The sequence below is a fragment of the Mya arenaria genome, chromosome 6, assembly GCF_026914265.1.
Source record: "Mya arenaria isolate MELC-2E11 chromosome 6, ASM2691426v1".
NCBI lineage: Eukaryota > Metazoa > Mollusca > Bivalvia > Myida > Myidae > Mya > Mya arenaria.
Genome location: NC_069127.1, coordinates 35,501,913 through 35,646,091, shown reverse-complemented (window position 1 = coordinate 35,646,091; position 144,179 = coordinate 35,501,913). Strand labels below are relative to the sequence as shown.

The window sequence follows — 144,179 nt, the reverse complement described above, 5'->3', positions numbered from 1 at the left end:
AAAGTTATTATTCAAAAACAATACATACATATGTAAAACAAACATAACTTTTGACTGATAAGCCTTAAACTACTTACTAAAAAATGCATTTATGGAAAATATTAACTACTGATAACAAGATTGTAACCGTGAATTTAATAGCAGAAAGCGCAAAAATATTAAATGATTGGTGAATGCTAACAGATTTACTGTGGTCTACTATGGTCTCATAAGGAAGAAATACCGTGTTTATGCTCGTTTCTTTCAAATAAAACTCGATATCCTTTAAAGAACCATTGTTTTTCATTTATTCATCCTTTTTTGGAATATTAAAACATTATTATTAATTGTGGTGAATCTTATTTGTGAGTAAGAGTGCATCTTTCAACATTCACAATTGTTTCCTTGCATTCGCTTCTCATCAATGCGACCCGGGTTCGATTTCCGGCCTTGGCGCATGTGAGTTTGGTTAGTGGTCAACAAGCCGGACAAGTGGGTTTCCTCCGGGTACTCCGGTTTTCCCCACAACACAAGACAAGACCACATTCTTGCATAATATCGTGCCAGCGAGAGTGATTAATATAATGTTGTAATAACTTGTTTCACAATTGTTGTAAAAATAAATATGTTTAAACTAATTATTTCCTCGTGCAGCCTTTGGAGAGATCCACGAGTTTCACGAGCGGTGCCATTAAGAAGGCGTCCGTGCAGTGGTACAAGATGAAGTGGTTCTACACGGGCAAAGCTACCAATACATGGGGCGACGAACTACAGGGATACGCCGTGGTAAGGGATACTTCGCCACTGGACTTTGCGGGGTTGGATATTCTACGCCCCGGAAAGGTGAACCAAGTACGTCTGCGATTTTTCAACCTCTGCAGAGGAGATGACGCGTCAGACGACTTCCGGTGTGCATTTTTGAAAGTAAGAGTATTATTTGATAAGACAACGTAATTTTGTATTAGGTAAATCCAAACATGTCGACTTACCCGAGTTTATGGTTTTAAAAAGTACTATATACAAATTTAAAAAAATCCGTTTTGAATTATATGAAATGAATATATAGACTTAATAGTACAATTTAAAAGAGTTATTAGTACTGATTTTTTTCTCCGGGAAGTTGTAATCGACTCGAATACGCAAATTCCATGAGAGTCGAATAAGACATCCATGATCAAAAGGCAGTACTGATAACCCTTTTATCATATACATTTCTGGCAAGAATTACATAACTTAAGAGACACTTCAATGCATAAAACATATTTTAATTTTATACCGTTTTGTTTTATTATTTACCCATCATAAGTTCACACGCAATACATATCGCAAAATAGACTCGTCCGTATTCAACTCTGCATACGTCACATCATGCAAACTATCAGGGGCGGCTCCAGGATTCGACGTTAGAGGGAGCGTAACTTAGGGGCGTACCCTTTTGACTTGCGCCCCTCCCTCAGTACCGAAATTTATTTGGTTTAAAGTGTTGGAATGGGGGTTTGGGGTCCTTCTCCAAGATAATTTTTACAATTTCTAATCCGAAATGGTGCATTTTTGGGCAATTTCTAATCCAAAATGGTGCATTTTTGGGCAATTTCTAATCCAAAATGGTGCATTTTTGGGCAATTTCTAATCCAAAATGGTGCATTTTTTGGCAATTTCTAATCCGAAATGGTGCATTTTTTGGCAATTTCTAATCCGAAATGGTACATTTTTGGGCGTATTTTATTACTTTCCTTCTCCTATATTGAAATAAAAAAAACTTGGATGATTTAAGGGGGGGCGCACCGGTTGCCCCCCCCCCCACACACACACACACTGACACCGCTTGTGTCTATCGTTGTGCGATGTTAAAATGAAGTCATGATACTAAATAGTGCTTCATTAGAATGACATTTATTATGAAATTATGTGACTCTTAAGTAATATAATTCGACTCTCGTGGATGTTTTGCAGATTTTAATATCACTCAGCTTGAGCTTCGTGAAATCTGACTCTGCAAAAATCCACTCGAGACGAATTCAACCTCCCAACCAAACATATTTCGATTCAAAATATTATCAAATACATGAAAATTCATAAATGCGTTTCAGATAAATATAAAAAATTACACGATGCATTTTATATTTGAAATTCCCCCAGTTTTCTATTTATATCTCGTAAAAACACTCCGATTTAAATTGTAAAGAAAAAAGTTATAATTTTAAAGTTGCACTCTCACATATTTACCTTTTTTACAACTTTTTTTTTTTTTGTCTTGGAATGAGCAAAATTTAGCGTAAATATCTGCAAACCAGTGGTAAAAAAATGCTGACAAAAGATCAGATCGCAGATTTTCATATTTCCGTTCCAAAATTAATGTTTTATGAGTCAAACTGTTACTAACGGTTTCAGAAAAATGCATAAAACATCAATTTTTGAACTTAGATATGAAAATCTGCAATCTAATGTTTGTCAGCAGTTTTACATGACTGGTTTACATGCATTTTCGCATAAATAGGCTTATTCCTAAACAAACAATAAAAAAGTTGTCAAAACTTTCGATCTGTGAGAGTGCAGCTTTAAGACAAAAAAATAACATCCACAGTACGGATGCTTACGAACAGTCACAACACAAGCTTGGCATCAATTTACAGTATTTATGATTAGGTATATTCAAACAATTGACCATATGGGTTTGCAAGAAATTTGATAAAGTTATGATACCGTACGGATGCTTAAGGACAGACACAACACAAGATTGGAATCAATGTACAGTTTTTATGATTAGATATATTCAAACATTTGACCAAAATGGGTTTGCAAGAAATTTGATTAAGTTTTAATACCGTAAGAAATTCCAAGCAATGCTGGTAAAATGTTCCTTTTGTCAAGGGGTCTGAGCACCATTTGTGCAATAATACATCCTTCCGATAGCATCAAGAAAAAGGCAGCCAAAAATATGTAATGGAGCAGAACAGCAATGGACGTGCACACGGCCTGTAAGATACATACACATACAAAATAAACAGAAGTCTTTTAAAACGAATACAGTTTGGTCTTTATGTTTAAGTCAGGACGAAAGGCTTTTAAAATATGTTCTCAAAGTTAGCAACAAGTGCATAGCTTCCGATAATTGATATGAATGTTAACATTACAAGTGAAATTTACGTATACCATCCCTTTGTTCAGACCATTTACTTAGGCGTTTTAAAAATAAAATGAAATGTTTCGTCGGACGTAAATTTCATAATGTGTTTTTACGGGTTGTGAAGTGTAGTCCACCCCTGCCAGAAACAGGACGTAAGCCACAACAAGAACCGTACACAGGTTGAGAAGCAAAACTGACCTCGTGGAATGTACAGTCCTGGAAGGATAATGATCTCAATTATATCTGTTGAGACATATTCGGCATGTTTTTTCATTAGTTTATTGATATGATGTTTAATTTTAGTGGAATTATTTCGATTATATTTCCTTATCGTCAATCTGTATCATGTACTCACATTGACCCCTCTATCGATCAAATTACTAGTATATAATACAACTTACCTCCAAAAGTATACATAGATCGCAATGGTAAGAACCAAACCAAGTATAGATATGCTGCATCCCACAATTGACAAAACTCCAAGGCTGCGATGGTGAACAGTTTCCTATGTAGTAAAATTAATTTCAAACAGTATTTATGAAATAACTGGCGTATTATTTTAGCAAATACAATTATTTTAGCAAATAAAACAAATAAAAAAATAAACATAATTATAGTCGTCGTGTATGCCTATGATAGGTCTGAATACATATTTATTTGATAATGCTGGTAATAGGAAGTTCCGTAATACATATACAGGTTTTTCTACTAGTTATATGAACATTGTACTAAACAGTGTTGTGGTTATCATTTCAGACTAAAATACGAATTATATAACAACCGTTTCAGAGGTACTGGCGGGGCTCATGAGGACAGCAAAGTTTGTCAGGTGGTTACACTTGCAGGACACAGTTCCTGTCTCGCTGTCAAAGTGTTCTAATTCGCATCCCTCGGTGGACCAGCGGCTATTCCCGCTACATAAGACACAGAACAGTAAGGTTATTATTAACGTATATGATATATTGATAAAAAGTACAAGATGGAATAAAAGCATCATTAAAGTGTTTGTTTAACTTCTTACTTCATACAAAAATGGTGGGGAGACTGAGCATTGTAACTTATGAAGACACAATTAAATATATTTTTAACAAATTGGCCTCTACTGCTTCATTATATATTTGAAATAGAAAAAAAGTATATATTATTTTCGCTCGCTCGTTCCAATTTCTTTGGTTGAAAATCCGTAAAACAAAGGTTTACTTTGGTGTGACTTAGGGCCAATATCTACTTTGATACAAATACCAAGAACAATTTTAATAATTACTTGATGGTATATTTTGTTTCTGAAAAAGGCTGTATCTTTCATTTTCAGTGTATTAAGTCAAGGTCTTTGTCCTATATTATAAAATTCATGGTTTATCGAATTTGAACTAGAATCATGCCGTAGAAAATACCATGTTACCATGATAAACCATCAGCATTTAATGCTCACAAAAAGATGATCCCTGTGATAAAAACTTTGGAAGCAATATTAGCAAATATCTTTAGAAATACCTTAAGTTTGTTTTCCAAAAGGAACAAGCAGGGTCCCTTAATTCATTCTGAAATTACAGACGAAATAATCAAAAGTTTATTGATATATGTTCATGCATAATGCTGAGTTGGGTCGATAATCATTTTATATTTTGTAAGTACATTCTTATAACATACGATAACCAATATTATAGAATAAAACGACGACTGTAACACAAATTATAAATTTATAAATAAAACACGTGATACTACAGGATAGACTTAATCACAAACATATTAACCGAGAGCCGGTTTGAAGACACAAAGATCACGTCGAACAACTCCTGAACTCAAGACAAACAACCTTAAATAACATAAATGTCAAAATACCGTTATTATCAATCGCCTCGGTGAGGAGAGTGAAGCAAAGTAAGCCTTAAATACAATAAATGAATAAACAAAAAACTGTCCAAGTCCTTTCAACACTTGCATAGTTGAATAGTAAAAACTAAGGATTGAAAATCTTTCATATTCATATTCGATAATCAAAAGTAATCAAACTAGGCATTTCGAACAATCATCGACTTCAGTCACTCACAGTCATTTCAACATAACGAATGTCTTCTTTAGCCATCATAATCATGTGTATAACACATCAAGATTATGGTATGAGCTGTTTCAATTTGAACAATATATTGCAGCGGCTACTTCACTTCGCAGTACATAGCGACAATTGATATTTGATTTATGTAATCGATGATTGCCGACCTTGGACGCAAAATATCGACTTTCGACTGCACTTTGCTACTTACTTTAAAACCTAGTCAACACAAAATCAACGAAACATGAAAAGCCATAAAACAACAGGCACATATTACAAACATAAATACGTAAACTACATACAAACATACATACGTAAACTACGTACACTGTCGAATGTCGAAATATGAATTCAAACAGTTACATACATCAAAGACATGGAAGGTTATGCTGACGTTCTCTGTTCTGTTTTGTTGTCTGTGAAAACTGAAGGACAGTACCGGCCCGTTGATTGAACTGTCTAATCTGGCAATCAAAATAACCAAGAACCTATGATACTAGTGATACATTATAAGTCTTGCAGTGCACAACAAACACTAGCATGGATCGCTAAGGTTGAGTTGTTGATTATTTTTCTAAACAATATCTTTTAAAAACTATAACTTATATTGGTAAATGTTTTTGTTTTATTTTGTTGATACATGTTTGCTAATAAAACGCGTATGGAAAAGTAATTGTACTTACGAGTCGATATCATTTGAAGTTGTAGGCAACATTCCCGACATGTTTTTAAACAAGCCGCCACTAAATACGTTTTTACCTATATATATATATGTAAACAAAATGTTGTTTCAAAAATGAACCTTTGCGAAGATTTTCCATACTAAGAACGCTGGTCAAACTGTTCGCAGCGAAAAAATCAGAAACAAATCAATCAATATGTTTATCAAAAATGCGCTCTATTATATATTATAAATTAATAATATACGCGATTAGATAAATTCGATGAGGACATATCCGAGTAGCAGACTAGTAAAGATCATTTGTCCAATAACCCTCATTTAAACAAGCGATTTGCTCTAAAGTCAATAGTTTTTTGTTCTGAAATCAAAATAATGTTAGAACATTTTATCAGAATTGCATTTACTTATATGTGTACAAAAGTCTAAATATGTACCAATTATTAAAAAGGGTTACCTTGTCCACAGCCAACGACGATCTGATCCTCCATACTATTCGTTGTATTTTTGGTATTACCGGCATTGGACGGAAACGTAATATTGTCACAACTGTCTACTTGACCAATTTCTATAACTACATTGAGGAAATGTAATAGGGTATTTTCACACAAAGAAGATAGTCTTAAGACATTTAAAACTAAGGAATAAAGTTGAAAACGTCTTGAACACAAAATATTATAAAATCAAAGAGAACAGGCTATCGTTCTAGGGTAATGAAACAAAACAAATATCCAATCATAGGACAGAGATCCTCCCCTAACACACACACACTTTTTTGACCCGGGGTACATGCAGGGGCGTAGCCAGCGTTATGCATTTACGCATGTGCATAACATCAATTTGAAAAAAAATGAAAAAAACAAAATGGCCAAAAAATGGCATTAAAGTCGAGGGCTAAGCTAAAATATGAAATTAGAAAAAAAGATAGATCAGCTAATGTAAGCATTGCTTCTCTGTGCTAGAAAGCCTAATGAGCCTATTTCAATCACTTGATAACTACAAAGTCGGCGGCCTTGAGCCTAAAAATCCCTCCAAATACACCCATTTTCCATTTTTTCCCTGGGGAGGCTCCCCGACCCCCAATCGGATACAGGGATATTCTCCCTCCTACACCCGCCCCCTTTCGTGCGTAACATTCAGTAAGGTCTTGCTACGCCCCTGACATGGTACTATATAAAAAAATGCGCCTCCCCCTTTAAATTCATGTTATCCGAAATTTACAAAACAATGGCAGAGTACATGTTATTAACTGACATCATGTGTTAACAAAGATTTTTGGTTGGTTATCATTTGACTTTGGTCCATTTTTCATAATTAAATTGAATTGATTGGAAATATTTAACGCAATTCAAAAGAATGAAGACCGTAACAGTTCAAGTAAATGTGTACTCGAAACAATAAAATACTATACCATTAAATACTATTCCTATCAATAATTAATATTTTTGGTACCAGCTGATTAATTGATAAAACACCGGAGACGGTAACCGCAGTTATATATATAACTGTTGCTTTTTTTTTTAAACATCACCATTTACAAATAAGAAAGCGTTTAATCTATATTTCAATAAACAAACATATCTGCGAGAAATGTGCATTTTTATTACTTTTATTTTGTTTGTAGATTTTTGTTTTCGGAAACGTAAATTACACCCTTTCTCAAAATAGATATAGCTCACATGTATTATTTTTTATTATTCATAAACAAAAAAAAAAGTTATAAAATAACGTGTTATAAAATAACATTATATAAATAAGAGTTACATGTCAACCATACAGATATAGTTTACGTTGTTAACCCTGATGGCTTTCAGAACGACTTGTTGTCAAGAATTCAAATCATGTTTCATAATTTAAAAAAAGATGGATAGTGTGTTTTTTACTATTAAATGTCAGTCAAAATGTGATTCGATAAATGTTGAAATAAAAGTTATCAACATTTATAAAGAAGGGAGCGGTTCACTGTCTGTGACCCATAGCCTTGTACTAAACTTGCAACACAAGTATGATAATTACTAAATATGCCAGCTGATTATATTATTCTAATAATATATTCTTAATGAGTTCTTTATGCAAATAATTATTTTGAGTGTGAACGGAAAAAAAGAAGACATGATTATGTCTTATTTAAAAGCTACTCTGCTCCTATATACTAAGCAAACTTACACAAGTTTGGCTTGTCGAACTCCATCGTTAAATTCCCGTCAGACGAGTTCACAACTTTCGAAATAAACCGGTCGATTGTGGTTAAAACAGAGACGGCACCAACTCCCTTCTGTTGTTTTAAAATAAGTTAAACAAAAACATTAATTTACAATTACAAATAAATAGCAAAGTGACAGTTTTTATATGTTTTTCAGACAATTATAACCAAGTTATATCTTGGAGCAATTATGATCAATTGAAAAGTAGAAAAGCGGTAGTTAAGTAATTTCTGTATACGTTGATAAGAACTAACATTGATCTTTACTGCTTTCAAGACCACTTCTGAATTAAGCAATATGAAACTGATTATCTAGGTTTACATGTAATTTACATATTTCGTAATTTACACTTCGTTTTCCTCTGAAAATGTTATACTTCTATTACCATCCTGTTTGTTATCGCTATAAGCTTTGTAAGTTTTTTATGCGAAATAAACTACTTTTGTATTGTATTGTATTGTATATTTGTTTATAAATTAGACAATCATGTTTTTAGACCATCTGCTTAAGTACTCGAAACGTACAAGTTCTTTACAGGATTAAGATAACAGGTTGTTTTTTCTACACTTTGCCATGTTCAGTCATAGGAGGTTTGATAATGATAAATCTAACACATAGCATCATTGTTCTGGTGTACGTGAATGTAATTTGCGTTACATTTACTCCTTTAATTCTTAGTTTTTAGTCTTTAAATAGGGTCTATTTTTATGATGATCACACAAAGCCGTTTTTCCCTTCGCAAAATCAAACTGAAGTTTGTACATTTTGTAATCGGCTAATGGAAATAGTTAATTAAAGAAATTTCGAGAAATTAGGCCAGTTGCTCGTTCTCGTACTTTTTATCCGGAAAACATATCTAGACAAAAGAAGAATAGGGATAAGAATAAATCTTGTGCGTACAACAGTTAACATTAAAACTAAACTTAAATCATATTTATAATATACATGTATTGGAATATCAGTGAAAGAAAGCATACGTACGTCTTCAATCAAACTTTTCCATGACGATGTCGAATTTCCATCCAGTAAATTACTCGCAACATCGAAGAAACTCTAAAACAAATTAGTCAATTATTTCACCTCAAACCAAACATATAAACTGAAAGTTTTGTTGCTGTTTTTATTTCGTATGAAGTTTACGAGGCTGGAAACACAATTCACAATGTAACACACGTACGTTTGAGTCGTTATTGATTGTAGAAGGATTAATTTCGATGACGTCAATGATATCATCAAGGATCTGGTTAACATTTTGTAGATCGCCAGCTGTTGGTACATTTTCAGTAGCTGTGGTCAAGGTATTTGTTTCCTTCCTTAACTGTGACAAAGCCTCTGTGGAATTGAGGGAGCCATCTAAAACCTACAAATTCATAGTTTTAGTTAACTCAATACAATCACTTGTCTTATACATTAGATCGCACATCAATTTGTAATTTGGACAAATGACAGGGGAACATGTTCATATAATGGTTCATTAGGATAATTGTTCATTATAAAATGTTTAAAAGCATAACAACGATGACGCGGGTTCAAAAAGAATGATCTAAGACGACTGTACATCATTTGAAAACACATTTAAAGGCAGAATGAAAATATGTAGTGACCTTTTATCCTCAAATTCTACAACAACAGAATAGTTGCTATTTAGGGGTTGCTTTCATGACGTATAAAATTGTTAAGAAAATGCTCAAAATCACATGGGTGCAATCACACGCATTAAGAAAATCAACATAATTATTTAAATTAATGTTAATTTCACTAATGTTTTTGAAATTCTGTAGTTGACTAAAATCCCCAACAAATAAGCTGGTAAAGCCTCAATATCTCGTATATTTAAGCAACCCTCAACGCAAGAAATGCTAGCTACTGAACAATATTCCAAAGAAAACGATCACACGGAGCGTTCGCGATATTGTAACGTTATTTAAGCTAAGCTACCTCCCGATCATGCATGGCAGTTCCAAACACAACCAAAATTATTCTCGGAACATATCCACCTCTTTCGATTGGAAAACAAATGAGTCTGGCCAGACGCCAGAGTCAGCCTTGTGGTTTTGAGTTTATTTATACCCATGCTCTGGCATGACCCATCGGCTTGTTAGTCATATAAGGTTTTCGGAGCATAGTACACAGACAGTATGTAACGCTGGTTGAAGCTACACTAGTTCTTAAACGTACATCAAGGTATTGCACTAATACACGCCGCCATTTAACGTTAAAGTGAGACGATTTGTATGTTTTAGTTGTGCGCCGGAGAATCGAACCTGCAACCCTGAATTGAACGCCATGTGTGTTGCTACTACACAACAGATCTGCTACTCTTGCTAAAGTCCACAGTTCACAATCATTGTGTTTGGATTAGGACAAAGGAATGGTCTACAATAATTTAAAACGGGTGAAAATGTAGTTTAGTATATTATTAGATGTTCTACTATGGCTCATTTTGCCATTTCAAATGTCGTTCCGTTTCTTTAAGAATGATGCATTCCAACGATCTGTTCATACACATATACTGTTTTTATAAATATATTCCTGTGTAAAAAAACTCCATCGATACAACTTTTATTGAAATTTATTTCATATCCTATGACACTATATAGTATAAGCCAATAACCAAATAAGGTCGTTAACTCATTTTAAGTATATATTAACAGTAGAAATAGTATAAAACACTATAAACGTATTGTTTACCTTAGCATGTAATTCCCGTATGGCCTTCCGTGTACAATTGTTAACGGGGTTTAGAAATGTGCCTTTCTGACAACGACGATAATAATTGCCTAAAATATCACAGTAATTTATATTACTTATATTACGTGAACTATAAAATATATGTTTCATGCCATACTCTTTAAAGAGCACCTGTAGCGTTTGTTTTCTGATTGTCTTAACAGTTTAAAAGGATGAGAATGGTCAATTGGTTCAGATAAACGCCTTTCGACCATGACGACGAGGGTTCGAGATCCTCCGGAGACTTTGAAAAATAACATCAGTGTATATATGTTTCAACCAATTAAACAGAATCGATATTAACTGTAAGTAAATCCCCTCAGAATTTTAAGAATAAGAATATACCTTCGTATCCTTTTTGACATTTAGATAGAGATATCTTCCCGTCCTGAGCTTCTGGCCATTCCGCCCCATTTTCTATGGATGCGCTGCATATGGTTGGCCCTGAATAATTCGTGTCGACATGCTGGGTCAGTCATATAATTGCTTAAGGACTGTGGTGAATAAGAATGCCTACAGATACTCTACAACTTTTGCTACACAATACAATAATTTTATGCATTATTTATGGTGTAATACATTGAAACAAAAACATTAAAAATCATGATTATTTTTGTATAGAAGATAATATAAAAGTGCCCGTTTGGTTAAAACATGCATTATGTTAGTTTTGGGTTTTCAGCTACAAAAAACGTATCAAAAAACGGTTACCTGCTTCAGGGGCCGCTGTGTACGTGGTAAGCTTTCCATGAGCATTTGTAACGTTCCCTGATTCGCTATCTTCTTCAATTGTGGTATCTTGCAAATAATAGAAAGACTGTACAGAGTAATTTGAACAAGGGTGTCCCAAACTTTTTGCCAGGAAGAACACATTCAAAGGACAAGTAAAAGAAATACAAGAACGGACCTAGAGAAAGTTAATACTAATCAACAGTAAAGTTAAAGTCGCTTTCTCAATGAAAATAACAATTCGTAATAACTTGACCATAACCAACGTGAGAATTTGCGGACGTTTAGACAATTTGGTATTTTTGAAACAACAAACACAAATTGTAAATGATTCGTTTTAATCTTATTGTACACTCGAGGCAAACATTCACATATTAAATTATGATAAAACATTTGCAATTGCCATGATAAAATAGATGCAATGAAAAAAACACAATTGCTGGATAATTACTGCCACTCACCGGATACTACTATTCAACCTTTATAATAATATTCAATAAAACCTACAATTGTATGAACTCCACCTATCAACGCGTTCTTAACTGTTGGCGAGGTATTGCATACAACGCCAGATGGAATATGACCTTTGACTTCATTGCCAGTAACTGTTTCGGGCTTAATGGTGCCAGAGAAAACGTATAATCCAAGTTGTCATAAGATAGAGCCTATATGTATAGGTAAGACTTAGAAATGCAAAAATATCTAATTTCACTCATTCAAACAAAACAGAAAAATGTGAGCAAACAAAAAGTAAAAATAATAAAAGGCAATACATATTATTCCGTGCTCTTTAAAACTGAAATCTCAAACTAATCAAATCACTTCTTGACACTGAATTCAATCTTGTTTGTTCACTGGAGAATCCTCCAGGGTGATTTATATGACTGGTTCCGCAAATCGCAGCAGCACGACGTGCACAGATGAGATATCTTGAGATGAAATGCACTCTCGGGATTGTCCATTACTCTGCCTGTGTGACGTTACAAATGATATAGTTCTGGGTTGAATGTTTTTAAAAGCATACCGCCTGTGATGATACATCACCAAAAAACAACAACCATCTTTGAGTTTGGGGTTAAGTACAATGAGAAGCGCAATGACCGGTCGTAATTCATTATTTGAATGGCATTATTTTGGCCTCCAGTAGACTGAAGCTTTAGGGTCACTCCAATAGCTCGTGGCGTAAAGTGAAGACTGAACATGCATTTTGCACGACTTTGTTCTTTCATGACCGTCGAATCTAAAAGGACAATTTGACATTGCAAATGTATCACTGATTACAAAAACAGACTAATAAAATGACACAAGGAATACTTTTTAACAAACCTGACAAACAAATAGTTTTATACTTATTGTTAACGATTAGATTTCAATTTATGACGTATTAAGCAATGCATAGATACAAAAAAAAACAAGAAGGGTGCATGAAAGCAAATTATCACAGTTGTCACTCCCCCACCGTCCACCATGAAAACAGTCGCCAGTGTTTGATCATGTCCGATAGTACCATTTCATTCTCGATCGAAGGTACCCGATATAATAATGATAATAATGACGTCAGTGCTTAAACAAATAATAAAGAATAATACATGAATATAAATATAAACATACTTCCAATATGTACATCTAAAAGAACAAGGACTTAATCGATGAGTTACAATTGCTTACACATTTAAGTTCAGCACACTACCGATGCGGCATTTGTGTCGAAGAAGTCATCACATATTGATCCCCAGCGTTCATTCATGTACACTTCGATAGGGACTTCGAAATGAGTGGCCCCATCAACAAGCCGCACTGTTGTATCATCTGGAGGTAAGTATAATTTAAGTGGACAGATTTACCGAATATCGATATTTCGATATAGATTAATTACGGTTAGTAATAATAATTGAAAACATATGAAAGAATGAACTCACCCGATTCATGATTATCTACAGAAATTGACGGTGTCCTTGATACTGTATATATTAAGTCAATACACACTTATTTAATCTTACGACTTTGTCATATAATAAAAAACATATAAAAATATCAGACTCACAAATTCAAACCAAAAAGCGCAATGCCATGCACAAACAATAGTACAGATCAACAAAAAGAAGTGGAAAACATAAACTTTAGAAACTTGTTTTAAACAATTATGAAAATACATATTCTTCCGTTCTCTTAAAATAAAATGAAATATTAAAATATTCAAATCACTTCTTGACACTGAATTCAATCTTGTTTGTTTACTGGAGAATCCTTCTGGGTGATTCATATGACTGTTTCCGCATATCGCAGCAGCAAGACGCGCACAAATGAGATATCTTGAGATGAAAGGCACTCTCGGGATTGTCCTTAAACTCTGCCTGTCAGCTGTGACGATACAAATTATATGGTTCTGGGTTTGATCTTTTTAAAAGCACGCCGTCTGTGATGATACATCACCAACAAAATAAACCATCTTTGAGTTTGTGGTTAAAGACAATGAGTAGCGCAATGCTTTATAATGACCGGTCAGAATTTACTGCCATGGTTTTGCTCTCAAGTAGACTGAAGCTTAAGGGTCATTGAACTGTCAATAGCTTGTGAAATAGAGTTAAGACTGATCGTGGATTTTCAATATCTTCGTATTTTTCTGTACGTCGAATCTAAAAAGACAATTTGACATTGCTAATGTATCGCGGATTACAAAAAAGACTAATAAAATGGCTCAAGAAATAATCAAACTTAAATAAATTATGACTAACCATTACCAGTTGAATACTATAAAGCAATAATTAGATAAAAACAAACAGGTAAGTGGCATAAATCAAAGTTTTCACAGTTGTGACTCCCACATCCACCATGACAACGGTCGTCAGTGTTTGATTCATGTCCGGTAGTACCTTTGCAATCTCGATATTACAATGGCCTCTGTGCTTAGACAAATAATATGTTATTATACATGAACGTAAACAGCAACATATTTCAAAAATGTACATTCAATAAATATAAGTATTATTAGATGAATTAAAAATTGCTTACACATCTAAGTTCAACATTCTACACGCAGCCGGTGCCGCATTTGTGTCGATGAAGTCATCGCATATTGTTTCCAAGCGTTCACTTGAGTACTCTGACTTGGCGGCCCTTAAAATGTAACGAACCGTGTATGGCTTGGTAGGGTTTAACAACGTCGTTTCTTCTTTTTTTTATTTCATTCACAATAGACAACATAACATCAAACCGGCTGTGCATATTGCAACATTTCAACATTTAGAACATAGGGAACGATAAAAAAAACTAATCTGTCGCAATATTCTAGAGCTCAATATTCTAGAGTCCGTTTGTACGGACTCGATGAGATAGAGAATCACAATTATATAAAGACAATGTTTCGAGAAAAAAATAAGTTAAATTTTAAAATATTCACTAGGCACCAACAACCATATCAACACATACAGCAACAATATTAATTAGTGAATGTACCTGCAAAGATAACGTCGGCATTCAGTTGATACAGAATCTCCAGGAGAATAAACGTCACCGTTTCCATCTTGCCCATGTGCAGCTGATATCCCTGAATTCACAAATAAGCTCCTTTTTCACAAATTTATGCATATATGCTTCGTTTTCATTTCCCAAGTATTGGATAAACTAGGAGTTTGATACCATGGTAGAGTATTACAGGTCATTAATATTTCTAGCAAAAAATGGAAGATCTCAGCGATAGGCTATCCATGAATTGTTTGTAATTTACGACGGGTATTTCCTTTGTAAGGTTATTATATCTAGAAAGTTCGGACACTCATGAAATAGCCATTTCTTGTATAACGTTTGTTAATTACAATTTGCTTTAAATAAGTTTGCAACGTTTCAGCCTTTTAATGTGTACATATACATACATTAAACACATTGGATGAAATAAAGATAACTAAAAAGCGAATTAAATATCTTATTTGCATATTCTTTGGGTATCTTGGGTATCGAAATATAGACGAAATCACGCTCAAACAGTTTAATGGAAAAAAACTAATAACAATGGCAAATTTTACAACAAGGGACTGAACTATGAATCAGATATATCGGATGTTAATATACACAGGTTATGATCCACCAATAAACTAATCACAACTACGTTCTGGCGTTGGCCTTGGAAAATACATACTTAGATCCTTTGATCATTATTACCTGTTTATGATTGAAGATTAACAACATATTACCATTTAAAGTTCTTAAGCGCAATCGTAACGTTGAGATTGTACGTCATGTTTGCATATAGTGTCGATGATTTGGTATGTCTGCATTTAGACGTTCTATAATTAAAATTTACAAACACGTGTATGTGTGGTGTATATAGGTAAATATTATAACGTTATTCTTATAAAGATGTTTGTGCGGACTCGAAACCAAGAACAGCTCGGCGAATGTCCAATTTGCATGTGTGTTGATAGGACTACTCATTTTCAATGTGCTCCACTATCATCCTTAGAAAAAGACGTAAATGTGTTGGAACCATTACCAATTTCCGTTCTACAAATCATACAGAATGGACCGTGAACAGGAGTTTTTAACAAAATTCATTATATCATGTGTTTACAGACCTCCAAACCTTACAGACACCCTTTTGGATAATCTAATATCTATGTTTGATAAAATGTCAAAATAAGTTCGGTCAATGGATCCTTCTCGAATGCCTAAATTACCATTCTATGAACACTGACGAAAGAAAGCACCTTTTAGATGTTATAGAATATTCCATCCGCACACTCTTATCAAAACACTGTTTAATGTTGAACTTTGTACAACCTAATATTCGTGTTACTGTTAGATTACCAAACTCAAAATCTGTGTCCAAGAAATCGCCACTGTTCATTGTCATAACTTGGTATTTACACTTATAAATCCGTCAATAACAAAACTTGACAAAGACAAAATTAATTGCATGAGTTTTAAAGATCTTAATACTTATGTTATGGTTGTAGAATATGCCCCAATTAAAAGTCCCTCTGATGATGTAACTAACAATAATAAATCACTGTAGATAAATTGTTTGACAATTTTGATACAAATGAATTTCAGAAAATAAATGAAACGCTAAAGTAACTCGGGAAATAAGCGACACTTGAGAATCCTTGTAACGAATTTCATAGAAATCAATGAATAATTACTTTCAAGTAATATGTATTTGAGGAGTCGAATCAACAGATTTTTGAAAAACAATAGAGCCATTTATTACAAAATAAAAACAAAACTGAATGTACAACCTTAAATCATCCTAGTATATGAAAGTTTTGTAACTGTCTAAAACACCAATAGCAAAAATGTTTTATGTTCCCTTCACAAATGCCGCATTTATGTTTAATAAAAGCAAACTGTTATATCGTAGTCAACATTTATTCATTTGGCCTGTGTTATCTTGTGTATTTAGTTAATAGTTAGACCTCACATCAATCGTCAAATATGACAACTAATGACATATTTTGTTCTTGTTTTTGTGTTTTTATTTCTTTAATTTAGAATTAAAACTATTGAATGCACACATTTATTTTTGTATTTGATATAGCTGCTTGAAGGTTTGTTTGGCTTTTGATATTGGTAGGCGGCTACTGATTACTGCATTTGACCCCTGTATAGTGTTGCTAAAGATTTAAATATTTGAGAAGTTGGTATTATCAACATCATCTGTAACCATTTTTATTTGTTTTGAAGCACTAAATCCATGTAGTTGATGTTGGTTGTTTCAAAACATTCTTCCCATACATAGATTTTCTAGGTTTCATGTACACCAATCGATGGACGCAAGAAGAAATGTTTTAGAGATTCCGAACTACTTCCATACTGATGGAGATGAACATTCGGAACTCCTCGGCCATTTTTATCGAAAACAACCTCGGATGTCATTCGGAACTCCTTGGACATTTTTATCGAAGCAACCTCGGATGTATTTGGACGGTTAACATCCTCAAAAAGTAGTACGTTTAAGTCCGCTGCAAGTAGATCGCGTAGCAATTTTATTTAGCAATTAAACTTCATGACTTAGCTCTTCGGAATCTTAATTGAGTTCGCAATACTACACATCACTGGCAATTAGTTTAAACTTAGATCAAACGATACAACTCTAAAACACGACATTTAATTAATGATATAATTAAAAAAAAACACGAACTACTTCAACTGAAGTACCGGCATACATCAGAGGTTGTTTTCAATAAATAAAAATGGCCGAGGAGTTCCGAATGCCTCGGATGTATGCCTGTACATCGGTAGAAGTAGTCCGTACAATTTTGAATCATATCATTAATTAAATGTATTGTTTTAGCTTGTTTTTGTTGATCTTAGTTTAAATTGATTTCCAATGAAGTGTATTATTGCAACCATAATTAAGATTCCCAAGACTTAAGTCTTTAAGTTTAACTGCTAAATTAAATTACCACGCGATCTACTTTCAGCGGACTTAAAAAGACCCGATTTCTGACATTGTAAACCGTCCATATACATCCGAGGTTGTTTTCGATGAAAATGGCCGAGGAGTTCCGAATGGGAGATAAATTAAAACGCATTAAACAAACGAACTGACAAATTTAATTTTGAAAATGATTTATTTTAACTTTGTTCATTTGCATGAGTTGTGTTTTATAATGTATAAGGAAAACTTAGCAGCAACTGAGATGTATATTCTTTTAAAGTGAATTTGTTAAATCAAACCCTATGCGTAACTATCAATTTTCGTCAAATTACAGATATTCCTGTCAAATTTTATGTTACCGTTAATAACAGAGCTCAGATTTAAATTTTTGATGATATTTTATCATTGAAATAACCAACTTGTTAACATTGCTCACATTAATTTAACAAACATAAATAACAACCTTTTTTATAAATGGGATTTGAAATAAAGCTGCGAGGCCACAATTTAAACAATACCAAAACATTGCTATTACGTTTTTATTTAAACTTAAATCGTATGGGTTTTTGTTTTGTTTCAATCACTAAAGTTAAATATCTTAAACATAAAAATGTATCGAAATAAAAACAAAACTTATTTTGTGCATCTGTCACATATAAACCAATATTGAGCTCCTTTAAACGAGATTTAGCGATATAAAATGTGCATACATTTGGTAAAACAATATCAAAAAGACTTACCAATAATCGAAGAAGTAATCAATTAGTCCGTTATAACGAAACCCAAAATGCCGCTCGAAGAAAAGCAAAATGCTGCTCGTAGAATACATTTTTCGGCAAGACAACAAGGACAGGAATGGAATCAACATTTCAAGTAACTTATCTGAAATCAATTTCAAACGATTTTGTATAAGGAAGTTCTTCAATTAAAACGAGTTGAGGAAATTAGTTTCCTTACATCTTTGAAGTATAATGTTTAGTGTACGTGCTTGAAAAGGCATAAGGATGTATGATATTGAGATGTTGAGAGAATTGTTGAATCGTAATATTTGTGTTTATTGTATATAACCCTATGTCATACATGTGTCTATAATGTTTGTTTTCTGTGTCTGTACTTTGTACTGTATATATTTGTAAAGCTGCACTTCTCTTCACTTATGGATGATAAACAGAACTAACTAAACTTAACTTTATCTTGGTCTCTAATTATTATGTTAAGTGTACGGCCTTGAAAAGGCGAAAGAAACTCTAAACCCACCCACCTAAATAATTATAAAAATAGTTAATATACTATAATAACGGGGATTCTATACCAAACCGCCCTATATCAGGGTTTATCCATATTGCAGACAATTTAAGATATAAAATGGTCAAATTTTAACAAGCTCACTCAAATAAATGCACACAAATTAGGCATTTGTGGAAACAAACCACACTCGGAAACAAACGAAACTATGCAGGGGGTCCAACGTGATTTGTGTTTGCTGAATTTTAAGTGAGGGAATTGTGTGAAGCCGAATCAAATGGCGGCGTTCGAAGGAATTTCGGTGTTTCAGGTAGGTATTTTCACCTTGTAAGTAAGTTACATCACCATTCTCGCAATATAAATACGCCTACCCGGAGACCACACGTGTAAGTGTCTCTCGTTTTTTAACTTTTGTTTCTAGAGGCCTTAACAACAATTTATTGAATGGATAAGCTGAGCGATTGATTGTTTACAAAGTGAAAATAGAAAATTGCGTGACTTGAAACTGTGTTTTCAGACCAAGTTTATCATTCTTGTACCTTGTATTTTAGCTATTTGTTATTGAATTTTTGCATTATTTATCTTTTCGACGGCTAATGCACTTACATGGCACTATACGGCCGATTGTTTTATGTTTAAACACCTTTTATGTTGGGCGACGAAGTTTTATGCAGTTTTTGTGTGAAGCAGAATCAGAATATGCATGCATTAATAAAAGAGTTATTAGGACACGAGCTGTAACTCCAAATATTGTGTGTCATAAATTGCAAACGTTTTAAATGTGATAAAAAAAAAATATATTTTGTAACGCATGGTGCCCGTATAGTTGTTTATTTCCTGTTTTGATGAAACCGAAAGTAGACTGCATATCCTCCTGGTTAGCACTTCATTTAAAGCCTGGGAAAATATCTGGTGGTTTTATTTTTTCAAGAAAATGCAAAAAAAAAACAACCATGTCAAGTAAAAAATACGTCTTGGCAGTCAAAATAGGTACATTTTCCCGACGTTAAAAACGACTACAATAGCCCCAGATATTCTATAGAATGCACCACAGACGTTCCCCATTTAAAAAAATTCCGGGGGGGATGCCCCCGGACCCCCCTAGTGTGCGTTGACATTACGATGAGTGTCCCGGAATCGACCCAAGAAATTATCACATGTATAAACAGTATTAACATTTTTAATATTTATCTTCGCTCTACTTTGGATAGGTTTTATAAAATTTCAAGAAGGTGCACTGGGGTTAAAATACGATTTTTTAGTTGACATTAGACATAATGTTCAACCTTTACCAACAAGATATATGGTCACGTGGTTTGCATGGTGACAGTGATTACTGTACTGTAAGGGAAGTAACGCTGCGTGGAGTTTGATAACATGGGTAAAAGCATTTACTTCTTTAAATCTTGGTAATAGCTTGAAGTACTAGCAATAGTTGATATCCTGCCACCAAATCTGTTCTGATTGAAGAACCTAACTTCTATGCTTATCCCTAGTATGGTTCTCATTGTTACATTAGTTTTACCATGTAATTCTACATGAGAAAAGTAGTTACATCTTCAAGAATCATCACTAATTTCATTCGTCATATTTCGCAACCACCTTACGGACAGGAAATATACCAATCGGAGCTCCTCGGCTATTTTCCATAAAAAAACAATCCCGGATATATATACCGGTACATCAGTAAAAGTAGTTCCTAAAAATATAATAGTATTGATTAACTGTATAGTGTATTTTGTGTTACTTAGCTTAAATTGATTGACAGTGAAGTGCATTATTGTATAAATATTCAAGATCACCAAGAGCAAAGTTATAAAGATTAACTGCTTAATTGAAATTACTACGCGATCTACTTGCAGCTTAATTAAATATAAAACTAAATGACATTGAAAACCAGCATATACATCCGATGTTGTTTTCGATAAAAAGTGGCTGAAGAGTTCAGGATGAAGGAAGTTTATGTATCTCTACTCGATATTTTTCCATATTAAGTTTAAAACTCGGTGAAAGATGACATGAAGTACCACTTGTATTTTTCAGCAGTTTCCTCCTTCAGTTATGAGTGTGCCATTCCGAAGAGTTATCATTTTAAAAATATGTATTAAAGTTGCACTCTCACAGATATACCGTTTTTACATTTTTTTTTTATTTTTTGTCTTGGAATGAGCAAATTTTTGCGTAAATATCTGCAAACCTATCTATTTGGAGATGCATATAATTTTGATAGAGACGTGTCAACGATCGGCTGTATAAAGCGATCACGTGACTTACCATGGTCACGTGATTAAAGCACGTCCGCCCGGTTAGCTCAGTCGGTAGAGCGTTGGACTGTTAATCGGACAACCCGGGTTCGATTCCCGGGCGGACCAGCTCACTTCTGTTGTGATTGGTTATGAAATCCTTTCTACGACCATTCGCACTGTACCACTGCCCCTGGCATGTACAGAAGTTGTCAGTTCCTTGCAGAAGTGAAGGCACCTAGTACTGGTTCACCGCCCAGGATAGGTGTGCGGTGGTTGAACTGTCACTCTGGGACCCTTCAATGTGCTCACGCCGGGATCCGGAGTATAAACTACTAACACCACCACCATTAAAGCACTCTATATAACCGCCTGTAAACCCCATATCGTCAGTTTTATTTCGGCGTAAAAATACACACGATAGTTCGGAAAAAAGGTCAAAACACTAAAATTCCTTATGGACGCGTAAGTTGTTTAAAGTATAACGACGTATCGACTTTGAAATTTGAAAGGAATATGGGATGTTTTTCGTGTTTTAATTTTTAATTAATAAACTTTATATAGCTGCAATTCAGCTTTACTCGCCCATGGTGGCAGAGATCCATTCTACTGGTTTTAGGGAAGATAACTGCGTAGGAAATTGCTATGTTATTTTTTTTTAGAAACCAATCATTATCTATAACAAATGAGCAACAACGACCTCGACCATAAAACCCTCTGACCTCAAATATTGTTGGGGTTCATCAGCTGATAATGGCCAACCTGTTTACCAAGTTTGAGGGCAATGAGTCCCGAGCATTATTCCGTTATTGATCGGAAACAGATTTTAAGCTCAATTTCCCGATGACTATGACCCATTGTCCTACAACTGCTGGTCATGTCCAACCTCCCTGTTGATGGCGGTGGACAATATTTTGATAAGAAACACATTCTAAGCTCAAAGTTACCATGACCTTGAACTTTGACTCCTAAATCAAGGGATCATCTAATGGTCGTGGTAAACATGTTAACCGAAAATGAGATTCTTGAGCGTTAGCATAGTTCAGATATTGATTCGCAAAAGATTTTCTGCTCAAGGTCACCACAACCTTGACCTATGGCCCGAACATCAAAAGGGACCATCTGCTGGTCGTGGGCGACCTGCCTACCAAGTTTGAGGGCCCTGTTCACGAGCTTTCTTCAGTTAATTTTTGGAAACATATTTTAGTTCAAGCATACAAAGATTGAGGCCTTGGGCTCTTTCATTCCTCAGATGATGATTTGAAACATATTATTTGATCATGGTCACCGCGATCTTGACTTTTAATCTGAAAAATGAACACGGATCATCTGCTAGTCATGGCCAACCTGCATACCAAGTTTAAGGTCAGTCGAAACTTCCTTGATCTTTGAGCTCAAAGTGAATAGGGTTAATTCATTGGTCATGTCCAAATGGCATACCAAGAGTGTGGTTGATGGACTCCAGGGTTCTTCATTTATTGATCGAAAATAGATTTCCGCTCAAGGTCCTAAAAACCTTGACCTCGAAATAAATAGGGGTATCTACTGGTCAAAACCAACCGGTGAACCTTGATTGCATTGGTTGGGCTCTTACGTTCTTCAGATATTAATTTGAAACATATTTTCTGCTCAAGGTCACTACGACCTTGACCTTTGACCCAAAAGTTAAATGGGATCATCTGCTGTTTATGGCCTGCCACATAAAAAGTTTGAGGGCTCTGGGCCCAAGCGTTCTTCAAGTGTATGTCGGAATTATATGTTCAGTTCAAGGTCACCACAGCTTTGTTCCACTGTCCACAAAATCATCAATTGGTCATCACTAACTTGTGTACTAATATTGAGGTCGCCGTGCAACCACGTTCTATATATATTGATCAGAAACGGATTTTAGCTTAAGGTCACTTTGACCTAGACCTTGGTTTCACTGACTCCAAATAGATAGCATTCATCTTATAGTAATGGACAATCTGCCAAACAAGTTTGATGTCAAAAGGCCCAAGCGTTATTCAATAAAAGTGAAAACATATTTTCAGACCTTGTTGACCTAAACATCAAGAGGGTTCACCTGCTGTTTTAACCCATCTTACTTAACAAGCTTAAGGTCCCTTGGCCTAAGTGTGCGCAAGATATTGATCGGAAACCGTGGGAACAGACGGATTGACGGATTCAAATGGACCAACATTTCTTGTTAATGTGGTTTTTTTCCGTCTTTTAAAAAAAACACCATAAAAGTTTATTTTTGTGTTTGTGTTCAATAATACACATAACCAAATAAACTCCTTACACTAACGGACCCAGCCCCCAAACAATCCTTGGGTTGGCCTGGACAGACAGACGGACAGGAGGTTTGAAAACTATACCATTGGATGCATAACAAACAGATATCCTTGGCTCTTTAAGAAATTTAAAAGTCGTGAAAGCATAATCCACATACAAGAAATGTGTGAGAAATCGTTCATATTTAATTGCAAATTAATAATTGATTCCCAACTGTAGGGAAGTAATAAAATTGCATTTTAACATTTAACATTTTAAAAAGACATTCTTCATCAATAACAACATTTTATTTCAAAATTCAATGTCACTGTGAATGGCGACGACATTTCGTCTTTTCATATGATAAATGATAAAAAAACAACTTCAAAAAAATTCTTGTTTTTGTTACTTTTAAAAGTCTTGTTTATTCTGCAATGTGAATTGTATACATGGGTACCCACGGGTAACTGCAGATAAGGTACCTGGGTCCAAAATGTACATCCACCCATGCCCAACTCGATTGTAGACAATGAGCTAATAAGAGTCTTAGAAACTTGATCAATAAAATGTCATCAAAGTGTATCATTTTTAAAATCGTTCATTTTAGACAATTTCCCCTTAAATGTTTTCAGAAGGATCAGTACAAGATTTTCTGAGTCACAAAAACTGGATGGAAGCAATGAATGACAGTTTCCAAGATAAATATCCTTCCTCCAGTTCTCCATCACACGTTGAGAGGAATGATGACCATTTGGTTCTGAGGTCAGGTTTGAAACTGAAGCAGGCCAGCCTGTACAAGCTTTTGAATTTTTCCTCTTAAGTCAGAGTCAGCAGTCTGTAGTATTCTGCAACAGTAAAATGAAATTGATCACCTTTTAATTGATAATGATAGTATCATCTTTAAGACAAAAAAGATCCTTTCAAAAGCATTGATGACATGTCATAAATTTGCAATGAGTTTGATTTATAGTATAAGATAATCAGACAAAAATCATCATTCATAATTGGTTGGAAATGGAAAGTAGTTTATCACATGAAAATAATAGAAATTGTTTTCCCTCCCTCAAAAATGGTACGTAAAAATATTTATATTTATTTACTTCTATAATTCATAATTGGTCAAACACCTTTTCATGACTAGATGTAAACATTTAAAATGTCTTTTTTGATACAATTACAGCACCAATTTGGATATATGATATCATGCCTCAAGAATGGATGATCATAATCCATTATCTTCGATGTTATTCAGCCATCGATGACTGTTCGATTATATTCCAATATCCAACCATCACAAGTGTACTAGATCTTTTACCTTTGTGCACTTCCAGGATTATTCCTCAAAGTCTCAAACAGTTGTTGTATCTTCGTATCAACTAAGATGTCCCTGATTTCAGGGTCTGCCAGTATGTCCTGCATCTTAGCCTCATCCTGGGCGGTGGGCTGGTGTGGGTCGGTGCTGCTGTGGACGGCAAGGTCAGCCCCACCCCTCTGGGTTCGGGTCTGGACAGGGCCAGGAGCAGAGGTCTTCTGGGGGATACTGGATCCAGAGGTACCCCCTCCTGGAACTTTGTCTCCGAGTTTGTTAAAATGGTCACCTGCAATTAATTAAACATTTTATGCTTTAATGATGTGTAAAAATTACTAGTACATGTCTATGTTAATATAGTGTACATAAGATAAGTGAATTTGTCACTTTGAGAACAAGATTTTAAGAATATTTGACTTCCTATGTAACCATGACATGTGTTTTTTGATGTATTGATTTTGTATCACCTGTACATGTTTATATTATGTAAGAAATAATGCAATTATTATTTGAAGACATTAAATCTTAGTGACTTTGCAATCTTTGTGTTCTTTTTTACCTTAATAGATCTAATAGATCTAATACTATATGTCAAATTGCGACTTCATTGAATAAATAACGAAAAAAAGGGAGAGGACAGGGGCCCCTCCCTAGCCCACCATGGTCTAACATTCCTATAAATAAATCCTGGGAAAAACAGTGATTTTAACCAATTAATAACAAAAAAGAACAGAAAAGACAGTTTATTTAGATTATACAATAGTATAATATTATTTAATTCTTTTTAAATGTTTTTTTGGTTAAGAATAAGTATAGTAAACAAGATCAATGAACTTGAAATGATTTCTGTTGAATGGTCTTATAATGGTAAATTTTAGCCTCTAACCTCAACAACATTTCCTATTAAATTGCTGCAGTGCTTTTTCAGCAAAAAAATGGGATAAGGCCAGGGCCATGTTTACAAAATGATATCATATGGCTTAAATGCGCACATTACAGGAAGATGTCAAATTTTGTATCTAAAATTTTTGTATCTAAATGTAAATTTATCACGTTAACTCATTTGACTAAATGATCAAAACAAAATAAAGCCTGGAGTTTCCAAAGATGATATAAACCTAGCCCACTGCCAAGTTTACTTACCCATGAGGCCACAGAAATCCTGGAAAAATTCCTGCACCTCTGGATTGTTGCCGTACTTGGTCATTGCTGTCTTAGGATCCCGTTGAAACTCCCCTATAGCCTGCACAAACTTACGATCCTGAAAAACAAAGCGAGAAAGATGATATACAAGAACATCATACCCACTACATTACTGCCCTAATTGACCCGGGCTGTTTGAGGATGAAGCGGGGTTTCCCCTATTGTCTGCAGAAATTTAATCTGTAACCTCAGACCTTTTCTTTTGGGTAATTGAAGTACATGTTATAGTTACTGCACCCACATCCCAAGATATTTGATTATACACGTACATGAGGCTTTCATTACAAGTGAATAATTTCAATCACGAGGGCAGTGAGTGTTTTATGTTACATGTATGTTGGCAATGACAACGTTCAATAACTTGCGTGTGGTAAAAGTGAATAAAAAGTCTAGTGTATTTAAATTTATCCACATAAATGGTTAAGCTGTGTTTAATTCTTATCATTTAGATTAATAATGGGAGATAATGTATAGATATGATGATACTGTCAAACATGGCACATGCTTCCCAACTCTTCAATTGTATTATAAAGAAGACTGTCTCACAACAAAGACCACCATATTTTTATTTATTCATTAATTGATTTTATTTAGTTGATTAGGGGAGAGCAATTAGAGCAAATGTTATCACTAGTAGTGAGACATGTGTGCCAGCAATTAGAAAGTTATGACTCTGGTACATACATGCCATATTTCTGAGAGGCTTCCCAGAGGATTTTGGTCTGAATTCCAGGGAATTTTGATATTACACAAATTACAGGGGATTTTTACGCAGCGAAATTTAGCGCAATATTTACATTTATGATATAAGAATAATTACTGAAACACACTCTTATTACAATAATTTTTTAACTAAGTCATCATGGTCTTTCATGGATTTTCACCCTCATAATATAATTGATGCTGAAATTCCACTGTCAAATTTGAGCTATCTTTTTTCATTTATTTTTTTAATTCCAGGGGATATGGATCCCCTGGCGGGGGACCAGGGTATGGGTCGGAATCTCGGGGGATTTTTCCAAACACCGGGGGAAATGGCATGTATACTGGTATTGTCTGCTTTATATAATACAAACTGAAAGATATGTTCATGCTAACACAAACACCAACTTTAAAACAAAAATGAACTTTTACAGCTATCACAGAATGTGTTAAATACTCCTGCATGTCAAAGTATCAAAACTACTGTCTGTACCAGAAAATGTAACATGAAAAACAGATTGGGCAGAAAGACACATGCTTATCCAACCATGAACATTTATCAAAAAAAAATAGAAAAATAATTGTCAGAAAAAAATGCTAGTAATACAGTATTTACGGTTTGGTGCATAAGATTAAGCAATTATTTTGTAAGACTTGACACAAAATTCCAACCTGGAGTCTTTTTGACAGTTTCTCATTCTTTTCAAGTTTTTTCAGCAAGTCATCAGTCACCCATTCTGCAAACGAATAAAAAAGCAAAATATTTTTTTGGAAAACCAACAAGATCTTCAGAAGAACAGCCCTAATACTGTTATACAATATAGCATTACTGTGATAATGCTTACAAGTCTGAACATGTATATTTGCCGTTATATTAGATATTAGATTTTTTCTGACATGATTTTTTATTTTCCCAAATTGAGTCATTTTCCCAACATGGAGTAGTTCTTGGCACATGCGGTAACAAACATTCCTAAAAACAGTGTCTGCTTATTCATGTATAAATGTTGTGATAATTGTTAAATGTATTATGACCTAATATGTTGATACGTAAAGCTTTTGACCAAAGGTGACCGTGGGCAAGTTAAAATTGTTTTATCGTTAAAGGCTATTTCTGTCACATCAACAGATGCTTCTTCTGCATTTCCAAATTCCGAAACACACTGATAAAATACAATTTTTGCGATGCAACTTATCTAACATTCATAGAAAATGAGTGATGTTTATCAACATTAAGCCCTCTGAACACAACTTTGCAGTCATTGAAATTAGACTTTCGGAAGAACAAGGCCTAAAAAAAAAAATACATTTGGTTCGGGTTACCCGACCCTACCTACGGAATAGGCGCCGACCCTACCGTTTTTATAGTCAGTTTGAAAAAAAAATGAAAAACTAAATAAATTTTTTTTTTTTTTTTTTTTTCGTTTTTTTTTTTTTTAAATTGCTTTTCAATATGTAGTTTAAACCTTAAATGCTTATACAGAAGATAGCTTTAACACCATTCTCCAATGATGAAAATGATATTCTTATATAAAGCCTAATAAAAAAAATAAATAAAAAAAATAAAAAGCCTACCTACCCTACCTATTTTTGAAAAGGATGTAACCCTAACCAAACAATTTTTTTTTTAGGCCCAAGCCGTAATTCTTATTACTATGGCATGGAATCATATTTTTTTAACAAGCCTGGCTATATAGAATTTATATCAGAATTTGAGCAAGCCCGGAAGACATTTTACCAGTGCAGGGCTTGCGGGCTTGTGCTAATTTCGACCACTGCTTTGTCTGAAACATATGGAAGATTGAATACAGGTGTTTAAGTAGAAATGCATTGATTATGCACCAGTCAATTGTAACCCCCGCCCCCCCCCCCATGGTCCAGGGAATAGCGGTCCAGCCAAGCCCGGGTAAAATCCCCGCCCAACAGGGAAGAACTGATGGTAAAATCCACGCCAAATTCCCCGCACCCCAGGAACCCTAAGTAAGGCCCATGACCCCACTATATTTGGCGCGAAGACAAAACCACTGCATTCAGGCAGCACTGTGGGGCCACCTGAAAGGTAAGAACATGGCCCATTTTCCCGGCTATTCGGTGGTTACAATTGACTTGTGCATTATTAAGGGGTGCACAATGTTTTCGTGACCGTGACTTTTGACCCTCAAAATAATCAGGGTCATCTACTGGTGAAGGGCAACCTATCACAAAAGCTTCATGGTCCTAGGTAAAAATGAACTTAAGTTATAGCACTGACAACACATGGTTTACCGACTGTCTGATACTAAACAAGATTCTGAAAATTGTATACTTTCTTGCTCACCTTTGTTTTGCAAAAGTTTCTCTGTAGTTTTTGACATGGCCTCTTGAACTTCTGAAAACCTGAAGTTAGACTCTTGTGCTTCATCATTTTTCTTCACAAAAGGTATCTCTTCCAGAGTCTTGCCTTTGCTTGTCACTGATTTGGTGGCACTTTGGTCTTGCTTTTTACTGCTATCACATTTCTGAGTGTCTGACTTTGATTTTGATGGTGCACCAAACAAGAATCCTTTTTTCATGCCTCCAAAGCTTGATGATGGTTTGGATGATGTTGATGAGGGGTTTTGAACACTTGATTGAGTCACAGAATTTCTTTCACTGCTGCTTTCTGTCTTTTCTTGCACTGTCTTTGATGTTGCTAATGTTGCATGGGTTTTTTCCTTAGCCGACTTTGTCTGTGTGGTATTTGCCGGTACAGGTACATGTGCATGGCCATTTGGCTGTGTCTTGGACTGTTTACGTCCCTGAAACAGTCATCCGTTTTCACATTTCATGCATAATAAAGAGAAACAACATTGTTCTAATTATCTAAAGTATTAGAAAAGAAAAAAGGCAACGATTTAAAGACCTTTCCTTCAAAGGTATTTAAATTAAATGAAAATATGAAGTTCTGATGCCACAAGAATTTCAAGCTTATGCAGTCATCCAAATTAGTCTTTTAGATGAACAAGTCTGAATTCATATACTACTGCTTGGCATTTTATTTTTATGCCCAGCTATATAAAACCCAGAATTCGAGCAAGCTCGGAAAGCGTTTTACCAGTGCAGGGCTTGTGCTAATTGCGACCACTGCTTATGGATACCCCACATTATTAACAATTACCACCCAAACTGTCAATGTGGCAGAACATTGAAATGCAGAAATACCTGCTGTGTTTGTCGTAGTTCCCTGAGAGCATCCACCTGCTGGATCAGCTCAGACATGTCCTCCAATGGAGGGACATCATCTGAAAATAGAAATATGTGTGTTAAGAACTTAAGACAATACATTTAGCTATATAATGGTCTGTTTTCTTCCTTCAGTGGGGAGACATCACGGTGTACCAGTGGTCGAAATTGGGACAAGCCTGTAAGATCTGCACTGGTAAAATTCTCTCCAGGCCTTCTGGATTTATATTATACAGCACTGGGGCTTGTTGAATATTTTTATTTTTATGGCAGGTACTATTATTAAGATTTGGCCTAAAATAATGTTCATCCAAAAGTTTAATTTCTATGACTGGTGTACCTACCAAAGGTCCCCGTCACATAGCTTGGTCACTAAAATATGGCCCTTCAGTCCTTTGATATACATGTAGTTAAGATATGGTTATAAAAGAGAAATTACTTTTACCATTAACCATTACTTTCTCAAACAGAAAATTTGTTTTTGTAGGTTTTATTTTTAGAGTTAGTGAAAATAAATGTTGAATTTTATAAATATGATATACATGTAGTATAAAATAAATACATTCATGCAATAACATGTACATCAACAGTGTGCATGTACATGTAGATCCTTAATTACCTACATGTACTGCCAGGTTCTTACTAAGAAACACTGAAAGTGTTTGTACCATCCTTCTTTATATATTAAGCTGTAGGCATCCAAAGTGCCTATATATACCCCCATCTGTACTTCATTTACTATTTTTACTAATTTCTATCCTTTATAACCAAGCATCCACCTAACAAACACCACCAATCAAAATGACATAGCTCTTGATAAGCCTCAGTTATCGGACAGTCAAGTCACTGCTATGAATAGCTGCCCCCCACAAATCATTAATGGACAAGTACATGTATACACAGAAGTTAAAATCACTAAAAATAAGGAAACTGAAAAAAAAACAGAAACTATTTTTTACAAAATACAAATTACATACAATATTTTTTGACAAATGTACGGCATATGAATAATTTAAGTATTCATGTACACAAACTATAGAATTAGCTGAGAAAACACGGATACTTCAAGTAAAGTAAAAATGTAAGAACAAAGCGTCATTGACAACCTTCATTCAACGCCATGTTGGAATTTTGCTGGTGCTCTGAAATAATTTCCTTACGTGAAAATCGCGATGAAAATAAACACACGTGTTTTGCTCCTGTCAAAAAATTAAATGGATAAATCTACTATTGGCTTCAAGATATTTGACTGTCTTGATTTCTTATGTAGAAATAATGCCTCCATCTCTAAAGAGCTTTCCAAGTTTTTGAGCAAACAGGTAAGAATCTACTGATTTGATACAAAAATTAACAAATACTGAACTATACTGTCTATAGTAATACTATAGACAGTATAGTTCAGTATTTGTTAATTTTAATCGATAACAAATATTTTTGTATAGCCTATGCTATACAAACATATTTGTTATCGATTAAGAGTGCATATCAGTACTTTTTAACAATAGTAGGTATTCACGAACATTATTTAAATGCATTCATGATATCCTAGGCCTATACTTCAGCTTTTGAGTGCCATGAGCATTTCAAGCCATTGTCATGTATTTTGAATGTCCATGGAATGATCGCATTGAATATGAAATTTCCAGGACCGCAAGCGAATAATACAGCTTGGCTACTAGGCTGTTGGTATTGGCAGCTGTGGTAAAGATATTAATTGAATAAACCTAGGCCATTGTTTTGTAATAAATCCATATTCAACGTGCAATAAGATCTATTTCAATAATATTAAAATTGATTAATAATTATTTTGTTTTTTTCAGATATGGAGTCCAAGTGACAGACGAGAGATTCTTGAAAAATTGAGTGATGTGTTCTTGACCGGTCAGGTTCGGCAATTTGGGGCAATTTTTCGTCCCCTGCTACTGGATATTATAACTAGAACTGGACACAAAATAGAAGAATGTGGGACACCATTTGATAAGCATCTAAGCTTTTGTGTTGCTCTCTCAAGTTGCCTGCACTGGCCGGACATTCAAAGGTTCAAATTGATTTGTTGTTTAACATCAGCGTTACTTTGAGACCTACCTAGTACCTTTTTGAAGAAAAAAACAAAGGGCCATAGAAAAAACAAACTGTTCTCTGCAAAAAATTCTAAATTTAAAAAAGATTAAATTGCTTATGAGAGTAGATTTTTTCAATGAAATCAAAAACAAACAAATCAGCTCCATATGCAAAACATTGAATAAATGTTGCATTGTGGCATTGTCCTTTCTCTTTTATAACTCACTTGCAATTGACTTTAATAATATACATGTAATTTCAAGAGTTATTTTAAGGTGTCTTTTTTCCTGAATTTATTTATACATTGTATTTTCAAATTTAACTTATATAATTTTGTTTGAGTTATGTTGGGAGAGAATATCTTTATAGTACTAAGACTCTGAGCTTGCCTCCATTGTAATGATAACATTTTTATCTATGTTTTTTTCAACATTTAAGCTTGAAAGCTTTTTATTGAAATATATGTACATATACTTTGAACAAATTGAACTTGCCAGGACAGTTAAATTCACTTCTTTTGCATCAAGAATTTTACTTGACAGTTCTTCCTTTAATATATCATTTAAATATTTATTTAATAACAGAAACATGTTATACTGAAACATTTCATTATCGTATAAAAACTTGCATTTTCAGGTTTACTCTGAGTTACGTGAAGGGGAAGCCGAGCTTCCTAGCTCCTGAGAATGGCGAAACAGCAGAACCAAAGAAGAAAAAACGGAAAAAATCCAAGGTTCGTATCTAGGAACTTCTTCATTCAGAGCAATTTCACTTTAAACTCTTTGCTAATATTTTCAACTTAAATCAAACTAATTTAAAAAAAAGAGAGAATTGGCATGCAATAGTTTAGCATCGAAAGTAGGGCCTTGTCACCTTCTTATACCAGAGGTTGAAATTTGGCTACTTTCTGACTCAAAAAGTTTATTTTACAATGTTTTTCAAAAAGATCATTAATGTTGTATTTTTCTGATAATAATTGTATGTCAATCTATGATTATTTTGAATAAATGAGCATGAAGTATTAAGGCATAATTTTATTGTGAATTTGAAGTATTTAAACGTTCGTTAACAAATTCAAATAAAAAGGCAATGCCTCTATTTAATAATTGCTGAAAAAGCTGTGATAATATATTAAGATTTAGCCAGACATGGAAATCCCTATACATGCACTCTAACTCAACTTGACATAAATTGAGAATCAGTTATTGTTAATTTTGCATTGCAGGGTCAAGAGGTCACAAGGGTGCAGGCTGCATGGCTGTTTACAAAATACCTTGGTGAAGATGTTACAGAGTTCCTCCCCTTGGTTGACATTCTGCCATTTACATCAAATGAACATGGTCATGTCAAATGGTGGGTGCTTAGTTCGAGTTTCAAGTGCCTTGTTTATACTATTTGTAAAACAAGGGTGTTAAAACAATTAAATGTTTTAAGATTAATCCTTTCTGAGTTTTTTTTCCAAATAAAAGAGGAAAAATTGTGTAATTCTGGTAAAAAATAATTAAATCATTTATATATATTTTATTATATCAATCTGGAGTATGTTTGTTTCAAATGACAAACTCCGGAGAGCTCATTGTTTATTAAATTGATGTTAAGTAAGTCTAAAGGTAAAGAATTTGAAAAAATATCTCTTACGACCAAGCAATATTTATTATGAGTCTTACAAAGACTCTTTAATTCTAATTGGGAGTAGTATTTGGTCCCTGGTATATATAATTATGCTAAAGATTGTTACCATTGTCGTGCTAGTATATTTTCTTGTTTACCTTACATTTACATGTAATTATACTGAGCGCAAGTCAGTTTTGAAGCTCCATAGTGGCATTGTTGTATACTGATTGTTATTCATTTTACAAGGATTGTGAAACAAATTATTACATTATATTTATCACTCGCGTCTGCACAACGTTATGAGAGAGAGTGGAAACTGGAGAACATGTAAGAAACCAACTTGTCAGGGTTGGTTATAGCAAACCAAACTCACATGTGCCCAGGCAAAGAATTGAATTGTGGTCACCTAGGAGAGAATTGAGTGCGCTTACAGTGCACTAACCACCGTGTGCTAACCTGATAACTTTATCTGATTATCTAAACTCATCTTATTTATCTTAGATTATGTGTCAGAATGTCTTGTGTCTTATATTACGTATGTGTGCCAGATTATCTTGTCTTGTCTTTGGTGTATATGTGTGTGTGTTTGCAGTCTTTGCTATCTGTCAACCTACTTTATTCAGCTTATGTTGGGTTTTGTGTGCCAGACTATCTTATCTTAAGTTAATTTTTCACATTATCTTGTCTTTACTTTCGTGTGTGCGTTTTCTTTGGTGTGTGTCATGCTATTCTATCTGTCAGACTACCTTATCTGGCTTACATTATATTTTGTGTGTAAGGCTATCTTAGCTTGATTTAACCTAAGTTTATGTGTCAGAATATCTTGTCTTATTTAGGTTTGCCTGTCAGACTGTTGTGGAGAGACAAGGCATGTCCCCGGCAGCCAGGAAGGAATACCTTTTACAGCACTTCACAGAAGATAAACTCAGGGAGCTAACAATCAAGTATGCTACAATTTGGTTTTATGCTTAACAAAGTAAAGCAACATGAACATGCTATATTCGAAACGGTTGATGTTAAATTCACTGGCAAGAATAGTATTTCTGACAATACTGTATACATAGCTCATGTAATAAATATTGTAATAGGCTTAAGACACCCAAATAAACATCAATTTTTATATACCGGGTAGTATGTATTGTGGTCTGGATAAGATTATTCACAACACCTAGCATAGCCAGTACGGTAACACCTCAAGGCCTTCTTTCTGGCTTCTGCATGTGCTATTTGTGTTGAATAAAATATGTGGCAAGAGACATTTTCCAGAATGAAAAAATCTCCGAAACAACAAAACAATCACAATAAGAGATTTGAAAGTATTCACTGGTAAAAGCAAGTTTTTGAAAAGCTCAAAGCTTTAAACTACATTTATCAGTTAGCCTTAGGTATAGATTGACATGTTATATCTATCTTATTCTAAAACTTTTAAGGTTTTCTACGGATACACCACATACATCGGTTTCTACTGATGTTCAGTGTGTACCTGAGTTGACCAATGAGGTGTCCCATACACGTCACATGATCCTGGAGACTGACTTCTGTGACAAGGTCACATGTGTGGGAGGAGTGTTACTGTCAAAAAAGAAAACAGAATCTGAAGTGGTAAGAAACAGATCTTGTATTGTGATTTTCAGCTTGTCTGTTTGTGTTTGAATAAAACCTCAAGGTATAATCATAGTCATGGTCATGGTGTCTCTTTTATCATCAAAATAGTAAAAGTTGATGCTGTAATTTTTTTTTATCCCAGTAATATATTAAAATAAACAAGAGTTTGCCTCGGCTTGTGTTAGTTTTGTTATACCCGTTGATCGGAAAATGGGGTATGGTAATGGGTAGCGGTGTGTGCGTATTTTGATCATAGTGATCTTGTTTGGAGTATAACTTGAAAAGTCTTTGTGGTATTTTCTTCAACTTCATATATAGATATATCTGATTTAAAGATTTTTTTTAGTTATTATCCATTGTTTAATTGATAAACAATAGATATCCTTTGTGGAAAATGATACTGTTCTTAATTCTGCTAGGGATATGGCAGTCTCGTAGTCATTGACTGCTCTTGTTTATGATGTAGTTTCCTGTAACAAAAATATAAGTATCTGCCATGGCCACTTGTGTAAGATCGGTTCATCCCAACCTGAGCGTAGGGTGTAAAGCGGAAACAGATATACAAATTTCCACAAAACACCCTGCGCAAGGGTTTGGATGAACCAAATGAATCTTAGATAATTGTGTGATGACAATAAAAATGAAGTTCTATACTAGTACTTGTTTTATCTTTGCCCGTAGGCAAGATAAGGATTTCCAGCATGGCCAAATGGGAAACTGCCTTGACGTTGTCAGTGAAAACTAAATTAGATCTTACTGGGAGCTAATTTAAACCTTTTTATAGTCGCTCAGTCTCACACAAAGCGAAAATTTATTTCTTGTGTCAAATGCCATATTGATGCAAGTATTTTACTCAATTTAAAGAAAAAGTGCTGACTGCATATGTATGTTTTCAGAAGCTGGACCTACTTCCTGTCCCGTCCAATGAGAAGAACCTGCACAGCATTGCCATGGCAGTGTCTGCGGGGTCACCTGTTCTGCTCCAGGGAGTTGTGGGCTCAGGAAAGACAACTCTGGTAGAACATCTTGCAAAACTGACTGGCAGAGCTACAGCCCCTGCCTTAATGAAGATACAACTTGGTGATCAGATGGACAGCAAGGTAGTGTATTACTGGTTGTATGAATAGATTTTTTGTCTTTAGAAAAGATGTCCTGTCTCTTTTATTCCAAAATTAAGAGGGCCATTTCAGGAGTGATAAAAGGTTCTTATAGTCGAGTATAATACTGATTTTAAAACTGTTCTGTATAATGTACTTTAGTCAATAATTAAGACTTTGTGAAGTTTATGTTTTTTGTTCTTCAATGCTATTGAAAGTAAGTGCTTCTGCTGCCATGACGACGTTGCCTTGCACATACAGATGCAAGAGGTAGTTTGTCTGACAGACTTGCATGACAGGTGGTAACCAATGTTTAGAGTGTGCTTTTGGAAGGCATCTTATGTGATTTGTTTTCTTTCTTTATCTCTTTATAGGCTTTGCTTGGCACATACAGGTGCACAGAGGTGCCTGGGGAGTTTGTCTGGCAGCCGGGCGTTCTGACCCAGGCCGTAACCAATGGCTACTGGGTGTTGTTGGAAGACATTGATGAGGCCCCGATGGAGGTGGTGTCTGTCCTCTTGCCCCTCCTAGAGACTAGGGCCCTCTCCGTGCCAGGGCATGGGGACACTGTCAGGGCGGCACCTGGCTTCCATCTGTTTGCCACTCAGAGGTAAGAAGGTGCCAGTGTGACTGATGTAAACTTATTGTATACTGAAATTACCTCAGCAGATTTATGTGCGGACAGAATATGAATTATGCTAAAGTCTGTTTGATGGACCTGTGTCGGTTTTCTGAGAGACTTATTGTAAAATCTGGTATCACCAGTGAAGCCTTCTTTGAAAGTACACGTTCATGCTTGTCAAATTAACTTGCACCAATTACGTTTTAATCGAAATATACCTATTTCTTAACAATGAGTGATATCATGACTGTTTGTTTTCAGGTTGGTGAGCAGCAGTGCTGGTTGGCAGCGAAAGCAGACTGGTTCCAGTGCCCTGCTTGAGAAACTGTGGACTAGCGTGCTGGTGGAACCTCTGTCACGGGATGAACTAAAGATGGTGACACATTACTTATATTCTTAGCCCACAAGAAAGGGTTCCTGGGGTTGGGAGTTTAAAACACATGGGGGCTGATATATATTTTTATGCTCTGCTTAAGAAATTGTGGACTAGTGTGATTGTTGAACCCATGTTGCAGGGTGAACTTAAGATTGTGAGGCCTTTAGCCTTTGTATGTTCTTAACAATGCTTTTCCTTACTTGGGGTAGTATGCACATGCTGGGCCTTTATTGTTGTAGCCAAACCTAGGGCCCAGGGGAACATTTCATGAAGAAGCCAATGAGTAGGATAATTTTTCAACAGTATTATTGTACCATTTTAAATCCACCCTAGGCACAAAATTGCTGCCATGGTTCTTCCTAAAACAACCTCCAGTTTCAGGCAGTAGACACACTTCCAAAGCTTCTGTAATATTACTGTCTTAGGATCAGCTGCTAGGGATTTTGTCATTTAATCCTTAGTTTGTTGGATTTATCAGGCATAAGAAATTTTAGGATAAATATCATGGCCAGTCTATTTTCCAGTTGGACATCTACCATGGTCTTCTCAGATATTCAAGCTGATAATAAATATATGCCTTTGTTTTAGGTGATATGTACCAAGTACCCAGCCCTGGAGACAGTTGTCGACCGTCTGCTGGATATCTACTTCATGTTGTCTGCTGGGGGTCATGAGGGGTCAACTGCTGGGGGTCAACAGGGTGCCTCTGCTGGGGATATTGAGGGGGCACCTGCCATTGCTATGGAGATGGTGGAGAGCACTGTTGGCAAGTTCCTGTCCCGAGATGGTCGGCAAATCTCCACCAGGTAACTGCCTTTTCAAAGTGTTGCAACTAACTACCAATGTTGTCTAGAAACAGTCTTAATCAAATTTGAGTCCCAGCTATTGTCTTTTTTTGTGCATCCAAGGAATCTCTTTAGCAGATTGTTAGTGTTTAGGTTCATCGCTGTTTCAAAACACTTGCTCAGTGCATGATAAGTGTAGTCGAAAGAACTTGATACTTAACAGTGTATTGACCAAATGCTTTTAGAGGAAGTGCATTCAGTGTTTATATTTACATACATATCTTGCAAAGCTTGTCTGGGATCAGCAAACTACAATGATTTAGGGAACAGCAGTAGTGTCAATGACGTGATTTGTTTCATCAGGTACATGTTATCACAAATAGCGTCATTTGATCAATCTCAAGTATAAGAGGTATTCTGGAAATGTTTGCTTTTATTGGAGTATGGATGCAATTGAATATATATGCAATTATATAAGAAAGTGCAATACGAGTGAAAATGTTTATTGATAAAAGAGAAGTTTGCACATATTAATAATGTACATGACCTTTATTTTTGATGATGAATAGGTGAGTATTGAATTATTTTCTGTGGATGCCCTTGTCATGTCTGTTAACTGATACTTCTTAACTAAATTAAAATTGTTGTAAAATATAGAAGTTTAAACCTAAATTTCATTGTATGACTTTGTAAACCAAAGTGTATTATTCTCCCCTGCAGGGACCTGATGACATGGTGTGGGAGGGTGGGGCGAGACTTTGATGTTGTGTCCCCAGAGTCGGGCAGTCTCGCCCTCCAGGAGGCCATGGACTGTTTTGTGGCGTGTATTTCCCGGCCTGCAAGGCGCTTTCCACTCGCAGAGGCTATTGGGGCAAAACTCAATGTGTCCAAACCCAAGGTCAAGCTTGATACTAGCCTTGATATGTCAAATAACATATTTTACAAGGTCTTAGTAATGGTATATGTATAGAGAAGATTTCCAATTTTGGGAATATGCTTATATATTTCATTTTAACACTAAATGCATCATGCAGTGTTCATATATATTTAAAGCAGTTAATAAATTTAATCTTTATGCCAAATGAAATAGTACATCTTCTGTACCATTATTTATACCCTACATTATCTCATTCATGCCATATTTTCGGAAGGTGTTACAGGGGATTTAGCCAAGAAAAAAAGAGCATTTTGCCCTTAACTAAGGGGATAACATCATTAATCGCTCTGGCATGGGCATTAATTCTTTTTAATTGAAAATTACTGTAATGAGTATGTATGTTGTAAGGAAAAATAAAAATACAGAAACCGGGAGAATTATCAAAAATATAATATTCCAGAGGATTCCCCCTTCCCCTATTCCCCCCACCCCAGCCAGAGGATATATGGCATTAATGCAGAAGTTAAATGCATATTTCTCCCGCAGGTTGAGTATTTTTGTGAGAAGTACAAGCCCGATGTTACGGTGACTCCGACCAGCTTTACCGTGGGGCGCGTAACTCTCCCAATACAACCTCAGCCCACTCTCCAGTTACTCAGGTATTATACACTTAATTATATTATTCATGGCGCCTCTTACTTATAACTTATTTGATATTTTATGTCCAAACCCCTTAACAAATACATGAAAATGTAAGTTAACTTAATCTCAGTCGATTTTAGTTAAAAAATCAAACTTAATTATTGGCAAGGTTGATGGACATAATTAAAGTTTAGCTTAAATCCATTCATGTTCTGATGTAACCAAAGCTTATCATTTCAAACTCAAATATAACCGAAAATGTCTGTCTTTTTTTGACTTTCGCTAACATGTAAATAAAGCACAGCTTAGCACCAGGACCTTTTTCCCTGACAGGCAGAAGAGCACATTCTCGTTCACAAGGCAATCAAGCATATTACTGGAGCGAGTGGCAATGTGCATGTACAATCGAGAACCAGTCCTGCTGGTTGGGGAAACTGGAACCGGAAAGACTTCCTCCGTACAATACCTTGCACAACAGCTAGGTAGGTTCTCTAAGATTTTGTATTACTGAGTGCATAATGTTCACAGATTAAGAGTTTGAGAATCAGAAACTCCTCAAGGCTCGCTTGCATAAGTATTTATAGAGCCTGAATCGCTATGATGCCATAATTGAAAACAAATGCAAACAACTATTTGAATAGAGTCTATATTTGTTACTGTCTGGAGTAATTGGTATCTAAAGTCAATTTGCTGACTTTTTCATAGTCAATTTGAATCAAATCATTGAAAAAAATTATTTCAGATATTATGAAGCGATTATATCATAAGATAAGCGAGTTACTTAACTTAAGAAAAATGACTTAAGATAGGAAATCACTTAAGATGGTTTATGAGTATATTGTATCGATTTTAATATTGTATTTACAGGCCATAAGTTACATGTGATCAACATGAACCAGCAGAGTGATAGTGCAGACCTTCTTGGAGGGTAAGAACTAAATTGTCACCTGGCTTACACATCATTGTAATGCCTGCGTAGCATGGCAGACACATAGAGATGACTTTGGCTGGTATTATCCATTGCGTCACATTTTCCTTTCAATTCAAAAACTTGAATAACGTGTTATAGAGTCTTGAAACTTGGTATGCACATTGGTCATGGGCAGTATAGGACCACCATTGATTTGGGAGTTAGTAGGTCAAAGGTCAAGGTAAGAGTGACCTGACAACTTATTCATCATAAGGATTTTAAGTATTTTGTTAAATTTATAAGCTATATGGATTTTCAGTTCTACTGCTTTTTAAATCAATTTTAATGCTTGTTTTGACATTTCTTTGATATATATGTTTATATTTAAATGATTGTTAGTTTGACTCCAAAAATTGTACTCAATTAATTTTACAAAACAATGCTTAAGAATTGACGCTATCTTTACAGGTTCAAGCCAGTAGATGTGAGACACATTATCAAGCCTTTCTACGAAGATTTTGAGCTGCTCTTCTGTAAAACTTTCTCTAGAAAACAGAATGCCAAATTTCTCGGCCATTTGCAGGTGAGCGAAACAAGGGAAATAATTTTTTGTGCTTAAGTAAAATACAGGTTTTTATTTTAGGTCAGTTGGTGAGCATTATGCTAGGGTTTGTGTGATTCTCGGTTTAGGCATTGCACTTTTCCTATGAGTTTCTTTTTTGTTTCAAATGAGTATTTCTGCCAGTGACGGTATTCATAAATCATCTGAAGTTTTTCCTACCTTAAGTTGTTTTCCTAAGCTAAGTATCTTACTGATCATATGATGTAATAAATAATTACTTATGGACCATTTTAATGATTTACACAGCATGGGATGTTTACAGCTATGCATATGCAGTGGATACTGATCATAATTTCATGTTTTTGTTCCCAATTTAGAATATTTTGATAGATGCTGAATGAGGAAAATGGTTCTTTTTAATCACACAGGATTTTCAAAGAGACACGCAGCCTGAGTGTTTAATAGCACATATATGGCAGTTTCACATACTATTTTGATTAATTTTCAATGTTCCAACCTGTTTCAGGAATGTTTTGGTAAAAGGAAATGGGAGGCCATGTTCTCACTGATGGATCATACCAGCATCTCCGCTCTCAGCAAGTTCAAAAATGGTAATTCGGTCTGATTAAATTTATGCATAATTTTATTTGGTGTCGCACCATACTAAATGTTTGTGTATTTACAAACTGTTTACACATAGTCAATAAAATTTGATAAACTTTCAAGTAGTTATCAAGGACATCCTTTATTAAAATTAGCACTGAATCAAGGATGCAACTATATGCCACATCTGAAACATTTGAAGAAACAAATTCAGGTACTCCGTTTGAAATCGGACATAAACATAATTGTTAAGGCCAAAAAAAAGTTTGGTTTGGTTACGTTTACATCTTTTTCAGGAAATGTTCTAAACATTTCATCTAAACGTTCATATTGTATTATAATGACATTCAAGATCGGCATACCAGGACTATGAACCACCCTAGCCTTGAAAATGTAAAGATCCTTATTATTTTTTGGAGGTGTGTTTTGGTTAAGTAAATCTAAAAAAAAAACATCTTATGTCATTCTTTAGAGTTAAGTTAAAGAAAAAAAAATTTTTTTAGTGATTATTATTAATTGAATCGCAGTCAATAATTGTTTACGTCAGATGGAATCGATTGTTCTCCGTTTATTTTTGATAATCATTTAATCACTAGTACTCAGTAGGGATGTTCTGATGATTGATTACATTGAAAATTGATCGGTTTGGCCTGAAATTGGCGACAATCGATTTTATTTGGTCATAATCGATCATCAATTCAACCGGCAAGTTGTTATTCTTTTTTTCTCTTGTTATTTGTGTTTGATTAACTTCCACCAATTCTTTTTGAGTTCATTTATACATTTGGAAGTGTTCAGATATTATTGTTAACAATATGGCTGAAAGCAACAACAACACTTAATAACTTTAAACATACACGTAACATAAGCATTGTTAAGGATTACAAGTTATTGTACAAGAATAAAACTACAATTAAGGTATTGTCAAAAGCCAATTGTATTATTGATAATCAGTTACTTGAGTGGAACCGATCATCGATAGTCAAACTGGAACCGATTCTTAACACTAATACTTAGTGATGTATAGTGAACATGTACATTTCTTCTGTATTTTAGACCGGCAGACATTACCCAAGTGGTCTGGTATACATAGAAGGCTGGGTCAGCTCAAACTGCAGGTCCAACAGACACAGAATGCTCTGGCTTTCACCTTCATGGAGGTAGGGTTTCAGTTGATTGTATTTGTAATGGTCAATTATGCTTTTATGGAAAGATTTTTAGCTCGACTATTCGAAGAATAAGGAGAGCTATACTACTCACCCTGGCATCGGCGTTGGCGTCACACCTTGGTTAAGGTTTTGCATGTAAGCACCTTTAAGTCATTATCTCAGTAAATACATCAGTTATTGCATTGAAACTTTGGATATGTATTCCCAACTATCTAACATACTAAATTAATGAAGTTAGATAACAATTATTTAAATATAATGCAAATAATAGGCCTTTATTATTCGACTTAGAAATTCTGGTTAAGGTTTTGCATGTAAGCACACATAATATCTCAGCAACTACTTGAGGTATTGCATTGAGACTTGATACATGATGGTACTCAACCATCCAACCTACTTAATTAACCAAGTTAGATAACTCTACTTTGCATTTAATGCAAATAATTGCCCTCTATTATTTGACTTAGAAATTCTGGTTAAGGTTTTGCGTGTAAGCACACATAGGTTAATATCTCAGCAACTTCTTGAGGTATTGCATTGAGACTTTATACAATGGTAGTCAACCATCCAACCTACTTAATTAACCAAGTTAGGTAACTCTAGTTTGCATTTAATGCAAAATAATTGCCCTTTATTATTCGACTTAGAAATTCTGGTTAAGGTTTTGCATGTTACCACATTTAAGTCAATATCTCAGCAAATATATCATGTATTGCATTGAAACATTAGATATGTATTCCCAGATAACACTTTTTTGAATATAATGCAAATTATGGGCCTTTATTATTTGACTTAGACATTCTGGTTAAGGTTTTGCATGTAAGCACATGTAGGTTAGTATCTCAGTAATTACTGGATGGATTGCATTGAGACTTTATACAGTGGTACTCAACCATCCAATGTACTTAAATTACCAAGTAAGATAACTCCAGTTTGCATTAAATTAAAATAATGGCCCCTTTTTTATTCGACATAGAAATTCTGGTTAAGGTTTTGCATGTAACTTTTAACTTTTAAGTCAATACCTCAGCAAATACATCATGTATTGCATTGAAACTTTACACACAGGCTCCCATCTATTTAACCTTCTTATTTAATCAAGTAAGATAACTCTATCTTTCATAATATATAATTTTTGCCCCTTTATTATGCGACTTAGAAATTCTGGTTAATGTCTTGCATGTCAGCACACATAGGATAATATCTCAGCAACTATTTGATGTATTGCATTGAGACTTTATACAATGGTATTCAACCACCCAACTTAATTGAATAACCAAGTTAGATAACTGTATTTTGCAAATAATGGCGCTTTATTATTAGACTTAGAAATTCTCGTTAAAATTTTGCATGTAACCACATTTATGTTAATATCTCAGCACACCATGTATTGCATTGAAATCTAATCTAACAGTGATCCATGCATGTTTCGCCTAAACGTTTCAATCCTTACATTGAAAAGCGGCAGAATAGTCGAGCACGCTGTCTCTGTGACAGCTCTTGTTAGTTATTCAGATTGTAAACCCCAAACTGCATCATTCGATGCATGTTTAACACAGATTTTTACATGCGTCCATTTTGTTCTTTATGTGAGAATGCATCATGAATTTGTTTGAGTTGATTGTATTTAAAATGGTCATTAATGCTTTTATGAGAAGTTTTGTAGTAATGTAAAGATTTTAAACCTCAAACTGCATCATTTAAAGCATGTTTAGCAATCATTTAAAAAAAAAATTGTTTCTGTTGAATTGTACAATTTTGGCATTTACTGATTTTTCATTGGTTACTAATGCCATCTGTATTCGATAACTTTAGACTAAGTTTTATATATGTTAAATACTAAGTGAATTTGAAGCAATGAGGATGCTTATACATACATTTTTGTCATAGGGGAGTCTGGTAAAAGCAATGAGGTCAGGTGACTGGGTTCTTCTGGACGAGATCAACCTGGCTGCCATGGAAACCCTGGAGTGTCTCAGCGGGCTTCTCGAGAGCGACACGGGCTCCGTCCTGCTCATGGAACGCGGGTGAGTGGTGGATGCCAGCTTCTGTATAGAATGTCAAGGATAATGTTGTAGTAGAGAAAGTTGGTTTTAATTTTTGAGTCCATTCCTTTTTGAAAATATTTGATTTGATATTTAGCCCCAATATCACAAAAATCCCCAATTCAAATCTCAATCTCAACTCATTTTACCATATAAAAATCATAGTATGATTAAAAATCTTGCATGTTTTTTTATTATTTTTAAAAACTTATTTTCTCATAGAATGTGTTGATAAAATGATTTTGTCAATATTTCAAAGAAACTAATTTCCAGAGCAAAAAATATACTTGAGTAATTGTTAAAAAAACAAGCAAATGTGCTCAAATACAGTTTTGGCTGTAGAATATTATTCCATTTGAATCTTGACCAAAGGCATAAATCTACCATAAATGACTGGATATAAGACGCACTTTTTTCCCTCAGATTTCGATGAAAAAAAAATGCCTGCGTCTTACAACCAGTAACAAGCTTTTGACATTTTTTTTCTGAGGTCGATTTCAGGCGCAAAGTTTGTTTAGATTTATGTATAAAGGGATATCACTGGCGTTATATCGATAAGAGTTTATACGGGTTAAAACGGCAGTTGAAGATCGGGATACGGTGTATCGTAAGACGTTTAATATCTTTAAAAAAATTATTGTACAATTAAAATTATTCAATATTATTTTGTATATAACAATAATTAAACATGCATTTATAGAAACAAAGCTGTGCACTGTCGAAATATTTTTTGTCAGTGGTATGATAAGGTGTGAAAAACTCTCACTGCCTTTAAGCAGTTTAACATACCAATAGTAAAAACTGTTGCGATAATGGTCTTGTTTTTCGCTCTTTGCCACGTTCTTTATACTAACCTGTAGGTGTTGACATTTTGAGAGGAAACACGTACAATATAAGGGTTTTGCATTAAAAAACTTTTCATTCTGGACAGGTTATCGTTTACGATACACCGTCAGAAAGAATAATTTGCTTTGTATTATATATAGTATTGTATGGTTTGAAATAACCATCGCCATTTTCACGAAAAACAAAAATTTCGTCACTGTCAACAAACATGGTGGTCGATATTGGCCGATGATTTTAACATTTTTCTATGCGTCCTAAAACATAGATTTAACTTTTTTTCTCGAGTTTTTCACGGATTTTTTTGCCTGCGTCTTATAACCCCTATCGTCTTATAGCCAGTCATTTACGGTACATATTATATGATAGCATGGCTTTTCAAAGGTGTAAAATCATAAGTTATTTTTGATAACTTTTGATGTTATGTGTTAAAATGAGACTGAGATTGAGATTTGACTTATTAATAAGTATTTTCGTGATATTTGGGCCTGGTACTCAAAAAGTGAATGTGATTGATGAAAACAAGTAATCATCAGTTGGAATGAATTAATGTTCGAGTGTTATTTTAATTCATTGTGTATTATGTACTGCTAATGCAATGAATGAAAAGAATTATACTTCCCTCTGTCAATGTTTGTGTGTTTCTGCTGTGAAATAGATATAGACAACCAAATTCCTCTTCATTGTAGTGATGTTGAGCCGGTGAAGCGCCATCCAGACTTCCGCCTGTTTGCCTGCATGAACCCCGCCACTGATGTTGGCAAGAGGGACCTCTCCCCTGGCATCCGAAACAGGTTGGCTGTTTGTTTTATAAACATTGGTCTGATTGTTCAGAAATCTGTTGAAGTTAATAACTTGTTTTACAACATAGTTGTTAACTTTGATACATGAAATATTTCATGATTTGCTCATTTATCTAGAACTAAACAAGTTCAGCTGAAACATTTGATTCAAATTTTGTTAGAAATCCAGCTGATCGTAAGTGTATTCATTAGACTTCCAGAGCAGTAGCATTTTAAAAGTTAACATCAATGATCTTAATAAATTTGATAAAGTTCTGAACACTCAACCCTATGTAACCATTTGCTTTTTTATTGTTTAGAAAGATAGCTAAATAAAAAATAATAATGACCAACATCCGTACCAAGTTTGAGTACTTTAGGCACAATCATACTCTAGCTATCAATTAGACCTTAGTGTTTAATATGAGAATTATACATAAGTATAAACCAGCAGTGGTGTTCAATATGAGAATTATACATAAGTATAAACCAGTAGTGGTGTTCAATATGAGAATTATACATAAGTATAAACCAGCAGTGGTGTTCAATATGAGAATTATACATAAGTATAAACCAGTAGTGGTGTTTAATATGAGAATTATACATAAGTTTAAACCAGCAGTGGTGTTTAATATGAGAATTATACATAAGTATAAACCAGCAGTGGTGTTCAATATGAGAATTATACATAAGTATAAACCAGCAGTGGTGTTCAATATGAGAATTATACATAAGTATAAACCAGCAGTGGTGTTTAATATGAGAATTATACATAAGTATAAACCAGCAGTGGTGTTCAATATGAGAATTATACATAAGTATAAACCAGCAGTGGTGTTCAATATGAGAATTATACATAAGTATAAACCAGTAGTGGTGTTTAATATGAGAATTATACATAAGTATAAACCAGCAGTGGTGTTCAATATGAGAATTATACATAAGTATAAACCAGCAGTGGTGTTCAATATGAGAATTATACATAAGTATAAACCAGCAGTGGTGTTCAATATGAGAATTATACATAAGTATAAACCAGCAGTGGTGTTCAATATGAGAATTATACATAAGTATAAACCAGTAGTGGTGTTTAATATGAGAATTATACATAAGTATAAACCAGCAGTGGTGTTTAATATGAGAATTATACATAAGTTTAAACCAGCAGTGGTGTTCAATATGAGAATTATACATAAGTATAAACCAGCAGTGGTGTTTAATATGAGAATTATACATAAGTATAAACCAGTAGTGGTGTTTAATATGAGAATTATACATAAGTATAAACCAGCAGTGGTGTTTAATATGAGAATTATACATAAGTATAAACCAGTAGTGGTGTTCAATATGAGAATTATACATAAGTATAAACCAGCAGTGGTGTTCAATATGAGAATTATACATAAGTATAAACCAGCAGTGGTGTTTAATATGAGAATTATATACAAGTATAAACCTGCAGTGGTGTTCAATATGAGAATTATACATAAGTATAAACCAGTAGTGGTGTTTAATATGAGAATTATATACAAGTTTAAACCAGCAGTGGTGTTCAATATGAGAATTATACATAAGTATAAACCAGTAGTGGTGTTCAATATGAGAATTATACATAAGTATAAACCAGTAGTGGTGTTTAATATGAGAATTATACATAAGTATAAACCAGCAGTGGTGTTCAATATGAGAATTATACATAAGTATAAACCAGTAGTGGTGTTTAATATGAGAATTATACATAAGTATAAACCAGCAGTGGTGTTTAATATGAGAATTATACATAAGTTTAAACCAGCAGTGGTGTTCAATATGAGAATTATACATAAGTATAAACCAGCAGTGGTGTTCAATATGAGAATTATACATAAGTATAAACCAGCAGTGGTGTTTAATATGAGAATTATACATAAGTATAAACCAGCAGTGGTGTTTAATATGAGAATTATACATAAGTATAAACCAGCAGTGGTGTTCAATATGAGAATTATACATAAGTATAAACCAGCAGTGGTGTTTAATATGAGAATTATACATAAGTATAAACCAGCAGTGGTGTTTAATATGAGAATTATACATAAGTATAAACCTGCAGTGGTGTTTAATATGAGAATTATATACAAGTATAAACCTGCAGTGGTGTTTAATATGAGAATTATACATAAGTATAAACCAGTAGTGGTGTTCAATATGAGAATTATACATAAGTATAAACCAGTAGTGGTGTTCAATATGAGAATTATACATAAGTATAAACCAGCAGTGGTGTTCAATATGAGAATTATATACAAGTATAAACCAGCAGTGGTGTTCAATATGAGAATTATACATAAGTATAAACCAGTAGTGGTGTTCAATATGAGAATTATACATAAGTATAAACCAGCAGTGGTGTTTAATATGAGAATTATATACAAGTATAAACCAGCAGTGGTGTTCAATATGAGAATTATACATAAGTATAAACCAGTAGTGGTGTTCAATATGAGAATTATACATAAGTATAAACCAGTAGTGGTGTTTAATATGAGAATTATACACAAGTATAAACCTGCAGTGGTGTTTAATATGAGAATTATATACAAGTATAAACCTGCAGTGGTGTTTAATATGAGAATTATACATAAGTATAAACCAGCAGTGGTGTTTAATATGAGAATTATACATAAGTATAAACCAGCAGTGGTGTTTAATATGAGAATTATACATAAGTATAAACCAGCAGTGGTGTTTAATATGAGAATTATACATAAGTATAAACCAGCAGTGGTGTTTAATATGAAAATTATACATAAGTATAAACCAGCAGTGGTGTTCAATATGAGAATTATACATAAGTATAAACCAGCAGTGGTGTTCAATATGAGAATTATACATAAGTATAAACCAGCAGTGGTGTTTAATATGAGAATTATACATAAGTATAAACCAGCAGTGGTGTTTAATATGAGAATTATACATAAGTTTAAACCAGCAGTGGTGTTTAATATGAGAATTATACATAAGTATAAACCAGCAGTGGTGTTTAATATGAGAATTATACATAAGTTTAAACCTGCAGTGGTGTTTAATATGAGAATTATACATAAGTTTAAACCAGCAGTGGTGTTTAATATGAGAATTATACATAAGTATAAACCTGCAGTGGTGTTCAATATGAGAATTATACATAAGTATAAACCAGCAGTGGTGTTCAATATGAGAATTATACATAAGTATAAACCTGCAGTGGTGTTCAATATGAGAATTATACATAAGTTAAAACCAGTAGTGGTGTTCAATATGAGAATTATACATAAGTATAAACCAGCAGTGGTGTTCAATATGAGAATTATACATAAGTATAAACCTGCAGTGGTGTTCAATATGAGAATTATACATAAGTATAAACCAGCAGTGGTGTTTAATATGAGAATTATACATAAGTATAAACCTGCAGTGGTGTTTAATATGAGAATTATACATAAGTATAAACCAGTAGTGGTGTTCAATATGAGAATTATACATAAGGCGACCTTGAAAGGGATCGAGTCACAAGAGTGAAGGAAGATCATCTCTACTACTAGATCAAATCCATCTTCTTATAATACTAACATCAGATTCTGCTTTTAAGGTTTACCGAGTTGTTTGTGGATGAGCTAGAAGACAGCTCTGATCTAAAGATCCTGGTTCGGGACTACCTACAGGGCCTTTCACTAACCGCCGGTCAGTTGGACGGTGTGGTTAAGTTCTACCTGACCCTGCGGTCCGAGGCTACGAAGAAATTGACTGACGGGACTGGTCATCCACCCCACTACAGTCTACGGACGCTCTGTCGGGCACTGAGGTTTGCTGCCCTGAACAGCTGTGGATCAGTGCCTCGCTCATTATATGAGGTATGATGATCATTTATTGTTTTTTTCTATGCTAAGGCTATGGAAATGGTTGTCATAAGGCTGTGCTTCCCTAATGTACATGTAGGTATAGCCCCCTGAACCATGACTATTTGTGTAGAGTTTATGCAACTAGGATTGTTAGTGTAGTCTGAAATAAGTTGCATTTTATTTGAGTCTTTAAATACTGTATTATTTGATTGAATTGATTATTACACATACAGAATAAATGTTTTATAAAAGCTTTACTTAAAGAAATGGTCTATTAAAGAGTACATTTCCTAAACTAACCACTCACCTGTAACTTAATGTTTTACAATCCTGTTATTGTGTGTTTTTTCATCTGTAACTGTGTGTATTTTTACTTGTAAGTGTGTGTATTTCCACCTGGCAGTATGTGTTTTTCCACCTGTAAGTATGTGTATTTCCACCTGTAAGTATGTGTTTTTAAACCTGTAAGTGTGTGTATTTCCACCTGTAAGTATGTGTATTTCCACCTGTAAGTATGTGTTTTTAAACCTGTAAGTGTGTGTATTTCCACCTGTAAGTATGTGTTTTTCCACCTGTAAGTATGTGTATTTCAGGGTTTCTGTCTCAGTTTCCTCACTCAGCTTGATCGCTCCTCACACCCAGTGGTACAACAACTAGTGTGCCAAAACATCATTGGCAGATCCAACGTAAAAGGAATCCTTAAACAGCCCCTTCCAGCCCCACCAGGTGGACAGGCACTCAACTTTGAGGGGTACTGGATAAAGGCTGGGGGTCTGGAGCCAGCCACGCCACAGAATTACATACTGACCCCATCAGTGAGGGCTAACCTGAAGGATTTGGCTAGAGTGGTGTCTGCTGGGTAGGATGTTTGGAATATTTGCTTTCTAGCGGTTTATAAGTACTTATCAGTGAAAGAAAATTAATAATTAACTGTTTGCAACAGTGTAAATATCAGTTTGATATTTTTCACTGTTTTTAAATTTGAACCCGTTCAAATCAAACCTCAATCTGCACAGAGCTGGCACACAAATTCAACATGACGTTAATTTTGCATTCCATTTAATGAGTACAAATAGTTTGTATTTCTTGATGGTTTGAGATTTGCAAAGTAATAGTTTATGACATGCACATTGCAAAGTGGGATCATTTATCTGAGTCATATTTCCAGGCAGCACCCAGTGTTACTACAGGGGGAAACGTCAGTGGGGAAAACCAGTCTGATCAACTGGCTGGCACAGTCTAGCGGGAACATGTGTGTCCGCGTTAACAACCATGAACACACTGACCTACAAGAATATGTCGGCTCGTACGCAGCTGATGAGAATGGAAAGCTGGCGTTTAAGGAAGGTAGAACTGAGAAATGGCTTTTATGATGTTTGCTTACATTGATTTTTTGGTGCAATTTACTGCCTTCTATAGGCTGTGTCCAAATGTGTAAAACTGTCTATTTTACCCAAAATTTTATAATTTTTTCCCAATTTGATCAATGCAGATAACATTCATGAATAAAAATCAAATGAATTTCTTGAAATAGAAACAAAATCTTGACAAGACTTTCTCTTTCACAGCAAAATGTATGCATATAATAGTTAAAACATGTATATTTGGTATTATATAAGCTGTTTGGCCTGAAATTGTATTTTTCTCAGTTGACTTTTTTCCAAATTTGCAAGGCGCAGGCAGAAAAAATTATTCCAAAAAAATCACTGGCTTAGTTTATTCAAGATATTTGAACCACTTTACATGAAAAAAGCCCATATTATAACATTAATCTATCTGAGAAATATGAAAAATCTTAATTTTCATGCGAGTAAAATGGCTATGCAATTGATGAGACAAGTTTGTAAAGTTTATGAATAAGTCCTTGGTAATTTGCTTTTCATCAGACAAGATATAGGTTTTGGTTTAAGCAGTATTTATTTTAGGTATTAGCACATAAATCATAAGCATTTACCATTAAAACTGAAATATAAGGAAAAAAATAAAATATTGGTGATTCCAATTATGATAAAGAGCAATGTTTACAATACTATACAGTAAATTCTTCAGAATTGAGATTTTTTTATGAGTCACTCATAAGATTTAATGATGAGTTTGAAAATGTATCTTTCTGCAATTTATTCTCATGAAATATATATCAATTATAAATGCATACACAAGGAAATTCCAAACAATTGCTTATCAACATTTTTTGTAGGTGTGCTTGTGGAGGCCATGAAGAAGGGCCACTGGATAATCCTCGATGAGCTGAATCTTGCACCAACTGATGTTCTCGAGGCCCTGAATAGGGTATGCTCTTACTTTGAACTTGAACTATGTTTATGCCTTTTAACATGCATTCTGTAATATTTAATTCTTGCTCATAGTTTAAAGGCTAGCTGTGACATTGCTGCAATTAAGGGTCAAGGTCAATGTTGATTCCTGTTTCAGAGTACATAACAGTAGATGTCAAACATTTTCAAGCATTTAAGAATTTATCCAATGAATAAATAGTTTTAACTGACACAGTGTTTGATTTTCAGCTGTTAGATGACAACAGAGAGCTGTTCATTGCTGAAACCCAGGAGATGGTGCGGGCTCAGCCAGGGTTCATGCTGTTTGCCACCCAGAACCCGCCCGGTCACTATGGAGGCAGGAAGGTAGGATGTGAAGATATCGTTGTTGGTTCTTGATATGTTAACTCATGTGAATCCCATTACGGGCATAAATTGAGCTCCTAACCTATTCATATAAATTCTTTAAATAACGTAATGTGAAGCACTGGTCAGTTAAAGTGATACTCTTTCCATTTCTTGTGAAGCCTTAATTTTTCCAAATGTAGATTTCTTAATTCTAAATTGGTAACCCCTACTTTTAAATGCTTGCACTTACCACTGAATGTAATGTCCTAACCCCCTAATGTAATGTTCTAAATGGCAAGTTCTAAAAACTTAATGTTATGCCAAAACCATGTAATGTAAAAGCCTACTGCAAAGTAGTTTCTGCTGCTGTAAAGTTCAATATGTGAATTGTTGAACAGGATTGTAAAGTTTAAATCATATTTCTTCAGATGTTGTCCAGGGCATTTAGAAACAGATTTGTGGAGCTTCACTTTGATGAGATTCCTAGCAAGGAGCTGGAGACAATCCTTCATGAACGCTGTGACATCCCTCTTTCATACGCTCGACGTCTTGTCGCAGTTATGGGCGAGCTTCAGACTCGCAGACGGGGCTCAGGCGTGTTTGCTGGGAAGATGGGCTTCATGACCTTGAGGGATTTGTTCAGATGGGCGGAGAGATACAAGTGCCCGGAGATGGATAAAAAGAAGTTTTACAATTGGGATAAACACTTGGCTGATCAAGGTGAGTTTGATCATTCAGGCTAATAATAATCTCTTAAAATATGGCCATGTTGGCCAATCTGATCTGAAAACATTACTTGCCATTAGCCTAAATGAAATAAGTTGCAAGGGAAGTTATTTTAATCAAAGATTTCATCATAATTTTGACAATACTTGTATATGTTTGTGGTTCAAAAGAAACACATTTGATTTAGTGAGTGTTTCATTTTGAGTTTGATAATTGTATGGGCATTTATTTGAAAAAAAACAACTTCTTAGGAGTCTAATTAAGGTTTTAGATACGACATTGTACCCTACTAAGTAATTATATAGATACACCCTTATCTGTCTTGTGCAGGTTACATGTTGCTTGCCGGCAGGGTGAGGAAGGCAGAGGAGACTGAAGTCATACAGGAAGTGATACAGAAACATTTTAAATGTCGTCTGGATGCCAGTACATTGTTCACAATGGACCAGTCCACTTCACTCACCTCCAAATCCACTCTGGAACAAGTCCTTAGCCAATCAGCTACTGGCTTTCATCACATCGTTTGGACCTACAGCATGAGAAGATTGGCCGTTCTGATTGGTCAAGCTATAAAGTACAATGAACCAATCCTACTGGTGGGGGAGACAGGTTGTGGGAAAACGACCATGTGTCAGCTGTATGCAGCACTCAATAAGTCTGCTCTACATGGTGTGAATTGCCACCTTCATACAGATAGTGCTGACTTCATGGGAGGATTAAGGCCAATTAGAGATCACCAAGATGTACGTAAACTTTCTTTTGTTTCAAAATTCAGCTTACGTTGAATATATCGCAAACCATTTTCTTACAGAACATCTAAAGTATGTGAATCATGCACACAGTGTTTGCATACATGTTAATTATCATATAAGAAAAATCCTGTTTAATATTTCCAATATCTGAATCGTAATGAACTTTAATTGACTTATTGAATGTACCTTGTCATTTAAATGTGATTTTTAATTCCAGGAAAGTAAGAAAGACAAGCTATTTGAATGGGTAGATGGCCCACTTGTACAAGCAATGAAAGAGGGAGCCATGTTTCTCATAGATGAAATCTCATTGGCTGATGACAGTGTCCTTGAAAGGTTAAACAGTGTCCTTGAACCTGAGCGGACAATCCTATTGGCTGAGAAAGGGGGCGGAGATGGAGGAACCAATGAGGTGGAACAGGTGGTTGCTAGGGGAGGATTCCATGTGTTTGCTACAATGAACCCTGGTGGAGACTTTGGGAAGAAAGAGGTATTGGTCTATTCATGTGAATGGTGTTTTATTGGGTGAATATTGTGCAATTTGCATTCAAGATTTTTCTAAATCCCTGTTTAAATCATTGCTATTGTGACTATATTTTAGAAACAAAAACATGAGGCAATCAAAATAACTTAAATTTCAAGGCAGAGTGAAAATATATTTCAAGCCAGTGTGAAAATGATCAAATGTTATCATTTAACTCATGCTGGAATGAAATGATCAAGGTATCTCCCTCTAATATTTTCCCCTCCTTCAGACAGCTTTGTAATAGTACAGGAACTTTGCACGAACTTACTGTAACTTATCAAAATTTTGTAGCTATCGCCAGCCTTGAGAAACCGGTTTACCGAGATCTGGTGTCCTCCATCAGACTCTCGACAGGACTTGATCAACATAATCGAGCACAACCTTCACTCTGGCATCCACTTGTGTAACCAGGAAGATGGAACCAGCGGCATCGGTCGAGCCATCATGGACTTTGTGGAGTGGTTCAGGAATAACGAGATAGGGAAAAGGTGAGTTTGATTTAATTGAGATAAGAAAAAAGTAAGTTTGGTGAAATAGAGATACAGAAAAGTTGAGTTTGGTGAAATTGAGATAGAGAAAAGGTGAGTGTGTTTTTATTCCGATAGGGAAAAGGTGTTTGGTTTAATTGAGACAGGGAAAAGTTGAGTATGGTTTACTTGAGATAGGGAAAAGTTGAGCATGGTGCAATTGAGATAGGGAAAAGTTGAGTATGGTTAACTTGAGATATTGAGATAAGGAAATAGGGAAATCGTGAGATTGGTTTTTATTGAGATATTGAGATAAGGAATAGGTGTCAGAGTTGGTTTAATTGAGATAGGGAAAAAGTGAGTTGATTGTTGAAGTAATAGTTTGAAAGTTTAATATTAAAATATTTATTTTTATGAACAGATGTACAGTGAGTATCCGAGACATCTTGACCTGGGTCCATTTCATCAACACCTGTGCCCGGAAGGTGGACACTGCCATGGAAACAGACCAGGAGACACCAAACCAGTTAGAACCGGCTGTGGCTTATATTCACGGGGCCTGTCTGGTGTTCCTAGATGGACTAGGGGCAGGTAGGATATAGTTTGTGTATGCTTACTGTACTAAAACACAACACATTTTTTTCTTTCCATGTTGGAAGTAGTCTCAGTGGCCTTGTATTGCAGGTAAAATGTGTTTTTTTGACTAAAATTGGGATTTTTTGGGACTAAAATATTATTATTAAATAAAAAAAAATTCTTCTTTTTCTTTTTTTTTGAACAAATTGAGAATTTTATTTTCAATTTTTGAGAAAAGGTTTATATTATAGCATTTGTAATGGTCTTTCAAAAGTAAGCTGAAATGGATATACGAAAACAAGCCCTGATAGTCTAGTGGTGGGGCAGAGGGCTTAGTATCAATCCCTGGCCAGGTTGTACATAAGCTGATTATAATAATGGTACCAGCAGCTTAATCACCTGACACTGAGGACTATACCAGGAAACTTGGAGCACTCAATACTGGTCTAACCCTGGAAAATTATCTCCCTTGCTTCTGTGCATTACACCAGGCACATTCAAGACCCATCTTTACTCACATTTCAAGTTCTCCTAGTCAATTTTTATGCCCCCACAAAGTGGCGGCATATAGGGTTGCCCTTGTCCGTACGTACGTCTGTCTGTCTGTACGTACGTACGTCCCGAAGATTGTTTCCGATCTAATTCTTGAAAACCGTTTGTCCAATCCTCACCAAACTTTAAACACATGTTTGTGACCATAATATCTTGATCAAGTTCCTTAGCCATGGAAATCGCTTTTGTCATTTAGGAGTTACGGCCCTTTATTTGCAAAAAAAGACTTGAAAAATACGTCCCGAAGATTGTTTCCGATCTAATTCTTGAAAACTGTTTGTCCAATCCTCACCAAACTTTAAACACATTTTTGTGACCATAATATCTTGATCAAGTTCGATAGTCATGGAAATCGCTTTAGTCATTTAGGTGTTACGGCCCTTTTTTGCCAAAAATACTTCAAAAATATATGTTTCCAATCTAATTCTTGAAAAGTATGTGTCCAATCCTCACCAAACTTTACATACATGATTGTGACCATAATATCTTGATCAAGTTCGATAGCCATGGAAATCGCTTTTGTCATTTAGGAGTTACGGCCCTTTATTTGCAAAAAAAAACTTGAAAAATATGTCCCGAAGATTGTTTCCGATCTAATTCTTGAAAACTGTTTGTCCAATCCTCACCAAACTTTTAACACATGTTTGTGACCATAATACCTTGATCAAGTTCGATAGCCATGGAAATCGCTTTAATCATTTAGGAGTAAACCCAACTCAACTCAACTTATCCTATATGTGCAGATTATCCTGAATAATCATTATGGCTTATTTTCTGTGACAAAAAATCGAAGTGGGGGCATCCGTGTCCTATGGACACATTTCTAGTTTATCAAGTTTGGACATATTAGTACCATAACACTTACCATGTGATGGCAGTAACAATAAAATCTTTTACTTGTGCAGTGGTATTTTTCTGCATTTTGCTCTTTGCTAAAGATCGTAACAGCGTGAAATAGAAGAAAATCATGATTTGGCAAAAATTTAAACATTCAAAAAATAAATTATTTCACTATAATTTCTAAATGATATTTCTATTGCCATCACATGGTAAGAGTTAAGGTATGTTATATCAAAATACCAAGTTAACCAGTAACTTCTTTGTTTAAAAAGTTTAATTATTGGCCAAAAAAAGTATTGCATTTCACTATTTCTGGCAAATTATTTCTGAAGTGCATTTATATTGTCTGGTTGAGCAAATATGTCATTTCCTGGTTTTCACAGTTTTCATGCATCTTCGAAGTTAGCTTTTTACAATGTGATGTAAAGGAATGTTATAATCAACCAACATTTGATGTATTTTGCAGGCACAACAAGCCAGGGTAAAGATGATATCATACGCAAACAGAGGTCAGGTTGTCTGGCCTTTCTGCTGAAACAAGTGAACTCCCTGACCCATCAACAGTTTGAACTCTCTGACCTTGGTCTCCTTGACTACAGTCTTGTGACGAAACAGGTTGTCATGGAAACAGAAAATGATTTCTGCATTCCACCATTTAGCATTGTGAAAGGTAATTTTACCTTTAAGGTTGATCTTTATTGATTAAAACAATTTTATTTTCGGTAAACTTAAAGGCAAGGCTGTGTAAGGAATACTTTTTGACTTTGTTACTCATTTTAAGCAATTTTGCTGTAGGAGCTTTCTTAAAGATGCACTCTTACTCCCAATTTAAATGTACCACTATTAATAAAGTTGATTTAATTTACCAAAAAAGATGAATTAATATCGAAAACAAAGGTTCTTATGAAGCATGCCGCGTTTAATTTGATAGAAAAGTGCAGATAACACAGTATTTCTACCTTACGAGATGATAGAGGATAACTGTAAATCTTTTAGGACCCACCTGTCATTTGATATTTATGCTTTTTCTGCCATTAAATACACAGTTACAATCTTGTTATCAGTAATTGATATTTTCCATAAATGCATTATTTAGTAAGTAGTTAATAATCACTCAAAATTTATGTTTCTTATACATGTGTTTGTATTGATTTTAAATTGAAGTTTCATGATTGCTTGAAGTTTCTTAAATCAATGCAAATAAATGCATTTCCAGGAGACAAGCGGCCAGCTCATGGTGCCATGTATGCCCTTGAGGCCCCAGGCACCTGCAGGAACGCCCAACGTGTGTTACGGGGTCTTCAACTGCCCCGCCCTCTCCTGCTAGAGGGAAGCCCAGGGGTGGGAAAAACCAGTCTAGTTACAGCAATAGCAAGGGCTTCAGGGAGGGACTTAGTCAGGATTAACCTCTCAGAGCAGACGGTAAGTGTTGCTTTTGTTTTTGAACAGTAATTGTGTGATTCATGAAGTATATTCTAGATAAAAAGGTTTGAAAATTAGACTACCTTGATTGATTTAAGGGTGAGTAAGGTCAATAATGGACCATTATTAGAATAATTAAATCTTATCTGTGCAATAAGGACACACTGCTATGAAATACAGGTCATGAATTCCAGAAATAGTAAGTCTGGACACTAAATCATCGCTAAAGGTATATGAAGGCAGGCAACAACTTGAAACTTCCTATTTTTTTATTGAATGTATCTTTATTTTCCGAAGGATGTGACAGACTTGTTTGGTGCTGACCTCCCCGTTGAGGGTGCAGAGGGCGGGGTGTTTGCTTGGAGAGATGGTCCATTACTGCAGGCACTCAAGGCTGGCAGCTGGATTGTCCTTGATGAGGTACTCATTTGTGTTAACATATGTTTAGTTTATCTGCTGTCCAAAACTTTAACCTTGGCCATAACATGAAAAAAAAATCAAGCTTTTCAAATGAATCTGTAAGTACACATGTTGCCAGGGATATTGTGCACAGGTATAGTAAGGCCCATAACTCTGGGTTTAAGTATTGTTGAGTTATGCACCTGAGGTAACTAAAAATTAAAAAAACCCAAGTGCTTCCGTGTGCCATGCTATTGAAACAAGTACAGTGGAAACTCACTTAACCGGATCTCCACAAAACCGGAATCCACGGGTACCGGACTTTTTTCAGAGTCCCGTTTTTCCCCTTCTACTTTCAATGTAAAAAAATCTCTACAAAACCGGAACCCGGAATTCCGGACAAAAAATCGAGTACATTTGTTAATTGTCAACGTAATTTTACCTCACAAAACCAGACGTTTAATTGTTCAAACATGTCAAAATAATTTTGTGTATTAGGAATTCGCGAATTGCATGTCACTTTGTTTTGACAGCCGGTGCGTCGTTAAATATAACACCTGTGATGTTGTGTTAACTTGATAATGATGATTGCGCTGTGGATTGACTGTCGCGCGATAATCAAACGATAATCAAACTTGTGAAAAGAAAATTGATTGAAACATTAATTTGTTTGTTGCAGAAAATAAAGAACTAGAAACAGATATTTAGTGATCATTTTGGAGGGTTGTTTTATCTAAAGACTTCTATGATTGAATCAAATTAGAGCGGTGCGTTAATTAAATCACAAACATACCAAACAAGCATTAAATTACGCGAGTTGTTTTATTTCAAGACTTGGAAAAAAGATGGTTATAAAAACGCAGAAATGTTTAATTATGCTTATCACTTTTGCAAGTGCTTTAATCATGTCTCAACCTCCATTTAAATGTCGGGAGAATTGAACTGTCCCTAGAGGACAAAAGACTATAAAGGTTAACTCAGTTAATATTTTGAGTAAACTTACCCTATACATCAAATCCCCACTAAAGCGGAATCCTCACTAAACCGGAAATTTTGCCCATTCCGGACCTTGTCAGGTTTAGTGATTTTCCACTGTACTAAGTCTTGCATAGGACTAAGTCACGTGTGTTTGTTCAATGTTATGGAATGATTGGCTCTTATGGAAAATCCAATTTTCTGAATTAAAAATGGTTGTTTTGTTATTAAAAGTCACTTTAAAGAACCAGCCTGAATTTCAGTAAATTTTCAAATTTATGAGGGTCTACATTTTTACCATATTTTCCAGTTGAACCTTGCCTCGCAGTCAGTTCTTGAAGGCCTGAATGCCTGTCTTGATCACCGTGCAGAGGTGTACGTTCCTGAGCTTGGAAAAACATTCCACATCCAGCATGAACGAACACGTCTCTTCGCCTGCCAGAACCCCCTTAACCAGGGTGGAGGTCGCAAGGGTCTTCCGAGATCCTTCCTCAATAGATTTACACAGGTGAGGAATGTTGAGTTATACTTATTCCAATTAAAAGCTGCATTCTAACAGATTCATCAACTTTTTATTTATTTTTTGTCTTGGAATGAGCCAAATTTTAATACAGTGAAACTGCGTTCCCTCAAACAAGCGGTCGTTTGAGAACCGGCGTTCCCTCGAGGTCGGAGCTTGGTCCCGAACTTTTTTCCTTCTATTTTCATATAAAATATACCCACGCTGCATCGAAACCTAATTATGTCGAGCAGTCGAGCAATATCCTCAGTCCCAAGTACACAATTCGTGCACAAAACCTTATGGCTCCCTCGAAGACATAATTTCTTACTTTTTCCCGAACGCGTGTTCCAAAATAAACAAACAATACATATAGCCCGGAATTAACATAACAGGGTTTTCCCATGCCGGTACAAATAAAAGGTGAATTTCGAGCTATTAACATTCATGTAACAGTCCATTGACTCTATTGTTTCCTAAGTAACATGTGTATATTACAACGGTTTAATTTTGTTTGTACCGGGGGATTAGGTCGGGAAAACCAGAAAAGCTATAATTCCGGGCTACAACTATTGCTAGGTGTAAAAAATTTCGCAAGTTGTAAAAATTGCAATGACAGTTGAAAGGCATATTGTTAAGGTGTGAAAAACTGTTTTTAACTGTTAACGCATGACCGCTATTAGTTGGTATGGGCATTTGAGAAGATAATTTTGAGAAGTTAATGACGAGAAGTTAACGCTTCAGATGTGGTCAGAAGGTTCTTTGAATTCACTGCCGATGATGACCGGGATTTTCAGAAGCTCTGTACCCTGTCACGTCACATTATGATTGAACAGTTTCGCGAAACCGACAAAATGCGCCAATCAACAATCCTTGATTTTGGGAAACTTAAATCTGACTAATACCACAATATGTACTGTCATTCAAATGTTGCTTGTTACGAAAATGTGCTTTTTTGTTAAAATAAACATTTCTATTTATTCATTTATTGTTTTTTCTTTTGCGTTTTACATTTAGTTTACGTCAACCCTTGAACATATTAGCGATTTCCACAACGCAACATATAATTGGTCTTAGTAAACAGTCATATCTAACTGGAAAATTGAAAATCGGGTCGTTCGAAACATCGGTTCCCTCGAGGTTCTGGCTCGGTCCCTGGCGATCTCGAGCGATCGCAGTTTTACTGTATTAATATAACTGAAAAATGTAAATATGGGGATTGATTCATGTTTTTCATGCAGTTTAAATGCATGGGCATATTCTTTCAAATTTCCTAGAGGCTCCCTTTTATGTTATGATTATTCTAGTGATGTATATGTTTATCATGCTTGTGTATTTAGGTGTATGTGGAGCCGCTTTCAGAGGCGGACCTCATGTTCATTGCCACGACCATGTACACAGATATACCAGAACATACACTCCGTAACATGGTTACATTCAACATGAAGGTACATTTCTTTTGCCCTTCTTAGGTTATTACTTGAGCTATTTTTGAGATTCATTTGTTTTCTTATTATAACATGTGTCCATTATCAAGCTTAAGATAAGGCCCCTGACTGTGGCCCTGTCCGTGAATGGTAGACAGCTTCAAGCATACAACTAGACCAACCCTCATTGATTTTCCTAATATAACATCCCTTTTCTATAGTTTACTATACCACATGATAATTGCATCATTAATGCTTCATAAGAAGGCAATATTTTGCTTCAAATGTAGACTTTAAACAAAGATAACTTTACACTATTTTTTCATCATTTTAAATGGAACATAGTGCAGTCTACTTCACTTACAATGTCCCTCCTCTGGTCTTTTACCAGAGATTAGTTTCTTAAAACACAAACCTTGTTCACTAAACCAGAGCACTGTCAAAACATTATTTTGGAAACAGGTTTGTCGAGGTGTTTGAGGAAACTCATCACCTGATCAAACTCTGCTAAAAAATGAAGACAGGGCTCTTTAAACGGCATTGAATGCCATTTGTTTCTTTATAATGGTGAAGAAACTGTATAGTTATCTTTGTTTGAAGTCTTTATTAATCATAATTGTTGGAATTACAAATTCTATTCTTTCATTTTTAAACTAACGAATTGCCTTTTTATCTAGATGCATGAGGAGGCTGTGTTGAAGGGCTCGTTTGGACAGAAAGGCGGGCCTTGGGAGTTCAATCTGCGTGACCTCTTCCGCTGGTGTGATTTACTTGTTCAAAACCAGGTAAAAATGATGGGATAGGTTTTCAAAGGATTCTGTTATCAGATTTGTTAAACAGGTTTTCAACAATAGTTAATCGACCAAGGTTGTCATGGGGGCCACGGGCTGCTATTGAGAGGGATCAGGTCAAAGTCAGTAACTTGTGTTAGAAATGACATATGTAGTTATGACAATTTGTATGTAGCAAGCTATGTTTGACTTCAATTGTGTCAAGATCAAGGTTGCTATTTCTAAAATTAGAATAACATTTTGTTTTCTTTAACTTGAATTTAGACTGACTTACAGTGATTAAATTTAGTTTTATAGCAAGCTCTTGTAGAGACGTACACTATGCTTGCATTGGGTATGTGGGGTCAAAGTCAAGGTTATTTTTACTAAAGGAAGAAAAAGTTTAATCATTGTTAAGTAATGTCCCTTTTCTAAAAGGGAATTTGAACATATGTTTTGTGTTTTGTACAGAGTAAAGACCATCTTGACCCAGGGGAGTACATAGGCCTGATTTACTCAGACAGGATGAGGACCGTCACTGATAAACAACAGGTACCATTTCCCCTATTTTTCGAACAAGGGCTTCTCAAAGTTTGAAATCTCAATCGGTCCGGGAAGGTCATTTAAAAAAAACACCATATTTTCTGTTACTGAAAGGATGAAATTAATCCAGTCTGGCAAATTGTCGGTCTTTAGAAACCCTGCTTGGAACTTACTTTGTATGACAAATTGATGAGTATCCACATTTGTTTGAAAATAGTGGGTATGATATACTCATATTTGTAGCTATCTGTACTATTGTTATCAAATTTGTCCTTGTATGTGTAGGTTCTATTACAAAATATGCTTTCATTGTAGTGTTTTACGGATTATTACAGTTATATTTACACCTCAACTTCCATTCATTAAATAAAATGCTTTTCGGCAATTGTGTTTATCAATCGATGAACGCAACATCTTCGGATATGTTCGGATCGCAATTCATCGCATAAAAATATACATAAAAACTATCGATCTTGTTATTGTTTGAATTGTGTCAGCAGGTCCCGTAAAATATTGGTGTAAATATAAGTAATGAATTGAGGGATTGATGTCATTGATGAACGCAATTGGGCTGGTCAAAGTTCTCGTGGAGTCCTCACACTTTGACCAGCCCAATTGCGTTCATCAATGACATCAATCCCGCAATTCATTCCTTAAATAATATGCAAACAAGCCTTTTGAAACCTGAATGACATAGATCACACATTTTACATCTACCCTTGATTTTGGCTATTGCTTTAAACTGTTCATTTTATGCACTCCTGGATGACATAGGCCCATTGTATAAGCAAGTGTAAGACAAAATGTCATAAGATCAAAATTTTGCTCGTAAATATTATATATAACGCAAGTGTTACAAATTAAATTAAATGTTTTACTAGAAAATCATATCTATGTTTGGTCTGACAAATGCAATTAATACTTTCAAAATAGATATTGATGCACAACAATATTGATTTAAAAAGGTGATTTACCAATACGATCATTGATAAGTTGTGACCAAAGTCCTCAATACGGGGAGCGTTTGCAATAAAATATTTTTATATTTACACTTTATCATTCACAGGTCTACAACCTTTTCCAATCCCTGTTCCCCGCAGACCCAACACCATACTCCTGCTCTGGAGTTTTCTACTGTGACCTTGACCATGTACAAGTGGGTCACTCCTTCCTCAAGGTCAAAGGTCAAGGCTATCACCATGGTGACAGGGAAAGGTCATTGCAGATTCTGCATCACAGTCTCGGGCCTCTGGAGTCGCTGATGAAGTGTGTGGAAATGAATTGGATGGCAATATTGGTAAGAATAACAAATTAATTAATATATTTACTTGAGAGTTTTTTTTTACTCTACTATCGAGAGCTATTCTTTTCACCCATATAGAATCGTTGTCACACCTTTGTTAAGGTTTTGCATGTAACCACTTTTAAATCAGCAAATACTTCATGTATTTGCATTGAAACTTTAAATATGTGTTCCCATCTATACAACCCACTTAATCAATGAAGAAAGAAAACTCTATTTTGCATATAATTTAAATAATGGCCCTTTATTATTCGACATCAACACTCATGTCAAAGTTGGATTGTCATCATTTATTTCAAATGTTTATCACCCCAAAAACCGAAATAACGACCAATGCAATTGTACGGCTTAAAGGAATGAAGATTCATGTTTATGACCATGTAGCAAGTCCCGTTACACTGGTAATAAATGTTCTCGAATTAATCTCATGGTTTAAATGTATTTGTATCTGCTTTGTGGTTGTCATGCCTCCCAGACCGCCTTATACCGAAAGATGTGACAAGATAATACCAGAAACTACCTTGTCGTACCCTCGGCATTAAAGGGCAGTTCTTGGAAATTTGGAGTACTCAGTACTAGTAAAATCCCCAAAAGGTTGTCTCCCTAGCAATTGGTGCTATACTCTAGGTAGTTTAAAGGACAAGGCTTCCATTTTAAAGAAGGCTTGGGTATCACACACACATCTCCTGTATCTAACTCTGTTTCTTTAATTATGTTGATATATAGGAGTGACTGGAAATTATGGTCAGTTCTACTTACGGCCAGTAAATACATGTTTACTCCATGTCATGATGAAACACTGCGGGGTCAATCTATATTGCAGCAAACGGGTGCTGGCAGACCTTCATAAACTTAAAATCAAAACAAATTTGGGTTCACTTGTCTAAATTTTAATTTTTGGTAAGACATGATATCTTGGATTTCCCTTTTCTCAACCAGGTTGGTTCCCCGTCCAGTGGCAAGTCCAGTACAGTGGAGATGTTGGCCCAGCTTACAGGGAACCGGCTCAATGTTTTAGCTATGAACAGTGCCATGGATACCACGGAGCTTCTTGGCGGATTTGAACAGGTAAGATATGGCTTAGTTATAATTAATTGCTTAGATTAAATATATTAAAGCATTATAAGGCTGAAAGGTTTTGAGACATTGTCAAGTCTATGTCCTATATATGTATAGAATCCACTGCTTCTTGATAATCATTACTAAAAGGTCCTGGGCCCTTTATCACAAAGAATACTTATATCAAATCTTGGTTTAAATTTTAACTGATTGAGATTTTACTTAAGTAAGTAATTTTGTGATATTTGGGCTCATCTTTAGCTTCTTAGTTTTTCAACTTAAGGCAAGGTGATTTCATAGCTTTGATGCTGTTGTTGTCATGTTGTCATTTGTGTGCAAAAGCTAAATTACCTATGGCAACAAAACCAACTATTCAAGATATTCAATTGAAACTCGGTACACATGTTGCCAGAGACAGTACACACATTTAAAGCCAAGCCATTAACTCTGGTTTTAATAATTTTTGAGTAATGTCCCTTTTTTTTTTACTGATAAACAACAGACAAGTGTTGTTGTTTGCTTAACGGCGCTCTTGTTTTATTTAAGCATACAATTTTTATCATCATATACCAACATGCAGCTGCATTCTGATATCATGATTAAACACATAGAATTAGTTCCATCAGCTTATTGATTCCATTTTCCAATTTGAATATGCTATAAATAAGGACACATCACAATAATTATAGAAAATTAAAATCCAGTAAAATACATGACATATCCCTTACAGAGTAAAAATACCCCCGCGATTTTTATCCATCCCCCAGTCTCCCGGCGGAAGATGAATATCCCACAGAATTTCAAACAAAAAAAAAGAAAAAGAAAAAATATCTTCAGAAATACAACATCTATTTTTATAAACACATATTATTGTGGCCTTGCATGAAGATGGTTCATTGTTTGCGTTGTTTTCCTGGACTGGTAGGGGAACAGTCCCACTCTTCAATGACGATTGGTGTCTGTATGGTGCTGTATACATCATTGCTGATCACAAGAGAGGTTTCGTCAATATCTTCACTGTCTTTGACCTTATGCAGCAAACTTTCACCTTCAAGGTCATCCATTGAACTAAGGTCATTAGGTGTATTTGCTGTGGAGAAGTGTGTGTTTAGTATCCCCGAGTTCATTGGTCCCCAGTCATTGCAAACAATCGGATGATTGGTTGGATCATGGTACAGTTGCATCATGGGATACACATTTGAATATATTCTGCTCATGAGGCCATCTTTGTTGGACATGTCATGTAGAATAAGGAATGTAAAGATTGGTGTGGTAGCAGGGTGGCACCAGGACAGGATTGTCAGGCCTTTGTAAATCTGGACGGAGGATGAAAAGTTGTGGTCTATTATTGTAAGTAGAAACAATGGGTACCAAAACAAGATAAATGTCACAACCATAAGTGTTAGAATCTTAATTCTCCTTAGGTAAAGATGAGTGTAGAGGTTGTTGCTATGGCAACTCTTTTGAACCAGTTTCGGGTCTAGTTCCTCGTTTTCATTGCTTGTAAATACGTCTCGCAGCAATGATCGGTGAATAAGAGCCCATTTCAGACTCCTAGCTTTGAAACGGATTCTGCAGTACATGGATAGGAAGTGAAGCAGAGTCAGAAATATTGCCATGGATACCAGAATTATCCATAAAACATGGAGAACAAGGTTGCTAGGTGTTCCATAGGAAAATATGCAACTCCCCACCCCAGGGATATACTCCGGTTCCTTAGGTAGGAACGCTACTCCCATGTGAATAAGTATACATGTAAACCAGAGAATCACGATACCGAACACAACGCAGAAGGTGTTCTTGTCCCTGTTAGTTGAAGGTCGTTGCATTTCGCATTCTTCATTGACCACTATGGCGAGGAGATTATAAGCAGCAAGTGTCACAAACAAAACATAGGATGCTCCGATAGTGTTACATGATGGTACATTCACATTGTTGAGTAAGTAAAATCCGAAGAGTAGACCATAAAGGCCCCTTATTAAATCCAGAAAGCACTGATGGCAAATGAAGGCTATGGACGATTTTCGAAACTTTTTGAAACACAAAATGATGACTATGACGAGAAGGTTACCCAGGCAACCAAAGGCAGTGACCACCAGCATAAAGTAGATTACAGCATTTTTGGAATAAAGAGGCTGGTTTTCATTGTTCGTTATGTTTTCCCAGCTCATCATGCAAAGGTTCTGAAAATAGAGTAATTTGTTACTTAATTGACTTTAAGCAGTCACACAGTCGGTCAGGTTCGATGCAGCGAAAGATATGAGCAAACTGTAAAAATACTTAAACAGCAACAAAATTGAAACCTGTAAGACTTAAAAGGTCATCATTAAGTAGATTTCAATAAATTTCAAGCTTCTGAAAGGCATTCCTATTGAAAGTCATTTTCTGTAAAATTTATGCTTCTTTAAACACTTACTCCTTCATGTATTGGACAAACATTGAATTATTTTGAAATAAAGGTCAAACCATGGTTTACGATTACATCTTAATTCCACCCAGGAAATAGACGTAATCTGCATTAAGTATTGTACTTGGATTGAATTATTTATGTGTAGGCAGCAATTATGTCTAACTGCACTTGTAATAATAAACATACTGTCTGACAGTTATTAGGCAAATCAAATTATTGAGAAAACAGTTTTGGTTTTATTTTTGTTGTTTGCATAACTAGGCATATGATAGCAGAAACATTGAGGAAGTTGCTTATACTGTCTGACAGTTATTCGGGAAACCAAATAATAAGTTACATGTATTGCAAAAACAGTTTTGGTTTTATTGTTGTTTTGTGCATATTTAGGTATATGATAGCAGACATATTGAGGAAGTTGCTGCTAATGTCAAGGCCATTGTGGATAAAATATTTAGCAAAAATTTGTTGCTTAGCAACAAGGATAGTACACTTTCAGTATCTCAATTTATATATTCTCTGTATATGTAGATAGATAAAAGCAGTAACATAAATGAAGTTGCTGTTGATGTCAGGCCATTATAGATGAATTCTGCTGCAAAAACTTGTTGCCTAGCAACAAGGATATTACACATTCAATATATATATTTATATATGTTTGTCTTTATTTGTCAACAGTTGAAAGCAGACACATTGAGGAGGTTGCTGCTGTTGTCAAGGCCATTGAAGATGAATTCTGCTGCAAAATGTTCTTGCTTAGCAATAGCATATTACACATTTAATCACAAGATTATTATCTTTTGTAAACAGTTGAAAGCAGACACATTGAGAAGGTTGCTACTGATGTCAAAGTTTTTTTCGGATTAATTATATATCTACATTGATATTTTCTCTGTATTTGTAGGCAGACGAAAGCAGACACATTGAGGAAGTTGCTGCTGATGTCAAGGTCATTGTTGACGAAATCTGCAGCAGGTGCTTGTTGCTTAGCAACCATGAAAGCATTGCAACAGTAACCAAGCTACAGGAACTATGGAAACAGTTCACAAGCTGCACCTTATCAGGTTTGTAATTCATATAAGAGTCTTTGAAACGTTTCATTTCGTTAAATTTCCTTATAGTAAATAAAGAGAAATACATGAATATCTTTTATTAGCTTTTTAATTTTTTAAGAAAAAATGTGAAGTATTTTGATAATATTGGTATTGTCAACATGATGCTGTTGTTCTTCAAAAACTTCTACCTTTGCTATAACTATAAATGAAGCTGATTGTTTGCATATTGAAAGTACATTTTAAATGTGCAGCTACTCATTTGGTTAAGTAGTAAACTTAAGAAACTTGTAAGCAAGTAAAGAAATCAAAACTTCATGTGCACCCATTTTATTTGCCCCACACACGCCTGAACTGTTCTTCTTCTCAACAGGAATTGGTGTATCAAGTTCTGAGGAGGTGGACCAGCGAAGAGCACAGATAACAAAACTACAGGCTGTAAACAAAGTCTGCAGGAAAGCTGCTCGCTCACAGCTGCAGTTACATGGTAAGCCATCTGGACAGATGGGGCTGGGGTTTAAGGGGCAGTCTTACTTGTAAGTGATGTTTATTAAATACAGAGTCACTTGATGGATTTCTGTTAACAGATATACATGTTTAAAAATGCATTACATTGTAGCAATGTATGTATTTAATGTATGTGTGTTTTGTATGTTTGACAATGAGCTGTTCTGCTCTGTTGTGTGTAGCTTCTAACATGCATAATATTGTAATAATGTATGTATATATAATGTATGTATTTGTGTATTTTGTATTTTTGACAATATGCTGTTCTGTTCTGTTCTGTTTATCTTCTGACATTTCTTAATTTTTCATAGGAATTTAAATATGATGAACATGGAATATCTGTAATATATGGATGATTTCAGACTTGACAGAAAAAGTGTCAACATGCAGACAGAGACTGACTAAACTGCAAGAGAAACTCTCATTGGCTGTTGCTGGGAAAGGAGGCGGGGCTTTTGAGTGGATTGACAGCCTCCTGGTGAAGTCGCTCATTCAGGGTGATTGGCTGCTTGTAGACAATGTTAATTTCTGCAGGTAAGTGGAATTGTTTCCAAACTAATTGAAAGCAGAGCTATGTGTCAGGCTTTTTGTAAGGCCAATAACTCTAGCTTTAGATTATTGTCAAGTTATGCTCTGTGTTTGACTGCTATAAACCTCGTGCGTTTGGATTTGCTGTGCAGCGCTATTTTTTTAAATACTCATCCATGATTGAGAGAGATTTATGTTTCAATCTGTGAAGAATATTCCAGACTGGTTAAGCACTATTTTTACACCCCCGATGGCTCAAGTGCTCATGACATGCAGTATAAAAATATGCATTATTATTCCTTAATCCAACTGTTTCAGTGCCTCAGTGTTGGACAGACTAAATGCCCTCTTGGAGCCTCACGGGGTTCTCAGTATCAACGAGAGAGGGGTCATAGATGGGGAAATCCCAACTATAAAACCACACCCAGATTTCAGGTAGGCTGTCTTGACATAATATCTATTCTCAATTCAGCTAGAATATTGTGTGAAATGCATTTTTATTATATATAGAAAAAACACAATTATTGGTAATAGCTTTATTGCTCTTGTAGGTTGTTCTTGTGTATGGATGCGAGGCATGGGGAGATATCTAGAGCCATGAGGAACAGAGGCATTGAGATTTACATCCCCGGCGAGGTGCGTACTTACACAAACACTATAGAAAACTATGTTAATGAGATTTTATTATCTCTTTCTGTTATGAAAGAAAGACATATGAGGTAACATTAGAGCAAAATTATTGTTGTGTTAATTCTTAAACCCTTCAGCTTTAACTAAAAAAATGAAATTAAGACATTGCAATGAAACTTGGTACTAACATGAGTGTTACCAATGAAAATAAGCAAGGCAGCATAATATGTGTTGCAATGCCTTTATATATAACATCAGTTCAACAGTTCCGGATTGATCCTGAAATCAAGATTGAGGGCTTTTAACTTTAAGCTATTGAACAGTTGTAATGTTGTATTTTTTTGCTCGTACAATATATTTATTTTTTTATAAGTACCGTATTATATCATGTATAGGACGCTAGCATAGATAGGAGGCAGGCAAAAAATAGTTGAAAAAACGGGTAAAACCCCTAAATATATAAGATAGGACGCAGCGGAAAAATGTCAAAATCGGAGCCGAAAAGTTGAGGTTGGTAAAGTAACATATATATATATATAACATATATTGAAGTAAAAAACAAACAAAAAATTGTATAGAAGGCATATTTCGATAACTGTCTTGTGTATTTCGATAATTATCGTCATATTTTGGTAATTTAGCATACACAACAATGATATAAGTATTGACATTTTAAGAACATTCACGCATATTATAAGACTTTTACAAATGCCGTAATATATAGTCCCGACACGCCTTCTGACTGACAGTCAACCGTTGCAATAGTCCCAACATGCCTTCTGAATGACAGTCAACCGTTGCAACTGTTGCAATCGGAAAACTGTGTATTGTCAAAACTGATGATTTTTTTGATAAGGCTTGTTGCTGCGCGGATTAAAGCATGTTGGCATAATTAATGCGTGTCGGTAATTAGCCTTGCCAGTGGAAGGCACGTTGGGTAAAGTGCGAACAAACAACCATGCTTACCATCGCAATAGTTTGTTCTATTGATGTTTTTCTAATGACAGACAGCGGGTGTTTTTCACACCTTCGCACATTTGAAAAGATTTGATAGTGACAATAATGCTACTTTGCGTTATGCACATTCCTTTATTAACAACTCTTAATTGATATTTACCTCCTTTTCCAATTTTCCATTGCCCTTATAACTCAATCCAGTTGAAGTGCTGACTCACATCGAGTTTTTGTGAGTAGCGTCCCTTTTGTAAACAAGTAAACACTCATGTTTGTTTTCAATTTATTTCTCAATAAATCATTTTAAAGTAAACATTCAATACATTTTTTTGCGTGTGTTAACTTGCGTGATTTTACCTATGTCAGTTGTTCTTTTCGGTGACGAAGTACAGATACTTACTATTACCGCGTTCTTCCCCGGTCCGATATTTTCGACCTGAAATGGACTTGGAAAAAAACCCGAGATGAAATTCTTATAGCATAGAAAAGACGCAGGCAATTTTTAAGACGAGAATTGAGGGTAAAAAAAATGCGTCCTATGCATGATATAATACAGTACCTTGAAATTAATATAAATGGCTTTGGAAACAATTTCACAGATCCCACAGTAAAGTCCCTTTACCCTGCTTTGGGCTTGATTCACTCATACTCAAAAAGACCCCAGCAATTGTTGAAGATTGGCAGCAAACACTTGTTAGAACTCCTTGTTATAACTCTGCATAAATTTTTTTGCCAATTTATGTCTATTGACCAACTAAAAAATGGCTGAGGCTTAGCCTTGAGATGGTTTGATTTTAGGTAGTTCTTGCTCTGCTGTAAAAAACAACATTTATTAGGGTTACATTATAGTCATCTGAATCTGAGCATTTCAGCTTGAGGTTGTTTTTTTTAACTTTCTAAAAGAAATGATCAAAATGGATAAGAGCAAAAAAAAATTTTCATGCTGCTATGTTTATTGTCATTTAATACTCTTGCACTACATGTATATATAGATTAAACTTCACCCCTCAAAATATGTAAACATTCAGGTACTGATTTTTTTTAAATTTGTCTTTCTGTAGGAGGACAGTGTGCCCTATGAAACCCATGATCTAAAGTTGATAGCCAGTGGGCTCGGTCTCAAGTCCATGGTGGTTTTTGATTGGCTGTTGGAACTTCATAACCTCCTTAGGGAAGAGTTACCAAGGGGAGATAAGCCAGGAGTACAGAGTCTTCTGCAGGTATTGTGTAACATTTGTCATAATAGACGTTATATTGTCAACTCCCTGTTATCAATTTAAGCTGTTCATATTTAGTCTTGGAATATTGTCATATGAATAGCTACATTGAAATTTTGACAATGCCAGAATAATATATTTGACAGGTCAACATATTTGCAAGTTAATCTGTCAACTTTGTATTCCTTCCCTTTTTTATTTTAAGAGAAAATCAATTTTATCATTGCCTGGATCATTTTGAAATTCTCTTAGAATTATACCAAAATTTGTCAGTTACATTAAATTATGTAAACATTCGAAACCAGTTGGCTTGATTTTCCTGGATGGCTTGAAATTGTTTTAAAGGACTGATTTTTTTGTCTTTGGAAGCATTCCAGCTTGCCTCGGTATTCACCAGGCTTAATGTATTTTGGCTGGTCCCTGGGATATTAAGCCAACAGGTTTTAACTGTATTTGAACATTCATAAAATGGTATGGTTTAATCTATTGGTGGTTTAATGAACATGTATAACATTCAGGAGGCTGACCATGTTACCATGGTAACAATCTTAAAGGTCAGTGAGGTCATAGTGTTACAGTGTGAATTAGACAGCGACATACACAGCATTATATTTGAAATTTTATTGGTATAATGTAACCTTCAGGTTGCAGCCCAGGTTGTACAGCACTCTAACCATGGTAACAACCTTGAGAAGTCGGTGAAGGCAGCATGTCACAGTGTGTATGTACAAAGGCAGCGCCATACACAGGCCAGGAAGGTATGAGTGATTATGGACAGAATTTGTTATCTAAAAGATTTATTTAAATTGTCTTTTGAGATTGATCAAAAGTATGTATAAAGCTGATGTCAATTGAGGATGAAAAAGCTCATCTAGCTAATCACAGATTCTGTTAAAAATTGTGTTTTGAATGAAATTTATTTTATGCCGTATTTTGTTTTGTTATTAGGCACCAAATGTTTATTTCATTGAAATTATTGAAGTTTTCTCCAGTATTTAAAAGAGATAACTGTTTCGTCTTTGACAAATTTTCTAGACATCATTAGCAATGCAGATCACAACTAATTCTGATTGAGATTTACAATTCATTCTTTTACAGCTGTCTCTTGAACTGGTTGGCAAACATTTAGAATCATGGCCAGGAAATGAGCGTCTGGCCAGCCCCCATCCTGAACTAGGCCTGTTTCCACGGCAACTTCCTGATGTTGCCATGGTAACCAGTGACCCAGATTTTGCCATGGTGATGAGGAATATGGCATTATTTATGCATGAGATGGAAACAAATCATATAAGGTAAGAATCATATGATCTGGTACAATAATTGTCTTAATAAATATTTGGTATAAAATCAAAATGGAAATACCATGCATCAAAAGTTGTTTTTACATGGCGTATAGCTTATAAAGTTTGGCAAAAAGATGAAGAGAGACTGTATTGGGGCATATGGCATGTATCTAGTAAGTTTTTTTTTTTTTAATTGATGGAATCTAACTACTACATAAATGACTATAAAATTGATTTTGTTTAATCAATTGTATAGCAAATTATTGTAAGATTTATCATTTTTGCTATAATATTAAGTATTTTGTTGTTGATCAAACTTAGTGTTCTACATAGAAATGAATACAACTATGTTGAATATGGAATAAATTACCGTAGTGTTTGTGAAGTTAGTGCATGATACTTTTAGAAAAAGTTATCATGAAAATAAAACGCATCCTATCTCATTGAAAACTGTTTTGCTTTTTTTTTACAGAGACCTTGATGGGAAACTAAAGCATGTGCTAGAATTGGCACTCAGTCTGACGCCTGAGAGCAGTTTTCCATTGATGATAGACTGGTTACAGACTTACTGTAATAACAAGCAGGCAGACCTGTCAGGTGTATGTAAATATGTAGTGCCCAGTCTACAGGAAGTGACCTCACATCTGGCAGCTGTCAAAGTCAGTGATAATATGGCCGCAGTATTTCGACAGTCTGAAATAGGTAAGGATGCATTGTACATTATGAAAATAGTGCAAAAGACTTCAATTAAACATTGAATGAATGTGAATAAGTAGTTATTTTAATTAAAATGTATACATCAGAAATTCTGCTATTTATTGACTGTGTTGGCAGAGATATAATTTGCTCCTTAAGGGTGATTTCTAGTCTACATCTGATATTACCCATCAATAAAATAATGGTGGACATCCCTATCAGAAGTAAATAATAATCTTCTGGTATTGCCTCCAAAACCTAAAAGATGAAAGTCAAAAAGACTGTGACATCGATTATAGTTTTTAAAAAGAAGTTATTTTAACTTACTAAATATTAACTCCATTTTTTCTCCATTATGGCTCTTTTGGACCAAAATTCATTCCTTTGGAAAATTCGTGTTGTTTTCGACATGAACTTATTTTTATAGTTCAATTCATTCTAATTGCAACTATGGGAGAATTTTATGTCCGACTTTGGACTAAAAACTGGTGATGCCACTAGTCTGGAGTTTGTAATGATTAAAATTTAGCTCTGGGACCAAATTATATTGCATTCAAATAACTTTATTTGAAAACCAGAAAATTCTTTTCTCACAAACTTCAGATTTAACTTAAAAGAACCTTCTGCTAAAATAACCATCAAAACATCAGACTTTGTATAGTAATTCAATTTTGCTTAGTGAACTGGGGTTGTGCTATTAAAAAACCATATACTTGTCTACAGCATTTCAATGAATAAATGGCTAAGGCCTAAAACAAAATGTTTGGTTTGGGGCTACCTACGAAATAGGTGCCAACCTTACTGTTTCTATAGTCAGTTTGTAGAAAAAAGAAATAAAAAAAATATATATATATCTTTATTTCTTTGTGTGTGTTTTAATATGTAATTTAAAACCTTTAAAGCTTTATAATGAAGATAACTTAAACACCATTCTCAAATAATGACAATTATGTTCTTATATAAAGTCACCTTAAAAAAAAAGAACTTACCTGCCCACCCTGTTTTTGAAAAGGATGTAACCCTAACCAAATCATTTTTATTTATTTTTTTATTTTTTTTGGGGGGGGGGGGCACTAAACCATGGATATAATTCATAGCCTAACCTTATATTCATACTGTCCATGAAATGGAAATGGATTGTTCCTTTTAAAGAGCCGCAGCAGCAAATTGATTTAAGCCAATATGTACCGATCCAGCGCTCTCTTTTAAACCAGATACTTACGTAAAAAATTTTAGTTGAAGAATGTTATTTATTCCTATTATTCTGTAACATGACCTTAAGAAACATACATCAGCAATAATAATGGTTGCCATGGTAACCAAATATGTTTCACTTAATAATTCAATTGTAAAGTTAGGTTGTTGTGTTGATGCTAGAATTGTGTATATTTGAGTAATATATATATATATATATATATATATATATATATATATATTGTATATTTGAAAACAAATGAACTAATAAATTGTTGAACTTTACTAAATTTCCAATTGTTTCTCAAACATATAACCTTCTAGTTTTAGCCTTAAGTTTGCTAAAAAAAGAAATTTTCTCTTCAGTATTTTTAATCAGGTTTTCAACGAAAACCGGATTATTAGAATGAGGTTGTCGTTGGGCGGGCGGGCGGGCGGGCGGGCGGGCGTCAAACATTGGTTTCTGTTCAATAACTTTAGTTAGCATTGATAGATATTGATGAAACTTGGTGTGTAGGTAGCTTATGGGAAGAGCTAGCTTGGGATTGCTTTTGAGGGGGGTGGGGCTAAGGTCAAGGTCACTGTTACTATCTCATTTTCTACCAAAAAGTGGGCCCTTAATCCTGTAACTGGTCACATATGAGGTTTGTCTTTAATAAAACTTATATTATCCTTGGCCATAGCTGAAAAAACATTGCTAGATAATCATTATACTTGGTATACATGTTGCCAGAAACAATACACACATTTAAAGGACATGTGTAGGAAGACCTATAACTCTAGCTTTAATGATTGTGGAGTTATGCTCCTTGTTGGACTGGAAAAAACAAGCAGAGGGGCATTGGCCATTGCCCTGCAGTGCTCTAAATGTTCATGTCATAATCACATCTGCCTCTGATATAAACTTTGCTTGTATGAAACTAAAAGGCAGAATTGAGCCTGTTTTCAAGTCCATGGCCTTTATTCACTCAAATTCTTAGTTTGAGACTAAAAATCAGAATAGCAAAATTTTGCTATAAAAATACTTATACAGGAGCAAAGATGATAAAAATTGCTGTACCTGTAACAAATAGTATGTTCTACAATCAGGCACACTTTTGTCGTTCAAATTAGTTGCAATTTAGTTTTTTTTTAAACATTTAAGAATTCAGTTTTCTGAGCCTGAGTCTGAAACTCAGACACAAGACGTGAGTGACTATGGCACCAGCTCTTTGAATCTGTATCCTGAAACTGATATATTGTCTCTCCACCATACAGCCTGTACAGCCATGGATCTACAGTGGAATGTCCAGTACTTTGACCGGCAGACCAGAACAGTTGACAGTGGTGATTTAGATGATATGATTACTCAACTGACCACTCTTTTTAACAGGTAAATTTCCTACATATATGTCACATATTGAATATTGTTTTGTTTTGCAAGTTTACATGGGCTGGAAATAGTTCACCATTTTTATTTTATAGCACAAAATTCTATTGGGGATATTCTATTTGCAACTTAAGTTAATCTTATGGCCATTCATCATTGACTTCATTCACTGTATTGGTCAGTTATTAATAACCAGTAATCAGATTAGCTACATCATTATAAGATCCAGATAGGACCAATATTGAATGTAAGCCCATGAAAGCAGTGGTTTCACTGCCTGTTGCCACTGGTACTCAATAATGCTTTGCATTTCATCATGCACCGATGGGCAATTGACAGGCAAAATCTCGTTTTCCCTGCTAGCAATTTTTTTGCTGAGATATAGCTTTGGAAATTAAGAAAACTTTCATTGCACAGATTTGCATAAAACTTGGTTGCTGGGTGAGTCAGTATAATAGCTGGCTGTAGAATGCAGCTTTGTATCGAGCAAGTCTCACCAACCCCACAAATTTTTGTCAAATTAATTGTTATTACTTTAAAAATCATTCAAATTGGAGATTGTCAGTGAATTTTTCCCAGATACTTGTGTGGTGATAACCGAATGAGTGTGTTATTGATGTTGTTTGCATTGCAAGAACAATTGAAAGCACTTGAATTCATTGAAAACAAACAAACAATGAAAAACATCAAATTTCTTGGGTAAAATCAATGTTTTTTCTTGTAATAACACCAACACATATTCTTGATTTAATATGTCATGCATCAAACAATGGTGTACATGTATTGTATTGTGTTTTGTTTCTTAAGTGCATGTGCATTATATTGGCCAAGAAATGCATTAGTAATCATTAATGATTGATGATATTCACAGGGATACACTGCAACTCTGCTGAAGAGGCTGTGGAATTGAGACTTATACAAACTTACTGGCTGTGTAATTCTCACCATTGCATTATTTTCATCATATCTTAATGTTTCTTAAGGCTTGAGTGGCTGCATTTCACATTTATGGTTTTCGGTATGTTATTGAACTGTTTTAATGCCCCCCATACTCACATACAGGGAGGCATATAGTTATTGCAATGTCTGTCAGTCTGCGTGTACCTTTATCGAGCTTTGTGTCCGTCTGTCAGTCATGTGTCTGTTTGTCAGTTGATACCTGTGCACCTGTCAGTCGATGTCTGTTTGTCTGTCAGTTGATGTGTCAGTCTGTCAGTGAAAGTGTGGTTATCTTTAAGTTAATGCATTTGTCTGTCAGTCACTGTGTCCAGTTGTCAGTCAATGTCAGTCTATCAGTGAATGTGGGTGTCTATCAGTGTATGTCTCCATCTGACAGTCAATATATCCGTCTGTCAGTGAATATATCTGTCTATCAGTAAATGTGTCTGTCTGTCAGTGAATGTGTCTGTCTGTCACTCAATGTGTCTGTCTGTCATGTCTGTCACTCAATGTGTCTGTCTGTCAATCAATGTGTCCATCTGTCAGTCAAAGTGACCTTGTTACTATCATATCTCAGCAAATTGTACATAAATTAATATTAATGCTGGCGGGGTATAAGCCTGCCTCTTCAGTTCTTATTTATGTGCAAACTTAAAAGTATACTCTAATTGCTGACAGGGAAGCAAGCGGTGAGTGATGTGTTCATTTGAACGACAGGTGAAAGACATTTGTGTTTTATTTGACCCTCACCTTTGCTTGATTGGCCAATGGGGCAGTGTAAAAGCAACAATCATTTAATGCTTCAAAACCTTGAAATGCTGAGTTCATTTGTAAACAATAGTAGAAAGATCTACATTTATATCAATGTATTTGCTTATTTCAGACTGCATGTCCAACAGAGGGTCCAGGTTGAGCTGTATCTGCTGAGACGGCAACTTGAATCACTGCAGGCCGCCCTGGACAGGGGTAAGTGGGCGTGGTGCTTAATTGATAGTCGATTTCTATTTCCAATTTCTAAACAAATACAGTATTAAGCCTACGAAGCTGTATTAAGTATCCTAATATTTAAATCAGCTAAATTAGAATGTAATTTAACTTAATCTAAAAAATGAAAAAAGAATTCTGAAGGTAACTTCCTTTTTAAATTTCAAATGTCTTTAAAATGAGAATGTTACACAATTTATACCAAAACAACACTAAGTCTTATAGTGTGCTCAGCTTGCTCCTGTTATTATGAACGGACATAATATTGTTAGAGAAATTGGGGCCAAAATATTTCGTGACATATCTATACGACCTTTAAGTTAGGTCATTTATGTTAGCAATATTGTTAAACCAGATTTTAAAACACTCAATTTAAAGGGAACAATCAGTTGCATATGACTCTGAAAGGACAATTTGTATTATTAGTTGCAAGGACTGAATAATTTAACTCCAAAAGAATTCTAGTCGCATTTGTTGGAAGTGAAATATAATTACACATGTTGAAGATATAATTATTATATTAATTTTTGCAAAAATTTAATCACTTTGTCTTTAATATTGCGTTTTGGAAAAGTTGAATAATTTATTAATGATTTCTTCTTTCAAATCTTTGAAATTCTCACCAAATTTGATAGCAGTTTCTAGAATGTAGAAAGCAAAACCTCTATGACCAAATGCTGCAAGATTTAACCACATTTTCTTCGTCGCTTGTTTGATTCCCAATAAATCGTGAGGACACTTAAAGTGGTGTTTCATTTGTCTCGGCCAGGCACTCTTGGCAAAGAATGATTTTCTTTGTTCACTTGTTTTAATTATCTTGTTGGCTAGACAGCGGATGTTTTATCTTGATCTACTCAGCTAACCTATTATCGTGTGGCAGTGTCTTTTTCATTTCCGGAATTTATATGTTTATTGACTGAACAAATCGGGTGAAAATCTGCCAGCCTGCACCCACTTGTTATGTCTTTTGATGTGAAAAGAAAACATCCTATTGTCTATATGCAAACCGTAGTTAGTATATTTTTATGTAGCGTGGCAGACATTGATTTATGCCGATCATGTTTTCCAGCATTTGTGCAGTCCAAATTATATTTCGCGATATCATACCTTCAAGCGCCCTTACCAGCTTAAGCAATTGTTTTCAAATCCTTACAAAACTTGGTCACAATGTTTGTTAGCATAATAGCTTGACTGAGTTCAATCAACAGCCAGATTGCATTTTCGAGACCTGGTCACAATATTTATGGGCTTGATATTATGACCAAGTTTAATTAACATTGCAATATTTGCTCTGGTATTATGGCCCTTTCATTGTCAAAACTTGACCATAGACCTCACTCTTAATCAGGCATTCCTAATTCAGTCTTTACCAAATGAGCGGGATATTGTAATAGGCATGTAATTATGCACAATCGGGACTCCTTGGCCATTTTCCATCAAAAACAGCTTCAGATGTATATGGACAGTTTACTAAGTCAGAATTCTTTAGATTAAACAACACTGCATGTAGATAGTGTAATAATTTTAATTTACTAGTTAAACATAATGACTACACTCTTAGAAGTATTAATTATTTATGAAATAAAAAACATCACTGGGAATTAATTTGAACTTAGTAATACAAATTTCAGGTTAAAAAACTACAATTGATAGATATTATTGTTAATGATTTTACTCACTACTTCTACTGATATACCAGCTTACAGCTGGGTTCTTTTTTCGATGGAATGGCCAAGGAGTTCCTATTAAATATCCGGACTGCTTTGGATGAACAGTCTGGATGCATTTCTGATTCTAGAGATCTTCCCTCCCCCACACACACAAAAAAGACAAATATTTGTAAAACTCAATTTGTCTGCTCTCTAACTTGATCTGGTCTTATCAAATCCTTACCAAATGTGGTCACAATGTATAAACCATTGTACCAACCCTTTATCTTGATCTACTCAACAAACCCATTTACATTGTGGCTGTGTCTATGGCAGATCCAGATTTCATTTATTAATTATTGACTGAACAAATGATGGAGGGAAAATCTGCCAGCCTGCAAAATTATTCCCTCTTTCGATAAGGGGATAATGTAACGATCAGACAAACAAAATAAAACATCCAATTGTCAATACGCTAGAAGCAGATTTATTTCATACTTAACAGTACTCCGGTGTGTAATTTTTTTGCTTGATTATTCGAAGAATAACAAGAGCCATACACCCTGGTGTCGGCATCACACCTTGGTTAAGGTTTTGCATGTTAGCACATTTAAGCAAATATCTCAGAATGAACATAACACATGTGTTGCAAACCATCCAACCTACTTAATGAATTTAGTGACATAACTCTGTCTTGAATATAATGCAAATTATTGGCCCTTTTTATTGAACTAAATCTTAGCACACTTAAGTTATTATCTTAGCAACTACATGATGTACTGCAATGATACTTTGGACAATGGTACTCAACCACTCAACCTACTTAAATGTCCAAGTAAGATAACTGTTTTTTTTTGCATAAAATGCAAATTATAGCCCTTTATTATTCAAATTAGAAATTCTGGTTAAGGTTTTGCATATTTAAGTCAATATCTCAGCAATTACATCATGTATTGCATTGGCACTTTAAACAAGGGCTCACAATCACCAAACCTTCTTAATTAATCAAGTTGGATAACTCTAGTCAAGTATTTGATACAAATTAAAGATTTCTGTCATTTGGTTTCCTTGTCTCATTCTTTGTTATAAAGGAAGTATGGAGCTGGTAGTTCATGTCTTTTAGAATGCCAGGCTGAAAATGATTCTAATTTCACTTCTGTCATGGTAATCATTTACCAGACAAAATTGCTGGTTTACATTCGACAATTCCATTAAATTTAACTTTATCAATCAATCACCCAAAATGCTCAAGTCTGTATTTGAAACATCATCTGTCTTGGATGGTTTCTTAAGAATGGCAATACAATAGGAATAAAATGGCAAAGAAACTAAAATTATGTGTAGAAATCATAAGATATCTCATTTGAGCAGATAGAATTAATAACAAATTTAATTCCCAGTATGATTCATAATCTGTGAAAAAGAACACACTTTCATCAATTTTTGTAACCAGATGCCATGTTTAGTTAGCGTCTGATATGATCGGGAAGTTTATATTCCTGACTAAACATTGAACCATCCGCCAGCGAAGCCCACTGATATTAAATATCAATACTATCATTTCTCGGACCGAGTTCTGGACTGCTATCTGGTTGTTTTTCCGTTGGGAAATAGAATGTTCTTATTAGGAAATGTTTTATGTCAAGATTAGCTAGGAAATGAATGCAAAAATTAATTAACTTGAACAAGAAGTTTGCCTGCAATTATTTGTAAAAAAAACCCACATCAGTAATATCTCATCTTTGGCACCCCAGCTGTTCATAACCTGTATGATATCATATATGCTATCAATATGCTGCGGTGCCCAAGATGATATACCATGATTGTATTGTAATATATTCTTTTAATATATATAAAATTTATAGTATTAAATTGATGATTTATTTTTTTTATACCCATTGAGAGAAATATGTGATTCCTATTTGCTTATCAAATCACTGCATTTTGTGAATTATTTGGCTAATTGTTCACAAATGTTTAAGTTAACAAAGTTGTTAATGTCGTTGTTGCTAAATTCCAAGAGGTTAGTGCTTTAAATTGGAAGTTTAATGGATACATTTGTGATCTGCTGTATTCCTTACAACATTTGAGACAACTGTTTCAGACATACTTCTTTTTATGTAAATGATTGTGTGAGCACATGATATATTTCATGTTTAAAATTTAATAACGATGTTGTTAATCACGTTGAAAACTTCAACAAAGTTAATTTGGCCAATTGTTTACAAGCTGCAGAGAAAATTTGTTTTTTAACTAAAGAGATGACTTTGAAATGGTTTATCAATCTTCAGAAGAGTATATCGTATATACAGATGATGTGATCATGTTGTCATATTGACTTGTTTTATGTTGTCTTGCGAGTTATAACATGACATGTGTTTGTGAAGTGACCAAGTCAACATATTTATTGCAACATGTCATGTTATAACTTAATTTATTGTCATGAAGCATGAGTTAATTAATGTTTAATGTGGGCTTGCTAGTAAAAACACAACACATCACAATAACTATGTTGATGTTTCTAGTTAATTAGTGAACAAGTCAACATAATTATTGCGACATGTTATAATTAGCAAGTCAACATAAAACAAGATAACTTGTCTACATGATCACCTCACCTGTATATTCCATAATTATACTCTTCCGTATCATTCCACTCAACTTCTAACCTTTCATATTAAAAATTCTAAATAAAGCTTGTTTTTAAAAACATTTGCAATTACCATATAAATAAAACTATATTTTGAAAGAAATTTACCTGCAAATGTTTTAATTCCTCCGCAGTGGTAACAACTCTTAAAAATTACAATTTTAGTGGGAGCTCACGTTTTCTTACAATGTTACTATCTCCCTGTCTACTAAGACAAAATGTATATCGTTTTATAATTAAGCTCATTATTAAAAAAGAATTTCAGTATAAGTAATATGATAGAAGACTGAAGAAGACTGAATCCATATATTATTGCCTGCTTATATTTTGAAGTCCCTTAATTTTAACTTGGTAATGATACTTAGGTGGCATCATTTGGTCTCAAAATGTCACTCCCTGCCCATTCAGACAAAATATGTATCATTGTATTATTGTTGCTCATTATAAAGAAATTGTCATGTTATATTGTTGTAGACTCATCAATAATGTTTATCACCTGCTGAAATTTTAAATCATGAAGCCACTTGTTTACTTGTTTTGTTTCTATTACATATAAGTGGCATAACACATTTTTTCTGAAATGTCACTGATCTCTCACCATCAAGACAAGAGTTATTATTATGTATTTTTTGTAATAATAAAGCTCATTATTCAATATTCAAACAATTTCCACTGATATCTCAATATTTTTGTTGAAATTCACCTGGTAATATTTTAATTCTAAAGTCTATTGTTAACTTGGTAAATATACTTTGATGGCATCACATATTTTTACTTTAAATGTCACCCCAAGCCCTAAAAGTATGACTTAATATATAATTTGTTGTTACTATTATCAATGAAGTACATTTTTTTTAAAAATCCAATAATTAAATTTTATGTTTAAATCCTCATCTATAGTAACAACTTATAAATGTTAGAATATTTAAGAGCCATCTCATGGTTTCCCTAATATGTAATTACCCGCCAATCAAGACAAAATATGTAAAATTTGTTTTATCTATGAAGTTATATAAAAAAAATCCAATATGATCTCATTCATCAATTTACCTGCAGATGTTAAAAATCCTCAGCAGTTGTAACAAATTGTTACAGTTTTGAGCGCCATCTCATGGTTTTCCTAACATGTCACTCTCTATCCATTAAGACAAAATATGTATCATCGTATCATCGAAGCCCATTATTCTCCGTTCTGATGGGCGTCTGGTATCTTTACACTACATCAATAGAGTTTTTGTCTTGTTTAAAGTCTGCAAATGATTGTCCTGTTACATATGTAAATAGCCCTCTAGGACTTGATGAAAAAGTTATTGAAGATTTCTCAGGGCTCTGAATTCTCTGATAGCATTGGAAAAGAAGGGTTTTCCGATTGGTTCATGCCAAAATTGGCTCAACGACTTGTATGATTTTATTGTCGCGGTGAGTTTTGATTATCTTGAAGTATATGTGTAGTAACGAGGGGGGACTAATTAATTTGGACACTGAAGTGAATGACAAAATGACTGAAATGATTGGAAATTTATTTTCCGGGGAAAATTGGGAGGATGTTAATATTGCGGTATCTTGCATACACTGGCCCTTAAAGCAGCATTGCTGGTGATTTTGAGTTTGTGTCAAAAGGGGACCTTTATTTTTTTTTTTTTTCTTCTTTTTAATTGTCAAAATAATATTACTTTGAACTTATGATGATTGTGTAGAAATACATTTCTGTGTTTGGAATTTTTGTTGTTGAACCAACTTTATACTTTAAATGTAAATGTTTCAGCATTTGTAAAGAATCCATTCATAATGATTAAAGGCACAAACTCTATTTTGAAATGTGTATATGTTTACATTAATAAAGTAACAATATAAATAACTGGTTGGCTGTATAACGTGTCTTCAGGACTTTTCTTTATTTCTTTTCTGGCTTAACCAAACATGGGCTGATTGTTCAGATCTTTTGATGAAGTTAACAACGTTGTTAACTGTGCATTGTTGTTAACATTTAAATGTAAATTATTTACCATCATGCAATGGATCCCATCTTATTTGTAAACTGATTGGTTGGATACCTGCTGTCACAATATTTTTGTTATTTTATTTTTTATTTTCTCTTCTTTTGAATACATTTATGTAGTTTTTCAAAACATTCAGTTATATTTGATATTCCTTTACATCAAAAATACAGCTTCTGGGCCTTTAATACACAAACATTAAACATCAAAATTACAGGTTATGGGCCTTTAAGATAAAAACATTTACATGATACAAATGATCTTTGTCCAATCTGAAAACTACATGCAATTACATGAATAAGAATGATGAATCATAATGACCATAGCTAACAATTTTCTGAGCATCCGTCCATTAATGCCCAATTGTCTTACATGGAGCTATACATGATAATGGTTTCTCCGAATAATTTGTTCCTTAAGAATTTAGCCCAAAGGCTGCATGAACATTACTATAATGATGCCAGCTTCCTTCCTTCAGGCTGGAGACAACAATCTTTCAAGCTTCCAATCTATCTATCTGATAGCAGTCTGATGTGATTGAAGTATTCTGTCGTTCAATAGCATTCAGAACTTGTTTTTTGTATGTTTTTATAAATTAAGTTGTATTTAGGCCAAATTGAAAGTCTAAACCTGATAAAAGGTTTTAAAGCTGCGCTCTAATACACCCAAATAAGATGTACCACAATTAATGCAATTGTTTTAATTTACCGAAAAGCAATAAATATTGAAACAATGGTATGAAGGATTTCTATTTAATTTGAAAGAAAGGTGCAGAAAACATGGAATTTCTACCTTATGAGACGATAGTTGATCACTGATAGTCTTTTAAGACCCACCAGTCATTATATATTTGTGTGTTTTAAGCTATTAAATACACAGTTACAATAGTGTTATCGGTAATTATTATTTTCCATAAATGCATTATTTAGTAAGTAGTTAAAGGTTGATCACTCAAAAATTATGTTTGTTATACATCTGCATGTATCGATTTTAAATATGAGTGTCACTTTAAGGCACTATTTTTTTATAACGGCAAAAAAAATCACAAAAACAAACAGACCTTATGGCGTGATTAGGAAAAGTCAAGACTAGACTCAGATTCAGCATTTTGATTAAATTCCTTAGGATCATCTTTATTCCATTTGTTTGAAAAAAAATGTGAATAATTCTACAATTTCCAAAAGTAATAAAATTCCGCATATTTCATCATTAAAACTCAACTAGAAAAATAGAAACAATGAAATGATGATTTGCAGATTTGCCACTTGAGTCTGACCTCTGACTTGAGTCTGTTCCTAAATATGGCCCCCTGGCCCCAATATCACAAAAATACTTAGGACAAACCTCAAACTCAATGGTAACTACATTTACCACATAACATCCAAAGTTATTAAAAATCATGTATGTTTTTACACTTTTAAAGATGGAGATTGAGATTTGACTTCAGTGTTTGTGATATAAGGGCTTGGATGATTTATGGCAGCCATATGATATGATGTGATTTGTTCTAATATCCGTGTAACTTTAACTCATGGTATTTGTTCATTTCCAGATAAGAGTCGGGGACAGCAGACAACACACGAGGCTATTCCACATCTGGTGTCCCTGTTCCCTCTTGTTGCCATGGCGATCACCAACGCTGTTCCTGACATGAACCTCGAGGCCTATCCTGAAGTTGTTAAGGTATGCCAGGGGATTGAAGAGAATGGCATGGTTTGTTTTGAGTGCATTGTGTTGTTTGAAGAGAAATGGTGATGAGTTGTCAAAGCCTTGGTGTTGATGCCATCCACTTCAGTGTTAAAAACTTCAAACTTGGCCATAATATTCAAAATATTTAAATGAAACTTGGTACACTTTAAGTTGGAGACAATATGCACATGTAACAGGGGTGGAGAATCTGAGATTGCATTTGAACATTTATGTACCAGTTGTTTAGAGTTTAAAAAAAAGAAATATAATTGAAAAAAATGTCATTTATAATTAACTTTGTTTTATGGCGTTTTATGACAATCATAATAATGCCATAATGATGACATAAGGAATAAATCCTGGAAATCTGAAATAATGTTTTTAAAATATTTGGAACAAACTGGAGGCATTATAATTGGTCCATTACTCCTTAAACATTATCCGAATGTAACAGGGTAACATGAGGTCAGAAACTAGGTAACTTGGTCATATCTTTGAAAAAGCATTTCTGGAACCAAATATTGGTATTGGTTGGTCAGACTTTAATCAAACTGTGGTCAGAATGTTCCCCATGATGTAATCTTGCTATATTTTAAAATTGGGTCATTAGGTCAAGTCTTAAAGAAATCTTGTGAACAAAGCAAAAGGCAATAAATCTGCTCCATTGTTGATGAAACTTTGCAGAATATTTGCCTTGAAATCTTGGATTAGTTTGAAACTAGATCACATGAGGTCAAAAACTAGGTCACTAGGTCAAATCTTAGGAAAAACCTTATAAGGACTAGAGGAGCTATAATTTTGCAATATTTCTGGTCCAATCTTGATAAAACAAGAAAGTTGCATTGATGTAGTTTTTTATAAGTTTGAAACTGGGTGAAATAGGGTCAATAACTAGGTTACTCGGTCAATTTGAAATTTAACTGCTACACGATATAAAATATTCTTTTATTTCAAACAATTGCAAACAAACTTAAATCTCATACCTAAAGTTCATAAGAATCCATCCATCTGCAGCTGTTTTTCATGTTTTGGTTGGAACACTTTCTTTCCATTCCATCTACTTTGCCTAATCCGTCAGGGGATATCAATTTAACGTATTTGCTTGTTCAATCAAAGTTCCAATTGATTGGTGGAAACATGCTCATTGGCAACTAGGGACTTCAAGCAAAGTTGATGGTCAAAAGCATTTATAGAACTGAATTCGTTTACTGGAAGGACTTTCTCTGATTCATTAACATGTCCAAAGACACTGTAAGACAGTAATTCTGACTTGATGCGGTGATATTTGCACACCACGCAATTTCCCCATTTTCCTCACCTATTGAACTAACAAGAAACAAGTTTATATGGTCTAACGATCAAATACGACAATAATCCTTGATTTGTCCAATTTGCGGGCTGATTTAGTGATCAAGAACATTGTAATTTGGGGGAAATTAGGGCAAGAAATACTTAGACCGACTTAAAGGGGTATTGTGTGCTTCAGAAAGCTCATTTGTTTACATTTAGGAATACAAATAAATAATGGGTCGAATTAGGCCTTTTGAAAGCTTCTCAGAACCTAATAATCTAATAGTAAAAATTGGTGAGTAAAATTATAACTTTAGTTTAAGTTTAAACTTATTTATTTTACAACGATTGTGATACAAGTTATTACAACTTTTTATTAATCACTCTAGTTGGCACTATTTAACGGGAGAGTGTGGTCTTAATAGAGTTGTGGGGGAAACCAGAGTACCTGGAGAAAAACAAACCTGTCTGGCTTGCATGATTACAATTAATCAAACACACATGCGCCAAGGCTGGGAATCGAACCCGGGTCGCCTTGGTTAGAAGTGAGTCCCCTAGCCACTGCGCTAACTAGACAATTATAACTTTGATTTGAGTTACTTTCATCAACCCACAATAGTTTTCAAAACATAATGATAAGCTTTCTACTGTAGACAGCTTTTGTTTCAATGTTGTCAATTTTTAGATTATGTTTATATCTAAAGATAATACATAAAACCCTCACAGAGCCCTTGTATGCCGTGCTGTAATGGATATGGTCCCCAAATGTAGACCCATAGTACCCGGGTTCGAATCCTGCTGTCAGCATATTTTAATTTTTTTATTTGACCTTTTTTTTCATTATATTGATTAACCTTAGATCATGTTTTAAACTTATCACTTTGATATGTTTTTTTCAAATTTTTCAGAAAACTTTAGCAATTGAATACATAAAAACTTATGGGCCTTTTAGAATATACCATTGTTTATTAGGGATCAATATTGGGTCCCTCAGATCACAGACTTTTGTAATAAAACCTTAGTAATTACAAAGAAATTGGATCTCATAGATTTTTACATTTGTACTTAATACTATCGGATGCTTTTATATTGAACTTAAATACCACTGTTAATGTTACAATAAGAAGTCTGAAATTCATTCCCATTCCCCTCTTGGAAAAGTATATATTTTTTCCCTGCGCAGATAACAAGAATCCCCATACTAAATAAGTTTATGTTCATACTTTAAACGTGTAACCATGAGAATAAATTATGCATACATGTGGCAAGTACCATAACTTGAGCTGTTTGTTAACTTGTCCCCTTGGTCAACTGAGAGAAACTGACAATAATACAATTAACCCTTTGCATGCTGGGTAAATTGTCGTCTGCTCAAAAATGTTGTCTGGTTTATTATAAATTTCTTTCAATTTTCTTAAAACTTTGGGCATATATTGACTGAGTGGCAAACAGCTTGGAACCTGACCAGGCGCCGAGTTACTCGGCGTCTGGTCTGGTCCAAGCTGTTTGCAAAGCATTTAAAATCGCCATCAGCAGCCTAAGGGTTAAACTACAATGAAAACTACAACGACAAGCCTAGCAGGCGAACATTAATAAAAGGCAAGGATCCAAACATCATTGAACTAGTTACATAAACGTATAAACACCAAATAAACAAATACGAACACCACAAACAAACCACACATGCATCAAAATAGCTTTACCAATAAATGATTGGATTACCACCGAAACACATGAGTCTTCTGAAGGCTTAAATTAGTTTTTATGGCCATAACCTTACACTTGTCCCAATGTTAACCAATATTTACAAAAAATCAATTAATGCAATGGCATTAGTTTACAATTATCTTGTTCAATAAAAAAAACCTACACTGAAAAAATACTTTATAACCTGTTTTTTTTTGCATTAAACTTTTTCAACCAGCTCTGCCATACCAAATCCAGAATTTGAGAAAAGCCAAGAAAGCATTTTACCAGTGCAGGGCTTGGGAGCTTGCGCTTATGTCAAACATTGTCCTGATAATGAAAAATCATTTCAGGTGCTAGAGGCTTTCCAGTGCTGGATTCGTTTGTACCACATGGCTGCCGAGATGGTCACTGCCAGGGGAGAATACTCCATGCTCAGTCTCTTTTGGAAATGGGCCAAGAAGGCTCTACAGGACACTGGGTAAATTCTTGTTGTCTGAATAGATATGTCAGTTTATCTGTATTAGCCCCTTGTTCGTACAAAATGGATGCAGAGATGGTTACTGCCAGGGGAGACCACTCTATGTTTAGACTCTTCTTGAAGTGGGCCAAGAAGGCTCCACAGGATTTTGGGTAAATCCATGTTCCGAGTGTTGTCTGAATAGTTGTGTAGGTTTATCTATATAAGCCCTTGTTTGTACCACATTTCTGTGATGATTACTGCCAGGGGAGACCACTCCATGCTCAGTCTCTTCTGGAAAATGGCCAAGAAGGCTTTACATGCAAGTGGGTAAATTCTTGTTGTCTTTATAGTTGTGTAGGTTTATCTGTATTAATTTGTAACCAATGGCTGCGGAGATGGATACTGCCAGGGGAGACTACTCCATGCTCAGTCTCTTTTGGAAATGCGCCTGGCTCTGCGTAACTACTGTGAATAGAGATATGTTCCTTTCTAAACACATTGTGTAAATGTTAACCAGTAAGCTTATAGAGTCTTATAAAGAACAGCAAACATTAAGGTTATGTCAAAGAGGATATAATCGACTCAGGAAAAGAGCTGTGTACCTAGAGGAAACCTCTTTGTCTGGAATTGTTACCACTGGACAGACTTATAATTGCCCTTCTTCCATACAGTGATGCTTATGCGTATCATCACCTACTTGCCTTCTTTTCAGATGCTTTAAGGGGAAGCAAATCTCCACCATTGTCAGTAGCCTACAGGCAGTTCTTAGCAAAGATGATAAGAAGTGGAAGGTGTTTGTGAAGTTCCGAAGGTCATGGGGTCATCCAAGGCCATTCGAAAGCAATGTCAAGGCCAGCCTCTACAGGGAAACCATGGAGTTGTTCAGATGCCTGGAACTGGGACCCAGACTTAACGACTTGTTGAATGAAGCTAGGGTGAAGGTCATGGTGAAACATAGACTGGCTCTGGTGGACGCTGCTTCAAAATTACTGGAATTTGAGGATACAGAGAACATTGAAGGTATGAAATCAAAATCATTACTCAAATAATGTGTAATGATTTTTATCAACATTGTGATTTTCATCCATTTTCTATACATTTATCTAAATATATATGTTTAATAGGGTTATAATTATTTGTGTTTTGATCCAGGAGGTAGTATTAGACTCTAGTGGCTGGAGGTCATTCGAGATGAATACGACATTCTGGATTAAAACACAGTACTTATAATCCTTATATTGATATACATTATTGGTTATATCCACATTGAAGACACCCGTTGACATGATAGATTACATTTTAATGGCACACTATCTTGTTTTCTGACGGCATTTTAACTTTGTGCAATAATAGCTTATTATGATGTGTTGTGAGCGGAGCTGTATAGCATAGGAGTGAAGAATAGAATCTTTGTAGTCTTCAGTTTATTTCTCATGTGGTTTAATTAAGCATATAAAATAAAACAATATAATTATGTGGTAAAAATATTTGTTTCTGGCCCTCTAGTTTGATAAAAAAAATGTGGAAAATTCTTGAATATAGAATTGTCATTTTAGCCAGCTACAGGCCTTTTCAGCCATTTAATTTCCATAACTGTCATTGAATTATCTCGATGAAACCAAGACATTTTTTTTCCCACTTTTGATCCGCTTCTGAAGGACAAAAAGCCATTCTCCCAGAATATATTTCTCAATATCTTTCATGCAACAAAACATCTCAAATTCAACATCTTAATAATTATGTATTCCCACTGCAGTACCAAATGTTTTTGAGAATTACTCCATACATCTGCCCATATGAATTGTTACTTTATATTTCGCGCATATCTCTGGTAAAATGTTCAGAGCACCCAAGAGTACTTTAAACAGCTATACAGCTGATAAGACACGGTGTATCTGTCTTGGTAATTTCCCTTAATGTAACTTTATAATATCCAGCTGTCCGGTATATGTTAAAATGATTTATGGTCATTGGGTGATTGGTTAGGCCTAAAAACAATAATTGTTTGCTTAGGGTAACATCCCCAAAATTATTAGGTGGGGATTTTTTTTTCCAAATATACTTTGTTAATATCATGTTCTTGCAAATAACACTATTTCTTGCAAATGTCACTCATATATTTCTGTTGTTATGGAGCTTTAATTTCTGTCAAAAATTATTTACTAGGAGGGTTTTGTTTAAAAAAAATTGTGTTTGGTATGGTCAGGATACCAGAAACAAACATTTTTTGTTAGGCCTTATTTGTTGTATGTTAACATCTGAGTAATGTTTTCTATGATCTGAAGGAGCACTTTTACACCTCTGCTATTGGGAAAACATAACTAGAAATGTTGTTTTTGAAGCACAGCATTTGAAAACTGATGTCTCCCCTAAATGGGAGCATGTTAATAGAGGAAATGTCATGTAAGAGGGTATTAAAAATGAGCAAAATCAATTTTAATGCTCTGGACTAGTTTTGCAATAAAAAACAAACAAGAATAACGAGGGGAGAAAGCTGTGGTAACAAATGCCCCTGAGATTTCAGCTCTGTTTGTAACCATCTCTTGCCATCTGGTGATGATGAGAGATAAATTTAATGGATAGAAGGGATTGTGAAACATGTTATTACAGCATAATATTCACGATTATCATTGGCTCGATGTTTGTCGAGAATGTGGTCTTGTGTTGCTGGGGAAGGCAGACTATCTGGTGAAAACCACTTGTCCGGCTTTGTCACCACAAACCAATCTAATACATGCACTAAAGTCCTTTCAATAGTTTTTGAGTTGTTCTTCAGGCTTTAATTTCTCAAAACTTCTAGAGACCCTTATAACAGGATTAAGCGAAGCTTGTTTTTTTGTTTTGGTATAATTTACATAGTATTTACTTATTTAAGAGTAATAAGAAATTAGATAGGAATGGTCTGTATAAAAATCACAAATAACCAGTTTTTCATTTATCGAAATCAATTCTAAGTATTTATTTTGGCTAGTGATATATTAAGCTACTTAAGCATGTTAAGCTTTAGAAGTTTTGAGAAATTGGGGCCAGAAAAGCTTTGTTCCAATTCAAGAAAATCCAATTACAAGGCATGAGGTGCCCAAGCATTAAAACTCCTGCACTCACAGTGAACAACTTCACATTCTGCACAACAACATTCATGGTTTAATTCAATTTCTAGTTCTGTTTGGACTAAGAAATGGTTGAAGAATGAAAAAAAAGTATGTCTCCCTTTTAGAAAAGGGGAGACATAATAAGGCAAACTCCATGCTGTGTTTCTTCCCTAACAGTAATCACTGTCACCATGCAAATCACGTATTTCATATTGGTAAAGATTGTTCATTAACTTTATAAAAAAAAAAATGTATTTTTATCTAGATGCACCTTGAATCATTTGAATTTGATAAAAAGAATAACTATAAACAAAAACAGAGAAGAAAAAAAACATTTATAAAACAAAGTTTATATATTTCATAATAGCTAAAATCCAGCTTTACTCACTCATGGTGGCAGAGATCTATTCTGGTTGTCAGGGGAGATTACTGTGTAGGAGATTGATAATAAAGAGGATGAGAGAAGTGTAGTTGTCATGTTGTCTGCTTCTCCCTCAAGAGGTTAAGGGTTTGAGCTCCACCTACGTAACCTTCTCTTGGCTTCTCAAAAAAGATAATCAGGTACTTCTTACAAATAATTTGCATCAGATTATGATGACAAAGGCAATTTTTTAGTGATAAAATGGGATCAATCACAATGAATGTAGTCTTATAACATTCCTTTGAACACGATTTTATTTCTTTTTACAGACTATGAAGAAGTGATGCAATCCATTCAACAGCTGTTGACCAATCACAAGCTCTTATCAAGGCATGACAACAGTGTTGCCATGGAGATAGATGATCATGTGATCGCAGACAACCAATCAGGAGACGGCAAAGCAGATGACCTCCCTGTGACCTTTGTACAACTATGGCCGGTCTTCGATCATTGCGCATTTCTTGAAGGCTATAAGATGTTGGAGAAACTATTCCTCTCGAATGTTTCTAGTGACCATATGGACAGTTTTCATAGCTACCTGTCATTCTTTACAACTTTCAAACCCACGAGCTTGGTTTTGTTTAAGGAGATGAAGGACTTGGACAGTAAGGTATGACACTGAGAGAGTGTATAAGTATTAGAGGAGTTTGTTAAGTGTTATAGTTGTCTGTTCTTTACCTTTGAGGACAAAAGTTTAAACCTGCCTGACCCTGAATATCACAGAAATACTGAAGTCAATTCTCAATCTCAGTCCCAACTTATTTTAACACGTACATTTGTAGCATCAAAAGTTATTAAAATTCTTATTCTATTATACATTAAGTTGTTTAACACCTTTGGTCAAGATTCAAAGGGAAAAATATTTTACAAACAAAAATGTATTTGAGTATAATTCCTTGTTTTTAACAATTACTCAAGAATAAATATAGTTTTTGCTCTAAATTAAGTTTTTTTGGAAATATTTTCAAAACCCTTTTATCAACACATTCTATGAGAAAATATGTTTTCAAAAAGTATAAAAACATACAACATTTTGAATCATTTTATGCTTTTATATGGTTAATTGAGTTAAGATTTGACTTGAGAATTTATGTGATATTGGGTCCAGGGTTTTCATTTTGTCAGAACCGGTTTGGGCTTGGAATGTGTGTGAACAAATTGTTCTTTACAACAAATTTATAATATTTCTTGAAATTCCAGATATATAATTTAATATAAACTAAATTGAATCTTGTTAGTTATAAGTGAGATATAAATGAAATACCAACTCTTGAATTGCTTTCAGATGTTCAGTAAGGCATTTTGTATCATGTGTTGAGAAATATGACTGTATTGTTTTTCAGGTTCATCTTTCCCAAGTGCAAGCTGTATTGTTAGAAAGGTTACGGAAAGGACACAATGTTCTCAACCCTGGTCTATGGCTGACTTGGAACGAAAAACATAGTACTGAAGAAGACACAGTGGAACAGAATGTAAGTTCAGGGTTTTTTTTATGTCATTTTTAGAGCTGATATTTGTTCCCATGTGTTTTTTTCAAATGAAGTTTCATTTAAAAACTGTTTATTGTGTGGTTTGATGTGGTTTAAGAGTATATATTTACATCTTGACATTCAATTTATTAAATGAACGGCCTTAAGTTTCAGCAATTGCAAATATTTTCTGATGAAGGCAACATTTTTCGATATGTTTGCATCATGAATCATCACGTTTTGATATAAATTGATATTTGTTTATCTAGTTATTGTTTGTGTCAACTGGTCACAAAAAACTTAAATCCTTATGTTGGAAACCGTTAATTTACCATATGTTTTGTTAAATGTATTGTTGTCATTAGCATTTCAATTTAACATTTAAAATATTTGAAGTGATTTATTTTTTTCCCGCATATTTTGTGATGTCATATGAAAAACTGTTTCCGGTTATGGTCGGGTTGTTCTATTTACAGGATGAGTGAGAAAGAACTACTGTAATGTTTTCTAAAATCAAATAAATTTTTGTTTTAACAATTCTGGGAAGAAATAATAATAATAAAAACCACTATATAAGAAATAAATTGCATGATTGATGTCATAATTGGGCAGTATGAATGCAGTTAGGCTGGTAAAAGTATACTTGGAGACCTTCCTGCACCACACACTTTAACCAGCCCAACTGCATTTATTCCCCGATGATGACACCAATCATGCAATTCATTCCATAAATAAGGTTTGCCCTGCTAATTTTCTGCACGTTATTCACAAATATCTGTGCTGTCACGTGTTCAAAGTAGAATTTTGAAATCTGATTAGGGCAGTAAAAACAGAAAAAACATATTAATATTTTTATAACCTACTGGTGAAAATTGTAGTTTAGTACCTTCTTTCTTTCACTCTATGTTTGTGTTTTCAGTACTCAGTCCTACAGCCTGTGTTGTCTGTTGCCATGACATCACTGTTGTCAAGACCAGACAAGATGGTTTCCATGGAAACGGCTGATGTGAAGATCGGTGCGTCTGTGAAGAGTTACTCAAGGGAGATAACCCAGCTGTCATACCTCAGCCAGCATGTGTGGACTCACGTTTGCTCTTACAGCAGCTTGAATACATTGTGAGTAGTTTAATTTTCAATATCATATTATGTAGGATTAATATCAGGGTGGGGAATCACATGACTTCAAAGGGGTTCTCACATGCCGGTCACCACAGGTCACATCTGATGTAAACAAAAATGTAAGTGGCTTTAATTTCTACATAACTTTTTTTACAGAAAAGATATGAAAATATTTCTGTGCTATTTTTTTGCTTCTACACATGTAAAATATTTTAGATTTGCTTGTATTTTAATAAAACAATCCTTGGCCAAAATTTCAGCGTTGCATCATTCTACAAAATTTCGTCAAGCTGAAATTTTGGTTGTGACCCATGGTGACTCATGTGCAAACCCCTTTGAAATCACTTGACTCATCACCCTGAATATACTGTCATACAACTGTTTTACGACAGTTTCATATGTGTGAGTTGTGGGTAACGTAGATTGCCTGCTGTATAATATAAGTTTCAAAAATTTAAAAAACACCAGTAATTGGTGTATAAAGACCATATGACAAAACAACCAATTTTAATTGTCAAACATCGGATCGCTGGAATTAAAAAGATATTTTGGGTGTGCCTGACATATGATTGACAGTCTACAACAGGCAAAAATATGAGTGTCAAAGTGGCACGGTGACTTAAAACACAACAGGTTTGAAATGTTGTGTCTAACAGTACTAAGTATGTACCAGTTTGGATGGAGTAACATGACTTGGTCATTTGCGCAAAATTGCACTTTGAATGTTTTTTATTAACTGATTAAAAAGCATGTTTCTCTAAGTTCATTTGCAAACAGTTATATGAAAAAAAGATCTTTTTTTTAATGATCTTCACAATGATACGGCTTAAAATATTGCCGTTGACTTATTTTGATCGGATATTTCATCCTAACGAATAGATCAAACAAGGGCACTGTGGAACTAAAGATCGTCTGTTCTTGTTTTTTTTTCATTTGAAGAAGGGGCATTAACTCAATAACAATTAAAATCAGAGAAATGCACCTTGGTAAACATGTGCATAGTGGCTCTGGCAAAATGTGTTTTAAGTTTAAAAATATCTTGAACCATGCTTTAGCTATGGCTAATGTTAATTATTTTGCATCGATGACAACAGCGACACCAAGTCTATCACAAGCTCAACTAATTTTCTTTTTCTCTTAATAAGTTACAGATGAGCTAAAAATTTACTCACATTCAATAATTTATTGTTTCTGTGTTTCAGAGATGTTGAGAGAGGCAATCTGATAGCTACACTTGTCCATTCTCTGAAATCCATGGATGGCGTCATGTCAAGAGATTGTCCTGAAGAATACACACAGAAGCTTGAAACCATAGCGACCAGCTTCGACCTATCAGAAGACAGTTTAAAAAGCATTGACTATATCCTGCATGTTCATTGTACTCTGAAACACATGGAAAAAGAGCAGAACAATTTGATGGATGAGGCTATCAATTCAGTTGCCATGTTGATCCAGGGTGAGACCACTGTAGGTGCAGAGGAGGTGGGGCAGACTTGGGTGAAGGTGGGGCTCTTCAATATGGCCATGTTAGCCCCACAGGCACCTGTAGATCCGGTGGAAAAACTGACCATTAAGATGGATATTCTTAAGGAGGAGGTATAGTGACTTTATGATTATGATTATTATGTGTTTTGTATTTAGTATGTTTTTGTGAGCACTTTTTTGTAAATTAGGCTACAATAAAGAAATTGTTTGTTTGGCATTACCCTCAATCTAATTTTTTAGGTTTATGTAGGTAGGTGTGTAGATTAGGTTTAGTTATTTTTTATGATGTGAAACAAAGAGGAACAATTTGCATAATCAGAAAGACTAAAAAAACTTCAACATATTTTTATGAGTCTGTCTTGATATGCCAAACTATTCAATATTTGTGGCCTTATTAGATAGTTGAAATGAATTACATAAATACGAAAAAAACATACCTTATTGTTCACAGTGACAGTTGCGATAAAATTGCCAAAGTTGTGTATTGATATAGTGAAGCCATGTATTCAGCGAACCATTTTATGGTTTACACAGCATCATGATGCAGCAGATACTGATCATTCTTTCATGTTTTCGACTCCATTTTAGTAGATTTTAAAAAGTTGCTGAATAGGATGCAGGGCTCTCAAAATATTTTAAAAAGTCAATAGATTCTGTTTCTTGAAAAGGCTTTGGTTTCTGTACAGGAGAGATTCATAAATTAGATTTATTCTAGTGTTGTTTTTCAAGACTTGTTAACTGGCATTCTTATTCTATTATGACAGCTTGCTGAGGTTGAAACAGAACTTGATGTACTGTGTACCCACCATAGACTGGTTACAGGCCAGGAGTTGACTGAGCAGTCAGACAGACTGGTTCATCCCAGAGTGCCGTATCTCAAAGGGAGATTACTTCAACTCGGGGAACAAATCGCTCAGTTAGAGAAGCAGGTTGCTTACAGGCCTACGCCATCTCAGGTAAATGTCCAGACTGATAGGAGAATCTGTCTCTCATCAAGGAATAAAAGGAGAATCTGTCCCTCATCAAGGAATAAAAGAATCTGTCCCTCATTATAGTATCAAAAAAATATGTCCCTCATTAAGGTATAATTACAATTACAATAGTCATTGTATCATGTCATTTGGAACAATGTTTAACTTTGATGCCAGTTCTGGTTCTATTTTAAAAGGTATCTTTGTTTTATTTCTAATACTCTGATCCTACAGTTTCAGCCAAAAACAAATCAATTTCCAACAGTGAAAGTTTAAATTTGATATTTTTCACTGTTTTGAAATTTTGGCCCACTCTTGCGTCCAAATCAACGTCAGCACTCAGAGAGCTGGAACATCATTTCAAGATGCCATTTCTGAAATACGTTATGTTTCATACAATTTTGGATGCTTTTTTGTGTCGCCTGAAAATAGGGGTTACTTTTGTCGGCGGCGTCGGCGGGGGCGGCGGCAGCGGCGGCGTCCGCGTCCCATTTTCGCTTGTCCAGGGTATATCTCCTAAACTATTAGTGGTATCAACTTGAATTTTCATATGTAGATAATTCTAATTGAGGGCAAGTGCAGTGCACAAGAACTGTTACTCTTGCTTCCATATTTTAGAGTTATTGCCCTTTGTTATTTTTCATGCTTAAAGTTTTGTCCGGGGCATATCTTGTAGAATATAAGAGTTCTTGCTTAGGTTTTGTCCATGGCATATCTCGTAAATTATCAAATGCCACCTACACTTGAAAGTTAAATGGCAACATCATTGTCTATAAATGAATAAAATGCCAATCTAACAGCTATAATGTCGACAGTAAATAATTCGTCAGGCGACACATCCGACTCGCGGAGTTCTAGTTTTACAAACTTCTAGTCTTACTGTCATTTTATATAATTTCAGATAATTAAATCTTCAGGTGTTGAAGATGAACAGTTTCCTGAACACAGAAGTTTTTATTATATGTACATTATTGCATAGTTGAAAGTTTTCTTTTCTATATTTCCAGTATTCCCAGTTGGTAGCAGACGTGAAGAACTTTATGTCTAGCGTAGCGTCAGTAGAAGCAGTTGGCATATTAACAGACAAACTCCTAAGTGAATGTCGGCAAATCTCGATGGCAACGGTGGATAACGTTTTGAGGAGAGTTGGATTATGGGAGCGCTCAGTCGATAAGTTCCTGGACTCGTTGGAGAGGCAGTACCCCATATACAGGGATATTACTGCACCGTTTATGTGTGCTGTGCAGCAGGTTGGTGGAAATTATTTCTGCATAATTTTTAGCTTGTCTGTTTTTTTCAAGATTTTTATTTTGTCCTGATATTGCCTTGGGCATTAGAATGTCAGCCATTATTTTAAAATGATAACAACAGAAATTATCTTAACATAAAGTGGTACCCCTACAAAGTCAACTTATGTTTGGAGGAGACGTCCCATATTACACAAGTTACATAGTTAATCATAACCATGGATAAAAATTTATTTAAGTCCGAAAATAAGATCAATAGCCTTTATATATGATAGCTCACCTTTACCATTTAAACAATAGAACATACATGGGATGCCTTCTCCAAACCTGGGGCAATTTCTTAGTGGTAGGACTTTGTGTTAGTACAATTTATTTCTCCTGTACCCCATGGTAATAATTTAACGTTAAGCTTGGTCAACAGATACAATATGCATAATTATATGATGTCCAATCATGAATAAAATAAAGTAAAAAGCCTACCTACCCTACCTGTTTTTGAGAAGGATGTACAGTGAAACTGCATTCCCTCAAACAAGCGGTCGTTCGAGAACCGGCGTTTCCTCGAGGTCGGAGCTTGGTCCCGAACTTTTTTCCTTTTATTTTCATATAAAATATACCCACGCTGCATAGAAACCTAATTAGGTCGAGCATTTGAGCAATATCCTCAGTCCCAAGTACACAAATCGTGCACAAAACCTTATGGCTCCCTCGAGGACATAATTTCACACTTTTTTCCGAACGCGTGTTCCAAAATAAACAAAAAAAGTGCTAAGTGTTAAAATTTTCGCAAGTTGTAAAAATTGCAATGACAGTTGAAAGGCAATTTGATAAGCTGTGAAAAACCATTTTTCACTGTTAACGCATTACCGATATTAGTTGATATGGGCATTTGAGATGATAATTATGAGAAGTTAATGACGAGAAGTTAACGCTTTAGATGTGGTCAGAAGGTTCTTTGAATTCATTGCCGATGCTGACTGTGATCTTCAGACGCTCTGTACGCTGTCACGTCACATTACAATTGAACAGTTTGCGAAACTGACAAGATGCGCCAATCAACAATCCTTGATTTTGCAAAACTTTAATCTGACTAATGCCACAATATGTACTGTCATTCAAATGTTGCTTGTTACGAAAATGTGCTTTTTTGTTAAAATAAACATTTCTATTTATTCATTTATTGTTTTTTCTTTTGCGTTTTACATTTAGTTTACGTCAACCTTTGAAAATATTAGCGATTTCCACAACGCAACACATAATCGGTGTCTTAGTGAACAGTCTGTTTTACAACTTCAAACTTAAAATACACAGAAAGATATTTCATATCAAACTGGAAAATTGAAAATCGGGTCGTTCGAAACATCGGTTCCCTCGAGGTTTTGGCTCGGTCCCTGGCGACCTCGAGCGATCACAGTTTTACTGTAGCCCTATCCAAACCATTTCTTTTTTGGGCCATATTAGAAAAGTTCATTCAAAAGTAACTGCTTTCTTATACATTGATTGATATTTTCTTTTTAGATGGTTCACGGAATGCATTTGTTACGTCATGAAGTAAAGAGAGGCCTCGCCCTTCAAAAATTGAATATCACTTCAATCAACAATTCACATGTAAGTATTTGCTTAAGCATGTTCCTGTGATCATTATGACTGTGTATTTTAACTTATTCTTTGTTTGAAAATCTACATGAAGTTTTCTTGGTGGCGTTAAAGAGGTAGCTGAATAGTTTGTGTGTAGCTACCCTTACAGGGTGGGGGGTGGGGCATCAACCCCAGTGAGAGTTTCAGTCTTGTTGAGCATAATATGCAGATGGGATGGAACCCTGGTTAGAGCACCAGTGTAGAGCAATGTCACACGAGTCCCCCATTTAACAGAATTTCACAGCTGAATTATTTCCTAAATTTATGTTTGGATAGTTTTGTTCCAGTTATTGTGATGAAACTTGATGAACTACAAACAGGGTCATAGATGTGTTATACTCATCAATTTTCATCATAAGACTCTTATCAATAACTCATTTTGTTGCAGGCTAAATGAATTGAAACAATTGCATTTCTCGTAACGAGCGCCCACCACACACCTGTTATGTAAAATTGTTCCATGCATGAATCACTGACATGGAAAGCATATACTCTCAATATTCACTGTATAATATATTCATGAATAAGGATCAGGATCAGATTATTTTGTCTTGCTAACTTCTAAAAATCCTAACATTTATTTTACAGGAGATCATTTCCAGATTAGAAGACCTAGTGTGCATGGTGGGAAAATTCCCATCCTTGTCAAGACAGGTACCCTCGTGTCTCCACTTAGCTACAGCCTTGACCTCTGACCCTAGCCTCACTCTGGTGAAACAGGTGCTATCAAGGTCAAATATGGAGGACACACCACAACCTGACCAAGTTTTGACAGGCACTGACAGGTAAGCGATTTTTAGCCATTTCTAGGAACCTTGACCTGTGACCTTAGCCTCCCACTGGGAAAAAGGTGATATCAAGGTGAAGTGTCGATGATGCATCCCAACCTGACTCAGTTTTGACAGTTACTGATACGTTAGCTTCATACTGCCATTACTTATTTGAAAACCAAGCATTGAACCATTTTAGAAAATGAAATTGAACTAGAGTTGATGTAGTCTGCGTCTCACCCAAAAGGTTGTAAATTTTAGCTCCACTATGGTCACTTTTTTATTGCATCTCAAAATGGCCATTTTTTTGTTTTTCTACAATGGAAAGTGACCAGCATAATTCACATCAGCTAATATTGTCCTTCTTAATCAAGCCAAAATGAATTATTGTAAAATTTAAGATTTTCAAGCAAAATAGCAATTGAATGGCCTTTGATTGATCATTGTATTGAATATATCTATGTTGAGACAAATTTGTATATGATGTAAGCAATACAATTATTCCAATGGATGAATTTTATACACTAATCATAACTGTTTCTATTTTAGCATTCTGTTGGGCTGTTTACACCACCTAGTATTAGAGGCGGAGACTAGAGGTCAGCTGACTAGCAACCTTGTGGTGACCTTGACCTTGATACTGGACATGTATGTGTTGGCATGGCAACAGGAAGAGGAAGCCAGAAAGGTCAAGGAGCAGGAAGAAGCATCACTATATAGGTATGGAATTGTGGGAAATGTTTAGATTTATGATATTTTGTCCTTAGGGTGACCTTGATTTCATTATTGACATATATGTGTTGGCAAGGGGACAGGAGGTGGATGTCAATAATTAAGACCAGAGAGCGGCTTGGCCAGTATTCATAAAATATGTCTTTAATCATTTCCTAATTTAAGTCAACTCAAGTAAGGAATTGATTAATTTAAATTCTATGGATACAAGCTTACCTGTACAGTTAACAATGATATCACATCAATGACTATGCTCATTAAAATATGTGTTGTTTTGATCTGCTTCATTGAAAAGCTACTCGAGAGAGAGGTAAGATTGTTAGACAGTTTTTACTAAAAATAGAATGGTGGCGCAAATGGTACTACAGTACATGATGATTATCTAGGGTACTTACTCTTATGGTAGCTATTAAATGCTTCTTTTTTATATGATAACACTGACCATTCAACAATTTATCAACTATTAAACCTATTCCTGCGTCATACAGCTAGTATGTATGTGTTTCAGGTACAAGTCACAGGTGCACGGAGATGAGAGATCGGAGGAGGAACAAATTGAGGCAGAGTTCCTGCACAACTTCCCCACTTACAAACAGGTAAAGGTTATGGAAATTATATGCAACTTTTTATGCGGATTCCCTTTAGATATAATTCTGGATAAATGTTGATTTATTATGGCGTTACCATGGTTAAAAATCATTATGAAACTTTTTCAGAATATGGTGAAAAAATGTTTTAAGAATTTACTTCAGACGATGAGAACAGAATCTTCAAAATTAGGTATTAAACTTAATAAAAAGTATATAAGGCCTCAAACATGAATGATGCAACACCATGTGACCCTATTTTTTTTCATATTGGGTCACTAATCTTTATATTGTAACAAAATGGGGTCTTTTTTTGTTACGGATGAATACATGAAACATTTATCAATTAAAACAGGGTGTCAACATGATGAATATGTTAAAGGGTTAGTAGGTGACTCGATATGGGATATACAGAGGGAAGGAAACCATATTTGGGTTCTAGCTTTGCTCTCATCTGATATGGTTTCCTTTGCCCTGTATATCCCATATCAAGTCACCAACTAACCATATAATATTAACAGTATTTATCATATGAAATGCTTGCTGTTAGATGTGTCGCTAGATGCTTTTCATCTTGGTTAAGACTTGCCGTAAAAAAATGGCACCATAACGTAAACCTTTAAATAAATAAAGACACTTGAAAGTAATTCTGATATTGAAGTATTACATTGGCAAAAATGCATACATTTCAGGACTTTTTGGACTTGATGGAACCAAATTCTTTAGAAGAGATAAACATGCAAACAGAAGACCCTGATGAGCCACAGCCATCGCTTCATGTAACAAGCTACCAGATGACCCTGATCTGCCGGGTCCATCAGAGGCTTTACAATCATCTGGTGCACACCGACTGGTACAAGCCGGTTGCTATGGAAACCCTGAAGGTGTTTGATTGGATAAAACCGGTGTTGGCCACCTACACTGCAGCGTCCTTGTTGACAGTGAAACTTGCAGATGTAATGAGTAAGTACATGTACATGTAGTGAAATATTTGACCTATTGACCTTTATCTTCCTTTTTTTCAGTATTTTTCTCCTATAACAATTATTTGAAGCTGTATTTGTTTGAAATATTCTAATGCGCTTTCATATTACTATTTTGGACTGTAATTTGTGTACTCTCGAAACGTTTTGTTTCAGTAAATCCTTCAGATCTAAGGAACACTTATGTGTTTTTAGCTACTTTTGTTATTCTTTTTCCTAAGGAAAGAAGGTTAGGCTCCAATTTCTCATAACTTCATTAGCGTAACAGACTTAACTTCATTAGCGTAACAGACTTAAGTAACTTATTTCAATTAGCTCAAATATACAAACTTAAATTTGATTTTGATAAATAATAAATGATTTATCGTGATTATCGTAAAGATCATTCCTATTTAAAGTCTAAATGCTCTTACTGTAGTAAATATAAAGCAAATTATAGAAAAAATAAAGACCATAGCAAAATGTGTTATAAAAGTTTCAAGAAATTGGGGCCTGGTCAGAGTTATCATCATTCTAGTTGTTGTTGTTGAGTAGACCCCTTTGATTAAAATGAGAAAATAGATGCATCTTATTATGGTGCTATTATTATCATTTTGGAATTAGTTCCCTTCACCTTATCTAACACCTTTTTATCATATCTCCATTCTAGAACAATAAACTCCTCCCTCTGTCCTCTAGGTAGCCGTGTGGACAGTAAGCTCCTTGGCGGCCATCTTGTGGTGTCTGCTGTTCAACAGTACTGCATCCAACAAGCATCAGAGCAGGTCAGAGTGGTTTAAATTCATCACTTAAAAATAAAAGAATTATGCAGATGGTGGTCATAGTAAGCACTAGCTGGCTTAAAAATAAAAGAATTATGCAGATGGTGGTCATAGTAAGCACTAGCTGGCAAGCCTTGTACTGATGAAATGTTTGATGAATTTGGGCTTACTCTGGATATGTGGCAGGGCTTGTTGTAAAATGTTGATGCCATGCACTAGAACTTTGTGTTTTCTAATGACTCATTTTACAGTTGCTTAGAACTCTTTGTTTTCTAATGACTTCTCATTTTAAAGTTGCATAGAACTTATTGCTTTGACCCATTGACTCCAACAAGCAATTTTCATGATTTATCATTACTATTTCATTGCTTACAGGCGGATCAAGCCCTTGTTGAGGGGCCCAGTGTGTACGACATCTACCATGACCCCAATATCCCAGAGGTCATTCAGTGCCGCCCTGTGATGAATGCCCTCAGGTCAAGGGTCACAGAGCTACAGGGGGAGTGGCCGGACCACCCTACATTGAAACAGGTGCTCTTTGCATATCATTTTTGTAAAAAAAATGTTTAATTATGAATACTTTGATTTCAACACACTTTTAAGTTCATCTGTTTTTTTAAAGAGATGTTTTCATAGCCTTGGTTTTCATGCGAAAGATATTTTCATTCATTCATTCATTCTATTGGTTTAAGTTATTAATAACATGTAATCTGATTAGCTACATGGTTCTTCGATACAATTAAGACCAATATTGAATACCTGTCCAGACTTTATGTACACTTGTTCACTATGATAATAGGCAGGATCGAAGCAAGTCCCATAACTCTGGTTTAAGTTTTGATGTAAAGCCCCTTAAAATGATTGACTGAGTAAAACAGATGAGCATTTGCCTTCTCTCTTTGTTTGATTTGGAAGTGAGAGCGAGCTAAAATTTCAAAGCAGTGAAAGATATCAAATTGTTATTTCACTGAGTGAATTATCATTATCATAAGTCAGCTAATAGCATATAAATATTATTGAGTGACACAATATAAATTGCAAAAACATATACCCTTTGCTTTAACAGACCAATAAAACTTTTATTCTCGAAATAGAAGGTATACCTACTCAGATATATTGATTTGAAAAACCTTGATTGTACTTATAATCGCCAAATTTAGAGAGCAGACACTGTAAAGGATAATAACTCTTGGGTGGCTTGGGTGATACGTGTGTTGACAAGATGGCTCCAAACCAAATTTTAAAAATGTATGATTGTTTATAATGTTTTGCTGTTTTTTGTTTAGCTGCATGAGATTATGGACAGAATAGAGAGCTTCCCTATTACATCGCCTGTGATGAAATTCCTTACCGGGATAGAACTGCTGCTACAAAGTGCCCAGGTCTGTCTTTTTACCAATATATGTAATGTTCTTCAATTTAAATATTTTATGCGTATTAGCTTGTATAGGGACCATTGAGGTTTTTGCTTCCCTTATTATTGGTAAAAAAACTCAGGCATCTTTAATTTCTCACGGAACCAGCTGTGAGAAGACCATTCCCCACCCTATATCATGATAAAACTCAAGTCATTTAATCTCATTCTCTGAATCGCAACTCATTTAACCACATAAAAGCATAGCATCGGATGGTTCAAAATATTGTATATTGTATGTTTTTACTATTTTTAAAAATATATTTTCTTATAGGACATGCTGATAAAAACCTTTTTGTTAATATTTCAAAGAAAACTTATTCTAGAGCGAAACAATACATGCATACTTTTTTAAAAACAATGTGTTGTACTCGCTTATTGTGTTGCTTAAGAACACTCTTTCTTTGGAATCTTGATCAAAAATTTTAATCAACATACTCTATAGGAGAATGAATTTTTAAAGAAGTGTAAAACCATTTTCGACTTTTGATAACTTCTGATGCAATGTGGTAAAATAGTTGTGTATTTGTATGATATTGGAGCCAGATCCTTGTTATGCTGGTAACATTCATACAACCAGTCTAGTTGTTTTATGTTCCAAAAACTTGCTTTACATTTGTGTTATTAAAATAACTTTAACAATTAAAATTTCTTACAGGAGTGGGAGAGCAATGCATCCCAACATGTTTCCATGGCAACACAACTTGGTGAAATCTCCAGACTGATTGTTCAATGGCGGAAACTGGAATTGAGGTAATTTTCATCAAACTTGTTAGTTGAGTTAATGCCAAAATAATGTATTGTAGTTGGTAATATATAGTGCTAAATATAAAATACATGGATCAATTTTGATTTAGTATTGTGTCTATAAAGACACTTTTACATATTTAGTTCCCCTGAACACAGGGTGCTGACATGGTGAGCTATTGTGATGGGGAATTGTAAAATGTCATGCAAATCTTGCAAACACACCTAAGAGGCTGCATTTTTTGTCATATCATCAAGAAACTTGATCAAAATGTTTATCTCTATGCAATCTAGTATATGTTTCAACTTAAAATTCAAACTAGTTTGACATAAGGTCAAATTTTAATACATTTCCTGTTAACAATAGACACAAATTTCAACCAATCTGTTTGAAACTTGGTTAGAACATTTGTGATGATCATGTTGGGTTATTGGTCTTGTAAGGTACCACATTTTCAACCCAGTCTTCATTGAGCTTGGTCAAATTGTTTGTCTCTTTGAAATCTAGGTCAAGGTTTATTATGGTTCATGTATTGGCAAAAAGTAGGTCATACACTTAGTATATGAAAGTCTTTTGTTAACGTTATTTTGTACCCAATCTCTTTGAAACTTGGTCTGTGAAGTCTATGAGTTTCTGTCTTGGGAAAATAATCCAGTTGACTGGTTTACCCATTTAGTTGCTGGAGTAAGGCTTTGGACACAGAGGAACAGAGGTACCAGTCTGCAGCAAGCAAGTGGTTTTTCCATGTCTACCAAACAGCCCAGGCCACTCTGCAAATTAATGTAAGTATAATACATGACTGTATGACTAGATTTTCTTTTATTTTGCCCAAAAGAAAATTCTCAGCAATTTTTACATGTCACTTTTTCATATTTGCCCATTTCTCATTAATTTTATTCAGGAATATCACTTTCTCATTTTTATATGCCTGTTCATAGAAAGGAGCACATTAAAGTTTCACCTGCTGCATATTGTCCAATCAATAACTTTTAGAGAATATGTCCAATCATCACCAAATTCGGTCAGAATGTGAATATTATATTGTCCAAGTTTGATAACCAATCAATCTTTTATTTTGCCTTTCCCTTATGTTTTTTACCCATCCATTTTTATTTTATCAGATTTATTCTGGAATGCATTTCCATTGTAGTTAAACACTGAGAACATTGAGGAAAGTCCTCCAACGATAGAGGAATTCACCAAGATTATCAAACAGTTCATGGAGAAATCCACCCTAGGGGACTTCCAGGCTAGGCTACAGATGATTGTCAGCTTTCATTGTAGTCTTGTTGCGATGGAATCACAGGAGGCAAATACTGTTTCCATGGATACAGAACAAAATGGCAAGAATGAAGTTTCCATGGATATGGATCAAATTGGAACCATTCTAGAAACTGATGCGGAAAGTGACCAAAAGAAAGACAAAGAAACCAGTCAGGAGACTATTGAACGAAGGAGAATAATGGCAAATGTTTTGTGGAATGTCTACCAGTTTTACAGCAGGTTCTTCGATAGCGTTAAAGCAGAACTGCACCGGTTGAGGCAGCCTATTGAAAAAGAACTAAAGGTTTGTTTTGAAGTGTTATAAAATCATTGTAAAATATTGAATTCATATGAATCTGCCTTCTCTATGTGCACCTCTATGGTGCCCTTGTTATGATTATATGAGATTGAGCTGTGAAATCGATCAGTGGGAGGGTGAGATATCTCAAGATATCTGTGTTTGCCTTGCAGGTGGTGTGGGATAGAATTTGTTTTGCTTTCAATGGTAAATAGTGGAACTGGCTTCTGTTTAGAAAACAGACTGAATCAGGATTATATAAGCTGTCATCTTCGGCCACAAAGAAGTTAAATGAAACTATTTATAAGGCTGATTATTTTTCAGGGTTTTGTAAAGATAGCGAGGTGGTCTGATATCAACTACTGGGCACTGAAACTGACGGCAGAGAAGACACACAGAACCTTGCATAAACATCTCAAAAAGTTCCAGGTATTTCTTCAATTATTGCCATATTAATTGTGGTTTAACAATTGTGGTTTAAACCCTATGTACAAAGTTCTTACTGTATGTTAAAAATGTGTTGCAGGCAAATGTGCTTCAATTTTGTTTAAAATGTTAACACTTTATCCCCTTTTTGCTGTAAAAAAAATAAATTAACTTACAGGTTTTAATTTTGTTCTACTGTTCAAATGTTTTTGAACAAAATTAAAAAAAATATGTAAAATTGATGGTATTTCATTGTTTACAATAATTATTGATTGATAAATCAATGATAAATCAATTTCTGTAATCACGAAATATTTTCAGGGTGTACTACAACTTCCTGTTCAGGGAATTCTGGGAGATGTTGCAACTGGGGCCACCTCTGAGCCAGGGGCAGGTCACTCTACCTGGGCAGACACATTACTGGCTTACCATGAGGCTCTCATAGAAAAGTTGCGACATTTTCAGGTGATTATATATGGAAATATGCTATAAAATATTATTTATGTGAATTATAAGTGTAGCAAAGCACTAAAATATGTTGAGTCATCCTCTTTGGCCAACTTAAATGAAATAAGATGTCCTTGACATCCTCTTGTGATGCTAAATTAGAGTAGAAATTTAACCTAAAGAAAATACAGATAGTCATAAGGACAACATTTTGTAATATGAACAATAATTCGTAGCAAGTTGCAGAACTTTTGCAGAAAAATGAGTTGCTTCCTTTGATCTACCGAATAATATAGAGCAGAAATACCAAAAGCTACATGTAGCAATGCTGTTATTTAGATGCTAATTTAAGAGTTTCTTCATTGTTTATAAAAAAAAGAAGAAAAAAAACATAAACATCATTTGGAGTCCAAGCTCAGACCTTCCTGGCTCGTTTCATGTCTAAGATTGATGCTCTTTAAAACCCACCACAAATACTTCCTATTTCAGTATCCTGCATTTTTATTACTAATGAATAACACCTTAACTGGAAGGCTAAATTTGTAAAATAAGTATGTAGTGCAATATTTATTTGCCGTAAACGCAAATTTAAACATGTTTTATCAGGCGGTTTTGAAGAATTTAATTATTTTCGTAACCATGTTTAGGGTTTAACATAGGATGTGCTGATGACTATATATAGTGACCAATCAGCATAAAAAGATGTCATCTTTTCAGACTCCTGCTGTTGCTAGTCTCGTGAATGTTGACCAGCTACCCCCAGACCAAATCCCTCTACAACACAAGCTCTCCCAACTGTGTAGCCGGGTCAACAAACACTGGGTTACCATAGTAACCAAGGGCAGATACTGTGAACGGGTTGCTATGGTGGACCAGTTCACAGGGGAGCTCATTGAGGAGATACACAGCCTTCAGGCTTTGGATGTAAACAGGGTGAGTAACTCAGCATATTAATACTCTTAAATACTCCACCAATGATAAAATTAGGAAAAATATTGCTAAGTAAGGTGGTCCTGAAAATATGTGAGGATAAAGGGTCTGTCACTGATTTTCTTTTAGTCTTTGTCTCCATGGAAAAGGTGTTTTGTTTTAAGTGGGATGGTTACACCCACTGGACAAGATATGGTATCGGCAATAGTCTCATTTTACAGGAAATTGTTAAATGAGTTAAATAACTATCAAGAGCAACACCTTTTATTACTGATTAGTGAGGTTGCTTGTGAGTTATCCATGGAATTTAGACGGGCAATTTAGGAAATTTAGAGGTTAAATATTGTCCAGTCCCTATTAAAATATCTGTTCTTGGGAATGTTAAACCTAGCCAAGTCTTTACTGCATGGGGGTCTGACTAGGCCTGTCAAAAGTAGTTCCTGTAGAGAAAAATCCACGGGCTGAAGGGCCCCTATATGCTTGAGCACTCTCACAAATCCTTGCTGAAAAGTGTTTAAAATTCACTTACATTCTTGTACACAGACCCTTGAGAAGGAGAAGCAGAAGTCTGAAGCTAAACACATCAACCTGCGCAGGAGAAAGGCTCTCAGTGACCTCTTCAAATACTTAGCAAATCTCGGTGAGTTGATAAGACATCATTGTTAATGCAGAAGCTTGATAGAAATCTCATTTAAAATTAATTTCGAATAAATGACAGTGTAAATTGTCCGTGTTGGCACTAAAGCACAGCTTACAAATTGCCACATCGCGAAAATGTGTTACAGAATTGTTCTGTTTTCTTTGAAAAAAATAAATGGGGGGAGGAGAGGAATCAACATACCTGGACCAATTAAGATTTCAAAATTTTAAAAGCACTTCTTGTTTTATGTAATTGCATTAAAGACTCCATTTATTTCATTGATTCATTAATAAAGTTATTTCATTCAAGTTTACTATTTATATGTTTGAATTTAGTTCATGTACATTCTGTTTCTTTCTTTATGTTGAGGTAACTGTTGAATCTTCTGAAATATTGTTTGATCATTATTTGTTCATTATCCTCCCTCCAGGGTTGTCGTACCGGAAGGGCCTGATGGCATGTGAACAGGACCCAGATGCAGCCCTTAAAGTGACCCCATTGGACCTGAACGTAGTGCTACAGGGGTAAGAATTGGATAATAACAATCCATTGTGAATAGTGCTATTTGATGCACTTGTTTTATTGAGTATAACAATGATATTAATTACCCAGCATTGAATATTGTATTTGTCTAATTTATTTAATGTTTCATTAATGTGAAAGTGCAAGATAACGTTGGCATGAATTCCTGACACACTCAAAATTTAATGATTTATTTGGTGCTTTCTTGAACCCAGAAAATGATTTAGCTCTGCTGACATTGAATTCGAAACTAAATGAATAGGTATTTTTACTTATCCAACAAATTCATAATTTACATGAGGCTGGTTATCTTTCAACCATCCAGTTGACCAATAAAGGGTTCACAATTCATCAACAATTAACAATAGCACATGGTTGTATAATCCAATGGATTACTTTGAACACCTTTGACGAACAACTTTCAACAACCGACCTTGTTTAGCTCCCATTCCCATCATGTTAATTACATTTACAGGGACAGCTCTGTCCAGAATGTTTGGAGCGGATGTCAGGAATACTTTTATCGATGCGTGTCCAGACGTTCCCAGTTCCTGACAGCCCTTGCAAGCCCATCCAAAGAGCTTGGGATCAGCAACATTGACCGCTGCAAGGGTTTCGCCGAACATCTCTACTCATTGCTCATTCGACAACAGAAAGTGGTGGCCACATTGACCTCCAACTACAAGCATATCAGGTACCAGTTTGAGGACTGTTGTTGAGTGTATGAGTGGCAGGTGGATATCTTATACACGGAAATGACATGGGTTTTTTTATCACAATCATCCTTAGTTTAAGTTTTGTATCAGTCTTTGATGTTATTTATAAGATACATGTACCATTTTCAAATTAGGGACACTTGTTTACTATCACATAAGTACAGAGCAAAGTAAGTTGTGTCACTTGGTGTGGTATTTGGAATGTGTTATTGTCCCATTTTAAAATAAGTTCTATTAGGGCTTACGAACAGTCCAACACATGCACTATATAATGTATTTTGGTGAATTTGTCTTGTTACATGTACAGTTCCCAATCCAAGATATGTGTGTTATCTTTTTTTTTTGACCATTTCAGGAACACAGTCACCAATGTTGAGAAGTTGAAGACAGCTGAGTGTGTTGTCCAAGAACAAGGAGAGACAATCAAGTGGATGGTAACAGTTACCATAAGAATTTAGAAATATTTAACCTTATTTTACCACCACTGGGGATACATTATTTTGAACCAGCTGAAGTCCTTTATTACAGAATCAGGCTTAGCTCACTACTTTTGTTTTTGAATAAATTGTAAAAAATCTTATTTTAAAGAGCTTTGAGGCTTCTAAATAGAATTATGTTATAGTTAATTATGATAATTTGCGTTGTGTTATGTAAAACCGAGGTTTTTTTTAAAGCAAGTAATTTTGCTAAATTAAATAAGACACTTATAATAAGTTCTGTTATGCTTAAGCCTGTTAAGATGTTTCAAGAAATTTAGACTTGTTGCTTATTAAAAAGATAATTACACCCACTGGACAAGATATGGTATCCGCAATGGTCTCATTTTACAGAAAATTATTATTTACAGAATTTTTCTTGACTCTAACACAATTCATTTATGTAAGAATGTAATTGTCAAATTATATTTACATGTTTCTCAGAGTCTGCTTAAGATATTTCCATGAAACTTGGTATAGAGTGATTTTTAAGACGTAAGAGTAAAAAATGTACAGTAACAAAAATATGTTTTAACAGAATAGATAGCTTTCTATCTGCTAAGTCCTATTACTCAGTCTAAGATACATGTTATTCTTTCATTGGGACATTGGATTAGTGTTGCTATAATTCATATTCTCACTTAAAACTTCAGGACCAATGTCGAACATTGGTCGTACAGATGATAGAAGGACTCAGCCAATTCCACGCTCTACTTCTGTGTTGCCCGGGGAAACAGGGACAGACAACTTTTCACCCTTCACCCCTGCCAACCTCTGACCTTCATGAAATGGCCTTGGTCAGATTTGGAGATGAAAAGTTGAAAACAGCCATAACAGATGTGCAGGTATGATTAATGTTTTAATGTTCTTTATTTTGTATTTTCATAATAGCTTGTCTAACATACCATGTAGCCTGCATGGGTACATTTTAGTAATAAGATTTGCTTACCAAACAAATACAGTATGTTACATGTCAGCTGGCCAAAATGGATGGTTCAATGTAGAATAAGTATTAGCTGGTCATTTACTTGACTATTTCAGACGGTTGAACCTAAACTTAGTGAGAACCCTGCATGTTATAAATCAGTTTGATTCCTTATGGCTTTACTATACATGATATTTGATATACTCACAATCATGTAGTTATCTGGTTGTGTTTATTTCAGGAACTTGTAGCAGAATTGAGGACGGTTCAGGCTTCTATTCCATGTCCCAGTGAGCTTGTTATTGTCATCAGGTAAGAGAACACATTTTGCTTAGAAATTATGATATTTTTATGCCCCCACAAAGTGGCGGCATATAGGGTTGCCCTTGTCCGTACGTACGTCTGTCTGTCTGTACGTACGTCCCGAAGATTGTTTCCGATCTAATTCTTGAAAACCGTTTGTCCAATCCTCACCAAACTTTAAACACATGTTTGTGACCATAATATCTTGATCAAGTTCCTTAGCCATGGAAATCGCTTTTGTCATTTAGGAGTTACGGCCCTTCATTTGCAAAAAAAGACTTGAAAAATACGTCCCGAAGATTGTTTCCGATCTAATTCTTGAAAACTGTTTGTCCAATCCTCACCAAACTTTAAACACATGTTTGTGACCATAATATCTTGATCAAGTTCGATAGTCATGGAAATCGCTTTAGTCATTTAGGAGTTACAGCCCTTTTTGCCAAAAATACTTCAAAAATCATTATGGCTTATTTTCTGTGACAAAAAACCGAAGTGGGGGCATCCGTGTCCTATGGACACATTTCTAGTTATACCACGCTCACTTACCCCAAAAAACTCTTAAGTGATATAAGCTTAATTAGGCTATTTCATTTCATGATAAGCTAAAGTTAAGTTGAAACTTTTTTACGATGATTGTGAAGAAAGGTTCTGATTGGCAACTCTCATTCGCAAGATGTTGCATGAAACGGTGGTCTTGCGTTTTCGGGGAAATAGGAGTATCTGGAGAAAACCCACTTCCAGCTTGGTGACCACCAACCATCCAAACTCACATGCGCCTAGGCCGGGAATCAAACTTGGGTCACCTTGGTGAGAAGCGAGTGTGCTAACCAGTGCGCTAAAGGGACAGTTAAATTTTCATGCATTTCTTAAAGCTAAGGACTTGTAACATGTTTATAATACTACTTAATTTTACATTTGTTTTCTTACTGCTCATTTTCAGAGATGACATACAAGTCTTACAAAATGTTTTCCAAAAGATACACAGTTACAAACCAAAACTGATAAGCCTCGCCAAACAGTTTTCAACCTCAGAGTTGGACAAAACTAATGCATTCACAGACGTTCTAAACCTTTTGATTGAAGAGTCAGCCTCAAAGTGGACTCAATTTGAGGTTTTCTATAAGAAAGTGAACTCTGGCACTAGTGAATGTTTTGAAGAAGAGGAAAATGAAGAAAGTCTCCCATATCTGGCGAAGATTGAGTCAGTGATCGCCAGTGTGCTGCTTGTTGTACAGAAACAGAAGAAGAAAGCTGATGCTTTGTCAGGTGGTAACGGTGCTGGAACTGGGGAGAATGATGGTGAAGGTAATCATAAACCAGTTGATGGTGTTGTTTTAAAATCTATTGTTGTCTAGTAATGAAATTTGGTACAAATATTTTCAGTGACTTAACATATATGTATAGTAAGCTTGATCACTATGAAAAAAATATTTCTTAAGTGTTACATCCTTAATTCACTTATTTTTTATGATAAAGAACATTCATAGTTGGAGCCTTGTGATAGCCTTGTTGTCATAGTTGGCGACAAAAAACTTGCCAGAGACAACAATATGCACATATCAAGGTCCATAATTTTGGCTTTAATAATTACCAAGTCATGCTCCTTTTTCAACTGCTCTTATCTTCCAATATAGACACAATTAGTATTCTCTCTCTACAGAGCCTACAGATGAGATGGAGGAAGGCCAACTTGTCAAGCGTATTCTGGACAGTCTCCAGGAAGACTCAAACACACTCAAAGTTACAGAGGTAGGACTGTAGACCCATATATAGTACAGCTATATTATTGTAAAAACAGACTGTTTTGGTCATGAGGTAAATCAAGTACAAAAAGTGATCAAGCTAGGTGTGTAAACACGTATTCATTGGGACCGGGAAGAGGTCGAGACCGATGCGTGATTATACACTAAACAAGGTGCGTTACTGGTCCTCAGAAAAGTTTTTTATCTTAACATTCCTTTTAATGTGTATCTCCTTAGATTAATTCCATATTTCAATGCGCTGTTTGTAGTACTGAAGATAGTGAACTTTACTTACATGACATTTCCCATAATGGATATGATATCTCCCATAATTTACTTGACATTTCCCATAATGGATCTGATATCGCCCATAATTTACATGACATTTCCCATAATGGATCTGATATCACCCATAATTTACATGACATTTCCCATAATGGATCTGATATCGCCCATAATTTACATGACATTTCCCATAATGGATCTGATATCGCCCATAATTTACATGACATTACTCATAATTGATATGATATCTCCTATAATTTCCATGACATTTCCCATCAATTTATACTCAGGAAATGACGTGATAAATTAATGCCCTTAGATTAAGTGGAGTGTCATGTTTGTACTTAAGCTCACTGCTGTATTGTTGCATAAAGATGTAAAAACTAAATAATGATTATTCCACAATTCAGGTGCTAGACACACTGCAGTCACTGGTGAAGGACATGACATCTCATAGGACATCAAGCAGGGAACCATGTTTGGTGATGTTGACCAATCGTCTTATACCTTTCCTTCACCAGTATGAGGGCATTGTTCACCACCATCTTGTTAGCAACACCGCTGCTATGAGAACTACAGGAAAACTGTTGTCGGTGCTGCTTGGTGTGTTTACTGATCTAGCAGCAAAGGTGAGTGGAGGTGTAGCTAATTGTTTTTTGCATAGCCAGTGTAGACAGATAGCGATCATGTTGTTCGTTGGCAGCAGTGATGTCACACTCAACGATCCTGTTGTCCATCTGTTGCAGTTTCATCACACACTAAAGGCCGCTGTCTAGCTTAAAACAATTTCTTCCCCAATCTTGATGCAACTTGGCAGTTATATTTATAGGAATAGTATCTTGACTGAGTTTGATTACCAGTCAGATTGTAGTAGACCCTCTAGAGTTATGGCCCATGAACTGTCAACATTTTTCTATGGTGCTCATGACAGGCATTACATTATGCATAAAAGTTGCAATGCTGTGTTAAAAACTAATATGTTTTCATGATGTTTGTTTTAGAACATTTAGTAGTATTGTGTTTTAAACTAAATATTTAAATTTGCATGTGATATGACCATGTTTGTGTATTTAATATCATTCCATCTTGATATGAGTCCTGGGTGGACATGAATGCTGTTGTCTTTTTGATTTTTAGAGGTTAAAAGAATCATCGAAGCTTTGAACTATTTGTTCTAGAGGAAGACACTTGAACCATTAGATCACCTCATTGTTGATATATTTCAGGGCTTTTGTATACCACCTGAGTTTTCAGACGAGATGTCAGGGGAGGGAGCGACAGACTTTTGTGATATTGAAGAAGGTGGTTTAGGTGATGGAGAGGGAGTTAAGAACGTCAGTGATCAGATAGAAAATGAGGACCAGGTAGGAAACTTGCCATGGATATGTTTGGGGGTGGGAGATTAGTGGTGAGGACAGAGTTCTGTGATATTGAAAAAGGTAGGATTGGAGAGTGAGAGGAGATTAGGAAATTAAAATATGAATAGCCTTGCTATAGAAATATCTGGGGGTGGGATTTAGGGAGAGAGAGTTGGGGACTGAGGTCTGTGATATTGGAGAAGGCAGGATTGGAGAGGGAAAGGGGTAAAGAACTTAAATGACCAGATAGAAAAGGGTAGGACCCTTGTTATAGATATATCTGGGGGTAAGGATGGAGGAAGAGATAACTGAGGACATAGGTTTGTGTTATTTAAGAAGGCAGGATTGGAGAGGGAGAGAGTATTAAGAACATCACTAACTTGATAATAAAATGAGGACAAGGTAAAAAAAATCAATGTAAATAAGTCTATAAATTGCCAGTCTGTGAGATCCCTTTTTCGCAAGGTTTGTTCAGTCTGCTTTGTTGTTTATTTGTGAAGCATGTTAATATGAAATCTAATGCTTCTTTACATACAGTTACCGTATTATATCATGTATAGGACGCTAGCATAGATAGGACGCAGGCAAAAAAATAGTTGAGAAAACGGGTAAAAACCCTTAATATTAAAGATAGGACGCAGCGGAAAAATGTCAAAATCGGAGCCGAAAAATTGAGGTTGGTAAAGAATTTATAACATATATTGAAGTAAAAGACAACCAAAAAATTGTATATAAGGCATATTTCGATAACTGTCTTGTGTATTTCGATAATTATCGTCGTAATTTAGCATACACAACAATGATATATGTCTTGATATTTTGAGAACATTCACGCATATTATAAGACTTATACAAATGCCGTAATAGTCCCGACTGACAGTCAACCGTTGCAACCGTTGCAATAGTCCCGACATGCCTTCTTAATGACAGTCAACCGTTGCAATCGCAACAAAACTGTGTATTGTCAAAACTATTGATTGTTTTGATAAGGCTTGTCGCTGCACGGATTAAAGCATGTTGGCATAATTAATGCATGTCGGTAATTAGCCTTGCCAGCGGAAGGCACATCGGGTTAAGTGCGAACAAACAACCATACGGAATTACCATCGCAATAGTTTGTTCTATTGATGTTTTTCTAATGACAGACAGCGGGTGTTTTTCACACATTCGCACATTTGAAAAGATTTGATAGTGACAATAATGCTACTTTGCATTATGCACATTCCTTTATTAATTTTTTAAAACAGTAGCATACAACCAAAATGTTTTGTAAAATATCGAAACATTAAAATCATGAACACAATTAATTGATATTTACCTCGTTTCCCGATTTTCCGTTGCCGTTATAACTCAATCCAGTTAAAGTGCTGACTCACATCGAGTTTTTGTGAGTAGCGTCCCTTTTATAAAAAAGCAAACACTCATGTTTGTTTTCAATTTATTTCTCAATAAATCATTTTAAAGTAAACATTCAATATATTTCTGCGTGTGTTAACTTGCGTGATTTTACCTATGTCAGTTCTCTTCGGTGACGCAGTACAGATACTTACTATTACCGCGTTCTTCCCCGGTCCGATATTTTCGACCTGAAATGGACTTGGAAAAAAACAGATGAAATTCTAATAGCATAGAAAGGACGCAGGCAATTTTTAAGACGAGAATTGGGGGTAAAAAAGTGCGTCCTATGCATGATATAATACGGTAGTTTCCAATATATCTTTTGTGAAATTTCTACTTCGTGATAAGATGTACATTTGCAAATATAAGAGTGAAATTAAAGATTCAGAATAGTACAGTTAAATGACAAGGGGAAAGATTTGTTCTATCTTCTTATTATGCAAAACCAACTGTAAGGCCTCACAGCCTATCAGATTTGCACAGGCACATTAAATATACAAATCTGTATTGTAATTCCTATTCCCCAGCTTGATGAAGCAAAGCGTCCGGAAGACTACAAGCCGGAGGATCAGTCTGACCAGCCAGACATCAAGTCCGAGGAGAACGCTATAGAAATGTCTGAGGACTTTGAAGCGAAGGTTCAGGATCTGGAAGATGTGGACAAGCAAGAGGATGATGATGAAAAGGAAGGTGAGCAAGCATTTAAGCATGTTTGGTAATAGATTGATAAAATTGCTGGAGAATGTTATTAAATGTTCGAGGACTTAAAGGCCATGCTGCAGGACCTTGAAAAATTCATCAAGCAAGAGGATGATGGTAATGATGATGATGATGATGGATGATGGATGATGATTATGATGATTATGATGATGATGAATTGAGCAGATTGTGTAACGCATTCTCCTACAATTATGCTAGCACGTCAGAGAAGAACGCTTGCCATCTGCATAGTTGTTCAAGCTAATGCTGATTGTTTATACACTTTAGAGTAAGATCATTTAAATCAATCTTTATATTTTGCTTTTTTTATTTTTAGAATAAAAAAGTTCAACATAATTCTTTGTTGTTAGAAAACACATACAATTTTTTTTTTTAAATATGGTCTTGTTTTGAAAGATGAAGGAGAAGAAGATGTTGACAAGCAAATGGGAGATGTTGATGGGGATGAGGATGACAAACTGGACGAGCAGATGTGGGGCAGTGATGAAGAGCCAGAGGAATCGCAGGTAATTGACATCATGAGATGTGGTGATCAATGTTTGATATTGTGGTTAGATAAATCATGCAATGATGATGAGGATGGTGATGTTGGTGATGGTGATGAGGATGACCAGGACTATGATGATGATGATGATGGTGATGATGATGGTGATGATCATCATCATCATCATGATTGTGTGATGATGATGATAATGATTGGAGGAGGATAAGAGGATGACAATGACAAAAGTGATGAACAGGGTAGGAAAGTGAGGAAGAGAAATGGGAACATCAGTACAGCAGAATGAAACAGCTTGGGAGCAATGATAACAACCAGAACAAGAGACAGCAGATAAGGATACAGATACAGATATTTTCATCTACCATTCTATCCATAGTAATTTGTGTTTGTATTTTTAGGAGGATAAGAAGGAGGAGACAGGGCCGGGTGGGGGTAAGCAGAGTGAGTCAGAGCTGGTGGCCAAGGATGACAATGAGGACCAAGATACAGGGGAGGACAAGGAAACTGAACATAAGGATGAAGACAATGAAGAGGAGAATGAGAGGAAGCCGAAAGAACTTGATATGGATCAGGTTTGTGTTTATCTTAAATGTTCAGTGTTAAAGTACTTAAAAAGGAGTAAATAATTCAAGGGCAGCTCTAGAACTGGGCTTAATAGGGGCTTTCACTTAAAGGCAAAACAAAACCTGCCTCAAGGATTGACTTACTTTGAAATTGAGCACATCAGTTGAAAATGTGGAAGAAAAATTGAAGTAAAAAATCAAGGCTAATTATATTGCATCAAATATTTATAGGTAAGTAAAAGACTCAACAGCAAATTACCATTAATTCCAATATAAACTCTTACAGGAGGATTATGATGATGATCAAGTTGATCCGTATCATGGGAAGCAAGAGGAACAGCAAGCACCTGAGGACCTTGATCTGCCGGATGACCTGAATCTGGATGATGCAGAAGACAATAATGAAAAAGAGGGAGAACAGGAAACTGAACATATGGATGGTTAGTTTAGGATTTCAGAGTCTGTTTCAATGAAGGAAAATAGGGTGAGGGTGGTCTAGTGGTTAAGGTGTATGTCTCTGGTCAAAGAGGTGGCTGGTCTGAGCTTAAAAGAATAAGTTGAATTTTTTTTTAAGCTCAAACCAGCCACCTCTTTGACCAGAGACATACACCTTAACCACTTAATATCAAGATTTTTGTTGTATGCCAAGCCTATTTTAGATTGCTCTATTAAAATTTAAATTTGGGATTCTAAACAATTTACAAGCAAAACCAGTTGGCTCGATATCGCTTGGCTTGATTTCCTTGTTGGCTTAAACTGGATGTAAATTACTAACTTTGTATGCATTCCTGCTTGGCTCAATATTCTTAAGGCTCAAATTATTTTGGCCAGTCCCTGGGATATCAAGCCAATGGGTTTTGACTGTATATATCTAAGAATAACCTTACGCTACAAAAACTAAATGTAAACCTAATCAAGTTATAGTGGAATTTGCATAAGCTGTTCATCTCATAAAAAAACCCATGCTATATGTATTCACATAGGTTATAATTTCTTTTGCAGAAAATGATACAGATGAAACTAAACTTCCTCCAGAGGAGGGTCCCGATGAAAACAATGAATCTGAGGATGCTGATGTCAATAAGGTAACTGTGAGTTTGTCTTCAAAGATTGAGTTTACGATAGAGTTCCTTTGGGAAAAGATGCATGTTGAGATATGGACTTATACATTTTACATGAAACATTTATAAGGATGTCAATCAAAAGTATTGTTGTCAATATTAACAAAGTTTTACGTGTTCGACAATTATAATAAAATCAAGGTCACACTTATTATTGAAATCAGATGATATGAAGATATATGTAACCTAGTCATTTCTGCTTTCTAAAGAAGTAGATGTATTACATAGTCATTTCTGCTTACTAAAGAAGTAGATATATGTTTCCTAGTCATTTATGATTTCTAAAGAAGTAGATGTATTACATAGTCATTTCTGCTTTCTAAAGAAGTAGATATATGTTTCCTAGTCATTTATGATTTCTAAAGAAGTAAATATGTTACCTAGTCATTTCTGCTTTCTAAAGAAGTAAATATGTTACCTAGTCATTTTTGCTTTCTAAAGAAATAGAATATGTTTCCTAGTCATTTATGCTGTCTAAAGAAGTACATAATAAATAAAATGGTACTTAGTCATTTCTGGTATCTAAAGAAGATAAATATTTCCTAGTCATTTCTGTTTTCTCAAGAAGAATATGTATGGTACCGAGTCATTTCTGCTTTCTAAAGAAATATATCTATGGTTCCTAGTCATTTCTGCTTTCTAAAGAAATATATGTATGGTACCTACCAGTAGTCATTTCTGGTATCTAAAGAAGAAGATATAGTTTCCTAGTCATTTCTGCTTTCTAAAAAAGAAGAACAGGTTTTTCAAGCTATACATGCATATTTTAAAGGAAGAAGAGACTACAAAGGACAATGAGGAGGAAACTCAGGGTCAAGATGAAGGCACAGATGCAAAAGAAGAACCTCAAGATGATAAAGACGAGAATGAGAGAAAAGAAGAAGAGGGACATGAAGACCCTGGATTCACACCTGAGGTATGTTTTAGCCATTTTTTATAGAAGGGTTAAGGTATCACAGACATAGAAAAAGAAATTGAAGATGATGAGAATGAGAAGAAAGAAGATGGGCATGTAGACCCTTGGTTCATGCCTGAGGTACATTTTAGCTTCTTTTTTAATTTTAAAGAAGAGTTAAGGTATCACAGACATAATAGAAGAAACCGAAGATGATAAGAATAATTATGAGAATGCGAGAAGGAAGAAGGACATTAACCTGGGTTCTCTTCTGAGGAATATTTTTAGCTTATATATATATTTTTATAGAAGATTAAGGTATCACAGACATAGTTTGAAGATGATAAGGATGAGGTTGAGAGAAAAGAAGGGTATGAAGACCTTCGGTTCTCTTGTGAGGTATTTGTTAGCTGTAGCTTTTGAATTTAAGAGATAGATATTACAAGTTTTTCATAGCTTGCAAGATTAACTAATCCTTAATTCAATATACCGTCATTATCTCATTTGCCATGAAGATGTTAAATGGGGCTACTGATGGTATTCTGTCATAGCCTGTTGTTGATAGTCACAGGTTCAGGATTCAAAAGATCAATTATAAGATAACATGTTATGCTTTCACATAGAACATTGTAGTGCTAAGTAAAATCAAGTTATAAATTAAACAGTCTATTTGTGAGCTATCAAATTGAATTTGTCATTTTGACACGAAATGGAAATATTTACTAAACATACAGCACAGAAACACATGAAGAAGGCAACACCACAAATGGAAATTGAACATCATGAGGAGATGTCGCAATTCGATAACAACAAGTTTTAAATAAGTAATTTATGTATCTTTTTTCTTGCTAGGATGAGGCAGTAGTTAATACAGAGGATAAAGACGACACAGACACACAGGAAGCAGATGACACCACACAGGCAGTGGAGCATCATGGGAAGACGTCACATGACCAGACAGAGAATGTAGAGCAGAGTGACACAGCGAAGGATGCCGCAGGGGAAAGCATGGAGAATGACCAGCAAGAGGTTTGGCTTAGCTTTGTTTCAGTATGTAGTCATGTTATCCTGTGCCAGAAAAGTTTGGCTATAGCTTAGCTAAAAGAACTTATCTGCATAATACATGTTTTTCTTTAGGTTATTGAATGAAGAAGGGATACTAAACCACTATAAATATCTATGCATTTTGCTTACGGTAGGTACAGCTTACACTGGTATGGTATATATAACCTAATGTTGCCTTTTAACATTTGTAAAGCTAAATTTTCATAAATAATTGTTTTTGTCTGTTATTTGATGTAAAGGGGATGGATATTTTAAGTCAATGATGTTAATCATTCAAATATAAGATATTTACTATTATCATTATCACTGATTAACCATTCATTGAAAAAGTCATGTAAATATTTGGTATGTTTTTGTTTGATCAGTCTGAGGGCACTGGTCAGGCCACAGCGGAAGCCTCTGAAGGTCACCAGGGTCAAAAGTCACACACATCTGCAGACTCCAGTGCTCAGGCTAAACGGAAAATGGTAGGTTTTCTTAAAGAGTGGCTGCATTTGCTGTTGATAAAAGTTTCCTTTTTTGTGTAATTTATCAAATGCCTTTCTATAGCTCAGTTTGAAATGCCATGTTGAGTAAAAATAATCTTGGGCAAAATTGAAATTGGTTGAATAGAAACGTCGATATTTTATACCAAGGAAACAGATTTGAGAGCGGTTCTATATTAGCGTTAAGCTTTAGTCACAAGCTTTAGTCACATTTATCGAGCTTAAATAATTTAATATATATAACCCACAGTTTTCATCTCACCCTAGCATGAACGGCAGCCTGGTAAAGCAGACAGCGACAGGTCTCTAGGATCTGATGAACAAAAGTACAAGAGGCTGAAGACTACTGACACCACGGACGTCAATGTTGATGACAGGAAAGATACAGATGAGGTTTGTTTGCGTTTAAGTTGAGTCGTAAAATTACAAACTGATTTTATTAATCTTAGAGCATTGCTATGAAAAACAGTCATCTATTCCTAAATATTGTAATCTTCTAAAATAATATAATCACTTGACTATTAATCTTAGGAATAATATAACCTCCTGACTATGAAATAATTTAACCACCTGACTATGAATCTTCTAAATAATATTATCACATGACTATGAATCATTTAATAATATAAAAACATCACTAAGAATCTTCTAAATAATATAACCACCTAACTATGAATCTGTTCAATAATATATAATCATCTGACTATGATTCTTTTCAATTATATAATCATCTGAATATGAATCTCCTATATAACCACTATATATGACTTATCTTTCTGTGTACTACAGGAGAGGGAGAAGCAGGTGGACGCTGATGAGTTTGAGCATGTGAAGGACTCACAATCACACTATGACACCCAGACGCTTGACGTCGCCACAGCAGAGCAGCTGGAGGAACAAGGGCAGATAACTCAGGAAAATGAGGAGGCAGACAAAACTCCCGACCAGGAGGATGAAATGGAGGAGGAGGAACAGACAGAGGTATGTATTTCAGCCAGATTGCTGTCTAAAACAAATTTAAGATCAAGGGCAGAGGCAAGACAATGGTTCTGTTTCCGGAGATGATATGGTCAAATTGAAAAACTCTCAGCTAAAAGGATGTTAAAGGCTAACAAGGGCAGATATTGCTTTTTTGTCTTTGGGGAGTGGGGTTTTGTTTGGGTGTGGACTCATGTAGGTATGGGGTAACGAGACTCAGCTTAATGTTTTAGTATTTACTAATCCAACCTGGGTTAATTTCAGGATGACCAGCAAGTGGATAACATGTCTTCAGCCAAGCTCAAGAAAAAGTCAAAACCAGACAATGAACAGACTGACAATCCAGATGAAGGAGATTCTCTGAAAAACGAGGGTGATGGTCAACACGAGATACCGGGAGAGAAGGTTGCCACAATGACAGTTGCAAGGGGCGATGAGTCAACTATACACACTGCCATGGAATACTTAAGCATGGATAATACTGTGAGTTATGAAGATTGATTGCTGTTTATTCTTTAAATACAGTAGTGTGAGAGTGGTCTAGTGGTATAAGTTTCCGCCTCTTATGCATGAGGTTGTGGGTTCAATCCCCACCAGGGGTACTTTCTCGCAGCCCCTCAAAATGGACATCAGAACTGGTTTCTTACCAGGAAACGGACTCGAGAGTGATTCCATAACCTTAGTAATCAGCTTTCGTCACAATTGTTCTGAAAGAAAGTAGTATAAACTAAATGCTGTATTATCAGTGTAAGATTTGGTTGATGAATTTTATAATAGTAAAAAAGAAAATTCTTATGTTCATCTGCAGCTATAATAAAGCCTTCATTAGTTGTTGAAATGTTATATTTTTTGCTAGTTTGCACATTAAAATGATTTGATTGGTTAAAATGGTTAATTTAAAATATCTGCCAATCAATAAACATTTTGGCTAACTTTGACCAAACCAAAGAATTAACCAGTTTTATACAATGGGTATGTAGTAAGCCATACAAGTAAAGTCAAACTTCGGTTTATATGAATTGCTATCTACAGGTTCTGATATCTTATTATCTAAGCAGATTTTTAATATGTAGAGATTAAAATTGTAATGATATTAAATGTTAATATTGAGGGCCTCTTTTTCACATCACAGCCGTTTGACCTTGAGAGTTTGCGTGAGGAGTTGGAGAGCCAGCTGGGGTCGTGGAGCCAGTCCAATCTGCCTGTTAACACAGACATGGTTAGTAACTTGGAATGCACGCAGTTGAGAACTTATTTTGGGATTCCTGTACCTTCTAACAGGACATTTTGTTATGTCTGCAACCATAAAGTTACATGATTGCCAGATACTGACATTGTCTATATTCTTGATCAAATTTGTTTTTACTTGTTACCTTAAAGCTGCACTCTCACAGATTGACCGCTTTACAACTTTTTATATTTTTTTGTCTTGGAAGGAGCTATTTTTTGCATAAATATTATCAAACCAGTGATGAAACACTGATGACAAAAGATCAGATTGCAGATTTTCATATTTCCGTTCCAAAATTAATGTTTTATGGCTAAAATCGTTACTAACGGTTTAAGAAAAATGCATAAAACATCAATTTCAGAACTTAAATATAAAAATCTGCAATCTAGTGTTTTGTCAGCAGTCTTATATGACTGGTTTACATGAATTTTCGCATAAATTGGCTCGTTCCAAGACAAAAAATAAAAAAGTTTTAATGATGGTCAATTTGTGAGAGTGCAGCTTTAATTGAGAGACCAGTGACGTCAGTGGAAGGAAAAATCCCCATCTTAGTCAAACCGCTTGATCTTTTGCATACTTTAAAGCTTATACAATATATATGGTTAATAAACTTTTAAAATGGCAAAAATTAAATGTAACGAGTAGATATTGTCCACCCTGGAAGGAGTTTATAAGTGTACTGGATTCTGTCCAGCATATTTCACTTTGTCAATGTTGTCATGATAGGTAAAATTCAATAGTAGCTACTAACTAATCAAACAAAATCTTTCATCTTCAGGAATCTGCAGCCAGTGAGCTGTGGCACCGATATGAAGCTCTGACAGGGTCGCTGGCCCAGGATTTGTGTGAACAGCTGCGCCTAGTGCTCGAGCCATCGCAGGCCACAAAACTCAAGTATGTGAATTTAATAATATAGAATTGATTGAATATAACATTATGATATTCAAAATGGCATGTTTTATTTATTTTCTGGTCGATTTGACCTCTCATACATTTTGGCTTGGTATACTTTTTGGTTTAACAGGAATAATGATATAATTATAGGTAGGGTTTCCTCATGGGTATTTGAGGATAAGACAAAGATTAATTCAAAGTTGGTTAGGCAAGGAACAACAATAGCTAGTAGACCTTTTTTAACCAACTGTGTTTAACATAATGAGCCAATTGTTAAAAACTTTGTTCATGTTAACAGCATGATTAACAGCATCATTATTACTTTCAAACATGAAATAGTTGATGATATCCTCATATATTTAATTAAAACTAGTACAGCTAAAACAGTTGTCTCAAATCTAGTTAGAAATACTCCTGACCACAAGTGTATCTATTAAACTTCCAGAGCAGAAAAGATTTTAAAGTAAACAATGATGACGTTAACATCGTTGTTAACATTAACTAAGTTCTGAACAATCAGCACAATGTATAGTAACAACAGATGTCTATTAGCTAGAAAGAGAAATAAGAAGTGTTAAGGAGGAAGCTATACAAACTTTACACTTTCTACTGAATGACATTGACCCAACAACTGACCCTTGTTGCCAATAGTACAGGGAAGACTGTTGAGCCAGTAAGAGAAATATTTTGCCCTAATAAGCATATAATTGATGAAAAAAATGAGTAGCGTTTCTTCATGGTTATATGAAAATGATAGCTATTTAAACTTTTATCACTTTGTACTGTTTAACATTGACTTAACAATTTACCCCTGTTTACAATGTTACAGGGGAGACTATCGGACCGGTAAACGGCTGAACATGCGTAAAGTTATCCCTTACATTGCGAGTCAATTCCGGAAGGACAAGATCTGGCTGCGGAGGACGAAACCCAGCAAACGGCAATACCAGATCATGTTGGCCATCGATGACTCGTCTAGCATGGTTGACAACCACTCCAAACAGGTATACTGACATAAAAATGAGGTTAAAAATAATCTTTTTAGATTTAGTTTTAATTATTGTCTTATACATGTATGCAAAAAATTAAAAAAATTAAACACTTTTCATAAGAATGAAGTCAGAAAATAATCTATTATTATTGTTTTGCAAAGCCTTGGTGTTGTTGGATGTGAATGTCATGAAAAACAATTATATGCTAAGAACAAAACTCCGGAAACTTTAAACATTTTTTAATAAAATTTGGAGTGAATGTTAACAATGGCAATTGGCATACGAATTCAAAATGCCATAACTGTTGCTTAAATTATCTGGAGTTATGACCATTGACAAACAGAGAAAGCTTGACAACATTGATGTTCCTTGAGGGTGCCTTTGTTTATGTACAATTATTTACACTGTATGTAACTTCTATTAATTTCTAGGTTGTTAATGGGTTTTATGAAAACCTTAAAGGATCTTAATACAAATTTTCTTCTTATGTTCCAGATGGCCTTTGAGTCCCTGTCATTAATATCCAACGCTCTGACACTTCTTGAAGCTGGACAACTGTCAATCTGCAGGTAATAGAAACTAAAATATAATGGTGTTTTGATGTCAAGTGTCCAGCGCCCGAATAAATTTTACGTAAATTTGTAAATAGTTCCCTTAAATTTTGTTTTAATCTATTTGTAAAATGGCAAGTATTCTATTAAACTTTTTGGAAAAAAAAAACATATTCAAGGATTCAACATTGAAGGAACTTTCAGTTTAAAAAAGTATGGTTATACAAGTACTTGCTCAATTGTAAACTATTGAATATACTAAGCTATTTTGAAAGCAAATAGCTGGCTATTAACTCTTGTTTTGACCATCCAATTCTAGTTTTGGGGAGACAGTGAACGTACTACACCCATTCACGGAGCAGTTCACCAGTCACTCTGGGGCACATCTCCTGCAGTACCTTACCTTCGAACAGAGGAAAACTAAAATTGCTCAGGTAGACTATATGTATGGTAAATAACCATCAAAAAAGACCAGATAAGTTGCATGTGATATGTAAACATAAATTTTTGAAAGGGGTATTAATTCATTCCACCAACCAAGGCAGTCAAATAGATGTTAACTATATAGTTTACTGAGGTTGACAATTAACTGTTGACAATGTGTTGACTACATGGAGCTGATTGCAATATCATTTAATTGGTGAATGTTGTCCAGTTAGCGCAGTGGTTAGCCACTCGCTTCTAACCAAGGCGAACCGGATTCGATTCCTGGTCTAGGCGCATGTGAGTTTGGTTAGTGGTCGCCAAGCCGGACAAGTGGGTTTTCTCCGGGTACTCCGGTTTCCCCCACAACACAAGACCACACTCTTGCGCAAAATCGTGCCAACGAGAGTGACATAGTATAAGCTATCATAGCTTCCTTCACAATCGTTGTAAAATATATAATGGTTAAAGTAAATCATTTAATTGTTTTCACACTGACTTGAAGAAATCCATAGACCTCTGACTAGCTCCCAGTCGGACCTGGAATGAGGTTGAAAATGTATCACCTGTCTGTTTATAATTTAACTTACCAATTATCAGCTGCACATATTCCAATTACAGAAACAGGCCATTAAACTACATGTATTATGATGGATGCCTGAGAAAAACAGGTCTGGTTAGGATGAAACCCAGATCTCAGTAACTTCTCTTCATCTATTGTGACCTATGAAACATAATAATTCACCATCTGTCCATTTAACTATTCCAGCTTCTAAAGCAAGCCACCAGTATGATGTTGGATGCCCGTGAGAAGCAGCCCGGGCCAGGAGGGAACCCCGAGACGTCCCAACTACTCATGGTCGTGTCAGACGGGCGTGGCTTGTTTATGGAAGGGATGGAGGCCGTGAAGACGGCTGTACGACAGGCGCGCGAAGCCAGTGTGTTCATAGTGTTCGTCATTATTGACAATCCGGTCAACAAGGTATTTTGCTTGATTTCAAAAAACTTTATTTACTATAAACTTAAATATGGCTGTGATGGTTCTGGCTGAATGAAAATAAAATCTAACATACAGTATGTACAGAAAACAGGGGTTTTATGCAAGCTTGGTATTTTTCCCAGCTGTAAGTTTAACTCAAAACTACGTTTTTTAGCATGTCTGTTTTTCAGAGAAAATAGTCAAGCTATTGGCATTGCCCTATTGTTGTCTTCAATGGTGCTGTCTGCGTCATATTGCATCACTTTAACCTAGGCCATAACTTAAGAAATATGCGGAACAGAATATAAAGCCTTTAATAATTATTGAGTTGTGCCCCTTGTTAGACTGTGCTCTGGCACTCTTGTTACCAGTATATTTGTACATACAAACAGCAAAATGATTGTTCAAAACCATTGGGGGATTATGTCCATCATTGCAAAAGATTGATGGGGATTTTGTCAGTGGAGAATATTGTCTTATACTCATGAACAATGTAAACATACACATGAATATTTAGTATAGTTTTCACCTGCAAAGTTGAACTCAAAAGTACATGTTTTTTACCATGTATGTCTTATGTTACTTAACTCTAACTCATCCCTCGTTTTTACTGACCTGATTTATCTTCTTTCTAGGACTCCATACTGGACATCAAGGTTCCTGTATTCAAGCAAGCCGGCCAGGTTCCCGAGATCAAATCTTACATGGACTCATTCCCTTTCCCATTCTACATTATCCTACGTGACATCAACAGTCTTCCCAGTGTGCTTAGTGACGCATTAAGACAGTGGTTTGAGTTGGTCACCGCTCTTGACAGATAATACAGAAAGATACCACTGCCACATGTATGTGACACCAACAGCTTAACCAGTGTGCTCAGTGGCACCTTTAAATAGTCTTTTGAACTTGTTACCACTGTGAACAGATGTTGTCGTCTGTCTTAAAAAAAGACTTTTAGAGGATTAAGCAAGTGTTGTTTTCTCAACGTGCCCTGTTGTATAGAATCAAGGGTTTGAGCAAGCACGGAAAGCATTTTACCAGTGTATGGCTTGCGGGCTTGGGTAATTTCAACCACTGTGTCCTACTAAGGTTTGCCATTATTTTTTTCAACAAGCCCTGCTGTATAATATAAGGGGTTTAAGCCAGCCTGTAAGCATTTTACCAGTGCATGGCTTACAGGCTTGTGCTAAATCCAACCACTGTGTCATACTCCTACCAGCCTGATTTGTGTCCTTTGGCACATGGTCACAGAAGTTTTAAATTTATCTAATCACTGCTCTCGACAGATGAAGCATTCTACATATACATGTATATCTATACATAACCTTCCAGTTGGGTGGTTTGAGCTCAGTGTAACTTGCTTAAAACACTGAATTTAATTTGTTAACCATCTAGGAAGATGATGGCAAAATCTGCAATTATCATTTAACAGTTTTTCAGCTCATGATAATTATAATCATGCCGTAAAAACCAATTTTTGGGTATGGGTTTTACTGTTACAGAAAGAAGAACATGTACAAATACATACATGAAGTATAATGTATATGAATACATCATAAACATGTTAATTTAGATATTACTCATGTACATGTATGTGGCAACTCCCATTACTGTAGCCACATATTGTATGAGTCATGCTTCCTTATTGAACTAGACAAATACAAAAGATGAGCATTGTCATGGCAAACGGTGCCCTTGTTTATTTAAAGTAAGATATTATATAATTGTATGTGTTCTCAATAATAACTTGTTACATTTCCACTTTTTAAAATGTATCAATGACCAACTGTGACTGGTGATTATTACTTATATTTGATTGTCTTAAGACGTATACACATGTCGACATTTAATAAAAAACATTTTCACTGAACTTGTTAATGTATGTTGTTGAAGATTTTCTCAAGAATAAAGTATGCAAATTTTATTGTTGACTCTGTTACATTTTTCTTTTGAATTTTACAACTGACTCACTTGATTTAGAATACCAGTTTGAGGTTTTTTCTTAACAAAGCGATATTTATAACAAAGTATGCACAAGATCGAACCTTGGCCTTGGACTACAATGTAGAACCAAGTTTATTCCAATTGGTTAAAAGGGTGTTCCAATGGAATAGGAACTGTAATCTGATTAAACTAGCTAAAAAAAAATATTGAATTTAAATTAGTTGAAAAATGTTTTCTCCCACCTCAGAAAAGTAGATCCAATTATTTAACCATGCTAGAAATTCTCATCTTGCCCACGGGCGAAGACAAAATGCCCGTATGGAACTCCTTTTTAATGGTCACCACATTGTGATTACCTCCCTTGTTGAAGACTGTCGTCTGTAGCATCAAGGAAATCTTGTATTGTGGCAATATTTACAACCTTAATTAATTATTTCTCGCTTCAAATGTCACCATAAATAAGTTTTCACGCATCTTTCAAGAAATAATGCTTCACTCTCCTTAGAACTATTTAAAGACCGATTTGACTATTAACATAATCTGAATCACTGCGCGCATATCCATGACAACCACGAATTATCGCATTTCAATACGCAATTATTTTCACTAAGCACAAAAGAGTTTCAGCAAAAAATACATTTTTACTTAATTTTGTTTGACTGAGGTGGGAGAAAAAGCATCTACCATAGCCGCTCGTGCAAGATAGGTTCATCCCGACCCTCGCGCAGGGTGTTTTGGGGAAACTCGGTAAACCTCGTTTCCGCAAAACACCCTACGCTCGGGTCGGAATGAACCTAACTTGCACTCTCGGCCATGGAAGATACTTATAATCTATTCATATTGAATTGTTAGCGAACTTTGTTGAAATGGGATACTTTATGTCAATAGCATCTGATCCCAGACTCAAATCCGGTTTTGGAAAAGGTTATATTTTCTTAAACTCTTCTAGAACTAGACTTATTGGCCAACACCAATTAGGTACATGTAGCAGAACAAAGTTAATGTGACTTATACGAGTCGAAACTATAAGCATTGTGATGGTTGGAATACCTTAAGTCCTCATCACGGGAATTTGGGTGTTTCGACCAATTGTATTTCAAAGCTGCACTCTTCACAGATTGAAGGTTTTGACAACTTCTTTATTTTTTGACTTTGAACGAGCCAATTTTAGCAAAAATCCATGGAAACCAGTTATATAAGGCTGCTGACAAAAAAATAGATCGCAGATTTTTATATTTAAGTTCAAAAATTGATGTTTTATGCATTTTTCCTAAACCGTTAGTTACAGTTTAAGCAATTAAACATTAATTCTCGAACGGAAATCTGAAAATCTACGATCTGATTTTTTGTCAGCAATCTTATATCATTGGTTTGCAGATGTTTACGCTAAAAATTGCTCTTTCCAAGTCAAAAAAATAAAAAGTTGTAAAAATGGTGTATCTGTGAGAGTGCAGCTTTAACATTACCTATGGAATTATATATATATATATATATATATATATATATATATATATATATATATATATATATATAATTCCATAGGTGTGCAATAACAGGGACGTAACTGAGTCATTTTGAAGTGTACTTCCATACTAGGGGAGTCCGGGGGCATGCCCCCCCCCACCCCCCTGAATTTTTTTTGGAGAAGGTAGCGATTTACTGGCATTTCGTGACTATCCAGGGGCTATATTAACGACATATTTGGGTAGAAAAAAAACAAAACAGATTGATTAAATGTTAACATACTGTTTCTCTGATACGCAGTACATATTATTAAACATAATTGATCTCATAAAATTTCCCTATTGTGTCTTTCTCAAACGACATTAAGATTTAAACCTTGAACACAAGGGCAAGGCGTCTGTTTTGCTGGTTAGCAAACTTGTCGACAACGCGTTCGGCACTGATTTCTCTGTCTTTGTATACATTCATGAGACCAAGACCTGACAGGCGCTCAGTTCCCATCGTACTTCTTAGGAATGTCTTGACCCTTCTCATTACCGAAAACGACCGTTCGGCTATTGCCATAGACGCCGGCATGACCATTAAAAGGGTGAGACAGTGTCGTATGCTTGGGTAAAGGGCTTTGCTTGCAAGCGTAATTGATTCCGCTAGAGACACCGAGGCAGCTGGACGGTCAACCGCCAACGTCGCGTCCGTCCACCACATACGCCACCGCTCACACTCGCGGACAAAAATGGTTTCATCCGCATCTAGGCATGCGTGGAAGGCTTGGTACACGTCATCGATACTCTCCCGGGGAAGACCGTCATTCTGAATCTACAAAAGAACGCAAACGTTGCGACATAGGTTCTTCATTCATTTAATATATCAGTTAACAATAAATCATATACCTAATTTAGCAAACAAATCCAAGGATGTATATGTATGACAAAAGATACCTTTGATGGAAGAAGCTTTTGGGCACAGGACCGACCATGGTCCTGCATCAAGCGTGTTTCTAATTCTACCAGCAAGTGGTCGACGAAAGGCAAATACATGTTTCTCTTCCAAAATTCGGACGTATTGCCTGGGGCGTTCGGTCGATTTTGTTGACGACCATAACGTCTGGCGGGTATGACGTCAACGTCACTAGCAATGTCCACCGCTTTCTGAAACAGGCTGTTCCAGACCTCATCGTCATTTCTCTCCGCCTGAAAGAATAAGGATTCGTAAGGCGCTGCGGATATTTTAATGAATTATTATGTACATGCTTACACGTGTGTGCTGAATATTTAACATTTATCATTAAAATGGAAATTAAAATTTATCTGAAGAAGAACCATAACGACCCGTGTGTCGTTAGCTGCATGAAGCAAGTCACAGCCTGTAGCATGTTAGACAGTGGAACTAAGGCTGACAGAAGATGTTCAATCGCCACCAGGGTCACAATAAATTCGAAATTCGTAACTGACAATTTATGTACTGCAGCCTTCGTATCCCTTCATCGGCAAGTCGGTCGAGTGTCATTACCACGGTCCTACAGGATACAAAAAATATGTCCATACCAGTATGGTGTTTGGATAACAATAAAACAATATTTTCGCAATGATTTCATTTTCGACTGTATAATCAAGATTGTGTTATACCTGTATGATACAAGGAATGTGTGCAAAGCGTCCGCACGTGTTGACCAGCGAGTCTCACAAAGTGATCGGAGTCGCGTTCGCTCCGCCATGCCTTCCCTGCTGACATCATCTCCTGCAAGCGTTTCTTGGAATTGAAGTAAGCGTTTTGCGGAATAATTAAAGGCGAATGCCACCTGTTGCACCGTACTCATAAGGTTTCTGACATAAACCTCTGGATGATGGCGAGGTTCAAACAATGCGCTTTGCAATGGGTGTATATCGCCTTTGGTATGAGGGATCGAATCCTCGCCTGCACTCCACGACGTATGCCCGACATATTGCTGGCACCGTCATACCCCTGTCAACGCATTTGATCCGTTTTGACACCTTAAACGAGTTATGATAAGCATTGTAGAACGTTTTTTAAACAGTAGGTAAGATTTATTCGTTTTTCTACTGGTTTAATCTTTTTGCAAAGACCCTAACACGACATTACATAAGATAAAAAGGGTATGACATTGGGATTTGCTATGTCTTTCTACAATCTTTGAAAAATTACACCAGTCTGTAAAAGGTTCCCTGTTAAAGCTTTACTACGGGCCACCTGGTCACCGAAAAGGAAGCACGGCGCGCAAAAAACGCCATCTTTGCTCATAGAATACCTCAGCCATGAATGGGTCCTGAACCAGACACCTTCGGCCTTCCGAAGTTTTCCTCCGCTGAATCTGTAAATAAGATAAAATTATTATGTATTTGCACTTACATTATTTGTTTTGAAAATTTTAAAAATAAACTCAAACTAATAGTTTATCGTATAATTTTGACAGTATGAAAAGTTTTGCTTTACCATGTTATGACGACGTATCAAAAGTATTTGCTACTCTGCGGTTAATAATTATACAATGTTGCCTCCTATTAACAAAATCGTATACAATACTGTACTGCATGTTGTTTTTTAAACTAATGCTTGTGTAAAATCCCCTAGCATGGGAAAAAATCTTCATAACAAAACATACAATACTCGGTACAGAAGGCAATAAATGAATGATATATATATATATATATATATATATATATATATATATATATATATATATATATATATATATCGGTGCATAACTTTAGTTGCTTAGTATACAAATCCGACGTAAACAAATATGAAATAGTTGTACATCGAGGTACAGTGTCGAGCAATTATTTAGAACATATACCTTGAGGGGAAAGAGCAACAATGTGCCTCGTCCAATGAATTGGACAATAGCTCAAACTTCTGAGCATCAGTCAAGGGCTGAATACTGCTTACAAAAACATCCGGATATGGCGGATAAACACACGAGGATGCCATTTTGAAATGGCTGATTATTCGGAGGTGGTGGTGTTAGTAGTTTATACTCCGGGTCCCGGCGTGAGCACATTGAAGGGTCCCAGAGTGACAGCTCAACCACCGCACACCTATCCTGGGCAGAACCAGTACTAGGTGCCTTCACCTCTGCAAGGAACTGACAACTTCTGTACATGCCAGGGGCAGTGGTACAGTGCGAATGGTCGTAGAAAGGATTTCATAACCAATCACAACAGAAGTGACCTGGTCCGCCCGGGAATCGAACCCGGGTTGTCCGATTCAGAGTCCAACGCTCTACCGATTGAGCTAACCGGGCGGATAATTATTCGGAATAACCTCGGTATACTTATATAGATGACGTCACAAGCGTGACATCATTGAAGATAAGTTAAAATTTAAAAAAGCGGACACGTTTTGTTATCACTCTTCCGAAAACTGACTTCGAAGTCATAAATTCGAAAACAGAGTTCTGACAAACCACAGAGTCAGTATTTATGTGGCTATACACCCTAAGCGTCTGTTTTTTATGCCTGTTTTCGAAGTTTAAGCCTTTCTCATTTTTTAAAAATCGGAATCGAATTCTACGCACGGGCGTACAGGAGTGCGCCTAGTTACGCCCCTGAATAAGCATAAAGTGCGCTCACCTATTTTGACGTCACGCGGCAGATAAAGTTATTACAGCCTGTATATTGCATTAAGTATACACCCTATAACAGTGTGTGTACATGTACATATATCAATCATATTAGACAAAACCAAAAATACATACACGTATATTAATATAAAAAACCTAATTGTTCTAAAATATTGATAAAACTTATCCGCTCGTAAGGTTTAATGACATTTAACATTTTAAGCCGCCCCTACTCCCCCCCCCCACCCCCCACACACATTTACCAGACAGACAGACAGCTATTAAAAACTTAACGAGGTTACATTCGCATATGATAAAGTAACAACAACCATGACCTGTTCCTTACAGCCCAGGCAAACATACTTATAGGAATATCCGTCTCAAACTGTTTCCTTTACTGCGTCAGGCAAAATATAATACCAAACGTTTCAGAGAAGCAGAGGCCACAGAGAAGCAGAGGCCACAGAGAAGCAGAGGCCACAAAGTATCAAGTGAATCCCAAGCGCACTGGGAGGATTGTTCATGACCAGCGCTGTATGTTTACGACACATTGACCATATCTTATTCTCAGAAGAGTGAAACAACTTTATTCATACAATTTTTCTCGGAAACGTCAAGTAACAGGCTGCTGTGAAATCGACTCTGCTTGAGAAATGATTGGATTACGAAGTCGCTTTAAGCACATGCCGTTCGATAGGTCCGTGATATTACCGATAGAGCTGTCCTGCAATCTCGTAGCTTCAATACAAGACACGATTTAAAGTTATTCAGTGATTTTTTTGACGTTTCTATAAAATGTTTCTATTGCTTTTTACTTATAGCAATAAAGAAGACGGTGTAACATTGCCTATCTACGTAGTTTTTGAGAAATAAGTTAGCCATACTTAGAACTAACAAGATAAACGTTAATACTTCCATATCAAGAAATCCCCAAATAGTATGTTATGAACATGTTTATATGTGCACGCGCGTACATACGAGTGTGTACGCGCGTGCACACTCGTGTATATGTGTACGCGCGTGCACACTCGTGTATATGTGTACGCGCGTGCACACTCGTTTATATGCGTACGCGCGTTCACTGATACTTTGTTCATCGTGAATGTAACGTCATTCTAATCTATGTATTCCTGACAAGTTCACATAACAACAATATGTACAGGAGTTTATAGCTCAAAACTGTGTTCACTGCATCAGACTACCCTTATTTTCAACGTTTTCAAGGAATCAGAGGCCTCATATTTAATAACTCTTTTGTTTAACGTATGCATGTTTTTAAAAATAAAAAGTCTACACAGGCTACATTTGGTAATTTAAAATATAAGCACACTTATTTTATGTTATTTTAAGATTGACATAGGTATTAAAACGATAAGCGTACACAGGAGATTGAAGAACACAGAGTTTTGGATGCAGCCAATGTCGGTATTAGGTTTCTAAATTGTATGTGTGTGTAGCATCTTTCTGCAATCTTCAATATCGTAGTGTATTCATAAAGGTAGCCTAAGATAACTGTAAAACGTAACATGAATCGTAAAAAAATCAAAACAAAATCAGACATTTTGTTTTGACAGATAATTATTTTCCTTTTTGGTAATATGTATGTTAGGGATTGTAGTTTCTAGCTCTAATGGCCAAAGGCAAGTATTGATATCGTTATCTTGCCAATCTTTTTTATTTTGCATCGCCTTCACTAAAAATGGTAATATTGGCACTGTTCGACTTTTTACAAAATATTTATTACCATTATTGCAAAGATAGTCTGTAAATATAACGTATCGATGTAACACGCATCATTGAATTTTGAAGTTATACGACTATATACAGACGCACAGCAGAGCTATTGAAAAAGTGTCTTCTTACGCTTGTAAGCGGATCGTGCACGAGAATATCGAGAAATCCCACTAGCCCATACGTTGTTTTTAGAAAGGCTATAAAATTAATCTAATGTTTATCTTTCGCGAAAATATTTCTATCTTTCAATTTCTGAATCTGTATTTAATCATTAAAGCATTTATATCCTCACTATATATGCAATACACTTATTGCCGTATAAGTCAGATACAGTTTACGTTTGTCCGTTATTGCGTGGAGAAAAACTCATACTGTATCTATTACTTAGACCTCTCTCGAGACGAGGAAGATCACAAGTCTTCAACAAAATAAGGGTTGAAAGTAAATGTAAATTATGTCCACAGAATTCTTTTCGGTCAGAATTTCAGTTTCTACTTTGCTGTTCCACTTAAAGTGATATACGTAGAAAACATGGAATTAAATCAAACTAGCCTAGCTTAGTTAAATTTAATCATTTATATCAGATGCGATGAAGTTTTCTGCTCATGCACGTTTGTGTCCTGGCCATATCAACATTTGTTTTGTGTAATCGACCAAAGGCAAAATGCTGATTGGCAAATAAAAACTTGTGACATGTTTTAAATAAATAAATGCATATTTTAACTTCGCCACACCTGGACAGTACACGCTATATTAACATTATTCATCTAATCAGTGCCAGGACAGCAACCACTCTAAATTTTATATATCCAAACACAAGAGACGGTGGAAGGATTATTATGCATTCAAACAATGTATTCTAGCCTCTGGACATGTGTACAATTAGGTTTGAGTGAACGGAGTCATATGTGGTCAACCTTGCAAATATATACCTGTGTTAGCTTTACCTTGGTCAGTTGAAACGGGAAAGCAAACAACAAATAAATTCTTATGGTGGCTGCCATGAGGAAAATCTTGTCTGTTTCCAGGTATTTCTTTTGGGTTGTGCTTAGATTCAATATTGTGTTGGATTATTGTGTTGGATTATGCGGAACTGTTTCCATAGAGTTTTCGCTTTTCATTTACTTGCTGGTTGTGAAAAAAATCGTTCAGGACATTGGATCATTCAAAGGGTACCATATCTCAGCTTAATAATGAAATACTTACAAGAATGTCAGCTTTATCTACATGTTTCTGTCGAACGATTCTATATATAAGTAAATGCCCAGTCCGGAAGTATTTAAAATCAGTTTTATATCATTCAAATAGTCGATGACGTCTTTCCACGATTCATTGACGCACACCCACGACGTATGTACCTTCGCCCCATGCAGCTGCCATGGAAACACCAACGAAAGGCAAGTTTAAGTTTACTCTTTTGTTTGTATTTGAATGAGGTTAAACTAAAGTTATCTCTTTTACATTTTAGTTATGGCACTATCTGCACTATTAGGATAATTTCCCATGAAATGTCAAGCTTAAACTGTTTTCTCATAAGTATGTCACTTTGTATTTCAAAAGCTTATCATTTATGAACTACAATTAAATGGGAGGAAAATGAATTAATTTCTCTTTTGTTCATAATGAAATCAATAATAAAAAAAGTATTACAAGAATTGCAAACGGGCTTTTTCTGTTGAAGAAATACATCATGAAATATTTTCATTACACCATATGTTTTAGTAAACTTTTTATTAAATAAATGATTGCACCAGTTCAATGGTTCTACTCTTTCAGTGTCTATGGTACCGGAATTGTCCAATCATCCAACCGGAAGTGATGCCCCTTCCAATGGAGTTGGCTAGATGACCAGATGGCTATGGCCGACAACTCACTGATGATGACTGGGCTGTACCAGGTGAGCAGTGTATCATAGTTGAGGCTTAACAGTCGCTTAAAATAATCACATTGATTTTGCACATTGTTTGATACTTTTTTTGTATCTTGACCATTAATTAGGATCTGTACATTTGCATTGTTGTTTAAAAAAAATCACTTGTAATTTGGATGTGTTGATTTTATTTCTTTGGTTGAATATAGGAGCCTTTTGTAAAATAGCATTCTGGAAAAAGAACTTACTAACGATTCAGATGTATTTAATCAATCCACAAACTTGTTCAGATTCCTTTGCATTTTACTTCTTGTACTTATTTTTAGGACCTAAACACTGACTCAATCAACAAGGTTGGCCATACCTTAATTACCTTATAACTTTGTGCACGTGTCACCAGTCACAATGTTCACAGGAATAGAAAGCTCATTTATTTAATTTTAAAATATATTTTTTGTAACTGTTGAAATAAGTTACTGTATCTGATCAATATTACAGCGTCCAGGGTACCTGAAGTGGCCAACCATCTGACTGGAGGAGATGCCCCTTGCAGTGCAGTTGGCGAAGAGTCGTAATGCGGCTTCAGTTGGGGTCAGGTTTGCGTAAGCTTATGTGGACAACTTCATCAACAAAGATATGTATTATTTTGATCATATTTTGTATAAGTTTTTATATGCACTATTTGGCTCAGCATTGTATTTTTTTAACCAAGTCACCTAAAAAGATTGTTTTCACTCATTATGCCACTTTATATTTCATAGCTTTATGGTGAATAAATTAAAACATATAGACAACTTTTTGAAAGTTTCTTGTTTAATCAATTATTTTGATTAAACATAGCAATGAATCATCGAATTAAGTGTTCTTTTTCCAAATACACGAGACTTGAAAAGGCATTTTCTGTTGGTTTTAGAAATCTTACAGCGAAAATGCTAAAAGGTGCCAGCATCCTTTCCCAAGATTTCTTTAACCGAACCCGTGTAGCAAAAAATGTTTATTTCATTTTCGTGTATGACAAAAAATAATATTTTTAAATAAAATGTTTCACATTGGAGGGACTTCAATTGTAAGAGTTTAAACGTGTTTTATAATTGATCTGATAGGAAAGGCTCATGAAATGAGAGTGCAAAACAAGATTAAACTGATTTAATTCATATGAATAAATTTATTTAATGAACATAATTTAAAACTACTTAAATCACATGTTTAACAAGTGTTCATCTTATTGTAATGCTTACTAATTTATATATAAACTACTTATTGAAATAGGTAACTGCATCGGTTTTTTCATACAAATATGAATGTTACAGCGTCCATGGTACCTGAAGTGGCCAGCCATCCAGCCGGAACAAGTTCCCTTTGCAGTGGAGTTGGCGAAGAGGCGTAATGCGGCTACAGTAGCAGTCAGGTTTGCGTAAGCTTATGTGGACAACTTCATCAACAAAGTTATGTATTATTTTGCTCACGTTTTTGTATTAGTAATTTGTTTGCACTATTTGGCTCCGCATTGTTTTTTAAACAATTCATCTTATTAATAAAAGAATGTTTTCACTTAGTATGCCACTTTATATTTCATAGCCTTATGTTGAATTAATTAAAATATATGGATTACATTTTTAAATGTTCTTATTAAATCAATTATTTTATTAAACATATCAATGATTGTTCGACTGAATGATTTCTTTACCAAATACACGAAAATGGAAAAGGCATTTTTTGTTGGTTTTAGAAATCTTACAGTGAAAATGCTTAAAGGTGCCAGCATCCTTTCCCAAGATTTCTTTAACCGAACCCAAGTAGCATAAAATGTTTTTCATTTTCGTGTATGTCAAAAAATAATATTTTTAAATAAAATGTTTCACATTGGAGGGACTTCAATTGTATAGGTCTAA

At 35.1% G+C, this 144,179-nt stretch overlaps 5 protein-coding genes across 5 annotated transcripts in view; 2 read left to right on the top strand and 3 right to left on the bottom strand.

Annotated features, from left to right (window-relative positions):
* LOC128237746 (uncharacterized) overlaps positions 1 to 933 on the top strand; it is a 6,090-nt gene extending 5,157 nt beyond the window's left edge. The window contains exon 2 of the mRNA XM_052953330.1: positions 634 to 933. Within this exon, the coding sequence (XP_052809290.1) occupies positions 634 to 933 (300 nt within the window). The remainder of the gene's footprint in view (positions 1 to 633) is intronic.
* Positions 934 to 2,790: 1,857 nt separating this feature from the next.
* On the bottom strand, positions 2,791 to 18,801 carry LOC128237745 (adhesion G protein-coupled receptor L4-like). Its single transcript, XM_052953329.1, has 17 exons — positions 18,618 to 18,801; positions 14,958 to 15,048; positions 14,514 to 14,618; positions 11,484 to 14,137; positions 11,118 to 11,216; positions 10,734 to 10,822; positions 9,220 to 9,402; positions 9,024 to 9,095; positions 8,005 to 8,113; positions 6,296 to 6,412; positions 5,843 to 5,918; positions 5,527 to 5,623; positions 4,601 to 4,647; positions 3,888 to 4,020; positions 3,508 to 3,611; positions 3,220 to 3,322; positions 2,791 to 2,955 (listed from the first exon to the last, which is right to left on the bottom strand). Exons 9-17 carry the CDS (start codon positions 8,027 to 8,029, stop codon positions 2,791 to 2,793), a joined length of 867 nt encoding a protein of 288 aa, XP_052809289.1. The 5' UTR covers positions 8,030 to 8,113; positions 9,024 to 9,095; positions 9,220 to 9,402; positions 10,734 to 10,822; positions 11,118 to 11,216; positions 11,484 to 14,137; positions 14,514 to 14,618; positions 14,958 to 15,048; positions 18,618 to 18,801.
* A 4,092-nt stretch (positions 18,802 to 22,893) lies between these two features.
* Positions 22,894 to 31,164, bottom strand: LOC128236967 (uncharacterized). Its single transcript, XM_052952124.1, has 7 exons — positions 31,143 to 31,164; positions 30,016 to 30,095; positions 29,153 to 29,612; positions 27,508 to 27,572; positions 26,074 to 26,191; positions 24,937 to 25,219; positions 22,894 to 24,466 (listed from the first exon to the last, which is right to left on the bottom strand). The coding sequence occupies exons 1-7, from the start codon at positions 31,156 to 31,158 to the stop codon at positions 24,385 to 24,387; spliced, it is 1,104 nt and encodes a 367-aa protein (XP_052808084.1). The 5' UTR covers positions 31,159 to 31,164; the 3' UTR covers positions 22,894 to 24,384.
* A 51-nt stretch (positions 31,165 to 31,215) lies between these two features.
* LOC128237544 (midasin-like) lies at positions 31,216 to 133,619 on the top strand. The gene is made up of 100 exons (XM_052953135.1): positions 31,216 to 31,355; positions 31,857 to 32,074; positions 32,734 to 32,830; positions 33,323 to 33,450; positions 34,548 to 34,655; positions 35,142 to 35,313; positions 36,213 to 36,416; positions 36,788 to 37,023; positions 37,297 to 37,411; positions 38,000 to 38,217; positions 38,917 to 39,094; positions 39,620 to 39,732; positions 40,049 to 40,197; positions 40,583 to 40,643; positions 41,094 to 41,208; positions 41,714 to 41,798; positions 42,847 to 42,950; positions 44,850 to 44,986; positions 46,537 to 46,641; positions 50,240 to 50,501; positions 51,083 to 51,348; positions 51,658 to 51,836; positions 52,687 to 52,778; positions 53,012 to 53,128; positions 53,539 to 53,830; positions 54,167 to 54,579; positions 54,806 to 55,078; positions 55,406 to 55,602; positions 56,003 to 56,172; positions 58,016 to 58,219; positions 58,766 to 58,971; positions 59,269 to 59,391; positions 60,656 to 60,853; positions 62,185 to 62,292; positions 62,949 to 63,056; positions 63,513 to 63,593; positions 64,651 to 64,881; positions 65,827 to 65,955; positions 69,258 to 69,417; positions 69,779 to 69,892; positions 70,275 to 70,446; positions 70,759 to 70,875; positions 70,992 to 71,076; positions 73,086 to 73,244; positions 73,886 to 73,999; positions 74,340 to 74,533; positions 74,997 to 75,226; positions 77,672 to 77,786; positions 79,606 to 79,688; positions 87,555 to 87,685; positions 91,021 to 91,148; positions 91,843 to 92,150; positions 94,913 to 95,253; positions 95,987 to 96,115; positions 97,032 to 97,228; positions 98,434 to 98,827; positions 99,481 to 99,672; positions 100,695 to 100,937; positions 102,453 to 102,542; positions 103,161 to 103,357; positions 103,892 to 104,062; positions 104,583 to 104,670; positions 105,354 to 105,624; positions 106,323 to 106,408; positions 106,781 to 106,936; positions 107,692 to 107,787; positions 108,478 to 108,572; positions 109,244 to 109,349; positions 109,718 to 110,134; positions 110,453 to 110,557; positions 110,876 to 111,019; positions 111,719 to 111,934; positions 112,475 to 112,571; positions 113,002 to 113,095; positions 113,569 to 113,787; positions 114,165 to 114,243; positions 114,939 to 115,130; positions 115,452 to 115,522; positions 116,454 to 116,818; positions 117,174 to 117,262; positions 117,951 to 118,169; positions 118,767 to 118,904; positions 120,824 to 120,986; positions 121,413 to 121,522; positions 121,917 to 122,090; positions 122,368 to 122,521; positions 123,084 to 123,166; positions 123,975 to 124,118; positions 124,950 to 125,126; positions 125,528 to 125,629; positions 125,915 to 126,040; positions 126,437 to 126,628; positions 126,890 to 127,108; positions 127,758 to 127,844; positions 128,635 to 128,750; positions 129,580 to 129,754; positions 130,238 to 130,311; positions 130,613 to 130,727; positions 131,486 to 131,698; positions 132,331 to 133,619. The coding sequence occupies exons 1-100, from the start codon at positions 31,251 to 31,253 to the stop codon at positions 132,514 to 132,516; spliced, it is 16,314 nt and encodes a 5,437-aa protein (XP_052809095.1). The 5' UTR covers positions 31,216 to 31,250; the 3' UTR covers positions 132,517 to 133,619.
* LOC128237546 (uncharacterized) lies at positions 66,640 to 85,169 on the bottom strand. The gene is made up of 3 exons (XM_052953136.1): positions 85,056 to 85,169; positions 75,094 to 75,217; positions 66,640 to 68,129 (listed from the first exon to the last, which is right to left on the bottom strand). The coding sequence occupies exon 3, from the start codon at positions 68,118 to 68,120 to the stop codon at positions 66,840 to 66,842; it is 1,281 nt and encodes a 426-aa protein (XP_052809096.1). The 5' UTR covers positions 68,121 to 68,129; positions 75,094 to 75,217; positions 85,056 to 85,169; the 3' UTR covers positions 66,640 to 66,839.
* Positions 133,620 to 144,179: the final 10,560 nt, after the last annotated feature.

What these genes read in the sequence shown, in the direction of transcription:
- LOC128236967 (XM_052952124.1), bottom strand. An exon ending in GGATTTCTGTGGCCTCATGG is followed by an intron (nt 25,220 to 26,073) that starts GTAAGTAAACTT and finishes AATTAATTGCAG; the next exon opens with GTGACCATTTTAACAAACTC. An exon ending in AATCCTGGAAGTGCACAAAG is followed by an intron (nt 24,467 to 24,936) that starts GTAAAAGATCTA and finishes TTACTGTTGCAG; the next exon opens with AATACTACAGACTGCTGACT.
- LOC128237546 (XM_052953136.1), bottom strand. Translation starts at nt 68,120, where the DNA reads ATGATGAGCTGGGAAAACATAACGAACAATGAAAACCAGCCTCTTTAT.
- LOC128237745 (XM_052953329.1), bottom strand. Translation starts at nt 8,029, where the DNA reads ATGGAGTTCGACAAGCCAAACTTGT. An exon ending in GTTCGACAAGCCAAACTTGT is followed by an intron (nt 6,413 to 8,004) that starts GTAAGTTTGCTT and finishes TCCTCAATGTAG; the next exon opens with TTATAGAAATTGGTCAAGTA. An exon ending in TAACCTTCCATGTCTTTGAT is followed by an intron (nt 4,648 to 5,526) that starts GTATGTAACTGT and finishes CTGTAATTTCAG; the next exon opens with AATGAATTAAGGGACCCTGC.
- LOC128237544 (XM_052953135.1), top strand. Translation starts at nt 31,251, where the DNA reads ATGGATAAATCTACTATTGGCTTCAAGATATTTGACTGTCTTGATTTC. An exon ending in GAGACTTTGGGAAGAAAGAG is followed by an intron (nt 55,079 to 55,405) that starts GTATTGGTCTAT and finishes AAAATTTTGTAG; the next exon opens with CTATCGCCAGCCTTGAGAAA. An exon ending in CTCACAGCTGCAGTTACATG is followed by an intron (nt 69,893 to 70,274) that starts GTAAGCCATCTG and finishes GGATGATTTCAG; the next exon opens with ACTTGACAGAAAAAGTGTCA.